Below are 143,767 nucleotides of genomic sequence, written 5' to 3' on the forward strand. Positions count from 1 at the left end.
GCTAAGTCTGGACAAGCCAGACTATAAATTAAACCAAAATTAAACCCAATTAAGCTGGGAATTAAGCTTAGTGGCCAATCGGAAGGCCAATTAAGACTTATGAGCCCAGCCAAGACCCCAATACAGAGGAATTAGTCTTGGGCTAAATTTCAGGTAGAAAAGAAAATAATATATTGTTATTATGACAAAAATCCAGGTGACTTAGGACTCGTCACCAGGACGCAGGAGACCTAGGAGAAAGGCGAATCACTGTAAGTAACCTGTCCTAATCCTGTTATGGATCATATTATGTTATTAATGTTTCCTAAGCATTTATTTTAAGTATATATGTTTCATGCCTGATATGTTACAATGCATAAGTAACTTGCATGATCCCAGAAGCTATGGCTATGTATGCGACATGATGATACTGATATTTTAATCATGCATGTAAGTTTATAAAGTCTTAGTTAGCCAAGAGGCACTGTAACGGGCTCAAAGATGCTACTGATCGAATGCAACTGAGCTGGCCTTGCTAGTGGCCGAGAATAACTTCGCTGGCCTTGCTAGTGGCCGAGAATGACTAGCTGGCCCCGCCAGTGGCCGAATGGACTTCGTAGTAGCATCCGAGAGAAAAAGGACCACGGCATGCTGGGGGCACGGTTTCATATGCATATTTTATGAAAAATTTTGTGATTTGCACTACTGCTTTGTTTAAATTGCATACTTATTATGCCAGGATGATTTTTAGATAAACATGCATGTCAGCTTCTCAAAACCCTGATTTACATGTTTAGTCTACTGGTTGATCCGGTAGGATTATGCAGGATTACTTACTGAGCCGTGTAGCTCACATCTGTTTATGTTTCGCTTTCTTTCAGATCCTCACCAGTGATCGCCATCAGACATGTTTTTATTTTGTTACAGAGCTTCGTATTTTTGGAGAAGCTTATATACTTCTGTACATATGAATAGCCTAGAAGTTCTGTATTTTTGGTTTTCAAACTTGAAGGTTGTACTGCAAACTTTTAATATATATATATAAGGATAAATCCTTTTGGCTACCTGTTACCCTGTATAAGGCTGCGTGCTACTGTGGGCGATAGTCGGCAATAGCACGGCCGTGTCACGGAACCGGATCCGGGGCGTGACATCTAGTGGTATCAGAGCCTTAGGTTAAACAATAGAATAACCATAAAATGCCTAAGGAAAAGGATAGTTAAGAATGTCACGGTATCACGCCCACATTGATTGTTACCACAAGAGGGTGGTATTTCGGATACCTGGGGAGCAAGAATTTTTCTTTCAGGGCGATATACCCCTTCAAGATGCTCCTACACTACACTTTATTTCCGCCTTGAAAGCTGGAAAGGCTGTGAGAAAAGGGTGTAAGGCCTATCTGGCCTGTGTAATGGATACCCAGAAAGAGACCAAACTGGAAGATATTCCAGTAGTCAGAGAATATCCGGATGTCTTTTCGGAGGAATTACCAGGATTACCCCCAGACCGAGAGATCGAATTCACAATCGACCTCGCACCAGGAGAGGGGCCAGTCTCCAAGGCTCCTTACCGGATGGCCCCTGCTGAGTTAAGGGAATTGAAGGTACAACTACAAGAACTCCTGGATAAAAAGTTCATCCAGCCCAGTACGTCGCCATGGGGAGCTCCTGTCCTATTTGTGAAAAAAGAAAGACGGGAGTATGCGGCTATGCATCGATTACCGGGAATTGAACAAGATAACCATAAAGAACAAATATCCCCTACCTCGGATCGATGACCTGTTTGATCAGCTGCAAGGCGCCCAAGTCTTCTCCAAGATAGATTTGAGGTCAGGCTACCATCAGCTGAAGATCAAATCTGAGGATGTGCCAAAAACTGCATTTCGAACTAGGTATGGGCATTATGAATTTCTGGTTATGCCTTTTGGACTGACCAATGCCCCGGCTGCATTTATGGACTTGATGAACAGAGTCTTTAAACAATATTTGGATCAGTTCGTGATAGTTTTTATCGATGACATTTTGATATACTCAAAGAGCCGGAAGGAACATGAAGACCATTTGAGGATAGTGCTACAAATCCTTCGAGAGAAGAGGCTGTACGCCAAGCTGAACAAATGTGAGTTCTGGCTGGACAGTGTGGCGTTCCTCGGCCATATAATCTCCAAGGAAGGAGTGTCAGTGGACCCCAAGAAGATAGAAGCGGTGGTGGATTGGCCTCGTCCCACCAACGCCAAGGAAATAAGAAGCTTTTTGGGATTAGCCGGGTATTACCGGCGATTTGTGGAAGGGTTCTCCAAAATAGCTACCCCCTTGACCCAGTTGACTAAGAAACGGGCCAAGTTTATCTGGGACGGCAAGTGTGAGAGGAGCTTCCAGGAGCTTAAACAAAGGTTAGTTTCTGCCCCAATTTTGACATTACCGTCCTTAACTGGAGAATTTACCATCTACAGTGATGCTTCCAAGAACGGGCTAGGCTGTGTGCTGATGCAAGATGGCAAGGTGGTAGCCTATGCCTCGAGACAGCTGAAACCCTATGAACAGAATTACCCGACACACGACCTAGAGTTGGCCGCAGTAGTGTTCGCCTTGAAACTTTGGAGACATTATTTGTATGGCGAACACTGTGATGTGTACACCGACCACAAGAGCCTGAAGTATATATTCACCCAGAAGGAATTGAATATGAGGCAAAGAAGGTGGTTGGAACTCTTGAAGGATTATGACCTGAGTATTAAATACCACCCAGGAAAGGCCAACGTGGTGGCGGATGCCCTAAGTAGAAAGTCAGTTATAAGCTCCGCCGCTTTACTCACCACTCAACCACAGATTCAGAAGGATCTCGATAAAATGCAGGTTGAGGTGGTTACCCAAACTACAAAATTTTGCTGGCCGCCTTGAGTATACAACCAACCTTGATCGATAGAATAAAGGTTGCCCAGCAGTCTGATGAGCACATTTGCCAGCTCAAGGATGAAGTGGAGAAAGGGTTGCGACCCGAACTCCAAATGCACCCAGATGGCACTCTAAGGTTTGGCCACCGACTGTGTGTACCGGCAAATGTTGACCTAAAAAGGGAAATCATGGAAGAAGCCCACCAATCCCGTTTCTCTATTCACCCAGGCAGTACTAAAATGTACTGGGACCTTCGGGAACATTACTGGTGGAAGGGGATGAAGAGAGAAATAGCTGAGTTTGTGGCCCGATGCTTGACCTGTCAGCTAGTAAAAGCAGAGCACCAGAGGCCAGCAGGGTTGCTGGAACCAATAGAAATTCCGGAATGGAAGTGGGAGCACATCACGATGGATTTTGTTACAGGACTCCCCAAAACGGTGAGAAAGAATGATGCAGTGTGGGTGATTGTTGATCGCCTTACAAAATCAGCTCATTTTCTGCCATTCAGAATTGGTACTCCTTTAGATAAGCTGGCCCAATTATACATCGATGAGATTGTACGCCTGCACGGAGTACCAGTGAGTATCATTTCTGATCGTGACCCCCGATTCGTGTCCAGATTCTGGAAAAGCTTTCAGAAGGCCATGGGTACCGGACTGAGGCTCAGTACAGCATACCACCCCCAGACTGACGGCCAGTCAGAGCGGACAATCCAAACTCTGGAAGACATGCTGAGGGCTTGCACTGTGGACCTAGGTGGAAACTGGGATAGTCACATACCACTGGTGGAATTTGCTTATAACAATAGCTACCATTCCAGTATCCAGATGGCCCCATACGAAGCTCTCTATGGGAGAAGAAGGGGAGCCGGAGAAGAGGGCCGGAAGCATGGGCTTCGGTAGAGACAAAGAAGAGAAGAGGGAAAGAGAGGGAGTGACCGAGAGGGGGAAGGCCACAGATCTGGCCGGAGGAGAAGAAGGGGAGCCGGAGGGCCGGCCGGAGGTATGGTTTCGGTGGAGACGACGGAGAGAAAAGAGAGAGAGAGAGAGAGAGAGCGGCCGGATGAGGGAGAGGGGGTCGGGAAGGTGAAGAGGCGGAAGCCTCTGGAAGGGGGGAGAAAGAACCCAATAACGGGTTCGCGGGTCGGATCCGAATCCGAACCCGCAACCCGTTAAGCCCAAAGAAAAAAAAAAAAGAAAAAAAAAAAAGAAAAAGAAAAAGAAAAAAAAAAAAAGAGGGAAAGGGTTTAGCCAAATTTGACTAAACCCGAGCCCAAGCAAATTGGGCTAAGTCTGGACAAGCCAGACTATAAATTAAACCAAAATTAAACCCAATTAAGCTGGGAATTAAGCTTAGTGGCCAATCGGAAGGCCAATTAAGACTTATGAGCCCAGCCAAGACCCCAATACAGAGGAATTAGTCTTGGGCTAAATTTCATGTAGAAAAGAAAATAATATATTGTTATTATGACAAAAATCCAGGTGACTTAGGACTCGTCACCAGGACGCAGGAGACCTAGGAGAAAGGCGAATCACTGTAAGTAACCTGTCCTAATCCTGTTATGGATCATATTATGTTATTAATGTTTCCTAAGCATTTATTTTAAGTATATATGTTTCATGCCTGATATGTTACAATGCATAAGTAACTTGCATGATCCCAGAAGCTATGGCTATGTATGCGACATGATGATACTGATATTTTAATCATGCATGTAAGTTTATAAAGTCTTAGTTAGCCAAGAGGCACTGTAACGGGCTCAAAGATGCTACTGATCGAATGCAACTGAGCTGGCCTTGCTAGTGGCCGAGAATAACTTCGCTGGCCTTGCTAGTGGCCGAGAATGACTAGCTGGCCCCGCCAGTGGCCGAATGGACTTCGTAGTAGCATCCGAGAGAAAAAGGACCACGGCATGCTGGGGGCACGGTTTCATATGCATATTTTATGAAAAATTTTGTGATTTGCACTACTGTTTTGTTTAAATTGCATACTTATTATGCCAGGATGATTTTTAGATAAACATGCATGTCAGCTTCTCAAAACCCTGATTTACATGTTTAGTCTACTGGTTGATCCGGTAGGATTATGCAGGATTACTTACTGAGCCGTGTAGCTCACATCTGTTTATGTTTCGCTTTCTTTCAGATCCTCACCAGTGATCGCCATCAGACATGTTTTTATTTTGTTACAGAGCTTCGTATTTTTGGAGAAGCTTATATACTTCTGTACATATGAATAGCCTAGAAGTTCTGTATTTTTGGTTTTCAAACTTGAAGGTTGTACTGCAAACTTTTAATATATATATATAAGGATAAATCCTTTTGGCTACCTGTTACCCTGTATGAGGCTGCGTGCTACTGTGGGCGATAGTCGGCAATAGCACGGCCGTGTCACGGAACCGGATCCGGGGCGTGACAGGATCGGGGTCACCTAGGACCCGACCCGACCCGACCCATTTGCACCCCTAATTATATATTATATTAATGATATATATTATATTATATTATAATATATTACTAATCATATTATTATTGAAGGATAATTTTAAATTATAGTAGAAATATATTATTATATTTTATATTTATATAATAAAAATATTTAATATATTACTTCTATTCACTTTATTTTTCTAATCAAAATAATTATTAGTATTAAAAAATCTATTATAAGTATAAATAAAAATATTAATTCTATAATGAAAAATAACATATTTTTATATGATTAATAATTTATTGGAGTAATAAATATATTTTTTAGAATATATTAATAATTAATATATTGATAAATATATTAATATTTTATTATAATATATTTTATATGATTAATAAATATATAATAAAGGCTACTAAAAGTAGAATATGTGACAAAATTATGGAGCTATTATAAGAATTAGCATATTGACTTATATTTTTTATTCATAAGAATTAAAATCACATAAAAAATCTATGTAAGATATATCACAGATATTTGCTGTATTATGTAGCCGGTGATTTTAAATTTTTGTAGTTACTAATGAATATTTAAAATTTTTTAATTACTGAACTATAGTCTACTAAATGCATTGATTTTAGATAATTAGATTAAATCATTCGAATTATCGAAAATCTCGTATCATCGTGGTGATCTTGTTGGGGTTACCAAACGCCCCAGGAACGGACTCCTGCTCGTATTTCGGGCGTAAGACACGTCTCGACCCGCTCGCTCCATTCGCCTTCGGAAGGCACCCTTGGTGCAAACCCCCTCCTATAAATCCCCGTGTCAAACAATTCTTCCTTCCAAAGCCCTCCCCTCCCCGTCTTCCCGCTTCTTCTCCTCCGCCTCCTTTCTCTCGAAGCCATCCCTCTTTCCTTCGAACCCTATAAATGAAACCCTAATTCCCCTCGCTTCCATTGCCCCCATTCTCCTCCTAGAAGGAGAGCGGCCCCTTTGTCCAAACCCCCTCCTATAATTTCCCATCCCCTCTTTCGCAAACCCTTCTTCCTTCCAAATCCCTCCCCGTCTTGCCGCTGCGTCTCCTCCTCCGCCTCCTTTCTCTGGAAGCCATCCCTCCTTCCTTCGAACCCTGTAAATGAAACCCTAACCCCCCTCGCTTCCATTGCCCCCATCCTTTTAGAAGGAGAGCGTTTGAGAGCTCTGTCGCTGCGGGATCATGGCGACCTCGAGAGACGTCCAAGAGATCATCTCCAAGATCTCCTCCGACAAGGCCAAGGCCCGCGACGTGAGCTCCGCGATCCCTTGCCCAAACCCTCAACCCAATGGCTCCTTCTCGTGCTCCTTTTTTATTTCCTTATCCTTTTCCGGGTTCTTGATTTATTCTTGATTGCAATTTTCTCATTCTTCGATGGTTTCCGGGAAGGGATCAAACTGTTGAATAGCTGGCTGGAGGACGAGAGATCGATCAGTTTCTGTAGGCTACTCGGTGAGAACACTGTCAGGAGCAAGCCCAACGAGATCCCTCATGGTGAGCTGAGGTTCTTGTGGTTTCTTGATAACAATCGGATGTTTCCTTGGACGAGTCTTGGGAAAGAAAGGTGTCTGATCTCATTTTTTTCTTGGTCGTAATCCACTGTTTCTTGAATGTATAATGGGGAAGAAGGGTGCAAAATCTTGCTTCTTTTTATTGTTTTGCAGCTGAGACATGGCCTTTTCTCATTATATTGCTGACGAAGTGCATTGACTGGAGATCTCCACGAGCAAGAAACGTCCACAGAAAAAACTAATACTGCCAAAAGACTCTTCGTACTGCCATCCAATATGCTGAGGATCAGAAGCTATCAGGTCAGTAAAAGATTGACGCGACATGTGTCTATTTGTTGTACTGGTCATGAAACTTCTTCCGTTGTTTGTTGCTGCTAATATTGTTTCCGGATCATGAGTTAGTTCCATAAATTACCTTTGTTCCCTTTTCTCACCACCACCACCACCACCACCACCACCACCCTCCTCTAATGCTATCTTGCATTTTTAGTTGTGTACTGCGAAAAGAATTATGGCAAAATATGTTACAGAAGGTCAACGCAACTGGATTGCTGTATGCATCTTCCAACTTAGTAATATGGATAATTCCATGATCAGGAGCCACTGTAGCTGACATATGTGGATTAATTGGAATAGAATTGTCAGTATATCATAGTACACATACTTTTAGACCTACACAGGTTGCTTCTTCATGACATAAGTTGTTAGCTAGTCACTCGTTCTCTTCCAATTTAGTAGGAGATTCTATTCCTCTCAAAGCCAATGTACAATGTAGGCAGTTTTGAAAGGAAACTCCATTATAAAGGTTCTTATGATAAACAGTGATTGGTACCTGATGGTCACCACCACTACAATCTCCAAGAATTGCTGAATAACCACTATAACCACCATCTCAACGAACACCAGGCTATCAATGCTGAAATGATTGACAAAGGATCACTGGAACCACCACTATCCCACCTTAACCACCATGTCAGAAGACACAAGGGGATCATTAACCAATGAATTGACAAGTAACCGCCTCAATCTTGATCTCAACTGTTGTACTGAGTATCAAAATTTTCATGTCAAGGTTTTGACTGAAAGTAAGCAGCAGGTAGTGATGTACTTGTGATGAACCTTATGGTTCTTAATTTTTATGTCTTTAAACTACATCAAAATTTTGTTTGGTTTGGACCGAATGTAAGCAGTAGACAGTGATGTACTTTGATGGACCTTAATTTTTCAGATTGGCAGGACCTTAATTTTTCAGATTGGCAGGACCTTAAATTTTTTACAGTAGCAATTTTTTTTGTCTAGATTTTCATGTCTTTAAAATCAAAATTTTGTAGGAAAAAACTCTTATTTTCTGTTGTTAAACATCTATTTAATCATATGGGATGTTATAAAAGATGCTCCTAGCTTTCGTTCAGAATACAGCAGCATCCTACAGCATCTTCTAACTGTTGAAGATTACCGCTATCAAATGAGGAGGCCAGTTTATTGGAGTGAGTTTGTCTTTTAAATTCATTCTCATGTGTCTCTCAGATTGATATGTTCTGTATGCCATTTACCTGATGCTACTAGTGGGTTTATTTTTCTGCAAGCAGGTCTAGTAGATCTAGTCATAAATAAGGTAGGACTGTCCATCAACATGAAATCTAATAGTCATTCCAGCTCCAAAGAGGAAGCCTTCCGCTATATCTTGTCTCTTCATGCCCTTCTGGAAAACCCACCAGGTGATTGTCCAGACAACATCAGGGAGGATCTTGTTAAGGGGTTTATTGAAATATTTTCACAGATTAGGTAAGCATTGTGTGGTTGGATTTATGAGGCATGCATATGATCTTGTTACATTCAGAAGCTGCATCATTTATGAAGAATTAAGAGGAGATGGCTTTCAAGAGTTGTATTTATTGTTTCCATGCTTTCTTATGAGTAAGTTTACTGTAGCTTTATAAAGGGTGAGAAAAAAGATTGCAAATTTATATAATGCCTTTCATTTGTGGAACTTTGCTAGGGATGAGGGTAAGTTCTCACACAAGCTAATGAAATGCATTAATACCTACTTGCTAAATGATGGCCCAAATCTTGGATATCAAGCCATGGAAATTCATTGTGCTGTACAACAGTTTATGTTTCATTATTGGCTTGCTAGTAACTCGTGATCGAGGGTTAAAGGTTCCTGCATGGATAATCTCTTTTGTTTTTGGTCTAAACTGTAATGAGATATTCCTCTATTCGTGAATATTTTTTCATTGTAGAACTCTGTCATTCTTTATGCAACAGTACGACTAAAGTTCATCAGGACTATGTCAGAACGAAGTGTGCTTATAGAACAACTTCTTGATATTATTTTCAAGGAATTAGACCAAAGCACTAATACTGGTACTGGTTTCTGTGGTGAGTCTTAGTTTCTTCTTGATGGATGATCTTGAAACCTTTTAGGCTGTATATGTATTTGCTGATATTGCATTGATATCTAGGAGTGATATGTCTAGAGATGATAAGGTTGGAACTCTGGCGGGCACTCAACAAGGTTTGATGTTGCTTGCTGCTACAGTTTTTTTAATCAGATCTTGACTTCAAATGTGTAGTGTGCGCAGTTCTTCTGAATTTGTTGGTCAATCATATTAGTGAATTTGCTCATGCTAAAGAGTTATTATTATTCAGGCTTGTAAAAACACTACAAAGACATCATATCATGAGAAGTGGCTGAAAATGGAGAATCCTGATGCTTGCATTAAGGATGGAATCATGAAAGGCTCATGGCTTTGGTGAGAAACTAATGTCACATCTTATATAGCTTCTTTACTGAAAATCATTACTTCATATATAATGATATTTTAAGTTTTCTGTTATTGTGAGTGCCATGAAAAATTAAAAGGTTTCCTTGATTTATAGTATGATTAGTCATTAAGATGCCAACATTGCTCATCTGTGTCGATATATTGGATGCTGCAAGGATCTAAACTTAAATGTATTTATTTTGCAGATTGTAGGATATGAATGTAAATTTGGATCCAACAACACTAAAAATTCCTACATCAAATATTGAATCAAATCCACCAATTATATTTATTTTTTCATGTAAAATATGAAGCAAATATTATGCAAACTTTATTTAATTGATACAGTACTTGATTGGAATTCTATTAGTACTATATGTTAGAATACATAAGATTTATGTTAGTTGTTTCAATATGAACCATTTGATTGGAGCCTAATATTATGTGTGGGCTCTTATAAGAAAGTCAGAAGAGATATGGGACTTGGACGCTGAAAATTATTCTTCATAAGTATTATATCAAATTTCTCTTTAATTTAATAGGCGATCATTATTTCAATTATTGCTTCAATATGACAACAAATACATAAAGAATCACAGTTGATATATTACCAAATGAAAAAAAATAAAAGCAAAACTATGACAACAAAGAATATCATTAGCTTTTTTTATTAAGATAAAAAGAGTGGAAATATAATGTAAACATAATTTTAGGGTCTCAGAATAAGGCCCTGTTTAGGGAAGCTTTTGGAGGGCCAAAAAGCACTTTCTGGCCCTCCAAAAGTACTTTTAAACAAAAAAAGATGTTTGGTAAAATTTCGGAAAGCTGTTTCAGCTTTTGCGGGAAGCTGAAAACAACTTTTGGGGGGAAGCTCTAATTTGTAGCTTCCTCCCAAAAGCTGTTTTCAGCTTTGTCGGAAAGCTGTTATTTTACCAAAAGTACCCCCATTTAAAAATTCTTTTTTCCTTCCCAAAGTGGCCCATCCACCGCCTCTTCCTCTTCCGCCCATCACCCTCCTCTTCCTCTTCCTCTTCCGCCCATCCCCCTCCTCTCCATCTCCCCCGCCGCCGCCCATGACGCCCTCCCCCTCTTCTCCCTCCTCCGCCGCCGTTCTGTCTCCCTCGCCGCCGCCCCCTCTCCCTCGCCGCCGCCCTCGACGCCCTCCGCCTTTTCTCCCTCCTCCTCTGTCGTTCCCTCTCCCCTACTGCTGTCGCCAACGCCCTCCTCCTCTGCCGCTCTCTCTCCCCCGCCACCGCCTCCGACGTCGTCTTCCTCTTCTCCATCCTCCTCTGCTGCTCCCTCTCCCGCGTCGCCGCCCCTGACTCCCTCCGCCTCTTCTCCCTCGCCCAACCACCTCTCCCTCTCCCCCGACCGCTCTCCCTCTTCCTCAAAGCTTCTCTCTTCGGCTTCGTCGCCCATCCTCCCGTCGTCGCGCCGCTGGGAGCTTGATCGCCCCTTCCATGACCATGCGGGAGAAGTGAGGCAAGGGAGGAAGAAGGGAGGGGAGAAGCTTCGGGAAGGAGGAAAAAGAAAGAAGAGAAGGAAAAGAAAAGAAAAGAAAAAGAAGAAAAGAAAAATAAAAGAAAAGGAAAAAAAAGTAGAAAAGGAAATGAAAAAAATAGAGAAAATAAAATAAATAAATAAATAAATAAATAAAAATATTAGTAATTGTTTAACCAATTTTATCATCTAGCAAGAAAATTTGTTAGGAAGATAAATGGTCATCAGAAGAGTAAAAATTAATTTACGCTAATAATTAAATTTTTTTATATTTTTATTATTGTATTATACTATAAATATAATATAATATTGTATCATAATATATTAATATGTTATGTTAGATAATTTAATATTATATTATATTATGAGAAATTAATTTATGCTAATAATTATAATATTTTATACCTTTATTATGTATTATACTATAAATATAATATTATATTACATTATATCATAATATGTTAATATATTATGTTAAATAATTTAATATTATGTTATATTATGAAAAATTAATTTATGCTCATATTTTTGATGATATTGGAAATCGTGGGGTGCCCTTTTGGGCGGCGGCGTCCGCCCACGGCAATGTGCGTCCGCCTTGGCTCCCTTCCGTCGAGATTGCCGCTGGTTAACTGCAAATGGTCATCAGAAGGATGAAAAATGAACTTACACTAATAATTATAATATTTTATATATTTATTATTGATTATACTATAAATATAATATTATATTACATTATACCATAATATATTGATATGTCATGTTAAATAATTTAATATTATATTAAATTATTATTCTATAGTACACAGTATTATAGTACTATATTATAATAATATTATATTATATTATATTAATATTATACTATATCATATTTTTTTCGGATCTACATATTATATTTTATTATGCTCTGTTTTATAATACTAGTAATGTCCTTTATGGTCATTTTGTCACACAAAAGTACTTTTTCAGTTTGTTTACCAAACACATGTTAAAGCGCCACAGCACTTTAGAAATGTAGTTACCAAACAGCAAACAGCTTTTTATAACAGCTCTACTTCAGACAACTCTACTTCCAACAGCTCTATTTCCAACAGCTCTACTGCCAACAGCTCCTCCAAACAGGGCCTAAGTAATCTAAGTAGATTTTTTGCATATTAGTAAATGGAAATGTGCATAAAAGATTTAGGTAAAAAATGACTGGGTAATAGGATACTAATATTATTGAGAATTTTTTTTTTTTAAAGATTCTGGCAAAAGCCAAGAAACAATGTGGTTCTTATATTGCAGTTTGCGTATCCCTCTGTATAAAGTTCTTGTGTGCTCCCTGAGATTGTATTGAATGTGGAGCTGGATTCACTTTTTGGCCACCCTTTCATGGTCAGATCCTGATTTTGTTGTTAAAAAAAAAGGTCATGTTGGATTAGGATTCAGACTAGGTGTAGATCATCACCTGATCTGACTCATTGCCAGTTGTGTCTGTTCAATTTTGTGTTCAAATAACATTCAAAAGGAATTTCATTCCATTGTCTTGTCGATGACAACAAAAAAATGTGGAGCATAGCTAGAAGTTATTTAAATTAATATGTATTTGTGCTATATACTTGTGACACTGATTCTTTTTGAATTCTATAAAGAGTCCCTTATTAAAATTATAACTTATGGCGGAAAACTCTGATTTCTTGTCCTCTGAAAGTAGAACGAGTTAGAACAAAAACAGAAGGGAGAAGTATTGAACTTGGTATTGCAATACTTGTAAGTTGTGGTGTTGTGGGACAGGGTTGTGTGCTGGTTCAAGATATTGTTTGTCTGCTTTTTTAGTGTTGATTGATGTTGCCGGTGGCTTGAAGCATAGGGTCTGGGGGAGGAGCAAGGGAAGGACAAAAGAAGAGCGATGACGGTTAGGCAGGATGGTGCTGTGTCTCAAGAGTTGACTTCTGGTTTAGGGGGCTTGTCACCTGGGTCAATGGTTAAGAGCTGAGAGAGCATCTAGAGTTGGGTCTTTGCTTATGTGCATGCAATATTATGTACATGTAGATAAGCTTCTTCTCTCAGCCATCTGCATATAATGGTTAAATTATTTCAGTTGCTAGATTTCGATATGAAGGTTGTAGTTTTATCTTTATGAGAAATATTAACATTTGAGAAGTGAATAAACATTTCAACTGCAATACTCATATCAAATGACTCAGATGGATTTTCATCATAAAAAAATATTTAATAAGTACATTTAAACAATATATAGTTCTTATTAAATATCAACTGATTTAAAATTTATAAAAAATGTATCTTTTGATATTAGGCTGTATGGTCCAAATATATGCTATTTTGGCAATTCAAGCTCCGCTTGTTTTCTAATTGAGTCTTTTGAGTTATTAATTCAAATAAAAACTGGTCACAAAAGGCTTGCATAATTAAGAAGCCTAGATATGGTGTTACTTGGACCTTATCATATGTCTAGGTATATAAAGGTGTACGTGACTTAAAATATATACATGGTTTGTGCACTTTGGGGCATTTGCCATATAACCTGATTCTATGTAATAGAAATTGTATGAAGTATAAATTATGTGCCTATTGTTTTTTCAAGCTCTTTCTTTCTTGTATCTGTTATAACTGCTCTTGCATTTTTTTAATTCATTTTGGGTTGTTAAATAGTTGACTTAGTCAATAAAGTATTATAGTTCACTAATATATTTTTGATTTGTGCAAGGTCTTATATTGCTGCAAATTTTCTTGATAATGGATAAATAATGGTTTTGATTAATGAAATAACAATAATTAGTACTTGTTTAGTGAAGTAACAATAATCAGCATCCGTATTTTGATACAAATATATACAATTTGGCATGGACTTGAGCGTTTGTTCACTATACATGTCTTGTATCTGTATTGAGTCCTTCAAAATTCCCTTCTTGCTGCAGGATTAATAGTGCCTTTTCTTTTCTTATCCATAACTATGGGATTCGTGCAGACAAGTCTCTCTTAATTTATTGGTTTGAAGGCACTCGTGAAAGTTTAGGAAGCTAATTTGATATTTGAAGGGATTTAATTAACTTTAGTGCATTGGTATTTTCACATTCATCATATTTGGCCTATTCTTTTGCTAGTGAAGTCGTTCAAATTGACAAGCATTATAAATTGAAAGAAAACTCTCACACCTAGTTGGTTTATATAATTACAAATTTAAGCAATATAAATATGAGATGGCAACAAAGGTGGGTCCTTTCAAGGAACCATGCCGACGAAGCAACATTTTCTAAATATTAACTGTTTCAAAAAATATGAAATAGTGGGGTACACTCTTTACATGTTGCTGCAGATTCATCTGAATTCACTTATTGACAGGACTTACGAGATAATTGATCAAAGTTATATGAAGAATGTAAGGCATATGGATTTTAGACATGGTGTTTATCACCAAGTCTGCTGAACTACTTGTTGTGAGATTGGTGACTCTGGTTATGGTGTTTGCACATATAGAGTGTCTCAAGGCCTGATTAAAGGCTCTTATTGCAATTTATTTTGAGCTTTGATCAGGCATCCAAGGCTTTTAATATTGTGGTCGTGGGTTCGAGCCTTTGGTTAGATGCCAATTATTTAGTGGTTATATTCAGTTAGAGTGTACTTTCCTATGGTGAACTTTTCATTTTGTTATTTAAATAGTTAACTTTCCTTTTTGTTATTTTAGTTAGAGTTGTAATGAGAGTGGACGATGGCATATGGAAAGGGGGAAGAAAAGGAAAGGATTCTTATTATACTACTTATAAATACCCCTAGGGTTCCTACCTGGGGTGTTAATTTCCTGAGAATTATTTCGTTGTTTCTTTTTATTCTCTCTCACCTCTTTTTTGGTTGATTCAGAGTTTGTGGATGGGCGTATGAGATCTATATCCTTAGAATGACCATCCAAAGTAGGGATGCAAATGGGTTAGGTTGGGTTGGATCGTATCGGGTCATGAGTGACCTCGACCCGACTTGAATTCTTGTTTGGGTCTTAATGTTGGACTCAGACCTAACCCATTAGAAGATCGGGTCGGCTCGGTCAGGTCCGCGACTAAAGTTTTTGACCCAATAGATTATTCAAGTCAGGTCAGGTCAGGTCCGTGTATAACCTGATCCCAACCTATGTAGATAAGCTCCTTCTCTTAGTCATCTGCATATAATGGTTAAAATATTTCAGTTGCTAGATGATGGAGGACCACTGCAGGGAGAATAGGGAAGGAAGAGGAAGAAGAAAAGAGAAGGAAGAGGAAGAAAGGGAGGCTAATTATTATTCAATTCTTTAATGCCCTAATTCTTGAGAGGGGTGGCCTTTATATAGGCCTTACATCAGGTCAATCAATTGACTATATTACCAAACTTGGGCCCTTACAAATTGGACCTTACATCATATCAATTAAACACTTACTAATATTGGACCATTAAACCAACTGATCACACCCAAAATTGGACCTTTATAATTAGGTCTTACATTGATCAATTGATCTAATCACTTGACTCAACAACTAACCAAATCGACTCAAGCAATGACAAAAGCAACTAATAATGCAATAAATTATAAATGACGCAGACTGAAATGGATCCACTCCGGGGCCTGACTCAAACTGGTGGCTCAAGATCATCTCCTAGCCATAATGATGTCAATCCCTGGTGCGAACGCGAGCGAATGGCTCTGATGGCTATGTCATCTAAAAGAACGGCTCTTATGTCCCCATCAACTTCTTTCAGGTGGGAAAAACTCGACTTCGTCGAGTGCAGGTTTGGCCGGCTGTCGTACTGCTTCAGAAGGTCAGGGTCAAGGCGCTGCAACTTAGCTCTCGAAATCCATATTACGTCAGACTCTGGTCGGCTTTTTGATGGGGGCTCACGGTCCAAAGCCCCTCACCATGCCTTTTTTCTCGCGCTCCTTACGTGTGCCTTCAAAAAATGCTGATGATGGACCGATTGTAGGCAATGCCGGTGGAATAACTCAATATAAAGATCAACAATGAAAGCAAACTGAATTTTATTCCACTAAATGGAAGAACAAATAACAAGAACAATGAAAGCAAAAGAAATCTAGCAAGGGATTGAAGAAATCTCTTTCTAGCCCAATCTAGTGGAGATTGATTTATCGACCACTAGCCCAAGTCCTAAAACACAAGATCTAAGGACTGCAATCTATTGAAGGCCTAACCCCTCAATAGTTCAAGTCTAAGGTCTAACTCCTAGACCGAAATCGGCACAATGCCGCCCAAGCCTTATGGCCGAAGAACTCTCAATAGTGAGAAACTAGACTTAACTCATGGGATCATAGGATCATAGGATTCCCTGCAATGGCCCTTTACAACTCTATTTATAGGCTAAGACCCTAGACAAAACTAAGTAACCCTCCTAACCATGGCAAATTATCTTTTTATGGATCCAAGGCCTTTCCACCGTCGATTGGCATGAGATCAATGCTGAAAATCATCCAAGAAGAGGTCCAACCGCTGATGTTGACTTGGTCCTTGGCCATTGAATGGAGGATGATGGAAGGCTGGATTTGCTCGGGTCGCGCGGGCTGGGCGTACGGGACTGTGTTCCGGTTGACTGGGTTGCGTGTCCCAGCTGGAAGAGTCTCAGTCCGGGGGGGACTGGGACTGGGCGCGCGGCATGGGCGCATGGAACACGTCTCGATTGACTGGGTCACGCGTCTCGGCTGCGAGAGTCCCAGTTTGGGAGGACTGGGACTTGGGTGCGTGGCCGCCAGCCGGCGCGCGTGGCGGGCGGGGCTTGGCCGCGGCAGGACTTGGCTGTGGCAAGGCTTTGGCGGGGCTGCGCGCACGGCGGGCTCGGCCAAGGTTGGGCATGCTCAACCGAGGCTTGGGCACGCATGGGCGCGCGGTTGGCTCGGCCGAGGTTGGGCGTGCTCGGCCGAGGCTTGGCATGCATGGGCGCAGTGTGTGCGGCACGGGCATGGTCTCGGCCGACCATGAATGTGCTTGGCCAAATGAAGGGGCTTGGCCAAGGCTTTCCAAGCAAAATAGTTGGCCTTGGCTTGACCCTCCGTTGGCCTCCTTATGGCCCGATATCCTTCTTGGTTGGCGGCGCTTGCGGAGGTCCTCAACAAAACCCCTTTCTTGAAAAATATCCCCTAAGGATATGCTCTGAGTGTCGTCGAACACCTTCATTGGCCTTCCGTGTAGTTTTTGTTTTCGGTATGCCGCCCCAATAGATCAACCGTCGCCAAGTCTTCAACCCTTCCCCATAGGAAGAGTGCTTTGCTTGGGTGCGAAGCCACCTAGGATGTCCGCCCACTTGACTATTGTGGAAGTGCCTAAACATGTCCCTGTTGAAGTTAGGAATTATAGGCACATGGACATACCGCATGTAGAAGGTCAGCCCTTCTCGGTCATGGTCGCAAATCTGCAACTTGCTGCCGCTAAGGGTTGCACCAAAATAATCTTCCATCTCTTCGGCTATCCCTTGATTCAAAGTCCCCGCATCAGCCATCCCATGTTGCTTGGCTTCTTCACGGCTTGCTGCTGCAGATTCTGTTGCAGCATCCTCCTCTTTGTTGCAATCATTCGGCAAGAATGCTTGGCCGGTCTCTTGATGCTTAGATTCATCGCTGCTGCCATCTGCATCTTCAGCGCCGCTCAATGTTGCATCAATAGGTTCTGTTGTGGCCACCTGTAGTAGATCTGAATTTGCGGATGCAGTTGGCTCGGTTTGGTTGGCCATTCCTTCATGGTTGGTTGCTTCAGATTCAGTTGTAGCACGCAGTTTATTGCAACAATTTGCTTCAGCATCATCCGCTTTGCTATAGTCGGTTCCAGCATCAAGTTCTTTGTTGCTGTCATCAAGTAGGAACACTTGGCCACCCTCTGAATTTTCTGGTTCGCTGCTGCTGTCCGCAGAACTTTCAGCAACTTCGGTTTCTTCTTCATCATAGTACCCCCTATGTCTCTCACTATACTGGTCTCCTTTTAACCATCTTTTTAACACAACTCTTCGACCCTCTATTCTTCGTCCTCTCCCCATGTTCTTCCTCATATTTTTTCGCCTGTTTTGCCTCTTGTTATGCCTAATGTCATCATCATCATCACTCTCGCTTTCATACCATACTTAGTCCTACCGTGAGGCATGCGACCTAGGGACTTCTCTATGAGTTCTCCTACGTTCCTTCTCTCTTTCCCATCCACCTATTCTCTTTTCTAATCTCTCTATCTTCTCACTTCTTTCTCTCCTTATTTTAGCCATGTTCATTGCCAACGTATTAGACAAAGTTTCCAATGCCCGGTTAAGGATGGCCGAACTAACTTCAAGGGCCTCCAACCTCCTATCCTGAATATGGGAACTTCTAGGGGACTCCATCCCTTCTAACCCTCTGATTTAGGACTCTAAAACTCTGAGACAACAGCCCCTCAAACTCCCAAAAATCAGAACTCAACAAGCCCAAACAACTTGCTGTGTACCAAAATTTCTGGACTGCAGAAAATTCCTGCGGCACTCCACAAACTTTAGCAGCAAATATCAACTTCAAAACAGAACCAAATCACCCCACAAAGAGGCCTATACCAGCAACTAATAACCTCTGAAACTCTCAAAAAAAAAATCACAATCAAAGCTTCAGAAAACCCTGCTCTTAACAACCCAAACAAACACCTTCCTGCAGAATTTTTCTGCAACACAGAAACTTTCTAAATCAGTCCCCAAACCCCCTACGGTTGTCACCCAAAGGATGAACCAACCCACCTGATTTGTACACCACTCAATCAACCTCCGATAGGGGTTTTACAAAAATAAAAACAGAAACTTCAAATCTCCCAATCGAATACAAATTCAAGCCCAATATAAGATGCAGAATTTTTATGAACTTCACCAATAATCTTGATAAAAACTATGATCTGATTTTTAACTTCAGATCTAAAAGAATATGCAATGAAAACTCAAATCTGGAAGATCGGTATTCAAGCGTTATCTCCTTGAAGGATTATCTCAATGAAAGCACCAATTGATGGGAGCTCACGATCCAAAGCCTCTCACCATGCTCTTTTCCTCGCGCTCCTTGCGTGCACCTTCAAAAAACGTTGATGATGGACCGATTGTAGGCAACGCCGGTGGAATAACTCCATATAAAGATCAACAATGAAAGCAAACTGAATTTTATTCCACTAAATTGAAGAACAAATAACAAGAACAATGAAAGCAAAAAAAATCTAGCAAAGGATTGAAGAGATCCCTTTCTAGCCCAATCTAGTGGAGATTGATTTATCAACCACTACCCCAAGTCCTAGAGCACAAGATCTAAGGACCGAAATCTATTGAAGGCCTAACCACTCAATAGCCCAAGTCTAAGGCCTAACCCCTAGACTGAAATCGGCACAATGCCACCCAAGCCTTACGGCCGAAGAACTCTCAACAATGAGAAACAAGACTCAACTCATGGGATCATAGGATCATAGGATTCCCTACAATGGCCCCTTACAACACTATTTATAGGCTAAGACCCTAGACAAAACTAAGTAACCCTCCTAAACATGGCAAATTGTCTTTCCATGGATCCAAGGCCTTTCCACCGTTGATTGGCATGAGATCAATGGCTGAAAATCATCCAAGAAGAGGTCCTCCCGCAGCTGATGTTGACTTGGTCCTTGGCCGTTGAATGGAGGATGATGGAAGGCTGGATTTGCTCGGGTTGCGCAGGCTGGGCGCATGGGATGCGTGTCCCGATTGACCAAGTCGCACGTCTCGGCTGGAAGAGTCCCAGTTCGGGAGGGACTGGGGCTGGGCGCACGGCCTGGGCGCATGGGACGCGTGTTCTGGTGTTGGCCTGTGGAGTTTTGCGGTTCCAAACCCCGCGCCAAGGTTCAGGTTGGAAGTTGATGTTGGGACCGACTTGAAGTGGATAACGCGCTTTCTTCTTGCTGCCTTTGGAACCACGCCTATGCTATTCCAATGTAGGTGCCGGCAGTGGAAAAGAATCAAGTGTTTGGGCTTAATTTTGAAAAGAAAATTGACTCTATTCCAATAAGCAACGAATTACAAGGACTCTTGGCAAGATGAGGGACCTTGCTTTGCCTAAAACAATCTAAGGGGAGTTAATTTACCCCACCCTAGCCCAAGCCTCGCGGCCGAAATTTCCACCTAGGGGACCTAAGGAATAACCCTTGACAAATGACAATTCAAAGCTAAATCAAGATGCCGTCCAAGGGCCCTAATGGTTTCTTTATATAGGCCTAATGCCTTGGCTTATTTGCGGAATGAATTTAAAAGATAAAAAGATTTTAAGTTAGCCGCAAGGGGGTCTAACTAAGTTTGGCCCCCTTCGGCCATGTGCTAAGACGCATGTGATGCGTCGCCCGGTTGGCAGGGGGCGTGTCCCGTGCGAATGCCGCCACTTGTCCACGATTGGCCTGATTTGGAATTTTTGTTGGTTGGCCGGATAGACTCTCGGGACGCACTTCTTGGTTATTCGAGACGCGGATCCAGCTGCTTGCTCTCCCGCGGATTAATGACTTGGCATTCTGCCCTCCATCCATCTTGTGGCCTGATGCATCTTGGCCGCCTACGTCTTCGCTCGCCAAATCTCTATGGAAGAGCCCGCGGGCTCCTTTAATTTTGCCTATGATCCTTGTTTGGCCCTACGCTTGTGCTTGGATTTCTGCCATGTGTCTCGGCCTGCTATCCTTGGCCGAGCGCTGCCTTGCAGGGCCTTACCTTGTTTGCTGTCGCGTGCGGATGGTTGTCGCTTGTCCTTTGGCCAAGTCTTTGGCTCGGCCGACGGTGGCTTTTCTTGTTTGGCCTTAAGGCATGCATGCGCTGGCTGGTCCGGGTTCAATGTGCGCGGGCTTGGACTGATTGTGCTGTCATTGTCTTGGCTCGACCCATGCGCTGGCTCTGGACCCGATGGGCTTGAATGCACTTGGCCAAATGCAGTCTCGACCGAGCCTTGCGCTTGCTGTCCTTTCTGTGCGTGCGCGCTTAGGTGCACGCACATGGGCTGGTGCCCCTCGTTGTCGCCCATGTCCATGCCCACTTCTGGCATGCGTGCAACCCACTGTTGCACGTGTGCCGGGTGCTGGCGAGGCATAGGATTGCGGCCTGGCAGTGCACTGGCTCCTCCTGGCCTTGGTGAGGTTCTTGCGCGCCATGCGGGCGCAAAGCGCCGGGCACGCGCTGGTGCGCGTGGCGTCAGGTCGGCCAAATGCTTGGGTGTTGGCCGGCCCGGCTGCAGCTCGTGCGCGTGGAGGTTTGCGCGTGGCTGCGCGGAGGGCCGCACGCTGCTGGGCGTCGGGCGCACACAGACGGCCGTGCGCGGGCTGTGGCACGTGCGGAGGGCAGTGCGCGGTGGCCGCGTGTGGGTTGGTGGGCGCACAGGGGTCTGCGTGCCAGCTGCTGTGCGCGTGGAGGGCCGCGCGCCTGCGGTGCACGTGGTTGGCCGCATGTGGGGGCCGCACGTGGCTGTGGCCGAGCGAGCGCATGATTGGCCGCGTGCTGCTATGGTTGGCTCTAAACCTCGCATGGGCGCTGGGTAGGGCCTACGCGGGGCTGAGCCGACTGTCGGCGTGGTTGGCCACTGCTTAGGCAAGCCTCCAAGCAGTGGATTTGGCCCGCTGATTGGTCTTGGCCATTTCTTCTGGACTTTGGCTTGGCAGGGCTCTTGTGCGGCGTGGCCGTCTAAGGTCCGTAACATTCCCCTATCTTGGAGAGCACCCTTGTCCTCAAGGGTGAAGTCTGGGTATCTTCTCATGATCTCATCATAATCTTCCCATGTTGCTTCTTCTTGAGGAACACCCCGCCAATGTATAAGGACTTGCCAAATCGGTCTTTGTCTCCTACCTCTTCTCCAAATTCTGTAGTTAAGAGCTTCTCTCGGTTGAAGGAGAAGGCGGCCTTCTTCATCAAATGTAGGTAACTCTCTTTCAATCAAGGTGGGATCTCCTATCCTTTCTTTTAACCAAGAAATATGGAATACCGGATGGAGTTGAGAATTGGGAGGTAACTCCAAGCGATATGCCACATCCCTAATTCGCTCTAGGATCTTGTATGGCCCATAATACTTCTTTGATAATTTGAAACTAAATTTCTTTCTAAGGGCCTTTTGCTTTCTGGGACTGATTTTCAAATAAACATATTGCCCAGGTTTGAAAGTTACCTCTCTATGTCGTTTGTCATGGTACCTCTTCATGCTTTGTTGGGCCTTCTGGAGCTCTCTTTTGGCGTTGGCCAGCAGCTCATCTCTGGCGATCAATTGTTGCTCCACTTCGTGAGTCCGAGCCGTGCCTGGTTCATAGGTTGTCATTGTTGGTGGAGGCCGGCCGTAGATTAGCTGATAAGGACTTGTTTTGATGGCCGAATGATAGGAGGTGTTGTACTAATACTCGGCCCATACCAAGTATTCCTCCCATAATGTTTGCTGGCTGTGGTAGAAACATCGAAGATATTGCTCCAAGGTTTGGTTGACAACTTCTGTTTGCCCGTCTGTTTGGGGGTGGTATGATGAGCTAGCTTTGAGTTTGGTGCCTTGAAGGGAAAACATCTCTTTCCAAAAGTCACTTAGAAAAATGCGGTCACGGTCAGAGATGATGGACCTTGGGATGCCATGCAGTTGGACAACAACTTCCATGAAGGCTTTGGCTATGGACTTAGCAATGTAAGGGTGTTTGAGGCTTATGAAATGGGCATACTTGCTAAGCTAGTCGACTACCACCAAAATGACTTCATACCCATGGCTTTTGGGAAAGCCTTCCACGAAATCCATGGACAGGTCCTCCCAAATCATTTCGGGTATTGGAAGGGGTTGTAAAAGTCCTGGGGGTGCCTTAGGGTCATACTTTATGGATTGGCATACATTACATTGGGTCACCATCTTTTTTACTTCTGCTTTCAATCCCTCCCGAAAGAAAAAATGTTTAATTCGAACATATGTGCGAAACCACCCGGAATGTCCTCTCTCCTTACTACCATGGAAGTGGTCTAGTATGTCTTTCTCTAAGTTTGGAATATTAGGAACATAGACATACCCTTTGTAGAAGATGAGTCCATCACGGATCTTGAAGTTGGCCACTCTATCTGCAGCGGCTTCTATCTTTTCTATGATCTCTTGAACCCCAACATCCAACTTGACGGCTTCTCGGATCCGATCCCAGATCCTCCAGTCGGCGCTGCTGATGGCTTGGCAAGTGGACTCCCCTTCGGTTGCTGGAAATTCTGCAGGTTGGGCTGCCAAGGTTTGCTTGTTCTCCTCGGTTTGTTGTGCAACATCTTGGCTGGTTGATGTGGTTGCTGCTGTTGCAGAAATTTCTGCAGCAGCTCAAAATCACCTAAAGATTGGCTGGTTGCATCGGTGGCCCTTTTCCCACTTCACGCCGCACTTGTAACATAGGCCTTTGTCAAAGTATTTTTGGAGTTCTTCACGGGATAATTTTCTTCTTGGGGCTGCGGTTTGGAGGTACTTGCGGCTGCATGTTGGGATTTGGATGGCAAGGTTTTGTAGTCTTTGCGGTTGGAGATCTCCTTGGCCGGTTGCCGATCGTTGTAGCCACTTTGGTGAAGTATCTCTGCCATCTCATCGCGTCTTATAGGCGCGTGGGCTGCTTGAGCTTTAGTTCTTTGGCTAACCAAGGTTTGAGCCCATCAATGAAGGTGCCGAGCCAGTCTTCCTCAGACCAACCATCCACCATCGTTTGTAGTTGGCAGAAGTCACCAATATAATTCTGCACCTTGCCTTCTTGTTTCAATTTGGCCAATTGGCCGTGGTGATTTATGGTTGGTGACGGTCCCCATTGATTCATAAACTCTTGCACAAAAATCGTCCACCCCAAGTAATTCCCTTTCTTCTCAAAAATATTCTTTAGCCACCACCACCTATTGGCTCTCCCCTCAGATGGTAGCTTGCCAAGGTAATTCTTTCCTCCTGAGGGATCTCATGGACATGAAAATATTGCTCGACTTTATCGAGCCATTCATATGGATCTCCTCCACCAAAGGATGGGAACTCTATTTTTGGTTTTCGGATCCCCCTCTCATGTGGACCCGAAACCCTAACCTCATCATCATGGTCAACCTGATCTCCTCTCCTTTCCTCTTGAACTCTTCGGCCATGAGGCCTCCAAGGGTGAGGACTCCTTCCGAGTTCACTCTCTTCTTCATACATCCTTCTAGGCCGATCCTCCATTAGGATGCCATCGGCCCATCTATCTGCTACATCATCACCACTTTCAATTCTTCCTCCTCTTCTTCTAGTTTCTCTCTTTTTGCTTCCTCCTTCACTCACATCACTTCCTTTTTCTGCAAATCTCCTCTCTATCCTCTTTATGTTGGCATTCCCTTCTCTCCTCATGGTGGCCAAGGTGGTCATCACATGTTCTAACACCCGGCTGATTTCTGCATTGTTATTCTCCATAACTTTAAGGAGCCTTTGCTGGCTAATCGATTCACTACCCGACTTCATGAGATTCCTACCCAAAAACACAACCAAACCGGTCCTCTTGTGGCCGTCACCCAAAGGATGAGCTGGCCCTCCTTTTATGAGAAGGTTCCACCACAAAATCACCTTAAGGGTTGTACAAATAGGAATGAATACAAGATTTAGATCTCTCAACCCAAAAGAGGTCTTGATGATCTATGTGTTCCCGAAAAGGTTGTAGTTGGGGAAGGCGTACAAGGTATTGCTAGTAGCCTCCTTTTATGCGACCCCTAATATATCCTACAACCAATCTGTTGGGTCAAATAATCCTGGGTACTACCAGTAGCCTTTCCGTTGGACTATTCCTGGATTGAACACAATAGACACAAGAGAGCTCTTTTCCCTTACAAGAAAAATCTCTCACACTATTAAGACAATGAAATAAACCCCTTTACAATCAGATCTCACAAGTAGAAGCAAGTAATTTTAGATCTGATTTTCAGATCTCAATACATAAACAATGCAAAGTATAGATCTGAAAGATAGAGCGTTACCACTTGAGATCGTTCTTTCGTGGATTTGGACTGCAGCCGATCACCCGACGATCTCCCTTGAAGTGTCTCAATGAAAGCACCAGCGTTGGCCCGCGGGGCTTTGCGGTCCCAAACCCCGCACCAAGGTTCAGGTTGGAAGGTGATGTTGGGACCGACTTGAAGTGGGTAACACGCTTTCTTCTTGCTGCCTTTGGAACCACACCTATGCTATTCCAATATAGGTGCCGGTGGTGGAAAAGAATCAAGTGTTGGGGCTTAATTTTGAAAAGAAAATTGATTCTATTCCAATAAGCAACGAATTACAAGGACTCTTGGCAAGATCAGGAAGGAACCTTGCTTTGCCTAAAACAATTTAAGGGGAGTTGATTTACCCCACCCTAGCTTAAGCCTTGCGGCCGAAATTCCCACCTAAGGGACCTAAGAAATAACCCTTGACAAATGATAATTCAAAGCTAAATCAAGATGCCGTCCAAGGGCCCTAATGGCTCCTTTATATAGGCCTAATGCCTTGGCTTATTTGCGGAATGAATTCAAAAGATAAAAAGATTCTAAGTTAGCCGCAAGGGGGTCTAACTAAGTTTGGCCCCTTTCGGCCATGTGCTGAAATCCTTTGGACGCACGGGATGTGTCGCCCGATTGGTTGAGGCACGTTGATGGAGGGTAGCTTTCGGCCCGGAAGCCTCCACACCACTCTATGTTCCGTGCTCCTTGTGCGCACCTCGAAGATGGATGATTTGGGTCGATGCGGATAACGCCGGAAGGTGTTCGGATATTCTAAGTGATGGTGGGAATCAAGGCAAGGGGCGGGTCTACTGGTTGCAGCTTGGCCCGACCCTTGGCTTGAAGAAAAACAACCGATGACACAAGTAGAAAGCTCAAATTATGTAGAGGAACGCTTAACAGTTGATTTAATTCCCAGTGACAAGGTTACAACACTCTAGTGGAACTATGATTGGTCCTCACTAGCCCAAGTCTTAGAACATGCTCTAAGACCGAAGACACTAAGGCAAAAACCTTCCCAAGCCCTTAGGCTGAAATACAAGTGGACTCACTAAGACAAAAAGATGTTCTCCCAAGCTCCCTCAATACATATTTATAGGCTCTTCAAGAGGGGTCAAAACACTCAAAGGAAGGTGGCTAGTAGGTAGCATAGGCTGGCCAAGGCCTAGGTTGTCAAAGGCTGTCAAAGGCTGGCCAAGGCTGGCCAAGACCATTGGCTGGCCTGCTGGGGCGTGGCAGGGCCTTGGCAGGCATGCTGGGCGCGACAGAGCCTTGGCTGGGGCGCTGCAGGACCTTGGCCAGGGCACTGGGGCGTGGCAGGGCCTTGGGCAGGGGCGCTGGGGCGCGGCCAGGCCTCGGGCAGGGCGCTGGGGCACGGAAGGGGGCCTGGCGTGCGCGGCGTGCCATTGGTCGGGCGGCCGCGGTGACTGGCGCGCGACAGTCTGGCGCGGGTCCTGGCGAGGTTCGCTTGGCCGAACCTCGCCCGGGCGGACTGGGCGCGGGCGCGCAGGCGGGCGCCTGGGCGTGCTGGCGGTCTGGCGAGGTTCGCTGGGCTGAACCTCGCCCGTGCGGACTGGGCGCGGGCGCCTGGGCGCGGAGGCGGGCTGGCGGGCGCGCGACACTGTAGCTAGCGAGGTTCGGCGCCCAGAACCTCGTCCGACATACTGTAGCTGGCGAGGTTCGGCGCCCAGAACCTCGTCCGACATACTGTAGCTGGCGAGGTTCGGCAGCCAGAACCTCGCTCGGCACACTGTAGCTGGCGAGGTTCTTTGGCTTGAACCTCGCCGCAGCTATGCAATGTTGCAGGATTTGGCCGCGGCAAGCATGCAGTGAGCTCAATCGAGGTTGGGCATGCTCGGCCGAGGCTTGGACATGTGTGCGGCGTGCTCGGCCAAGGTTTGGCGTGCTTGGCCGTGGCTTGGCATGCATGGTATGGGCCGGCCATGGGTGTGCTTGGCCGAATGAAAGCTTTGGTCAAGGCTCTCCAAGTAATGTAGTTGGCATCTTTATGGCTCGATGTCTTTCTTGGTTGGCGGCGTTTGCGAGGGTCTTCAACACTCCCCCTCTCTTGAATATCCTTGTCCTCAAGGATAAAATGTGGATACCTCCGGATTATCTCCTTGTAGTCTTCCCAAGTGGCTTCTTCTCTTGGTATTCCTTTCCATTGGATCAACACTTGCCATTTCTTTCTTCTTTCTCTCCCTTTCCTCCATATACGATACTTGATAGCCTCCTCGGGTTGTAACAATAGTCTTCCTTCTTCATCAATGGTGGGTAGGTCTTGCTTGATCAATGAAGGATCACCCACCACTTTCTTGAGTAATGATACATGGAAGACTGGGTGTAGTAGAGAAGCGGTGGGTAGATCCAACCGATATGCAACTTCTCCAATCTTCTCCAATATTTTGAAAGGCCCATAATACCTTTGAGAGAGTTTGCAGTTGAAATTCTTCTTGAGGGACTTTTGAGTGTAAGGTTGCAACTTCAAATATACTAAGTTCCCCGGGTGGAAAGTTACCTCTCTTCGGTTTTTGTCATGATATCTCTTCATCCTTTCTTGGGCCTTCTTGAGCTCCTTTGCATTGGCTACGGCTTCATCTCTTTCGGTCAATGCTTGCTCTACTTCTTCACTTCTTGCCGTTCCCCTTTCATGTCGGTGTAAACCCGGAGGGGGTCTTCCATAGACTAGTTCAAAGGGGGTTGTTTTGATTGAAGCTTGGTAGGTAGAATTATACCAATATTCGGCCCATACATGAAACCTTTCCCACTTGGCTTGTTGATTATGACAAAAGCACTTTAAATATTGCTCAAGGGTTCGGTTTACTACCTCCGTTTGTCCATCCGTTTGTGGGTGGTATGATGAACTTGCCTTCAATGTGGTCCCTTGAAGTGTGAATAACTCCTTTCAAAATGTGCTCATGAAGACTCTATCCCGGTCGGAGACTATGCTCTTTGGAATGCCATGAAGCTTGACCACCGACTCCACAAATGTAAGAGCAACCGATTTGGCCGTGTAAGGATGCTTGATGGGAATGAAGTGAGCATACTTACTAAGCCGATCCACCACCACAAAGATGACTTCCACTCCTTTGCTAGTTGGCAATCCTTCCACGAAGTCCATCGAAATGTCTTTCCAAATCATGTTTGGGATGGGTAGTGGTTGTAGAAGCTCCATTGGTGCCCTTGGATCATATTTAATTTTTTGGCAAGTCTCACACTCGGCCACCAATGCTTTGACTTCGGTCTTGAGTCCTTCCCAATAAAAAAATTGCTTCACTCGGACGTAGGTTCAAAGCCACCCGGAGTGTCCTTTGCTATTATGGAAGTGATCAAGAATGCTTGCTCTCAAGTTGGGGGCATTTGGCACATAGACATACCTCTTGTAGAAAATTAGTCCCTCTTTAAGCTTGTAGTTGGCCACTCCTTCGGATGAGGCTTCAATCTTTTCAATGATCTCCATGGCCCGAGCATCAAGCTTGTTAGCTTCCTTGATTTGGTCCCATATTTGCCATTCAATCCCACTAAGAGCCATGGAAGTTGGCTCTTCTCCTTCGGCCATCAATAGCATAGGACTTTCTTTCTTAAGAGTGCATCCGCCACCTTGTTTTCCTTTTTCGGTTGATATACAATGTCATATTCGAAGCCAAGGAGTTTGACTAAGAACTTTTGTTGTTCCGGGGTCACAATCTTTTGCTCTAAAAGATGCCTTAATGCTTGTTGATCGGTGACAATGGTGAACTTTTTACCAAGCAAATAAGGCCTCCATACCTTGACGGCGTGCACCAATGCTAATAGTTCCCTTGCATATGTTCCCCAAGCCTTCTTCATGGGTCCCAAGGCTTTTGAAAGAAAGGCTAAGGGTCTCTTTTGTTGCACAAGGACCGCTCCGATGCCATCTCCACTTGCATCGGTGTAGACTTTGAAGGGAATAGAGAAATCCGGAAGTGCTAGGACCGGTGTTTGAGTCATGGCCCTCTTCAAGTTGTCAAATGCTTCTCTTGACTCCGGAGTCCATTCGAATTCACCCTTCTTCAACATGGAGGTTAGAGGTTTTGCAATTAAGCCATAGTTCTTCACAAACCTCCGATAGTACTCGGTCAATCCCAAGAAACCTCTAAGAGCTAAAATGTTCTTGGGTAGAGGCCAATCTACCATAGCCTCAATCTTCCTTTGGTCTACCTTCACACCTTCTCCCGAGATGATGTGCCCCAAATACTCTAACTCCAGTTGGGCAAAGGCACATCTGGAAGGCTTGATGTAGAAGTGGTGCTTCTCCAAGATGGATAACACAACTTCCAAATGCTTGACATGCTCTTCCATAGAGTGGGAGTAGACCAAGATATCATCAAAGAACACTAACATGAACTTCCTCAAGTAAGGCCGGAATACCTCGTTCATGGTAGCTTGAAATGTGGAGGGGGCATTGCAAAGTCCAAACGGCATGACAAGATACTCATAGTGGCCCGAGTGTGTCCGGAACGCCCTCTTGTGGATGTCCTCCTCCTTCATTCGAATTTGGTGGTACCCCGCCCTTAAATCAAGTTTGGTGAAGACCGTTGCACCATGTAGTTCATCAAGCATCTCATCCACCGTGGAAATGGGGAATCGATCCTTGATCGTTGCTTCATTCAAGGCCTGGTAGTCGGTGCAAAATCTCCACGTGCCATCCTTCTTCTTCACAAGTAGAACCGGAGATGAGAAGGGACTTGTGCTATGGCGGATCAACCCTTGCTTCAACATCTCCTCCACTTGTCTCTTTATCTCTCCCTTTTGAAAATGGGCATACCGGTAGGGTGGAACATTCACCGGCATGGCTTCATTCTTCAATCTTATAGGATGATCAAAGCTTCTTGGAGGTGGGACAGATGTAGGTACCTTCATGACATCATAGTGAGCCTCCAACAAGCTCCGGATCTTTGGAGGGATGCCCTCCAATTCATCTTCTTTCTTGCCCTCTTCTTGGTGTTGGCCGGTCATCACAATGGCATAGCAAGAAGCCCCTCTTTTGCATAGCTTTTCTATCATGTTGGCTTCACAAGACCGCACCTCTTTGTTGCTTATGGCGGTCCACTTCTTCTTTTGGCCTCCAAGCTTGAACTCCATAGTCATGGTGCTATAGTCGGTTACCACCTTCCCCAAGCTCTTGAGCCAAGCATTGCCCAACACCACATCCAAGCCGACTAGTTGAATATGTAGGTCGGCCTTGACCCTTACTCCTTGGACATTCATGCGAACATCTCTTACCACCTCTTGACATTTGAGCTTCTCCCCACTAGCAACCTTTACTTCAAAGGGCTCCACGGCCGCCCCTCTCAATCCAACCTTCTTCACTATTCCGGAGTTGATAAAATTATGGGAAGAACCACTATGTACCAAGAGTGATACCTCATATTTGCCCACCCATGCCATCAAACGCATGGTGGACGGTCTTTGTGCTCCGGACATGGCATGCAAGGATAGCTCGGCCTCCTCCCCTTCCGGGCTAAAATCATCTCCATGGTCTTGCTCCTCCTCATCTTCATCCTCCGAAGCATCCGAAGTAGCCGCCTCCTTCTCGGAGCCCACATCTAGAAGGAAAGCTTGGCCGGTTTTGCATTGATGGCCCCGGCCCCACTTGTCACCACATTTGAAGCATAGCCCCTTCTTGATATAATCTTGGAGCTCATCTCTAGAAAGCTTCTTGACATGTTGAGGCCGCTCCTTGTTTTTCTTCACTTCTTCTTTCTCCTTCCAAGGCCCTCTTGGTGGTAATGAAGTAGAGGCCTTGTTGTTGAAGCTTTCCTTGGACACTTTCCTCTCCATGCCATAGCTTTGGTCTAAGATCTCGGCCATCCTCATAGCTTCTTGTAATCTTGCCGGTTGCTTTAACTTCAACTCCTTGGCAAGCCAAGGCTTCAAGCCATCAAGAAAAGTACCCAACAATGCTTCTTCCGACCATCCACTCACCATGGTTTGTAGAAGCTGGAACTCATCAGTATATGCTTGCACTCTTCCTTCTTGCTTTAGCTTGGCAAGTTGTCCATGATGATTTACAACGGGCGAGGGCCCCCATTGTGACATGAACTCCTTCACGAAGGCCGTCCAACCAAGCCGCTTGCCATCTTTCTCATATAGGTCACGGATCCACCTCCACCACCGGCTAGCTCTTCCCTCAAGATGAAAGCTAGCTAATGTGACCCGATCCCTTCTTGGTACTTCATAAACATCAAAATATTGCTCGGCTTTGTCCATCCACTCATAGGGATCACCACCGCCGAACTTGGGAAAGTCAATCTTCGGTTTTCTTAGCCCTCTATCTTGATGTCTTGGGCCCCTAGCATCATCTTCATCATAGTCTTCATTCCTCCTTCTCCTTTCCATGAAGTTCCTCCGGCCTATAGGCCTTCGGTCATGGAATGGATCTTCCTCGGGTTCACTCCCCTCTTCACTTGGCAAGCCAAGGCTTCAAGCCATCAAGAAAAGTACCCAACAATGCTTCTTCCGACCATCCACTCACCATGGTTTGTAGAAGCTGGAACTCATCAGTATATGCTTGCATTCTTCCTTCTTGCTTTAGCTTGGCAAGTTGTCCATGATGATTTACAACGGGAGAGGGCCCCCATTGTGACATGAACTCCTTCACGAAGGCCGTCCAACCAAGCCGCTTGCCATCTTTCTCATATAGGTCACGGATCCACCTCCACCACCGGCTAGCTCTTCCCTCAAGATGAAAGCTAGCTAATGTGACCCGATCCCTTCTTGGTACTTCATAAACATCAAAATATTGCTCGGCTTTGTCCATCCACTCATAGGGATCACCACCGCCGAACTTGGGAAAGTCAATCTTCGGTTTTCTTAGCCCTCTATCTTGATGTCTTGGGCCCCTAGCATCATCTTCATCATAGTCTTCATTCCTCCTTCTCCCTTCCATGAAGTTCCTCCGGCCTATAGGCCTTCGGTCATGGAATGGATCTTCCTCGGGTTCACTCCCCTCTTCACTATGGCTAGGTCCCTCTTCTCCTATCCACCTCTCAATTTCTATTCCCCGGGCTTCAATTCTTCCTCCTGTCCTCCGAGGCCTTCGGTGATCTAACTCCTCCGTTCGGTTAGCCCGTAGGCTTCCCGCATCACTCCTCTCATCCTTCCATGATCCCGCCGTGAGGCATGCGACTATGGCTCCTCATCATTTGATCTTTTATACTCTCGCTCTCTTTTTCTCCAATCCTCCTCATTCATCCCGGCTAGGGTATTGGATAGATTTTCTAGGGTTCGATTTTGGCTTTCAAGGGTTCGGTTTAGGTGGGCCGAACCCCCTCCAATGCCTCTAGCCGAGCATGGTGAGAATTTGAATTAGCTCCCAACTCCATTGTTTTGCTTCTAACAAATGCACCTCCAAACCTCCTTTGGTCGTCACCCAAAGGATGAACCGACCCTCCTTATATATGTTTTGAAAGGTACACCACTCAATCACCTCCAATTACAACAATGGTTTACAACAAATAAGCCTCACAACCCGAGAGAAACGTGTTGTTGCTCTACTTGCTCCCTACCCGGTGTAGTTAGGAGGGCACGAGGTACTACCAGTAGCCTCCCTCTTGTGCCGTCTCTCTATACCCTAATACCAAATAGTTGGGTCAAATAGTGCCGGGTACTACCAGTAGCCTCCCCGTTGGCACCATCCCTATGATGAGCAAAATAGAAAACAAACCGTTCTCTTTACAAAAAAATGTTCTCACTCCCTTTTGCAAGCAAGGAATTTAAAGTGCTGAAATTTAAGTACTACTTGCAAGTAAAGTACTTCTAGCTTACCTTTCCACACTCACAACAAGAAAGTCTAAGTGCAAGTAGTAGGAATGTTAAAGCTCACTTCTAAGCATGCGAGAATGTAGTGCTCCTTAATCCCAACCCGAATCGAAAATTTCTTGGGTTCAAAGGCGTTACCTCTTTGGAGAGACCTCCTTTGGAAGTCTCTCAATGAAAGCACCAATGATGGAGGGTAGTTTTCGGCCCGGAAGCCTCCACACCACTCTATGTTCCGTGCTCCTTGTGCGCACCTCGAAGATGGATGATTTGGGCCGATGCGGGTAACGCCGGAAGGTGTTCGGATATTCTAAGTGATGGTGGGAATCAAGACAAGGGGCGGATCTACTGATTGCAGCTTGGCCCGACACTTGGCTTGAAGAAAAACAACCGATGACACAGGTGGAAAGCTCAAATTATGTAGAGGAACGCTTAACGGTTGATTTAATTCCCAAAGACAAGGTTACAACACTCTAGTGGAACTATGTTTGGTCCTCACTAGCCCAAGTCTTAGAACATGCTCTAAGACCGAAGACACTAAGGCAAAAGCCTTCCCAAGCCCTTAGGCCGAAATACAAGTGGACTTACTAAGACAAAAAGATGTTCTCCCAAGCTCCCTTAATACATATTTATAGGCTCTTCAAGAGGGGTCAAAACACTCAAAGGAAGGTGGCTAGTAGGTGGCATAGGCCGGCCAAGGCTTGGCCTAGGTTGCCTAAGGCTTGGCCTAGGTTGGCCAAGGCCTAGGCTGTCAAAGGCTGGCCAAGGTGATGGAGACCTCAGTCCGCCGAGCACCAATCCGGAGCAAGTGGCTGAGCCCAACCTCGACCAAATCCAAGAAACAGCCAGTATCCACTGCTTGGAGGTCTGCCCAAGCAGTGGACAGCAGGTGGCTCAACCCTGCGCAGGCCATGCCCAACGCCCGCGCGAGGTTCTGGGCCGACCACAGCAGCCGCACGCGGCCATCCGCGCGCCCAGCTCGCAACAGCCGCGCGCAGTGCCCTGCGCGCGCCCACAGCAGCGCGCAGGCCACGGCGCGCCCGTCCAGTCCTCGCGCGGCCGACCGCGCGCACACCAGCCACAGCAGGCGCGCGGCCCTCCGCTCGCGTCCCAGCAGCGCGCGCCCCTGCGCGCGCTAGCCCTGCAGCGCGCGCCCCTGCTCGCGCCCAGCCTTCAGCTGGGCCGGCCAACGCCCCAGCGCCAGGCCGACCCGAACCTCGCCATGATAGGGCCTAGACGAGGTTCTGGCACCAAAACCTCGCCATAACCAAAGTGGCCCGGTGCACTGCCAGGACACCAGCCCACGCCGCGCCAGCATCCAGCACACGCACAGCACCCGGCTGCACGCATGCCACTGAAGGGCATGGACATGGGTGATGTCCAAGGGCACCAGCCCGTGCGCACGCACCTAAGCACGCGCGCACAAAAGAAGAAGACCCGAGTGCGACAAGTCCAAAGTCCGGCCACCCGTCCGAGTGGCCGAGCTCAATCCAAGCAAGCGGGTCAAGGGCGACAGCCAAGTCTTAGCCCGCGCACATTGCGCCCAAGACAGCCAAGGGTGGGCCAAGCAAGCGCCCAACATTTGGCATATGTGCGCCCAACAAATAAGGCAAGGATCTGGCCGAAGTCCAAGTGGCGCCCGACCGAGCACTGCAGTCATCAAGACAAGTGCGCCCGGCCTGAAGCAGCAGGCCAAGACACATGGCAGCGCATCCAACAGAAGCGCCCAGCATTGCGCCCAGCCATAACCAGGAGGAGCACATGGCAGCACGCCCAGCAGAAGCGCCCAACAAGGCGCGCGGCCATAATTGGCCGCGCCACATGATAGCAACCCCAGCAGCGGCGCCCAAGCAACCGCCCGGCCAAATCCCATGTGCGCCAAGGCAGAATCAAAGGGGGAGCCCGCAGGCTTTCTTATAGAGATTTGGCGAGCAGATTCATGGGCAGCCAAGATGCAGCAGGCCGCCAAATTGATGGCCAGCAGAATGCCATGTCAAGAATCCGCGTGAAGAGGCAACAAGCACAAGGCACAACTTCAGCCCGACAGCAAGCCAAGGATTCAAGCCACAGCGGACACATGGCGACCGGTGCAAGCATCAACATGAAGACCTTCCTTAGTAGGTTGGAATTCAAATTCAAACCGAAGCCGGCCAAGCAACTCATGCAACACATGGCTAAATTAATTTGAATTCAAATTCAAATGAATTCAGCCGAAGTAGGAAGATATTTGAATTTTGAAGGTATTCCGCCAATGAGGCATTAGGCCTATAAGAAGAGGCCATTAGGGTCGAGCCAAGCATCCATCTTTTATCATATTTTGAGTCATTGTAAAGGGTTATCCCTTAGGTTCCTTAAGGGTCATTCGGCCGAAAGGCTTGGGCTAAGGTGGAGAACATCACTCCCCTTAGATTGTTCATAGGATAGGCATGGACCCTTCTTGTCCCTTGGCCAACTATTCCTTGTAATTCCGTTGTCCTCTTGGAATTGAATCTCAGTTTTTTCCCCACATCATTGATTCATATCCCTTGTCGAATCCCTTGTGTGGACTAGCATAGGTAAGGGCCAAAGGCAACAAGAAGAGCGGTGTTACCCACAAGTCGGTCCCAAGGCATAAGCCAATCGAACCAACACTTCATCCTTTGGGCGATTGGGCCGGGGATCGGGACCGCAAGTCCCCGGGTACCCAACTCTGGTGCTTTCATTGAGAGAATTCTTCAAGGAGATCGTCGGGAGCTCGACTAGTTGAGACCCATAGAAGGTCGATCTCAAGAGGTAACGCATTCTCTTTCGGATCTACATTGTTCATTGAAGTTCTTATGAGGTCTGAAAATTAGATCTATATTCTTCATTGTGTATGTGTGAGATCTAATTTGGGGTTAGTAAGTTTATCTTGTGGTGAGAGAGTTTCTTGTAAAAGAGACCAGATTGTTTTTCACTTGGCTCACAACTAGGAACTTTGCCATACGGAGAGGCTACTGGTAGTACCCGGCAATATGCAGCTCAACTATTCGGTGCTAGAGAACTAAAAGGCCGGCACGGATGAGGCTACTGGTAGTAACTCGTGTCGCAACCGCTCTACACGGGGTAGGGAGCAAGGGAATTAACAAGACGAATCTCGTGGGTTGAGTGCTTAAAAAATTCTGTATTTTTACTATCCTTGTACAACCCGCAAGGGTATTTGCAATTGCTTTGTAACACTACTCATTGGAGGGCTGGATCATCCTTTGGGTGATGGCCGTAGGAGGTTTGGAGTGGTTTTCACGTGGGAAAAAAATAGAAGAGTTGTAATGGAGTCGGGTGAAGATTCTAACAACCAAAAGTTGATGGAAGCCATAGAAGGGAGTAGTGCTAGGTTAGGCAATGTCTTGGAGAATGTAATGGAGACATTGGCCGCCATGAGGAGGGAGAGCAATTCTAATGCCGAGAGGTTAGAAAGAAGATATGGAGAAAAGGAGAGTAATGGTAGTGATGGTCTTCAAAATGAGAGAAGAAGAAGAGGAAGGAGAGAACAAGTATTTGAAAGATGGGCCGATGGTATCCAAGAGGATCGGCCAAGAGAGTATGAAGGGGAGGAGAGTGAGCCCCAAAGAAGTCCTCTACATTGAAGGCCTTATGACCGGAGAGATCGGGAGGAAAGGAGAAGAAAGGGGAAGATGATGATGATGTTAGGGTTTTGGATCATCATGAAAGGATCCGAAAACCGAAGATTGATTTTCCTACATTTGGAGAAGGTGATCCATATGAATGGTTAGACAAAGTGGAGCAATACTTCCTAGTATATGAAAGCCCTAGAGAAGAGAAGGTGACCTTAGCTAGCTATCACTTAGAGAGGAGAGCCAATAGGTGGTGGAGGTGGCTAAGAAGCATCTATGCTAGGGAAGGGAATAGGTTGGGATGGACGGAGTTTGTAGATGAGTTCTTGAAACAATGGGGACCATCTCCAACCATCAATCATCATGGCCAATTGGCCAAATTGAGGCAAGAAGGCAAAGCGCAAGACTACATCGACCAATTCCGCCAACTTCAAACAATGGTGGAAGGGTAGTCCGAAGAAGCACTCCTTGGCACTTTTGTTGATGGGCTCAAGTCATGGCTTTCCAAGGAGATCAAGCTCAAGCAACCCACACGCCTTCAAGATGCATTGAGGATGGCTGAAATCCTAGACCAAAGTGGTTTCCATGACCGGCGGCCAAACAAAGAACCATCCAACCGCAAGGATTCCAATCCCTTACGAATGAAGCCTCAAAATTCTGCAACAACTCCCTCCAAACCACAGCAACATGAAGTTAAAAAGCTCAACCGAGAGGAGTTGCAAGAGTACATCAAGAAAGGCCTATGCTTCAAGTGGGGTTCCAAGTGGGAGAAAGGCCACAAATGCAAGCCCGATCAATCCTTCGCCATCCACCTTGTGAGCAGCGAAGACGAGGCCGATGAAGGAGCTACATCATCCTCCGAAGGTAGCACCATTGATGAAGAGAACCATGAAGCCGAAGCCACTAGATCCGCTCACGAAAATGCCGAAGTTTTCTTGCATGCACTATCCGGAGTACAACGCCCATCTACTATGAGGATGATGGCATGGATCGGAAGACATGAGGTGTCCCTTCTTGTTGACAACGGGTCCTCTCATAACTTCATCAATCCGGATGCATTATATAGAATTGGACTCAAGGGGGCAGCCACCGAACCCTTTGATGTGAAGGTTGCAAGTGGTGAACGACTACAATGCCAAGAAATTGTAAAGGATGTTCGGCTTAATGTCCAAGGAGTCCGCATTGTGGCTGATCTACATGTTCTACAACTATTTGGCCTAGATGTGGTTCTAGGCAACGCATGGCTTCGAAGTGTGGGAAAGGTAGTCACCGACTACAAAACCATGACAATAAAGTTCAAAATCGGCACCAAGAAGAAGGTTTGGACAGCACTTCATCCCAAGGAGGTCCGGCCTTGTGAGGCCAACATGCTAGAAAGGCTATGCCGTGGGGGAGCTTTATGCCTTGCCGTGGTTATGGCCAACCAAGGAGGGGCTGCGGGGGGACCTCAACCGCAGCCAATTGAAGACATGAGTGACCTTCCACTTCAAGTGCGCCAATTCCTTGAAGCACACCAAAGAGTCTTAGAGATGCCGACCAATCTTCCACCTCAACGTCCTTTTGATCATCCAATCCGGCTCAAGGATAAAAGCAAGCCCATCAATGTACCACCTTACCGGTATGCTCAATTCCAAAAGGGTGAAACCGAAAGGCAAGTTGAAGAGATGATGAAGCAAAGGTTGATCCGCCCAAGTACAAGCCCGTTTTCTTCCCCGGTTCTCTTGGTAAGGAAGAAGGACGGATCTTGGAGGTTTTGCACGGATTACCGAGCCTTGAATGAAGCCACAATCAAGGATCGTTTTTCTATACCCACGGTGGATGAAATGTTGGACGAACTCCATGGTGCAAAATACTTCACAAGATTGGATCTAAGAGCCGGCTACCATCAAATTAGAATGAGGAAGGAAGACATCCACAAGACAGCCTTCCGCACCCATTCCGGCCACTATGAGTACCTCGTCATGCCCTTTGGCCTATGCAACGCACCATCAACCTTTCAAGCGGCCATGAACAAGGTATTCAAGCTTCACCTCCGGAAATTTGTGATTGTTTTCTTTGACGACATATTAGTCTACTCAAAGTCCATGGAGGAACATATGAAGCATTTAGATCTAGTCATGAGTATCTTGGAAGAACACAACTTCTACATCAAAGCTTCCAAGTGCGCCTTCATGCAAGAAGAACTTGAATATCTTGGGCACATTGTTTCCGGCCAAGGCGTGAGAGTGGATCCAAGCAAGATAGAGGCCATGACCGATTGGCCTTTGCCCAAGGATATTTCGGCTTTGAGGGGATTCCTAGGCCTCACCGGCTACTATAGAAGATTTGTGAGGGATTACGACCTCATTGCCAAGCCCCTTACCAACATGCTTAAGAAAGATGGGTTTGAGTGGACTTCAGCCGCAAAGCAAGCATTTGAAGATCTTAAGAGAGCCATGACTTAAACTCCGGTGCTTGCTCTTCCAAACTTCAACCAACCATTCCAAGTCTACACGGATGCAAGCAATGAAGGTATTGGTGCGGTCCTAGCACAAGACTAGAGGCCTTTGACCTATATTTCTAAAGCCCTCGGACCCCAAAAGAAGGCATGGAGTACCTACGCTCGGGAGTGCTAGCCGTGGTCCATGCGGTCAAGATTTGGAGGCCATACTTGCTTGGGAGGCGCTTCACCATCGTGACCGATCAACAAGCTCTTCGGCATCTCCTCACACAAAAGATTGTTACTCAGGATTAGCAAAAATTCCTGGTAAAACTTTTTGGCTTTGAATATGATATCATTTACCAACTAGGAAAGGAAAACAAGGTGGCGGATGCGTTGTCACGCAAAGAAGGAAGTCCCGTCCTTGCTGCTACCCTTGAGGACAAGGGTATTCTCCAAGGAGGGGGGAATGATGGAGACCTTAGTCCGCCGAGCACCAATCCGGAGCAAGTGGCCGAGCCCAACCTCGACCAAATCCAAGAAGCAGCCAATATCCACTGCTTGGAGATCTGCCTAAGCAGTGGACAGTAGCCGGCTCAACCCCGCGCAGGCCATGCCCAACGCCCGTGCGAGGTTCTGGGCCAACCACAGCAGCCGCGCGCGGCCATCCGTGCGCCCAGCTTGCAGCAGCCGCGCGCAGTGCCCTGCGCGCGCCCACAGCAGCGCGCAGGCCGCGGCGCGCCCATCCAGTCCTCGCGCGGCCGACCACGCGCACACCAGCCACAGCAGGCGCGCGGCCCTCCGCGCGCGCCAGCCCAGCAGCACGCGCCTCTGCGCGCGCTAGCCTTGCAGCGCGCGCCCCTGCGAGCGCTCGAGCCCCTGCGTGCGACAGCCTTCAGCCGGGCCGGCCAACGCCCCAGCGCCAGGCTGCCCCGAACCTCGCCATGACAGGGCCCAGATGAGGTTCTAGCACCAGAACCTCGCCACAGCCAAAGTGGCCCGGTGCACTGCCAGGACACCAGCCCACGCCGCGCCAGCATCCAGCACACGCGCAGCACCTGGCTACACGCATGCCACTGAAGGGCATGGACATGGGTGATGTCCAAGGGCACCAGCCCGTGCGCACGCACCTAAGCACGCGCGCACAAAAGAAGACCCGAGCGCGACAAGTCCAAAGTCCGGCCAGCCGACCGAGTGGCCGAGCTCAATCCAAGCAAGCGGGTCAAGGGCGACAGCCAAGTCCAAGCCCGCGCACATTGCGACCAAGACAGCTAAGGGTGGGCCAAGCAAGCGCCCAACATTTGGCACATGTGCGCCCAACAAATAAGGCAAGGATCTGGCCGAAGTCCAAGTGGCGCCCGACCGAGCACTGCAGCCATCAAGACAAGTGCGCCTGGTTTGAAGCAGCAGGCCAAGACACATGGCAGCGCATCCAACAGAAGCGCCCAGCATTGCGCCCAGCCATAACCAGGAGGAGCACATGGCAGCACGCCTAGCAGAAGCGCCCAACAAGGCGCGCGGCCATAATTGGCCGCGCCACATGACAGCAACCCCAGCAGCGGCGCCCAAGCAACCGCTCGGCCAAATCCCATGTGCGCCAAGGCAGAATCAAAGGGGGAGCCCGCAGGCTTTCTTATAGAGATTTGGCGAGCAGATTCATGGGCAGCCAAGATGCAGCAGGCCGCCAAATTGATGGCCAGCAGAATGCCATGTCAAGAATCCGCGTGAAGAGGCAACAAGCACAAGGCACAACTTCAGCCCGACAGCAAGCCAAGGATTCAAGCCACAGCGGACACATGGCGACCGGTGCAAGCATCAACATGAAGACCTTCCTTAGTAGGTTGGAATTCAAATTCAAATCGAAGCCGGCCAAGCAACTCATGCAACACATGGCTAAATTAATTTGAATTCAAATTCAAATGAATTCAGCCGAAGTAGGAAGATATTTGAATTTTGAAGGTATTCCGCCAATGAGGCATTAGGCCTATAAGAAGAGGCCATTAGGGTCGAGCCAAGCATCCATCTTTTATCATATTTTGAGTCATTGTAAAGGGTTATCCCTTAGGTTCCTTAAGGGTCATTCGGCCGAAAGGCTTGGGCTAAGGTGGAGAACATCACTCCCCTTAGATTGTTCTTAGGATAGGCAAGGACCCTTCTTGTCCCTTGGCCAACTATTCCTTGTAATTCCGTTGTCCTCTTGGAATTGAATCTCAATTTTTCCTCACATCATTGATTCATATCCCTTGCCGAATTTCTTGTGTGGACTAGTATAGGTAAGGGCCAAAGGCAACAAGAAGAGCGGCGTTACCGACAAGTCGGTCCCAAGGCATAAGCCAACCAAACCAACACTTCATCCTTTGGGCGATTGGGCCGGGGATCGGGACCGCAAGTCCTCGGGTACCCAACACAAGGGCTGGCCAAGACCATTGGCGGGGCGTGGCAGGGCCTTGGCAGGCTGGCTGGGGCGCTGCAGGGCCTTGGCCAGGGCGTTGGGGCGCTGCAGGGGCGCGGCCAGGCCTTGGGCAAGGCGCTGGGGCGCGGCCAGGCCTTGGGCAAGGCGCTGGGGCGCGGCCAGGCCTTGGGCAGGGCGCTGGGGCCCGGCAGGGCCTTGGGCGGGGCGCTGGCAGGGGCGCGGCAGGGGGCCTGGCGCGCGCGGCGTGCCGTTGGTCGGGCGGCCGCGGTGACTGGCGCGCGGCAGAGTCTGGCGCGGGTCCTGGCGAGGTTCGCTGGGCCGAACCTCGCCCGGCGGACTGGGCGCGGGCGCGCGGGCGCCTGGGCGCGCAGGCGGGCACGCGGCACTGTAGCTGGCGAGGTTTGGCGCCCAGAACCTCGTCCGGCACACTGTAGCTGACGAGGTTCGGTAGCTAGAACCTCGCTCGGCACACTGTGCTGGCTAGGTTCTTTGGCCTGAACCTCGCCGCAGCCATGCAATGTTGCAGGATTTGGCCGCGGCAAGCACGCGGTGAGCTCGGCCGGGGTTGGGCATGCTCGGCCGAGGCTTGGATATGTGTGCGGCGTGCTCGGCCAAGGTTGGGCATGCTTGGTCGGGGCTTGGCATGCATGGTATGGGCCGGCCATGGGTGTGCTTGGCCGAATGAAAGCTTTGGCCAAGGCTCTCCAAGTAATGTAGTTGGCCTCCGTTGGCCTCTTTATGGCTCGATGTTTTTCTTAGTTGGCGGCGTTTGCGGGGGTCCTCAACACACGTGTCCCGTGCGGATGCCGCTACTTATCCGCGGTTGGCCTAATTTGGGATTTTTGTTGGTTGGCCGGATAGACTCCCGGGACTCGCTTCCTGGTTATTCGGGACGCGGATCCAGCTGCTTTCTCTCCCGCGGATTGGTGACTTGGCATTCTGTCCTCCATCCATCTTGCGGCTTGATGCATCTTGGCTGCCCACGTCTTCGCTCGCCAAATCTCTATGGAAGAGCCTGCGGGCTCCTTTGATTCTGTGCGTGATCCTTCTTTGTTTGGCCCTGCGCTTGTGCTTGGATTTCTGCCATATGTCTCGACCTGCTATTCTTGGCCAAGCGCTGCCTTGCAGGGCCTTACCTTGTTTACTGTCGCGCGCAGATGGTTGCCACTTGTCCCTTGGCCAGGCCTTTGGCTCGACCGACGGTGGCTTTCCTTGTTTGGCCTTAGGACGCGCATGCGCTAGCTGGTCCGGGTTCAATGTGCGCGGGCTTGGACTGATTGTGCTGTCATTGGTTTGGCTCGACCAGTGTGTTGGCTCTGGACTCGATTGGCTTGAATGCGCTCGGCCGAATGCAGTTTCATCCGTGCCTTGCGCTTGCTGCCCCTTCTGTGCGCGCGCGTTCAGGTGCTCGCGCATGGGCTGGTGCCCCTCGTTGCTGCCCAAGTGCATGCCCCTCCTGGCCTTGGCGAGGTTCGGGCGCGCCATGCAGGCATGGGCGCATTGTGCGGCGTGGCCGTCTGGGGTACGTAACACCTGGTTGACCGGTCGCGCATCCCGGCTGGGAGAGTCCCAGTCCGGGTGGGATTGGGACTTGGTCGCGTGGCCGCCAGTAGGCGTGCGCGGTCACTGTAGCTAGCGAGGTTCTTGCGACCGAACCTCGCTGCACTGTCACAGGCGAGCACGCGCGGGCGGGTTGGCCAACGCGCGGTCACTGTAGCTGGCGAGGTCCTTGCGACCGAACCTCGCTGCACTATAGCAGGCGAGGTCCTTGCAACTGAACCTCCCCGCACTGTAGCAGGCGGGCGTGCGGTCACTGTAGCTGGCGAGGTTCTTGCGGCCGAACCCCGCCACATTGTAGCAGGCGGACTTAGCCACGACAAGGCTTTGGCGGGGCTGCGCGTGCGGGGGCTCGGCCAAGGCTGGGCGTGCTCGACCGAGGCTTGGGTAGGCATGGGCGCGCGGTTGGCTCGGCCGAGGTTGGGCGTGCTCGACCGAGGCTTGGCATGCATGGGCGCGGTGTGCGGCACGGGCATAGTCTCGGCCGACCATAGATGTGCTTAGCCAAATGAAGGGGCTTGGCCAAGGCTTTCCAAGCAAAATAGTTGGCCTTGGCTTGACCCTTCGATGTCCTCCTTGGTTGGCAGCGCTTGTGGGGGTCCTCAACAATTTTCCGCCGTACAACATAACGTTGGTATCCACAGTTTCTAGTTGACATAACCTGCTTATCTAATATATATTCTATTTGCTCTCTGCATGCATGAAATTTTGGTGGCGGCGGCTCAACAACAGATAACGGGTCAGGGTTATCATTAGGGAAAGATGTGTCAACAAAGAGGTCGGAAGGAATAATTGCTGTCTTTTTATAAGGGATTAAATCTTTAATATTAAATATCACACTAATTCCCTAGTCATCAGGAAGATCAACAATATATGCATTCGAACTAATTTTCTTTAAGACTTTTAATGGGCTCGCACTACGAGCTTATAGTTTCTTGAACGTTCGAAAATCGTTCAGGCCTGATTCTTACCATAACATAATCTCCTGCACTTAGCTCTTTATAACGTTTGTGCGAATCAACAAGGAATTTATATTTGAAGTTATTAGAGTAAACGCGATTGCTGATTTTTTGATGTAATGAATGTAGATACGATGCAAATGAATGTGCAGACTAAAACACTCTATGCTGATGAGACATGGAAATCATGTCTATAGGCTACCTAAGTTTGTAACCATGCACCACTTCAAATGGATTCATGCCTATGGACTTGTTGATCGAACTGTTATATGCAAACTCAGTTGTTGGTAACACGAAATCTCAGATCCTAGCATGTTCGCCTACCAGACATCTCAACAGGTTTCCAAGGCTACGGTTGACAACTTTAGTCTGGCCATTGGTTTGAGGATGGTAGGCAGAGGAAAATTTTAGTTTGGTGCCCTTCATGTACTAAAAGATTTTCCAAAAGTAGCTCATGAATTTAATGTCCCTATCATACACAATAGATTTAGGAAGGCCATGGAGTCTAACGACTTCATCAAAATAAAGTTTGGCAATTCTATCGATATCGGAAGTCTTAAAACAGAAAAGAAAGTGAGCCATTTTTGAGAAACGGTCCACGACCACAAAAATAAAATTTTGCCTGGTGGAAGTACGAGGAAGTTCTAACACGAAATCCATACTAACATCTTGCCATGGACACTCAGGAACAGGTAGCGGATTGTACAGACTAGTGTTCTGTTTACGTTGTTTAGCTAGATGACAGGTACGACACCGACTGACAATTTTAGCCACGTCTCTCTTGAGACTCGGCCAAAAGAAACGACTCCACCATTTCAATGGTCTTGTTTCGCCCAAAATATTCAGAAAGTTCTTTAGCATGTATTTTCTATACTAAGAAATCTCTCACTGATGTTCGAGGGATACACAATTGATTGGATCAAAAGAGAATCATTTTGCAGAAAAAAATCGTTCTGCTCTCGATCCACCCTGTCACGCAGGGTCAGGTATATTTGTCTAAAGTCAAGATAGGAGACATATTGTTCCCTGATCCTTCCAAAACCTATTACTTTCGTGTTCATCGCGGAGAGGAGGAAGATCCGTCGGCTGAGCGCGTCAGCAGCTTTATTCTCAACTCCAGCCTTGTGCTTCAAGACAAAGGTATAAGCTTGGAGAAACTCGACCCATCAGCCATGCCTATGGTTTAGTTTCTTTTGGGAGTTGAGATATTTTAATGCTTCGTGGTCTGAATATAAGACAAACTCTTGCGGTAGGAAATAGTGTCGCCAATGTCGCAAGGCTTGCACTACTGCATAGAATTTTTTATCATAGGTGGATTAACATAACCTACTGTTGTTTAATTTTTCACTGAATAATGCGACAGGATGACCTTCTTGGCTTAACACGCCACCTATACCAACTCTAGAGGCGTCACATGCAACCTCAAATACCTCCGTGAAATCAGGGAGGTGCAAGACAGGAGCTTCTATCATCCTTTTTTTAATTTCGTTAAACGCTTGGGATGCAGATTTTTTCCACATAAAGTCTTCTTTCTTCAGGCAATCTATGATAAGAGACATTATCAAATTAAAACTCCTAATGAAGCGACGGTAGAAAGTGGCCAACCCATAAAAAATACGTACTTAATATAGAGACTTGGGCTCGGGCCAATCTATTATCGCGCTTACCTTCTCAGGATCAACAGAGACACTCTTAGAAGATACAATGAACTCTAAGAAAGTAACATGATTGGTCAAAAAGGCACATTTCTTGGGATTTGCAAAGAAATTTCTTTCTTTTCTAAGGACATCACAAACTTGCCTTAGATGTGTGAGATGGAGCTCCTAAGTTCGGCTGTATATGAGGATGTTGTTAAAGTACACAATAACAAATTTGTTCAGAAAATGTCTAAATATTTGAGTCATCACCCTCATAAAAGTACTGGGACCGTTGGTTAATCCGAACGGCATGACTAACCATTCGTGGAGTCCATCTTTCGTTTTGAAGGCAGTCTTCCATTCATCCCCAGGATGAATCCGGATCTGGTGGTACCCACTCTTCAGATCGATCTTGGAAAAGATCGTAACACCAGGCATAGAATCTAAGAGGTCGTCCAGCTTGGGGATGGAAAAGCGATACTTAATCGTGATTTTGTTGATGGTACAGCTATCAACACATCCTCCAAGAGCCATTTTTCTTGGGGGTGAGGAGTGCAGGCACGGCACATGGACGTAGGCTCTCGTGAATATATCCTCTTGTGAGGAGTTCGTCAACTTAACGTTTTAGTTTAGCGTGTTCATTTGAGTTGAGCCTATGATAAGGAAGGTTGGATAGGGATGCTTCGAGAACTAAATCAATTGCGTGCTGGATCTCACGCATTGGAAAAATGCATCCGGAAGATCATCAGACAAGACGGAATGAAACTCCTTTAGAAGGGAAGCTACTGCAGGAGAATGCTCAAAGGTGAACTCCACATTGATAATTTTAGCCACAAGTGCAAACATAAGTGTCTGGCTCTCGATATCTTTCATTACCATTTTTGAAGTAATGATGTGAAGTGGCTTGCTTTTACCTGGGTCATAATTCTTCTTTTCAGGGGCAGACTCTCTAGGAAGTATTGGGTTCAGTCTAATTTTTTTATCCTGAAAAATAAAACTACACGAGTTTGAACGTCCATAAAGTGTGACGTCCATATCGTATAGCCAAGGTATTTCTAAGATGACTTACATGCATCGGAATGCTGTCACACCAAATTTCGTCCTTATAAGATAAGAATTGAATAGGGACGAGGCATCTTTCCGATCCAGAGATGGATGTATTATCCACCCATGCTACTTTGTACGGGCGGGGATGGGGCTCAGACTTCAACTTGAGGTGGGAGACAACTCCGGAAGCGATGTCGTTGATGCAACTCCCGCTATCGAAAAGGATTTTGCAAGTTTTTTCATTGATCTTAACAAGAGTGTAGAATAGGGAGGTTCAGCGCCAATCTTGTTCGGTCTTAGTCTGGGCGAGGGTGCACCTAACCACATGAAGCCTAGGGTCTTGGTTATGCGGGTCATAGGTTTCCTCTCGTGAATCGTTCTGGACAAATTCTAATCTGGTTGGTTCATTTCCAAAGTCTTCTACATAATCTTCGATGTTTGGTTCATAGACTTCTTTGACAAATTCAGCCTCTTGGTTTCCAGCTTCTGGTTCGTTAGGTCTTAGCAGTACATTGGGATGCTATGTGGCCAAACTTTTGACACAGGAAACATTGGGTTTGGCATCGAGAAGGAGGGTTGGGACCTAATATTCCTTTTTCTTTATCATTTGAAGGGTTCGGGATAGGCATCGGGGATGTCCTAGCTGGTGCTTGGATAGGGCCGGGCTGATTAGGAGGATTGGGAAGTGGTCTGAGTTGTGGGAGATAGTTTTGGGTAGGTCGGACTTCTGAGGTCATTAGTCGAGGGTCAATACGCCTCACCACGGGTGTCCTTAAGAAACTATCCACATCTTGAGCCAACTAGTATGCTTGGCCAAGAGTGGTAATCTTTTGTAGGATGACTTCCTTCTGGATTTCCTTGCGAAGCCCTGCCTGAAACCTTAAAAGAGTGACAGTCTCATCTTCTACTACACCGCACCTCTTATGAAACTTCTCAAATCGTGCGATGTAATCAGTAATAGCTGATGTCCCTTGAGTTAGTTTCTGCCACCTATCCATAAGGCGTTGTCGGTAAGAAAATAACAGATACTTTTCATTCAATTTCTTTTTCATATCCTCCTATGTGGTGATACGTCACCGAGGAAGCCTTTGGATATCGCGCATATGTTCAACATTATGCCAGTACCAATGAGCTTGCCCAATAAGCTTCATCTTGGTAAATCGCACCTTCCTATCATCGACATCTCATACCATTCAAAGTAGTTATCCATGCTCGCTCTCCAATCGAGATACATGCTTGGTTCGAGTTGACTGGCAAAGGTAGGGGCCTCTATTCTTACGGTACGTAATAGTCTCTCATCGAGTTCGCGTTGGCAATCGAAGGTGGTTGGTTCTTAGGAGGATGGGGAAAGACTACAGGTGGTACGACCAAACCGAATTCAGGTTGGGCTGCAACGGGGTTGGTGGTTCCGGGGTCCTAATGTTTCACATTAGCACACGGACCTCTCATTTAAATTCTTCATTATCAGCTCGCATGGCAGCGAACTGTTTTATGAGAAATTTCAGAGCTTCAGAATCCGTGGTAGCTAAGGGGACTTTGGGTTGAGTGGCTTGGTACTTCTTACCGCTATGGGTTGGCATGTAATGACAACACTATGTATGATGATGTGAGATGTAATGTCACTAATGGAACTCTAGTAAATATAATGATCCTAAAGTATGATTTTGATCTTAGCAAACTTTCATAGAATTAACTTAAAATTTAGATATTGCTGATTTTTACTCCGGTTATTCTTGAGTTAAGGTATGAAATTAATCAAGATAGGAAAATAGGTTGCAAACAAGTTTTACGGTTGTTTTAATCCTAAAGTAAATTGATCATTGAACGTTGAGAAACATCCTGTTGCTAGGGTGTGCTAACTGAATAACAAGATTTAATGATTGATAGGACGGATTTGAAAGTGGAGAAACCTATGTTCTGAATTTTGACAGCAAAGTAAGTTTCAAGAATATAGCTATCATGCAAGAGAACTATAACATAATTAAATGAACAAGCCCTAGAGAAGTAGGAACCTATTACCTGTCGGGAAGCAGACGACCAGAATCCTTCGCTCGTGGATTCTCAAGCATTGAAGAAGATGATGGACACAACACAGAAGAATCAGTGGGGCTGATTGCTGAATTCGAACTGATGCACGGTTGAGATGGACACCAAGGAGGGATGAACGACGGGAGGATGAAGCCGTGGAGGGAGTGCTGATTGGGCCGGTGTGGAGACGACATGATGGGTTGTGGACTTGAAAAGAGGGGCGGATTGTGGGTCTGTTGAAGAAGAGGGCCTGCTGGGTCTTGCATTGAAGAAAGGGTGAGCGGGCTGGTGCGGCTGGGCCTAGAAGGGCTGTAGGTTAGGAGGCTTGAGAAGGCCCAAACAGGTGGGGGTGTGAAGGGGGGCTTGAGGAAGACCATGGTGGGAGGGGGGAAAAAGGGGCGGGCTTAATGAAGAAGTGGGCCAGTGAGAAAAAAAAGGGGGGTGAAAGAGGGAAGGAGGCGGAGGGATGGTGGTGCTCAGCGGAAGGGAGAGCAGCGGGCGGCGATTAGGAAGAGGAGGTGGAGCGCGGCAGGACGGCGACGGCGGTGGCCGGCAGGGCGGGAGCGGGGAAGGAATGGGCGGCGCGGTGAGGCAGTGAAGCGGTGTCTCGGGCGGCCGTAAGGAAGAGGGGGCAGAGAGCGTTGCAGCGGCGATGGCGGCCAGTGGCGCGGAGGCAGCGAAGGGCGGCGGTAAGGAAGAGGAGGCAGAGGCGACCGGGAGGAGCGGCGCTTCAAGGGCGGCGATGGCTTGAGCGGTAGAGCTCAGGCGGCGACGGCTCGGGCGGTGTTCGGCGGGGAGGCATCGTGGTGGAAGCGGCGGAGGCCTCAGCGGTGCGGCGAAGATGTAGGCAGCGGGTAGTCGCGGAGAGGAAGATGAACATGTACTTTTTCCCTTTTTTTTAGTCGGCACGTGCGGTCACGTGCAGAGCCCCCCTTTTTTTCGAGACGGCACGTGCGGTCACGTGCGAACTAGCACGTGCGCCTGCGTGAGGCTAAGCACGTGCAAGTCACGTGCGGACTTCTTTTTTTTCGGATCCGGACTACCGGGTTGTGGGTTAACGGATTCAGTACTTTCCCGTTAATCAAATCTTCAACCTTCCGATGGGTTCAGGAGGGCGTGCCGATCCTCGCGGCGGTGGCTGTGGGGGAGGGCTGTGGCGGCGGAAAAGGGGAAGAGGTAGTGACGGAGAGGGGCGACGGTGTTCTTTCGGATTCGGCCACAGACGGTGGCAACAGGGTGCGGCCGAGGGCTTCCTTTGTCAAGCCAGGTGCGACGCGGTTGACACTAGGGCGGCGGGCTTCCGTGGGGTTGCGGCGACCTTCGGTGGCGAGCCGATGGTGAGGCGGTGCTGCGTGGCAGAGGCGGTGGCGGGCACGGGCGCGGTGACGGGTGGAGGAGAAACCGGTTAGGAGTTTTTCCCCTTTGGAAACTGATGAGGGGCTTTTCCCCTCTTTTCCCTCGTGTGAGGACCGAGAGATGAGAGAGAAAAGAAAAATAAAATTTATCTCTCTCTTTGCAACGTGCACTCGCGATGGCCTTCAACACGATCCAGCGTCCGCGGTGCGATGGTTCCAACAACAATCTCGTGCGGTAGGCGGGGAAAAAGAATCGGGGATGGCCCGTCCATAAACTGGATTTCGGAGCTTTAGCAACAGAGGCAAAGTCGGCCGGCTCTGATACCAAGCTGATGGAGGACCACTGCAGGAGAATAGGGAAGGAAGAGGAAGAAGAAAAGAGGAGGAAGAAGAAATGGAGGCTAATTATTATTCAATTCTTCAATGCCTTAATTTTTCAGAGGGGTGGCCTTTATATAGGCCTTACTTTAGGCCAATCAGTTGACTATATACCAAACTTGGGCCCTTATAAATTGGACCTTACATCACATCAATTAAGCACTTACTAACAAGGACCATTAAACCAACTGATCACACCCAAAATTGGATCTTTATAATTAGGTATTACATTGATCAATTGATTTAATCACTTGACTCAACAACTAACCAAATCGACTCAAGCAATGACAAAAGCAACTAATAATGCAATAAATGGACCCTGACTCAAACTGGTGCCTCAGGATCATCTTCTAGCCATAATGATATCAATCCCTAGTGCGAATGCGAGCGAATGGCTCTGATGGCTCAGTCATCTGAAAGAACGGCTCGATGTCCCCATCAGTTTGAGCCATAAAGAATTAGGGCATTCAATGAAAGGAAAAAAAACCCGTGGCTTGGCCGACTTCTCTTCCTCACGTTGGGCATGAGCTTCTTCTCCCTCTTCTTTCTCTTGCGTTTGCGTAACCTCTTCTTCTATTCTGGTTCTTTCCTTCAGCGGATCTTCTTCTCCATGGATCTTCATCTTCAGTGGATCTTCTTCCTCACCAAGGCGCCTCCATTAACAAGAAATCCTCGTCCAACAAGGATTTCTCCTAGTGCATGCTGCCGCCCCTACACCTTCAAGTGTGATCCTATTCCATTAAGGATTCCTTGGTCAATAAAGACTCCCACTTCATCACGCCTTCCCCCTCTTATTTCTTATCGTGAACCCACCCAAAAGAGGGATCCTTACTAGCAGCGCACCACAGCCTTACCAAGTTCAGATCTTCGCAAGCACAGAATGCGGACGCACGGGACACGCATCCAGGTCCAGCCACGACCCGCATCCCGGCCAGCTGGGACGCGCATCCCACCCATCACACATGGTCCTCTTTCTCGTCGCCTTTAGATCTGAACCTTCACCAGTTGAGCCTTCATTCAACCGTGTCCCAGCGGCAACCACGACCCTTACTCTCCTTCATGGCATCATCTTCCATCCAGATTCAGCAATCAGCCCCTGCTGATATTCTGCATGGCGTCCATCATCTTCTTCATCGCTTGAAAATTCACAAGCAAACGATTCTGGTTGTCTGTTTCACGACAGGTGAGGTTTCTACTTCTCTTGGACTTGTTTATTTAATTATATTCAAGTTTTCTTGCATGATAGCTATATTCTTGCAAACTTACGTTGCAGTCAAAATTTAGAACATAAATTCCTCCACTTTCAAACCCGTCTTATCAACCATTGAATTTTTTGTTTATTAAATTAGCACACCCTAGCAATGAGACGTTTCTCAACGTTTAATGATCAATATACTTAACGTTAGAATAACCGTAAAACTTGTTCGCAACCTATTTTCTTATCTTGATTGATTTCATACCTTAACTCAAAAAAACGGGAGTAAAAATCAGCAACACTTAGATTTTAAGTTACTTCTATGAAAAGTTGCTGAGATCTGAAATTATATTAGATTGCATGGGTAGGTTGTCCTGCATCATATTTGGTATCAGAGCCTAGGTTTGCTATGGTTCCATTATTGACATTGCATCTCACATCATCATACATAGTGTTGTCATTGCATGCCAACCCGTAGCGGTAAAGAGTATCAAGCCTCTCATCCTAAAATCCCCTTAGCTACCATAGATTCTGTCTGAAATTTCTCATGGATCAGTTCGCTGCCATGCGAGTTGAAAATGATGAATTTAAACAAGAGGTTTGTTAGCTAATGCGAAACATTAGGACCCCGGAACCGCCAACCCCCGTTGCAGCCCAATCTGAAATTGGTTTGACCGCACCACCTATGGTCATTCCCCATCTCCCTAGGAACCAACCACCTCCTAATCACCAACGCGATTTTGATGAAAGGCTAATGCGTACCGTAAGAATAGAGGCCCCTATCTTTGCTGGTCAACTCGAACCAAGCGTGTATCTCGATTAGAGAGTGGGCATAGACAACTACTTTGAGTGGTATGAAATGATCGATGATAGGAAGGTACGATTTGCCAAGATGAAGCTTATTGGCCAAGCTCACTGGTACTGGTATAATATTGAACATATGCGTGAGACCTAAAGGCTTTCTTGTATCAACACATGGGAGGATATGAAAGAGAAATTGAATGAAAAGTATCTGCCATTTTCTTACCGACAACGCCTTACGGATAGATGGTAGAAACTAACTCAAAGGACGTCAACTATCGCTGATTACATCGCACGATTCGAGGAGTTTCATATGAGGTGCGGTGTGGTAGAAGAGGAGACTGTCACCCTTTCTAGGTTTTGAGCAGGACTTCGCGAGGAGATTCAGAAAGAACTCATCCTATGAGAGATTACCACACTTAGCCAAGCATACCAGTTGGCTCAAGATGTAGATAGTTTCTTGAAGACACCTGTGGTGAGGCGTTTCGACCCTCGACCAATGCCCTCAGGAGCCCGACCTACCCAAAATTATCTTTTACAACCCATGCCGCTTCCTAATTCTTCTCATCAGCCCGACCCTATCCAAGCACTAACTAGAGCGTCCCCGATGCCTTTCTCAAACCCATCAATTGATAAGGAAAAAGGATTATTAGGTCCTAGTCCTCCTTGCAGGAACCAAACCCAATGTTTTAGGTGTCAAAACTTTGGCCACAACATCCTAATGTTCCGCTAAGACCTATCTGGTTAACGATTAATGAACCAAAAGCTGCAAACTAAGAGGCCGAATATGTCGAAGAAGTCTATAAGCCAAACATCGAGGATTATGTAGAGGACTTTGAAAATGAACCAACCGAATTAGACTTTGTCCAGAATGATTCACAAGGGGAAACCAATGACCCAAACAACCAAGATCCTAGGCTTCATGTGTTTAGGTGCACCCTCGCCCAGACTAAGATCGAACAAGATTGGCGTCGAACCTTCCTATTCTACAGTCTTGTTAAGATCAATGGAAAAACTTGCAAAATTCTTTTCGATGGCGGGAGTTGCATCAACGCCATCGCTTCCGAAGTTGTCTCCCGCCTCGGTTTGAAGTCTGCGCCCCATCCCCACCCGTACAAAGTCGCGTGTGGATAGTACATCCATCTCTGTGTCGGAAAGGTATCTTGTCCCTATTCAATTTCTTTCTTATAAAGATGAAATTTGGTGTGAGCATTCCGATGGATGTAGGTCAAATCATCTTAGGAAGACCTTTGCTATACGCTATGGACATTACACTTTATGGACGTTCGAACTCGTGTAGTTTTATTTTTTAGAATCGGAAAATTAGACTGAACCCAATGCCTCCTTGAGAGTCTGCCTCTGTAAAGAAGAATATTGACCTTAGTAAAAACAAACCATTTCACATCATTACTTCGAAAGAGGTAGTGAAAGACATCGAGAGTCAGTCACCTGTGTCACCTGTGTTTGCACTTATGGCCAAAGTTATCAATGTGGAGTCCAACCTCGAGAATTTTCCTGTTGTAGCTCCCTTTCTAGAGGAGTTTCATTCTGTCTTCCCTGATGATCTTTCGGATATACTTTCTCTGATGCATGATATCCAGCATGCAATTGATCTAGTTTTCGGAGCATCCATGCCCAACCTTCCTCATCATAGGTTCAACCCAAATGAGCACGCCAAGCTGAAGCATCAAGTTGACGAACTCCTCGCAAGAGGGTATATTCGTGAGAGCCTAAGTCTCTGTATCGTGCCTGCGCTCCTCACCCACAAGAAAGATGGTTCTTGGAGGATGTGCGTTGATAGCCCTGCCATTAACAAAATTACGGTTAAGTATCGCTTTTCCATCTTTAGGCTGGACGACCTCTTAGATTCTATATTTGGCGCCACGATCTTTTTCAAGATCGATCTGAAGAGTGGGTACCACCAGATTTGGATTCGTCTTGAGGATGAATGAAAAACTGCCTTCAAGACGAAAGATGGACTCTATGAATGGTTAGTCATGTCGTTCGGCTCAACCAACACTCCCAGTATTTTTATGAGGGTGATGACTTTAGATATTTAGACCTTTTCTGAACAAATTTGTTGTCGTATACTTTGACGACATCCTCATATACAGTCGAACTCAGGAGCTCCATCTCACGCATCTAAGGCAAGTTTGCAATGTCCTTAGAAAAGAAAGCTTCTTTGCAAATCCCAAGAAGTGTGCCTTTCTGGCAGATCATGTCACTTTTTTAGGATTCATTGTGTCTTCTAAGGGTGTCTCTGCTGATCCTGAGAAGGTAAGCGCGATAGTAGATTGGCCCGAGCCCAAGTCTTTAACGGAAGTACGTAGTTTTCATAGTTTGGCCACTTTTTACTGCCATTTCATTAGGAGTTTTAGTTCGATAATGTTTTCTATCACAGATTGCATGAAGAAAGAAGACTTTATCTGGGCAAAATCTGTGTCCCAAGCATTTAACAAAATTAAGAAAAGGATGACAGAAGCTCCTGTCTTGCGCCTCCCTGATTTCACGAAGGTGTTCGAGGTTGCATGTGACGCCTCTGGAGTTGGTATAGGTGGCGTATTAAGCCAAGAAGGTTACCTGTCGCATTCTTCAGTGAAAAATTAAACGACAGTAGGTTATGTTACTCCACCTATGACAAAAAATGCTATGCGGTAGTCAAGCCTTGCGACATTGGAGTGCTACCGCAAGAGTTTGTCTTATATCAGACCACGATGCTTTAAAATATCTCAACTCCCAAAAAAAACTGAACCATAGACATGACCGATGGGTCGAGTTTCTCCAAGCATAAGGCTGGGTTTGAAAACAAAGCTGCTGTTGCGCTCAATCGACAGATCTTCCTCCTATCTGTGATGAACACTAAAGTGATAGGCTTTGGAAGGATCAGGGAACACTATCTTTTGTCCTGACTTTAGAAAAATATACCTGACCTTGCATGATGAAGGGGATCGAGAGCAGGACGATTTCTTTTTGCAAAATGATTCTCTTTCGGTCCAACCAATTGTATATCCCTTGAACCTCAGTGAGAGATTTCTTAGTATGGAAAATGCACGCTGGAGGACTTTTCGGACATTTTGGGCGAGACAAAACCATTGAAATAGTGGAGAGTCATTTCTTCTGGCCGAGTCTCAAGAGAGACGTGGCTAAAATTGTCAGCCAGTATCGTACCTATCATCTAGCTAAACAACGTAAACAGAACGCTGGTTTGTACACTCCACTCTCTGTTCTCGAGTGTCCATGGCAAAATGTCAGTATAAATTTCGTGTTAGGATTTCCTCGTACTTCCACCAGGCACGATTCCATTTTTGTGGTTGTGGACCATTTTTCAAAAATGGCTCATTTTCTCTGCTGTTCTAAGACTTCCGATGCCTATAGAATTGCCAAACTTTATTTTGATGAAGTCGTTAGACTCCATGGCCTTCCTAAATCTATTGTATCTGATAGGAATGTTAAATTCATGAGTTACTTTTGAAAAACTCTTTGGCATATGATGGGCACCAAACTGAAATTTTCCTCTGCCTACCATCCTCAAATCGATGGCCAGATTGAAGTTGTAATCGTAGCCTTGGAAACCTATTAAGATGTCTGGTAGGTGAACATGCTAGAACCTGAGATTTAATGTTACCAACAGCTGAGTTTGCATATAATAGTTTGGTCAACAAGTCCATAGGCATGAGCCCATTTGAAGTGGTGCATGGTTACAAACCTAGGCAGACTATAGACTCCTCATATCTCATCAGCATAGAGTGTCTGAGTGTGCACATTCATTGCATCAAGAAATCAGCAAATGTATTCACTCTAATAACTTAAAATATAAATTTCTTGCTGATTCGCACAAACATTATCTAGAGCTAAGTGTAGGAGATTGTCATAGTAGGAATTAGGCCTGAACGACTACCTTCGGGAACGTTTAAGAAACTGCAAGCTCGTAGTGTGGGTCCGTTCAAAGTCCTAAAGAAAATTAGTTCGAATGCATATGCTATGGATCTTTTTGATGACTATGGGATTAGTGCGACATTTAATATTGAAGATTTAATTTTCTATAAAAAGATAGCAGTTATTCCTTCCGACTCCTTTGTTGATACATCTTCCCCTGATGATAATCCTGACCTATTATCCTGACCTATTACCTGTTGTTGAGTCGCTACCTCCAAAATTTCATGCACACAAAGAACAAATGATGGTACATCAGAGCCATTTCTTCAGATGATGGAGCCATCACAGCCATTCACTCATGCGACACCAGAGTTTGACATCAGGGCCCCCAGATTGGGTCCATTTGAGTCTAAGTCACTTTTATTTTATTGCATTATTTGCATTTATTTTTGTCAAGTCAATTTGGTCAGTTGTTTTGTTATTAATCAAGTCAATTGAGTCATGTAATTAGATCGAGTGATTGGATCGATTTTGGTATGTAATCAATTAATTGACTTTGTCAATTAATTGAAGGGTCCAAGTTTGGTTAGTTGTTATTTGGTTGACTTGGTCAAAGGAATTGAATGATTGAATAAAAAATCCTAGCCTTCTTTCTGCTGCTTCTTTTTCTTCCTCCTATTCTCTTCTTCCTGCGTCTCTATAACCTTTTTTTTCTTTTTCCTTTCCTTCTTCCTCTTTCTCTCTTCTTCCTGCAGTGGTCCGCCATCAACAAATAGAACATATTTTAGATGAGCAGGTTATGTCAACCAGGAAAGGTGGCTACCAACGTTACCTTTTTCAGTGGAAAGGTTGACCAGACTCTGACGTGACATGGATTTCGAGAGCCAAGTTGCAGCGCCTTGACCCTGACCTTCTGGAGCAGTACGACTGCCGGCCAGACCTGCACTCAACAGGGTCAAGTTTTTTCCATCTAGGAGGCGTTGATGGGGACATCAGAGCCATTCATTCAAATGATAGAGCCATCAGAGCCACTCGCTCGCGTTCGCACCAGGTATTGACGTCATTGTGGCTAGGAGATGATCTTGAGCCATCAGTTTGAGTCGGGCCCCGGATTGGGTCCACTCGAGTCTGCGTCATTTTTACTTTATTGCATTATTAGTTGATTTTGTTATTGTTTTAGTCGATTTAGTTAGTTGTTGAGTCAAGTGATTAGATCAAATGGATCAATGTAAGGCCTAATTGTAAAAGTCCAATTTTGGGTGGGATCAATTGGTTTAATGGTCCAATGTTAGTAAGTGTTTAATTGATGTGATGTAAGGTCCAATGTTCAAGGGCCCAATTTTGGTATGTAGTCAATTGACTTGATGTAAAGCCTATATAAAGGTCACCCCTCTTATGAATTAGGACATTCAATGAAAAAAAAAAGAACCCTTGGCTTGGCCGATTTCTCTTCCTCTCTTCATCATGTTGGGCATGAGCTTCTTCTCCCTCTTCTTCTTTCTCTTGTGTCTCCATGACCTCTTCCTTTATTCTGGTTCTTTCCTTCAACGGATCTTCTTCTCCACGGATCTTCTTCCTCACCAAGGCACCTCCATCAACAAGAAATCCTCGTCCAACAAGGATTTCTCCTAGTGCATGCCACCGCCCCTACACCTTCAAGCGTGATCCTATTCCATTAAGGATTCCATGGTCAACAAGGACTCCCACTTCATCACGCCTTGCCCCTCTTATTTCCTGTTGTGAAGCCACCCAAAAGAGGGATCCTTGCTAGCAGCGCACCACAGCCTTACCTAGTTCAGATCTTCGCAAGCACAGGACGCGGACGCACGGGACATGCATCTAGGTCCAGGCACGACCCATGTCTGGGCCAGCCGAGACGCACATCCCACCCATCACACGTGGTCCTCTTCTTCATCGCCTTCAGATCTGAACCTTCACCAGCAAAGCCTTCATTCAACCACGTCCCAACAGCAACCATGGCCCTTACGCTCCTTCACGGCATCATCTTACTATCCAGATTCAGCAATCAGTCCTTGCTGATTTTCTGCGTTGCGTCCATCATCTTCTTTATCGCTTGAGAATCCACAAGCGAACGATTCTGGTCGTCTGCTTCATGACAGGTGATAGATTTCTACTTCTCTTGGGCTTGTTTATTTAATTATGTTCTAGTTCTCTTGCATGATAGCCATATTCTTGCATACTTACTTTGCTGTCAAAATTCAGAACATAAAATCCTTTACTTTCAAACCCGTCCTACTAACCATTGAATCTTTTGTTTATTAAATTAGCACACCCTACCAACGGGACATTTCTCAATGTTCAATGATCAATTTACCTTAAGGTTAGAACAACCGTAAAACTTGTTTGCAACCTATTTTCTTATCTTGATTGATTTCATACCTTAACTCAAAAAAACCGAAGTAAAAATCAGAAACACTTAGATTTTAAGTTACTTTTATGAAAAGTTGCTGAGATCTGAAATTATATTAGGTTGCATGGGTAGGTTGTCCTGCATCACATGGTTTTTTATATTCAGTTAGGGTGTACTTTCCTATGGTGAACTTTTTATTTTGTTATTTTAATAGTCAACTTTCTTTTTTGTTATTTTAGTTAGAGTTATAATAAAATTGGACTGTGGCATATGGAAAGGGGGAAGAAAAGGAAAGGATTCTTATTGTACTACTTATAAATACCCTTAGGGTTCCTATCTAGGGTGTTAATTTTCTTGGAATTATTTTGTTGTTTCTCTTTATTCTCTCTTTCCTCTTTTTTGGTTGGTTCGGAGTTTGTGGAGGGGCGTATGAGATCTGTATCCTTAGAATGGCCATCCAAAGTAGGGATGCAAATAGGGCTGGTCGGATTGGATCGGATCATCAGTGACCTCGACCCGACCCGATTTCTTGGTTGGCTTTTAATGTTAGACTCAAACCTAGCCCATTAGAAGATCGGGTCGGCTCGGTCAGGTCCGCGACTAAAGTTTTTGACCCAACAGATTATTCGAGTTGGCTTAGGTCGGGTCCGTGTACAACCCGATTCCATCCTAAAAATACTATAGTACAATATATGCTACTATAGTATAGTACAGTATATGCTACTATAGTATAGTATATACAAAATACTATAGTATATACTAGTATAGTATAGTATATACTAGTTTAGTATGATAGTGTATACTAGTATAATATAGTATATACTTGTATAGTATAGTATATTCCATTGTAGTATAGTATGGTATAGTATATATCGACATAGTATAGTATAGTATAGTATAGTACGTACTAGTATAGTAAGTATTAGTATAGTATAGTATGTATTAATATAGTATAGTATGTACTAGTATAGTATATATGGGTATAGTATAGTATAGTATAGCATATACCAATATATTATAGTATGGTATAGCATATACCGGTATACAATATACAGGTATAGCCTATATTGGTATACTATATACCGGTATACAATATACTGGTATAACCTATATCGGTATAGCATATACCGGTATACAATATATGGGTCTATACTAGTGTATGGATATATATATATATATGTATACCTACATGTATCCATGTACGTATATATATATATATCTACCTGAAACCTGAAATTCGAAACCCGAAACCCCAAATCCCAAAAACCCAAACCCTGAACCCTAAAACCCTAAACCCTAAACTCCTAAAATCTAAAACCCAAACCCTGAACCCTAAAACCCTAACCCGAAACCCGAAAACCAAAATTCAAAACCCTAAATCCGAAACCCTAAACCCTAAATCTGAAACCCTAATTCCTAAACCTTAACCCTTAAATCTTAAACCCTAAACTCCTAACCCCTTAACCCTAAACCCTAATCCCTAAATCCTAAATCCTAAAACCCTAAATACTAAACTCTAAACCCTAAATCCTATACCAAATAATGAAAGAATTCTACAGCTAGACATTCTGCAAAAATAAATCTAAACAGCAAAGCAAATTTAACAATCTAATATTGGACATCAAATAACTTGATGGAAAGTCTAGTCCAAATTTATTAGATTTGTCCTGATCTTAATCATCCCCAAAAAATCTCACCAAGGAATGATTAGTAAAGTACGAGGAAAAGAAATTGGAGCTAAATGAAGAAAATAGATTATTGTAGCAGAATCTGCAAAAAAAAAGGTGGATATTTCCAAGCCTTAAGCAGTATGGATTGCTGATCAATAAAAATCATTCAAAACTGTACCGTGTAAAAACTTGAAGAATGGCGGAGAGAAGTTCTGTACAATTTGTGGATAGACATGCAGCAACTGGTCCCTCACCAGATTGATCCAAAGGTCTAGTTGAATATATCTTAGTATTATTCTCTCACTATAAGTTCTAAAATAATGTCTCAGTAAGCAAAGAAAACTCGATTCCACATTTTCAGGCTTTAGAAAGTGCTGGAAAAGAGCAACCCAAGAATTTATTGAACAAGGCTCTTCATGTGAATCTAATCCTAGTGCTCAGAAGATACAGGGCTTTGCTAGCTCCAAGGATTGCACAAACTGTTATAGGAATGTATGGTCAGATTCTTTCTTGTGCCTATATTTTTGATATGTTTATATTTTAGGTGAAAATATTTTAGTCTTCTGCAGGACCCATAAGAACCGCGGGAAGAGAATGGGAGGGGGAGGGGTTATAGCAAGGATATTCCATGCTCAGCTCATGATTTATTCACTTATGTCAACTCCTCTCTCTTGATTAGAACAATGTAACTAGACGAAATTTCAAGGTCAAAATCTCCATAATTATTGATTCAGTAAAACATTAAAATGAAGGAAAGATACAGGAGGGAAGAAAATGTCTAGGAGGGGTTATTATTTAATGAGAAGAATAAACTTTGAGAAAAATTACATGCTATTGCCTAGAAAAGATACAGGCCCTAGTAACTATATGTAGTTTACATATATATATATATAGATTGCCTATATATATATATATATAAAACACCCTCGAGGGACTGTGGTTATTATTATTTTTTTTGTGTGTGTCTGCATGGAGTGGGAGTGTGGTTGGGTTGTGGGGGAAGGTGTAGCAATTTAGCTCTAAAGACTAGATATGAAGGCTTTTGCACAAGGCCGATCCTATTCCAAGGTACTTGGCTCTTAATCCAATTTAGCTTCACAAACCTCCATGTTATGTGCTTATTGTCATGCTGCCTTTGACATCACCACAGTCAGAGAGCGCATTGATGAAAATCAGCAAAGACATAACATATAGAGGAGGTTATTGACTACTTCAGAAAGCACCAAGTTGGTCTGTGTTTTGTTTTCTTGTGTTCTTTATTAGAACATGTATATCTATGTAGCTCTTTCCCATGATCAACATAAAGAATGTGCCTACTGTGTTGGAGCTTGCATAGGACTTGCTCGTGTACAATTCAAAGAGGTATGGCATCAGGATATTCCTTTATGTTCTATTCGACTTGAGTTTGGTTGGGATCAACTCATGATGTATTAGAGTCGACTCTGTAATGTCCGGGCCCAATACAGACCGGGCCCAATACTTTTAGCGCCCAGTTGGAGAGTATTTGGGCCAGGTGGTTAGTGGGCCATACTGGCCCATGGAGAGCAGCCCATGGAGGGCTGCCATCTTCCGCCTAAGGGTTGAAAGGACAGGACCCTAGCTGGCTATCGGAGAGAAGGCCTTAACCATGCAAAACAGGAGTCTGCCGCCTCTTCACCCTCGGTTAAAGGAGCATTGAGCTAGCCTGAGGGGGGGCAGCTAGTGGCTCCCGGAGCAAGGGTGAAAGAGAGGATGCCACCTCTCCAAGGGGTCAAATCCTAATCCACACTATATAACCCTTAAGCTTGCTAACCCACTGTTACTATACCCTCTTAACCTCTAACCCTCTGGAATACTGCACCAGAGAGCCAGACCTTCGAGCTGGAGGCCAAAAGAACCCTGAAGTCCAAGGAGAGGGAGGAGGGATTTCGTGAAGGTGATACTGCCCGACTGCAACCGGCCAAAGCAAGGTAAAGGCCACTGTGAATAAGGTTTTAAGTAAGAAAAGGGGTGGAGAAACCCCTCTGTGGGGTGTTATCCTCTCTGTTTCAACAATGAAACAGAGGGGAGATCGGCACAGGGGAGAAGACCGGCACGAGGGGAGACGGGAGAAGGGCCACAGGCCGGACCCACAGGCCGTGGGCCGGCCTGAGAACGGCCCAGGCCCGACGTCCACCCGGGCCGAGCCCAACTGGACTCGGCCTGCGGGTGATAGGGCACCGCAGACCCGGCTGCAGCTACCCTAGGGCTCAGGGGTGGCCACGGGCCGCTGGGTCTGGCCGAGTCGGCAACAGACGCGGCCACAGGGCCGCCAGCCCCAGCCGAGCACCCACCTCTTCTCCGGTGAAGAGGTGGTGGTGCTATTTTTTTTAAAAAAAGAAAAAGAGAAGAGGGGAAACGGAAGCAGAAGAACAAAAAAAAATTACCGGACCTTTGAGGCTTCATCCTCGGACTGCGGCCTTACCTTGCCGTGGTTGGAGCAGGTGAGGACCTTCCGGAGGAGATCCGGCCTCAACCCCACCTTCCGGCTCTCTTCTCCGGACGGAAGGGCCGGCCTTCCGCCCACCGCTGCCGCCCCGAGGGGAAGCTCCGCCTCGGTCGGTGGATCGGGAAGCCTCGTCTCCTCGGTCGCCTGCGAGAGGAAAGAGAGGAGCCGGAAGGCGGCAAGGAAAGAGGAAGGGGACCGGAGGAGGCTGGGGGTTTCGGCCGGAGTGGCGAGGGTTTCGGAGGAAACGAGAGAGAGGGAGAGACCGGAGGAGAGAGAAGGGAGCGGGAGACGAAGAGGCCGAAGCCTCTGGAAGAGCCGAGAAGACCCTTAAACGGGTCTGCCTAACGGGTCGGATCCGGGTTCGGGTCTGAAACCCGTTAGGCCCAAACAGCTTAAAATGGGTTTGGTAAACCCAATAAAAAACTGAACCGAGCCCAATTGAATGAAATGGGTTAAATTAAGCCCAAATGGCGTCGAGTCTGAACCTAATTGAGCCTAAATGAACCTAATGGAGCAAATTGGATTAAATTTGGACCCAATTGAGCTGGGTCTGAACCCCATTCATGCTATAGTAATTTCAGCGGGCCCAATTAATTTTAAATCAGACCCAGTTCAAGCCAAATTAAATTGACAGAAGGCCTAATTAGCTAGAAGAGGCTGGACTTAGTCATAAATCAGGCCCAACCCTCTTATTAAAAGCTCAATTAATCCATGTGGACCCAAATTGGCTTTAATTGAATCCCAAAGGTTTCAAATTGGATAAATTAAATTGGGCTAAGATCCTTGGTTGGGATCCAAGCAAGTCCATGGTGAGATGAACTAAATTCTATAACAAATAGAGGATAATGTGATTCTTATAATGTGGTTTTAGGAATCAAAGATTTGTCACCTGGACTTAAGAAATTGGATAACGAATTTCGGTAAGTAACCTGTCCTAATCCTATTATGGATCATGTCATGTTTATTAATATTTCCTAAGTATTATTCAGGTATATGCTTCATGTATGATATGTTATGAAAAGTAACTTGCCTTAATCTTTTATGGATCATGTTATGTTTATGCCTTCTTACATGAATTAACAAGTATAAATTATTTGTCCTCATCATGTTGAATATGAATCATGCAAGCATCATGTTTATTAAGATTTTTCGAGGTATTATTCATATACATACTTCATGTATGGCATATTATGAAAAGTAAGTAAAATGCCTGATTTCATAATTTATGGTTATGCATGCATCATGTTTATACTGATTTTAAAGTAATCATGCATGCAAATTATTTTAGTAAATTGCATCTTGCTATGTGTACTGCTTGCGAGAGGTACTATGGGCTCTTGATGCTATGGGCTGAATGAAACTGAGCCGGCCTTGCCAGTGGCCGAGAATGACTGAGTCGGCCCCGCCAGTGGCTGAGAAAAAACTGAGTTGGCCTCGCTAGTGACCGTTAATGAATTCGCCCTAGCATCCAAGAGGTACTATTAATGGGCTCAAAGATGCTACTGATCGAATGCAACTGAGCCAGCCTTGTCAGCGGCCGAGAATGACCGAGCCGGCCCCCACCAGTGGCTGATAAAAAACTGAGCTGGCCTCGCCAGTGGCCGATAACGACTTCGCAGTAGCATCCGAGAGTATGAACCACGGCATGCCGGGGGTACGGTTTTCATATGTATATTCCATGAAAATTCTTGTTGACATAAAATACTGATTTGTTTACTCAGCATAAATATTTTGTCATGATAAATTGTTAGATAATATACATGTCAGCTTCTCAAACCCTGTTTAAACATGTTTAGCATTTTAGTTGATCCGATAAGATTTTGCAGGATTACTTACTGAGCCGTGTAGCTTATACCCGTTTATTTACATTTTCTTTCAGATGCTCACCAGTGATCGTCATCCGACGTATTTTTCTTTTGCAACGAGGCTTCTTTATTTTTGGGTGAAACATACATACTTTTGTATACATAAACAGTATAGAAGTTCTGTATTTTGTATCAGCCTTAAAGGTTGTACTACAAATATTTTAATACATGAAAGTTTTGACTACTTTTGGCTATCTGTTACCCTTGTATGAGGCTTCGTACTATTGTGGGATATTTTCATTATTGTTTGCACTGATGAGCAAACGACGTGCCATGTCACATTTTCTATTGGTCATTGAAGTCAGGGCCTTAGGCCCCATTTGGGAGAGCTTTTGGAGACTTGCTGGCCCTCCAAAAGTACTTTTAGATAAAATAGATGTGTTTGGTAAACATTTTAGAAAACTATTTTAGCTTTTCCAGAAAGCTAAAAGCAACTTTTGGGGAGAAGCTTTATTTTGGAGCTTTCCGAAAAAATACTTTTAGGCCCGGTCAGAAAGTTGTTTCTTAACCAAAATATATGTGATAAAATAAAAATAATTACACAAAATGCTCCTTTAATAATTGTTTAACCAATTTTATTACCTAGCTAGAAAATTTGTTATATTATAGAAAATTAATTTACGCTAATAATTATAATATTTTATATCTTTATTATTGTATTATACTATAAATATAATATTATATTATATTATATCATCATACATTGATATGTTATGTTAAATAATTTAATATTATATTAAATTATTATGCTATAGTATACAATATTATATTACTATATTATAATAATATTATATTACATTACAATAATATTATACTATATTTTATATTTATGTAATTATACATATTATATTTTACTATATTCTGTTGTATAATACTATGCAATATTTTTTATGGTCATTTTGTCATACCAAAAGTACTTTCTCAGCTTTTTTACCAAACACATATTAAAGTGGCACAATACTTTAGAAATGCAGTTATCAAATAATAAACAGTTCTTTTATAAAAACTCTTTTTTAGAAAGTTCTACTTTTGAAGAATCTATTTTTAAAAGTTCTACTACCATAAGTTTCTCTAATTGAAGCTTTATTTGCTACAGGTTCAACTGCATCTCAAATTGGTATACTGTTTGCCATATTTACCTGAAACGTACTCTTGCTCGTATTTCGGGCATAAGACACATCCTGACCCGCATGCGCTCGCTCCATTCGCCTTCCGAAAGGCACCCCTTGGTGCAACCCCCCTCCTATAAATCCCCGTCCCCTCTTTGTCAAACCATTCTTCCTTCCAAAGCCCTCCCCTCCCCGTCTTCCCGCTTCTTCTCCTCCGCCTCCTTTCATTCGAAGCCATCCCTCTTTCCTTCGAACACTATAAATGAAACCCTAATTCCCCTCGCTTCCATTGCCCCCATCCTCCTAGAAGGAGAGCGGCCCCTTTGTCCAAACCCCCTCCTATAAATTTCTATCCCCTCCTTCTCAAAACCTTCTTCCTTCCAAAGCCCTCCCCATCTTCCCGCTGCTTCTCCTCCTCCGCGTCCGTTCTCTGGAAGCCATCCCTCCTTCCTTCAAACCCTATAAATGAAACCCTAACCCCCCTCGCTTCCATTGCCCTCATCCTCTTAGAAGGAGAGCATTTGATAGCTCTGTCACTGCGGGATCATGGCGGCCTCGAGAGACGTCCAAGAGATCATCTCCAAGATCTCCTCCGACAAGGCCATGGGCCGCGACGTGAGCTCTGCAATTGCTTGCCCAAACCCTCAACCTAATGGCTTCTTCTTGTGCTCCTTTTTTCTTTCCTTATCCTTTTCCGGGTTCTTGATTTATTCTTGATTGCAATTTTCTCATTCTTCGATGGTTTCCAAGAAGGGATCAAGCTGTTGAATAGCTGACTGGAGGACGAGAGATCGATCAGTTTCTGTAGGCTACTCGGTGAGAACACCATCAGGATCAAGCCCAATGAGATCCCTCATGGTGAGCTGAGGTTCTTGTGGTTTTTGATAACAATTGGATGTTTTCTTGGACTGAGTCTTGGGAAAGAAGGGTGTCTGATCTCCTTTTTATTGTTCCTGCAGCTGAGATTTTCTTGGTTGTAATCCACTGTTTCTTGAATGTGTCATGGGGAAGAAGGGTGCATAATCTTGCTTCTTTTTATTGTTTTGCAGCTGATACATGGCCTTTTCTCATTATATTGCTGACGAAGTGCATTGATTGGAGATCTCCATGAGCAAGAAACGTCCACAGAAAAAACTAATACTGGCAAAGACTCTTCACACTGCCATCCAATGTGCTGAGGATCAGGAGCTATCAGGTCAGTAAAAGATTGACGCGACATGTGTATATTTGTTATACTGGTCATGAAACTTCTTCCTTTGTTTGTTGCTGCTAATATTGTTTCCGGATCATGAGTTAGTTCCATAAATTACCTTTGTTCCCTCCTCTCACCACCACCACCCTCCTCTAATGCTATCTTGCATTTTTAGTTGTGTACTAGGAAAAGAATTATGGCAAAATATGTTCCAGCAGGTCAACTTTTATGTAATTGGATTGCTGTATGCATCTTCCAACTTAGTAATATGGATAATTCCATGATCAGGAGCCACTGTAGCTGACATATGTGGATTAATTGGAATAGAATTGTCAGTATATCATAGTACACGTACTTTTAGACCTACACAGGTTGCTTCTTCAGGACATAAGTCATTAGCTAGTCACTCGTTCTCTTCCAGTTTTAGTAGGAGATTCTATGCCTCTCAAAGCCAATGTACCATGTAGGCAGTTTTGAAAGGAAACTCCATTATAAAGGTTCTTATGATAAACAGTGATCGGTACCTGATGGTCACCACAACTACAATCTCCAAGAATTGCTGAATGACCACTATAACCACCATCTCAACGGACACCAGGCTATCAATGCTGAAATGATTGACAAAGGATCACTGGAACCACCACTATCCCACCTTAACCACCATGTCAGAAGACACAAGGGGATCATTAACCAATGAATTGACAAGTAACCGCCTCAATCTTGATCCCAACTGTTGTAGCGAGTGTCAAAATTTTCGTGTCAAGGTTTTGACTGAAAGTAAGCAGCAGGTAGTGATGTAGTTGCGATGAACCTTATGGTTCTTAATTTTCATGTCTTTAAACTACATCAAAATTTTGTTTGGTTTGGACCGAATGTAAGCAGTAGACAGTGATGTACTTTGATGGACCTTAATTTTTCAGATTTGCAGGACCTTAATTTTTTACTGTAGCAATTTTCTTTTGTCTAGATTTTCATGTCTTTAAAATCAAAATTTTGTAGGAAAAAAACTCCTATTTTCTGTTGTTAAACATCTATTTAATCATGTATGGGATGTTATAAAAGATGCTCCTAGCTTTCAGTCAGAATACAGCAGCATCCTACGCCATCTTCTAACTGTTGAAGATTACCGCTATCAAATGAGGAGGCCAGTTTATTGCAGTGAGTTTGTCTTTTAAATTCATTCTCATGTGTCTCTCAGATTGATACGTTCTGTATGCCATTTACGTGATGCTACTAGTGTGTTTATTTTTCTGCAAGCAGGTCTAGTAGATCTAGTCATAAATTACGTAGGACTGTCCATCGACATGAAATCTAATAGTCATTCTAGCTCCAAAGAGGAAGCCTTCCGCTATATCTTGTCTCTTCATGCCCTCCTGGAAAACCCATTAGGTGATTTTCCGGATAACATCTGGGAGGATCCTGTTAAGGGGTTTATTGAAATATTTTCACAGATTAGGTAAGCATTGTGTGATTGGTTTATGAGGCATGCATACGATCTTGTTACATTCAGAAGCTGCATCATTTATGAAGAATTAAGAGGAGATGGCTTTCAAGAGTTGTATTTATTGTTTCCGTGCTTCCTTATGAGTAAGGTACTGTAGCTTTTTGAAGGATGAGAAAAAGGATTGCAAATTTATATAATGCCTTTCATTTGTGGAACTTTGCTAGGGATGAGGGTAAGTTCTCACACAAGCTAATGGAATGCATTAATACCTATTTGCTAAATGATGGCCCAAATCTTGGATATCAAGCCATGGAAATTCATTGTGCTGTACAACAGTATATGTTTCGTTATTGGCTTCCTAGTAACTCGTGATCGAGGGTTAAAGGTTCCTGCATGGATAAGCTCTTTTGTTTTTGGTCTAACTATAATGAGATATTCCTCTATTCATGAATATTTTTTCATTGTAGAACTCATTCATTCTTTATGCAACGGTACAACTAAAGTTCATCAGGACTATGTCAGAACGAAGTGTGCTTATGGAACAACTTCTTGATGTTATTTTCAAGGAATTAGACCAAAGCACTAATACTGGTACTGGTTTCCTGTGGTGAGTCTTAATTTCTTCTTGATGGATGATCTTGAAACCTTTTCGGCTGTATATGTATTTGCTGATATTGCATTGATATCTAGGAGTGATATGTCTAGAGATGATAAGGTTGGAACTCTGGGAAGCACTCAACAAGGTTTGATGTTGCTTGCTGCTACAGTTTTTTTTAATCAGATCTTGACTTCAAATGTGTAGTGTGCGCAGTTCTTCTGAATTTGTTGGTCAATCATATTAGTGAATTTGCTCATGCTAAAGAGTTATTATTATTCAGGCTTGTAAAAACACTACAAAGACATCATATCATGAGAAGTGGCTGAAAATGGAGAATCCTGATGCTTGCATTAAGGATGGAATCATGAAAGGCTCATGGCTTTGGTGAGAAACTAATGTCACATCTTATATAGCTTTTTTTACTGAAAATCATTACTTCATATATAATGATATTTTAAGTTTTGTGTTATTGTGAGTGCCATGAAAAATTAAAAGGTTTCCTTATTTTATAGTATGATTAGTCATTAAGATGCCAACATTGCTCATCCACGATTGTCGATATATTGGATGCTGCAAGGATCTAAACTTAAATGTATTTATTTTGCAGATTGTAGGATATGAATGTAAATTTGGATCCAACAACACTAAAAATTCCTACATCAAATATTGAATCAAATCCACCAATTATATTTATTTTTCCATGTAAAATATGAAGCAAATATTATGCAAACTTTATTTAATTGATACAGTACTTGATTGGAATTCTATTAGTACTATATGTTAGAATACGTAAGATTTATGTTAGTTGTTTCAATATGAACCATTTGATTGGAGCCTAATATTATGTGTGGGCTCTTATAAGAAAGTGAGAAGAGATATGGGACTTGGATGCTGAAAATTGTTCTTCATAAGTATTATATCAAATTTCTCTTTAATTTAATAGGCGATCATTATTTCAATTATTGCTTCAATATGACAACAAACACATAAAGAATCACAGTTGATATATTATCAAATGAAAACAAATAAAAGCAAAACTATGACAACAAAGAATATCATTAGCTTTTTGATTAAGATAAAAAGAGTGGAAAATATAATGTAAACATAATTTTAAGGTCTCAGAATTAGTAATCTAAGTAGATTTTTTGCATATTAGTAAATGGAAATGTGCATAAAAGATTTAGGTAAAAAATGACTGGGTAATAGGATACTAATATTATTGAGAATTAATTTTTTTTTTAAAGATTCTGGCAAAAGCCAAGAAACAAAGTGGTTCTTGTATTGCAGTTTGCGTAACCCTCTGTATAAAGTTCTTGTGTGCTCCCTGAGATTGTATTGAATGTGGAGCTGGATTCACTTTTTGGCCACCCTTTCATGGTCACATCCTGATTTTGTTCTTAAAAAAAAGGTCACGCTGGATTAGGATTCAGACTAGATGTAGATCATCACCTGATCTGACTCATTGCCAGTTGTATCTGTTCAATTTTGTGTTCAAATAACATTCAAATGGAATTTCATTCTATTGTCTTGTTGATGACAACAAAAAAATGTGGAGCATAGCAAGAAGTTATTTAAATGGGTTTTTTGCATGAATACCCTCCTAAATATCGGATTTTGCATGCATACCCTTCCAAAATTGATATTTGCATGTATACCCTCATAAAACACTTGTTTTGCCATTCTATCCTTTTTTACTTTTGTTTTTGCATATGTACCCATGCTATCTAACGACATTAAAAAAATAACGGTTTCAAATTAAAATGACTAAAATACCTTTAATGGGTAGACATGCAAATAGATCGCAATTCCTATAGCAGAAAAAGAAGACAGAGACAATAGCGTAATTATTTTTAATTATTATAGATTTGATTTTTCTTTAACACCGTTAGAACAACTGTTATATTACGGGCATTTGTACAATAACAGAGTTTTACGAGGGGATACATACAAATATTAATTTTGAAAAGGTATTCATGCAAAATTCGATATTTAGAAGTGTATCCATGCAAAAAAACCCTATTTAAATTAATATGTATTTATGCTATATAATTGTGACACTGATTCTTTTTGAATTCTATAAAGAGTCCCTTATTAAAATTGTAACTTATGGCACAAAACTCTGATTTCTTGTCCTCTGAAAGTAGAACAAATTAGAACAAAAACAGAAGGGAGAAGTATTGAACTTGATATTGAAATACTTGTAAGTTGTGTTGTTGTGGGACTGGGTTGTGTGCTGGTTCAAGATATTGTTTGTCTGCTTTTTTAGTGTTGATTGAAGTTTCCGGTGGCTTGAAGCATAGGGTCTGGGGGAGGAGCAAAGGAAGGACAAAAGAAGAGCGATGACAGTTGGGCAGGATGGTGCTGTGTCTCAAGAGTTGACTTCTGGTTTAGGGGGCTTGTCACCTGGGTCAATGGTTAAGAGCTGAGAGAGCATCTAGAGTTGGGTCTTTGCTTATGTGCATGCAATATTATGTACGTATAGATAAGCTTCTTCTCTCAGCCATCTGCATATAATGGTTAAATTATTTCAGTTGCTAGATTTCGATATGAAGGTTGTAGATTTATCTTTATGAGAAATATTAACATTTGAGAAGTGAATAAACATTTCAACTGCAATATTCATATCAAATGACTCAGATGGATTTTCACCATAAAAAATATTTAATAAGTACATTCAAACAATACATAGTTCTTATTAAATATCAACCGATTTAAAATTTATAAAAAATGTATCTTTTGATATTAGGCTGTATGGTCCAAATATATGCTATTTTGGCAATTCAAGCTTCGCTTGTTTTCTAAGCGAGTCTTATTGAGTTATTAATTCAAATAAAAACTGGTCACAAAAGGCTTGCATAATTAGGAAGCCTAGATATGGTGTTAGTTGGACCTTATCATATGTCTAGGTATATAAAGGTGTACGTGACTTAAAATATATACATGGTTTGTGCACTTTGGGGCATTTGCCATATAACCTGATTCTATGTGATAGAAATTGTATGAAGTATAAATTATGTGCCTATTGTTTTTTCAAGCTCTTTCTTTCTTGTATCTGTTATAACTGCTCTTGCATTTTTTTATTCATTTTGGGTTGTTAAATAGTTGACTTAGTCAATAAAGTAGAATAGTTTACTAATATATTTTTGATTTGTGCAAGGTCTTATATTGCTGTAAATTTTTTTGATAATGGATAAACAATTGTTTTGATTAGTGAAGTAACAATAATTAGTACTCGTTTAGTGAAGTAACAATAATCAGCACCCGTATTTTGATACAAATATATACAATTTGGCATGGACTTGAGGGTATGTTCACTATACATGTCTTGTATCTGTATTAAGTCCTTCAAAATTCCCTTCTTTGCTGCAGGAATGGTGCCTTTTCTTTTCTTATCCATAACTATGGGATTCGTGGAGACAAGTCTCTCTTAATTTATTGGTTTGAAGGCACTCGTGAAAGTTTAAGAAGGTATTTTGATATTCGGAGGGATTTAATTAACTTTAGTGCATTGGTATTTTCACATTCATCATATTTGGCCTATTCTTTTGCTAGTGAAGTTGTTCAAATTGACAAGCATTATTAATTGAAAGAAAACTCTCACACCTAGTTGGTTTATATAATTACAAATTTAAGTAATATAAATATGAGATGGCAACAAAGGTAGGTCCTTTCAAGGAACCATGCCGATGAAGCAACATTTTCTAAATATTAACTAGTTTCGAAAAATATGAAATAGTGGGGTACACTCTTTACATGTTGCTGCAGATTCATCTGAATTCACTTATTGACGGGACTTACGAGATAAGTTATATGAAGAATGTAAGGCATATGGATTTTAGACATGGTGTTTATCACCAAGTCTGCTGAACTACTTGTTGTGAGATTGGTGACTCTGGTTATGGTGTTTGCACATATAGAGTGTCTCAAGGCCTGATTAAATGCTCTTATTGCAATTTATTTTGAGCCTTGATCAGGCATCCAAGGCTTTTAATATTGTGGTCGTGGGTTCGAGCCTTTGGTTGGATGCCAATTATTTAGTGGTTATATTCAGTTAGGGTGTACTTTCCTATGGTGAACTTTTCATTTCGTTATTTAAATAGTTAACTTTCCTTTTTGTTATTTTATTTAGAGTTATAATAAGATTGGACGATGGCATATGGAAAGGGGGAAGAAAAGGAAAAAATTATTATTGTACTACTTATAAATAACCCTAGGGTTCCTACCTGAGGTGTTAATTTCCTTGGAGTTATTTCGTTGTTTCTCTTTATTCTCTCTCTCCTTTTTTTTGGTTGATTTAGAGTTTGTGGATGGGCGTATGAAATATGTATCCTTAGAATGGCCATCCAACGTAGGGATGCCAATGGGTTAGGTCGGGTCGGATCGTATCGGGTCATGAGTGACCTCGACCCGACTTGATTTCTTGTTTGGGTCTTAATGTTGGACTCAGACATAACCCATTAGAAGATCGGGTCGGCTAGGTCAAGCTCGTGACTAAAATTTTTGACCTAACAGATCATTCAAGTCAGGTCAGGTCAGGTCCGTGTATAACCCGATCCCAACCTATATAGATAAGCTTCTTCTCTCAATCATCTGCATATAATGATTAAATTATTTCAGTTGCTAGATTTCGATATGAAGGTTGTAGATTTATCTTTATGAGAAATTAGGGCTACAAATGAGTCGGGTCGGGTCCTGAGTGACCCTTATCCGATATAGTTTCTTGTTCGGATCCTAATTTTGGACCCAGACCTGACCCGGTTGAAATTCAGGTCCGGTCGATGCCCGACCCCAATGGGTCATTCGGGTCGGGTCCCGGTCGGGTCGAGTTATTATTATTATTTTTTTTGAAGAAATAGTAATAGACATTTTAAACTCACCGGATGGTTTGAACCAAGGCTTTTTCTCCTTTGTACTTCGCAGTACTTTTCGACCGTTCATGGTTCTCATTCAATTTCAGATCAAACACGGAAAGAATGCTTAATAGCTTTCACTATAAGTACAGGCCATGAACACAAAGCAAAGTTAAACAGACTACGGATCTGTTGAGAACAATCGTATGTTGATATTTTTATCACCAGAAGCTCATGTCACCCTACTAATGATATCAGATATTCTTCTGCCAAATTAAAATGAATAATATGGGAAAATTGCGAAACTTCTTAAGCATAACAGTAGATTGTATAGATAATAGAACTGTTATCTGACAATGCAAGGATGCAAATGATTCTTGAACACACAGACATGCATAGCATCATTGCATACTTATATCAACACCTGCCACCATTAAAAAAGGGCTAAAAACCAATGAAGGGCATCCAGAGTAACACAGAAGGATGGCAGAAGGTAATAAACCTCAGCTTAGCCATCCAGCATTTGTAATGAGACCTCCATGTACTGACACTGTCCAAACATTAACCGCCTCTGGAATAAAATTTCTGAAAAACCGGTTGCCTGCAAGTGATTTACAAATAAAACAAGAGTAGTTTTAACAAAGTAAAGGTGTACGTGACTTAAAATATTTGCATGGTTTGTGCACTTTGGGGCATTTGCCATATAACCTGATTGTATGTAATAGAAATTGTATGAAGTATAAATTATGTGCCTATTGTTTTTTCAAGCTCTTTCTTTCTTGTATCTGTTATAACTGCTCTTGCATTTTTTAATTCATTTTGGGTTGTTAAATAGTTGACTTAGTCAATAAAGTAGTATGGTTTGCTAGTATATTTTTGATTTGTGCAAGGTCTTATATTGCTGTAAATTTTCTTGATAATGGATAAACAATGGTTTTGATTAGTGAAGTAACAATAATTAGTATTCGTTTAGTGAAATGGTGGTGCCTGCTGCTGAGTAAAATGGCATTGAAAATGTGAACATTGCTTTTAAGGGCCTTTAGGTAGTTTATCATGTTACATCCAAATAGCATGTTTAAAATGTGAATATTGCTCTCTGAAGTGCTGATAAAAGAGAAATTTGGACTAGATCCCTATCTTTAATTAATAGAAAAAAGCATGCCCTTGAAAATGTTGGAATTGAATGAGAGGTCCCTGTCTTGCCTACTATAGATTGTTTTGCTTGTGATTTCCAAACTAATCCCTGTCATCTCACAGGGAAAATGGTATATTATGAGTCTTTGAAGTGGACAAGTAAACAGTGTATGTAAGCTTAAGATAATATTCTGACCATTAAATGTAACCATCTTTCTTTTACTGAAGGATCATTCAACATTGTCGAGGCTGGAAAGAGGCACCTCTTGTTGGTTGAGAGTGAGTTGTGAATTCTGGTGATAAGGCGAATGATCTTTAATCTAAGATATGGGGAATATAGATCTGGATAGAGCTGTTATCGTTCTCAAATACCTTCTTGGCCATTACAGCGGCACCTGATTCCCATCTTGGGTAGCTCCTGCTTAAACTTTTTAATTTACTTCGAAATTTTCTGAAGCATTTGACCATTGAGTCTTTTATAGTGATATCACTTTCTTTAGTCTCTTGGCCATTGGTTAACGATAACTAACATGTCCTTTGAGAAGTTTTTATTGAATTACTTATTTGACCATTGATCACCTTACAGAGTCAGACCCTTTTTAGATATTCAAATGAAAGTGAATTTTGGAAGGTCTACATTCAGCTATGGTTATTCTTTCTTTGGTTCCAATCTTTCTAAATGGACACACTTATTTGGCATTCAACTGGTGGCTTTCCAACTCTCCTTTGTGTCCATTTGAAACTTTAAGGGCATCCTTTCATTCTCTATATAAACGGTTGGGACAAACCTTTGGGAGATGGGAGAATGCATCCACGTATATACTCTCCTTCCCACTTGCAAAAGCATAATTTGTGTTAATCTTTTCAATTTGTTTAATTATTTTGAGTTTTTTTGGACAGTTTGTGAGTGACGAGAGGCTTGCAGTTCGAAGTGTTCCCCATCTATGGGCATGCATGCAGGAGGGTATGGTTGCGTCTAGTGAATACATGAATGCAAAATCTTGTGCACCATGAGGGACTTAAACTACTCAAAGGGCAGCTTCATAAATGAGCCTCCATAACCTAGATTGCTTCCATAGCCTCTTCTTTCTTTCTTTATTTATTTATCATATTCTTTGAATGTCATTCTGGTCTATTCTTTTTTTCTGAAATCTTACCAATCTCGACTATCCTCGGTGACCCCCACCTCTCCCTCTCCTTCTCCCTCAAGTCCGGCCTCGTTGCTCTGTTACAAAACAAGCTCCCCTCGCCGAAACCTCCTCCTGGCCTATGCTAAAAAAAACTACGGAGGAGGGACATACCTTGGGATGCCGAAGAATGGGGAGAAGGAGATCCGCAGAATGGGAAGCCGGAAGTCGGGAGATCTAGGGCACCGGGCACGGAAGCGGTATCCTCTTCTCCGGAGGATTCTTTGTCGCAGCTCAAGATCTAGGGCACGGCCGCACGAGAGCGAAAAAGGAAGGCAGGATTCAGGATCGAAGATTTATATAGCACCGAGCCCGCTGCTGCGGCTCGTGGGCCCGTGTCTAAAAAAAAAGTGACCCAAAAAAAATGGGTCGGGTCGGGGTCTCGGGTCGAGATTGGATGGACCTGACCCGATCCGAAAAATAGAAGGGGTCTAAATTTTGGACCTGACTCTTCCCTGCGGGCCCTGACCCGACCCATTTGCAGCCCTATGAGAAATATTAACATTTGAGAAGTGAATAAATATTTCAACTGCAATACTCATATCAAATGACTCTGATGAATTTTCACCATAAAAATATTTAATAAGTACATTTAAACAACACATAGTTCTTTATATTCAGTTAGGGTGTACTTTCCTATGGTGAACTTTTCATTTTATTATTTTAATAGTTATTTTTTTTTTGTTATTTTAGTTAGAGTTATAATAAGATTGGAGCTTGGCATATGGAAAGGGGGCAGAAAAGGAAAGGATTCTTATTGTACTACGTATAAATGCCCTTAGGGTTCCTATTCTGTATCCTTAGAATGGCCATCTAAAGTAGGGATGCAAATAAGGCGAGTCGGATTGGATCGGTCATCAGTGACCTCGACTCAATTCGATTTTTTGTTTGGGTCCTAATGTTGGACTCGGACCTAGCTCATTAGAAGATCGAGTCGGCTCAGTCAGGTCCGCGACTAAAGTTTTTAACCCAACAGATTATTCGAGTTGGGTCAAGTCGAGTCCGTGTATAACCCGATCCCAACCTAAAAATACTATAGTACAATATATGCTACTATAGTATAGTACAGTATATGCTAGTATAGTATAGTATATAATTTTATACTATAGAATATACTAGTATAGTATAGTATATACTAGTTTAGTATGGTATAGTATATACTAGTATAATATAGTATATACCAGTGTAGTATAGTATAGTATAGTATGTACTAGTATAGTATGTGTTAATATAGTATAGTATGTACTATATGGGTATAGTATAGTATAGCATATATTGGTATATAGTATACGGGTATAGCCTATATCGATATACCATATATCGGTATACAATATACGGATATAGCCTATATCGGTATAGCATATACCGGTATGCAATATATGGGTATATACTAGTGTGTGGATATATATATATACACATACACACACACATACATACATACATGTGTGTGTGTGTGTGTATATATATATATATCTACTAGGATGATGCACGGGAAATGGTCGGGATAGCTCAGTTGGTAGAACAGAGGACTGAAAATCCTCGTGTCACCAGTTCAAATCTGGTTCCTGATACATGAATAATATATCGGATAGATATTCATACAAATTAAAAGAGAAAGATCAGGATATATATTCGTTAATAGTCAAGAGCATGATATATGCTTATTCATCTAGCATTTAGATATATACCTCCATTTTTAGAGATGGGTAAAAAATATATGTATGGTTATGGTAAAGAACTAAAGTGGGATTATGTTCTATTTTTTTTGTTTCTTTTTTCTTTCTTGTTTGCTCATATTGTGCTTTCTCTCACTCAAAAAAGAGTGTTTAGTTTTCATAGATATATACATACATATATACATACATATATAGATATGTATATCTCTACGTCTATATATGTACAAGCATATATATATATATATATATATATATATATATATATATATATATATATATATATATATATATATATATATATATATATATATATATGCTTGAGTCCTGCGTTATTTAAATGATTGACTACCTACCTCAAATGAAATGGATTAATTATGTGCAAATACACTAATTACAAATTTAAGGACAAAAGCATTAAGGCATAAGACCAACTACAAATAATTATTTTAGATGAGAATGATTAATTGTGAGTTACAATTTAATCCACTTATAATACTTTTAGGGATGACTTACTTTAGTTGTGCCATGTTTTAGTGCTGAGTATTTTGCTATGGTACTACTATTGAATTTTGCTACATAGAGTAATATTAAGAAATGGATTGGTTGTCTCCGTAGGAAAAATATAGTTATTTTAAATGGAGATTCAATTTTTAGGATTTAAGATTAAGTATGATCAAATTGCCCCAATCTACAGAGTTATCCAATTTATTGATAAATTTTCTGATGAAATTAAAGGCAAATCGAGTCGACCCAAGCAAACTTGAGTTGACCCAAATGACGAATTGACCCCACAATAACCATAGGTGAAAGGCAAAGTGTAGTAAAAACAAGCATTTTCTTGAGTCAACTTCCGAAGTAGTCTAGTCGACCCCAAAATAGCTGCAGACGAAATGCAAAAACTAATGAAAATCAGCCCTCTCACGAGTCGAGCCTAGTGAATCATGTGTCGACCTCAAGCAAACTTGAGTCAGTCCCAAAGATAGCTTCTGGCAAATGAGATTGCTTAGGCAAATATGTTGAATGGACCTTTAATAGCTCGGAACATCTGGGCTCTACTTTTGCTCGTGGACCGTCTCGTACGGTGTTCTTCACCTAGGAGGCCCCACCTCCAAGTTTCTCAAAGTCAACTTCAACGGATGCATACTGGATGGTTGTAGGAGGAGAGGTGTTGGCTTTATCATCAGGGGTCCAGATTCCAGGGTGGGGGCTGCCAGATCTTCAACAACTCGGTTCTAAGGGCTAAGTTGAGGGCGGCCTGGGCCTACTTGGGTTATGCTTGGCGAGCACTGTAAGCTGGAGCTGTCCTGCTTGAGGGCAATTCAACGACGATTATTAGGTGGATCCAGCGGAGTTCGAGCAGTGTGGGTGACTACCACCTGCTTCTCAGAGACATCCGAGCCATGGTTTGTGATGGGATAGCCTTTTAGACGAAGCATGTACACAGAGGCCAACGGAGCTACGGATTGGATGGTATCATATGTGGCCAACTACTCCAAGAATATTATGTGGGTGGAAAAGAGGGAGTTACCCAATGCGCTTCGGAAGCTATTGTTTGACTTTTTTTTATTGTATTCGTACCCTGATACATCCAGTTTAGCAAAAAAGAAAAAAAAAATATTCTTTATTTCCTATTACTTACTATTAAACTCGCTAAAGAAAGTACTAATAGAACATTGCATGGGCCCATGCATAAACATTTGGCAAATTCCTCAAAACTCCTAAGAGCTATATGAAAGCGACATGGCTTTGTTAAACCATGGAGAAGCCTAATACCCAAGATCCCTTGGCCTAGCAAAAATTCACCAAAAATATTTTTCTTTCCCCTAAATTATATAGCTCATCCGTCCAAGGACATTCTTCGTGTTAAGACTAATTGAAGCTACGCATTTGACTCTTCAAAACGGATATCATCCCACAATTCCCGGTAAAAAACCTAGCTGATTTGAAGAAGGAAAGAATAACGAGAAAAAAGAAAGGCACTTTTACATGATTGTATATAAAACTATAAATACTGTTAACTTTAAAGAATATCATGCATGCAAAATAGAATGATTTAGAGCTTCTATCATGCAAAGTCCAACTGGTGGAAAAAATATGAGAGAATAGGATCCAAATTTTGAATTTTTTGGATTCAATTTTTGAATTATCTTATCTTGATCCAGCTCTGTTTCCTGAACTATCACTTGAAAGAAACAGAATTTTCAAATCTTGATCCAACTCGGTTTTCTTATCAGTCACTGAGAATTAGAATTCCAAATTTTGGAAATTGAGTTTTTAATCCTTGAATTTGTTTTTGAATTCTCGAATCTTGATCCAGCTTGTTTTCTTTTCAGCAGAGGGTTTTAATTCACGAAAGACAGACAGACAGACAGAGACCAGTATCGTACAGCATCAGCCAACGGAAGAAAAAGAGAAGCAATGTTTTCAGCTGTACTTGCTACAAGAGTAGATTGTAACTTCATTCATATAAGACCTAAAAAAAAGGAAAAAGGGGAAAACGAAAGCAAACCAAAACCATAGCAAAGAAAAAAAAGGCGAATGGGAAAGAGTAGAGCAGAGCAGAGCCGTCACCGCCATCGCCATAGCGGTCGCACCATCGATCAAAGTCGAACGCACTGCCTGCCTGCAGTCTGTCTAATAATCTATGTATTATTATTCAGAGCGGGCGGCGAACCACTCGACCTTGGCGTCGCCGTTGAGGTTGATCCCGACCATGGCCTCTCCGAGGCCACAGGAGACCTCGGCTAGGATGTCGGGGTCGCTGTAGTGGGTGATGGCCTGGACGATGGCGCGGGCGCGCCGAGGCGGGTCGCCGCTCTTAAAGATGCCAGAACCGATAAAGACGCCGTCGCAGCCGAGCTGCATCATGAGGGCGGCGTCGGCGGGGGTGGCTATGCCGCCGGCGGCGAAGTGGACGACGGGGAGGCGGCCGAGTTGCTTGGTCTGCATGACAAGGTCGTAGGGGGCGGCGGTGCGCTTGGCGAAGGTGAAGACCTCGTCGTCGTCCATGTTGCGGAGGGAGCGGATATCGCCCATGACGGAGCGGACGTGGCGGACAGCCTCGACGATGTTGCCGGTGCCGGCCTCGCCCTTGGTGCGGATCATGGCGGCGCCCTCGCGGATGCGGCGGAGGGCCTCGCCGAGGTCGCGGCAGCCGCACACGAAGGGGACGCGGAAGTTGTGCTTGTTGATATGGTGGGCGTCGTCGGCCGGGGTCAGCACCTCGCTCTCGTCCACGTAGTCCACGCCGATGGCCTCCAGGATCTGGGCCTCCACGAAGTGCCCGATGCGGGCCTTGGCCATCACCGGGATGGTCACCGCGCGCTTGATCTCCTTGATCAGCCCCGGGTCGCTCATACGGGCCACCCCGGCCCCAGCCCTGATGTCCGCCGGGACGCGCTCCAGGGCCATCACCGCGCACGCCCCGGCCTCCTCCGCCACACGTGCCTGCTCAGGGCTCACCACGTCCATGATCACCCCGCCCCGCAGCATCTGCGCCAGCCCTACCTTCACCGAGAACGTCGACGTCTTCTTCACCCCCGGCTCCGTCAGCGCTGACCCCCCGTCGTTCCCCCCGTACACTGTCACCACGCCGCTGTCCGACGACGACATCTTAGCCCCCGTCGAATGGATGGAATTGGGATTGGGATGGGAAACCCTAATATATCGGTGTATGGTGTTTGTAAATACCCGGCAATTACCAAGACAGAAATGGACAGGAGCGTTGTATGTAGAGAGAAGAGGGGAGCGTCGGCTGCGCCTTAATGTGGAAGGCACGACCACACGAGGGGGAGCGGCGAGAGGGGAAGGTGTGGAGCAGCGGCCGGCCCTAGTCCCACCGCGCCTTCTTCCCACGGCTGCACGATACAATGATTTTTTTCTGCAATCTTTCTAGCAAAATCGAGCCGTCCGTCCATTCAGGGATAGTGTCGTATGACCCACGGATGATTCCCTTCCCTCGTCGCATTAAATTATCATTAAAAAGCCGCCAAAAAGAAAAATCGGTGCACGTACCAAAGTCGTATACAACTGCCGGCATAAACTGTTACCATCAACCAAGAAAAAATCCTTGGGCTCTTCTTGGCCGCACGCCGGCTCCCAGTATAGAACAAAAATTATATAGGACGAAATAGTGAAATTTTTATTTTATCATATTTTCCTCTAACACCTATCAAAAAAAATTCCAAAAGAAAATAAGAATAAAACTCTATTATTAACAAAGTCTGTCACCCCTATAATTTTAAAAAAATAAAGCAACGCATGCCAAAAAAAAATTATTGTCCTTGAAGAGCCCGTCTGTATTTTTTTTCTAGTTTTTTTCATTTATCTTCTTTCTTATCAAGCCGCCTCTACTACCCATGAGATTTTTTTTTTAGTTATTTCTTCTTTTCTAAATTTATTCTTTTTTTTAGAATTTTTGCACCTAAGAGTTTATAGAATCTAAAAAATGATATATATATATATATATATATATATATAATTTCTTATATTTGACAAAGCTAAAAAACTATGCATCAGTACCGATGAACACTATATTTTGAAAACTATGTACCGATGATCATATAGTATGTATTAGTAAAAATCATGCTTTAAAAATTGTGTATCAATTTAGCTAGAGGTGTGTATTCGATCACTGCTAGGTGTATATCATATAAACTTACAATATGCATCAGGAAGTCGACGAGTATATATCACCAGTCATGTAGTATATTTTGATGAATATAATGTTTTAGAAATTGTGTATTAATTTGCTCTGAGGTGTGTATTAGGTTGCTAAATAATTAATTTACTAAGTGTGTATTATGTAACTGTGGCAAAAATTGAAAATTTAAATTGGTTGTTGGATAGTGGTAAGTTTATATAAAATAAATGAATTGGTTATGAGTGACGCAGGCCATGACTGCTTTGGCATCTGGTTGAATCCATGATCTGATAGCACGTTGGATGTCGTCAAATACATCTGATGGAAAAAAACTCGCCATCAAAAGGACCTTGAGTATCAAGAGCATCCGCCAGCATAAGGGCTTCCAAAAGCGTACAAAAGCAATCTTAGGCCAACTTAACCTTATTTGAAAGTGAAATCATACACCACTTAAAAGAGTACTGACTATGCCAAGATATGTAGCATCCAAGTCTAAGCCAACTAAGGAATTGGGGAATCAAATGGCTCCCATACTACCATTAGAAGCAAATCGATGGCGACACTGTCCAAATCAATTCAACAACAGCCTCTCATCAAAATGAATTTCTCTAGAAATGCCCCTGGGCGAGCTATCCATTCGTCCCTGTAAGAGGCTTGGAACTATAAATGCCCTCCTATGCACTCAATTTTTTATATTAGAGGTTAATGAAGGTTTTCTTGAGTACACGTGAACTCATGATTAATCTTTTGCATAGTGGATTCTATGCAGACCTGGGTAAATTCTAGGTAACCTTGGTGGATTCTAAGGATCAGCGGATTTGGGTGGGTCAATCTAATGCGAGGGCCTTTTGGGCCAAAAATTGGGCTGGCTCGGACCCGATAGAGCCTCATTTGGAATCCTTGGTATCGGTAGTTGAGAGCCGTCGCATCCCTTGCTTCACAATTATTCTCCCCCGTCTCAACCGACCCCCTCCTGAAGCCTTCGTCATGGCCTTGCCAGTCCTTACCGAGGGGTGGCTGATAGTCTAGTTTGGGTGCCAACAAGATGGTCGCGGGTACGAGCCGGTAATCTCCACGCGCTGATTAGCAGGGAGCCGACTCGTCAGTTTGCGGGTGGGTGGATATGGAGACTGAGGATTCACCTCCGTGTAGCACTCTTCATCTGGAATGTGGCCTGGGGCTGCCTTCCGACCAGGAGCCGGCTAGTTCGGCGCGGTATGCGGATCTCTCAGTGCTGTGAGGTATGTGCAGATGTCGAGGAGACTACTGAGCATGTTTTTCTGTAGTGCCCAAGGGCTCGAGAGATATGGCGATGGTCACCGGTTCCACTACTTGACTCGGTGGGCTCGGCACAGGACCTGATTCATGTAATGAGAGATTCCATGCGGAGCCCCAGATATATGGGGGCGGGGATTCTTATGGCGTATTTGTCCTACCATATATGGTTGGACAAGAACGCTAGTCTGTTTGAGGGGAGGCGGTCGCCTTCGAGGATGGTGATAGATAGAGCATCACTGCAGGCGAGGGAGGTTATGGAGGCTGCCTCTATGTTTTCTTTTGAGATGGCTAGGGATATCTGGGGTACTATCCACGCTGGTTCAGCGCCTCGTTTTGCTTTTATTTCTTGGATACTCCCACCCCCTGACTATCTTAAAGTAAACTTTGATGGCAGTAGATCTGTGGATGGCGTGACCGGCGGGGTTGATTTTGTGATCAGGGATTGCCTTGGTAGGATGCTTGCTGCAGGAGGGCGACGCATGCCAAGGCTTACAGTAGTCGGGGAAGAGTTGCGTCGTCCTGGGCGGGTTTATCCTACGCCAGGCGGGCTCTGGGCACCGAGCAGGTGTACCTCGACGGGGACTCTACTTTGGTGATCGACTGGCTCCGGGGGTCAGACAGGTATGGTGATGGTCATCCTCTTATTCGGGAGACACGTAGGTTGTCTCAGATGATGGACGAGTTTCAGGCTGTACACATTTTCAGGGAGGCGAACCGGGCAGCAGACTGGGTTGCCTTCTTTGTAGCCCGACATTCCGAGAATTTTTTGCGGACGTTTGTATCAGACGCTCCTACTCCTTTGTCTTTATTGCTTTCTCGCGATTCGGCAGGTTGTACTCATGTTAGAACTATATGAAATGAGTGGCCATTTTTACCAAAAAAAAAAAAAAAAGCCCTTGTCATGGGCCCCGACGTGCACCAGCCCATTGTTTCCCCCATGCCACCAGCCGGACCGCCACTTCCATGTAGCAAATGGCGCATGAGAGCAAAAAATCATCTGAGTCCGCTGCCACCAGGCCATACACCTACACCGTACTCTCAGTCTCGTAAGTACGAATCAGATATTGGTATATCCATATTTATTCCTATATTTTTCAACAAAAATAGATATGGATATTAAATGAATATCAAAATTAATATCTATATTTGTTCAAATGTATACGAATACGAATAGAATATTAAGCATATCCATTTTGTTATAAACAGATATGGATACGAATTGGATATTAAACATATTTATATTTTCTTATCCGAATACAAATATAAATTTGATATTTTTTTAGATATTAATCAATTTCGAGCAAAATTCAAAGATGAAAACTAATAATAAAAACATGATCATAAAGAAAATATTCAATTAAAAAAATATAATTTTAATAAATATTTATCAATAATAAAAATTAATAATTTCGTAAAGGATATACCACTCTAAGTTGGTTGTCATCGAAGTAGACGAGACTTATGGCACCTCTAAGGCATCTCATGACTGTCGCCGATTGCAATCGCCGGGTGGAAACTACAAAATGGACGGGATCTTTAAAATCCAGTTATTTAAAGACGACGAAGAGAAAAAAGAGACGAAATGGATGTATGAGAGGTTTGAGCCTTTTAGGCATATAGGGTAATTCGAAAGATTTTATTCGAATTGGGTATTCCAGATTTGGTTTACTCTCTTAAGTGAAAGTTATCCGATATCTGGGTTTCTTTTAATTTAGGTTTGGTTCATCACTTAATTGGTTTCCTGATTTAATTTAACTTAAACTTCTTCTTTTCACTTGCCCTTAGTATATGAATATTCAGATCCAGAACCGAATTCGAAAAAATAGGAGTATCCATATTCTTATCTGTATCTGGAAAATTTTTGAACTGACTACCTGAATTTGTATTCGGATTCGATCAAACCAAAAAAATAGTATCCGAATCTAATCAGAATCGCATACGAAAATGGATACGGTCGGATATAATCCGACCCGCTTTCAGACGTACTACCCCGGCCATCAGGGACACTAGGGATGCAAAATGAACCAAGTAGCTTGCAATCTACTTGATCTAGACTCGAGTTCAAGTTGGACTCAACTCAACTATTACCAAGCTCGAGTCGCTTGAACAATTTTCTGAGTCGAGCTTGACTAACAAAATACTTGACTTGAAGGCTCACAAGCCTAGTCAAGTATATATATTTTTTATAATATTATATTTTTTATTTTATAATATAAAATATTAAATTAATATTTGAAAAAATAGAATATTGATATATCTTTTTATTTGAATTAACTCCTAAATTTTAACCATATTGTTTTAATTATGATTAAGGCTCGAATTCGAGCCTGAGAGTATAGCCCGGTTAATTTTCGAGTCGAGTCAAGTCAATTTCGAGTATTACTTTTGTTGATCGAGTTGAGTTCAAGCTTGGTTATCATGGCTTGATCAATCTTGAGTCGAATTTCGAACCTGAATATTTTAAATCAAGTCAAGCTCGAGCCTCTAGATACTTGACTTGGCTCAATTTAATTGCAACTCTAGGCACCGCTGCCACCTTCAGGTTCTACGTCCACCATGCACCAATAGCTTCCTAGAATGCCTTCTTAGCTCTATAGGTGAGCTTCATGAAGGTCGTCCAAGCCATTGAAACATCAACCAGGTATCTAATCACCTGCATTTAGGGCTGGAAGTGGGCCGGGCCGGGCCGGGCCACACCCCTACCCAAGCCCGGCCTGCAATTATTTTCCAGGCTTTGGGCCGGGCCGAAGCCCGAATAATTTTACGGAAACTCGGCCCGAGCCCGGCCCGAGCCCGTTTGGGCCAGCCCGTTTGAAATGAAAATCAAGAAAGAGCATATAATTCCTCCAAAAATCTTCAAAATTAAATAGAAATGGAGAAGAACAGGAGCAGAACTCGCTGATCCGAGAACCAATCAAGATCTTGATCGTTAAAAAAAATCTAAATCAAAATACCCTCCTTCGCGAGAGCTTCTTCACAAAGATTTTAACAACTGAGCCGAATCGCTCCACATAATCATCATCATCAAAATGATCAAAATAAAGCTCGAGATATCTCCAATCCAGACCAGCTAAAACTAGAAGAATAAAACAGAGCAAAGAAAAGCTCAAGATTTCCACAATGCAAACAGCTGAGAGCCAAAAACAAAAAGAAGAAGAAGAGGAGGAGGCATCACCGCTACATCGAAGAATCAAGAATCAAGAATCAAGAATCATAACCAGACCTGCCTGCTTCTTCTCGGTGGAGGTGCCACTGCGCTGGAGGATCTCGAGCTCGACGAGGCCGAGCGACATGAGCCCCAGTGTGAGCCCGGACATGATACCGGCGAAGAGAACTAGGAGGCATGAGATCCCCGTGTAGGCGTACCAATTCAGCGACCCGAACGAGATGTCCTCCCTCTCCAGCACCACCACCGTCCCCCATCCGCCGCCTCCACCGGCAACGCTGGCTCCCATCCCCGCCGATATCACCATCCTCGCCACCGCGAGGGCGCTCACCGCATGGTCGGGACTCGGGACTCCTCTTCACCACTTCGCCGAGCTTGGACGGTCGACGACCAGAGAAACCCTAGCTCTACGCCTCGTCGTCTCCACCGCTCGCCCGCGCCGCCTCTGCAAATCCCTCGGGCAAGCTGTTGGCAAATGGCAACTCGGTTTAGGCGTTTAGCCACGATTCAGGCCATTAGGGCATTCAGCAAACTGGCCCGCGATTCGGGCTGAAAGTGGGCTCGGGCTTGGACGGGCCCGGGCCGGGCCAATGAAATACCCGAGCCCGGCCGGAAATAGAAATGGGCTTAATCATTCAGCCCGAGCCCGGCCCGAAATGCAGTGAGCCTAGCCCATAGCTCGGCCCGCGGGCGGCCCGACCCGATGGGCTTCGGGCCGGCCCGAGCCCACTTCCAGCCCTACCCGCATTCTCTAAAACCCTTCTCCGTATCAAATCTCTAGGGTTTTCTCCTCTTACTCCAACCCAAACGAAACCCTAAAACCCTTATTCTCCCACAATCCCCCCACCCCCACCCCCATCCTTTTCCCTATCAAATCTCTTTTCTCCTCTTACTCTTAAGCCAAATAACCCAAATCAATTGTCAGGTCAAACTATATGACTTATCTAAGTCTTTGGGATAGACCTCAGGCCATATACTGAGCTGGCTCTAGGCTTGAATTTAGATTCGATTTTCAAGCCTGGTCCTAGCTTGGGCTTATGCCGATCTTGGGGTCGGGCTCCATAACTACTTGAGCCCAGTCCAAATTGTATACATGCCTTGATTTTGAGCCCAAGCCCAATCTGGAATTAGTAGAGGGTAGCTTGTAGCCCGACCTAATGCGTTGTAATGTAAATTAGGCCCACTTCTAGCCCTACATACTTGAGATCTTGAGCCTTTTTTATAAATGAGGAATCTTGGTCCTCTTGGAATTGGATGAATTAAGTAGAGAGCTATTTCTTAGCTTTTCTTATTTAGATCCGTCTAGAAATATGAGTCCAACTGTGTGCTATGCCATGTGTTAGCTTATGCTTGGCAAATGAGATTTAGCCGCATCAAATGTTATTCACAAATTATTCTTAGCTTTTTGTTGATGTAATTTATTTTTGCCTTAAGGTTGTAAAACTCTAATTGCTTCTAGCATAATTAAATTTTTGCTTAGTTTAGTCTCCCACTGTATCGTTTTGAAACTTGCGCAACGCCTCCCAATTTGCATCATGAGTTTGTATTTTCCAACACAATATTATATAAATAGGCAATCAATCTGAAGCAACAAAAGAAAGGGGAAAATCAATAATGATCAGGAGAGAAGATGAGGAGGCTAGAACAGAGGCAGCGTGGATTCCAAGATCTGGTGGTGGAATTGGAGAAAAACTCATTCATTTGCTCCCATTTTTTTCTTATTGCTGCTAGGTTCTCTTCCAGATTTGAATGCTAATTTTAAGAACATAATAGAGATATTTATATTCATGGGCATGTAAAGACTTGAATCTATAATCTATTATTATCACACAATCAATATATAATTTAATAACAAAAAATAAAAGAAATGAAAGATACCAATGCATGATTATTTGACAAGTTATCAACTATTATTTACATAGAAGTGGCGGTTAGTGGAACACCCCCAGCACGACGCATGATGGGAATTAAAAAACATTGGCGTTGTGGGATTGGTGAGAATATTGGGAACAATATTATTTTTGGGATGGGTGGGGAATAAGGACCTAACCCTTCGTATTCCATTTGTATTCTTATATTTTTACATTAAATAAACTAAAAGACGCACTCAAATAACTTGCTTTGGGTGAAATTCTAGAAGATAGCATTGAAATGAACTATATTTAGTGGTCAATACTCGGTTGATTCAAATGATTTGGACTTGGTTTCGAGTAACTTGGTGAATCAGCCGAGTCAAGGCTGATCCAAAACTTGAGTCTGCCATAAACCATCTCTTATTGAGTCGACTCGAAAACTTGACAAGTCGGGTTGAATACGCTGGGTTTCGAGTCGACGTGATGAGTTTATAGTCCGCATGGAGTTTTGCAAGTGCCGTCACGAATCGTGCATGTGCCCTGTTGTTATTTAATGCATGTGCACTAGGTGTCCGCGTGGAGTTTGACTAGTTTTTTTGAATAAAATATATAACCGTAATAAAATATTATTTATTAAATTTGATAAATTAGTTAACTTATCTAGGTCTGCGTTGGACATAGGACTCGACCCAGCCTGAGGCCACCCCCTGCGCAATCTGTAACCAGAGCTCCGCTTCGTTTCCATCTACGATAGCCAGTGGGTTGGTTCCATTGCAGCCCGAGCCGCTGCGTCCCGACGGGCGTAAACCTACGAGGCTTCTCACCCCGATACCGCCGTTATCAGTCTCATCCCGACCCCCTGCGTATACTTTCCTCTTCCTTCCCGTTCTCTTCGTCGTCGTCTGGGCTCCGGCGCTCCGATCATCTCTGGTTAGTTCTTTAACCTAACCCTAACCCTAACCCTAACCCTAACCCTAACCCTTGTTCTGATCTATCTTATCACTGGATCCTGGATCTACATATATATATATATATATATATATATATATATATATATATATATATATATATATATATATTGTTAAATTCATGCTGAATTTTGTTATTTGGTTCGATTTAAGCCTTCGATCTGTCCGCTTGCATGATGAGTTCACGTTATTTATGCCTGGATCTGTCTGTTGCTCAAAATCCGATGGGAAGCGGATCGGGATAAATATGTGGTGTGGAACGATGCACTTACGATGTATTAATTCATATCTCGAGACAATAGGTATAGAGATCGAGAACCAGGTTTAGAATGGGACGCCGAGATAAACCTTTCGAAAACCCCGTCCTAAAATCGATCTGGAGCAACGAAAAGAAAGGGAAAAGTCGATAATGATTGAGAGAGAGGATGAGGACGTCAGGCCGAATGCAGCGTGGCCTCCAAGATCTGGTGGTGGAATTGAAGAGGAATCTGGAACCAAGTTGGAGAACTTGGCAGCAATAAGAAAAATGGGGGGCAAAATGCAGGAGTTCTTTCTTTCCTTTCCTTTCCTTTCTTTCAATCATTCTTTTTAATGATTTCTATTTTTATTCCCCTTGAACCAGCTTCGCAATCTCTTTTCCGATTGTGTCTTACTCTGTCAATCTGGCTTTCTTAGTCTATTCCAAATTGCACAAATACCATTCACAATCTTTGACTGATAAATGGTTAATATGTTCAGATATTTGCTTATAATCAATAGTTATGTTAGGGTATGGATAGCACTAGTACAGACTCTTGTGAAAATTACGAGGAAAATAGCAAAATAAGGCCTTGTAGATAGGTATTGCAATTTGATCAATCACTAAGGTGCATAGCAATTGTTAAAGGTATCAAGAATTGACACAGTGTTCTACATTGGCTTCAGAAACCATCCAAAGATCAAGATTTTATTTTGGATGGTTTCGACTGATGTCCACCATCTGGAAATTATTGGTTGTTTAGTTTGTTGGTATAGGGTGGTACAGTAGACCATGTATTATTGTACCTGCTAGCTATCAAGCTCTACACTTTTCGAGTCAAAGTTCTAACGTTCCAAGTATCAAAACTAATCACTTTTGTGCAACTAATCTGTTGCTTGCTTTTGCCCTAATCGATGCTATTGCTTAGGTTTCCATACAACTTCTAATAGGTGCCATTTGATGCATGACTTCTAGAAGACACCCTAAGCCTAAATAACCTTTGCTCATTGTCACCATGTCCATGTTGTGTTGTAGCATGCTGGTTATATGCAATGATTTAACCATTGCTCAATTATTGCCCCAATCGGGTCACATTGTGGTGTGCTGCATATGGCAAATAACCTACCTAGCTCTTGCCCACTTCTCATAATAATTGGGTTAGATCATATTTTGTTGCCTTTAACATGGGATTAAGGGTGTAAAAGAGAAGAGCTTGATTGAGCTTGGGTTTGACCAAGTTTGGTTTGAGCTTGAAAGTTGATATCAATATTGATTTGAGCTTGAAAATTGATATCGATATTGATTTGTTTATCACATTTTCGAGCTCGATTTGAGCTTATTTTCAAACCAAGCTGAACACAAGCCTAACTGCTCAGCTCAAGAATTCTAACTTGAGCTAGAATCAATTTAGGCTTGAACCAATCTAAGTTCAAGCTGCAATTAAGCTTGATCCAAGATTGGTTCAAATCTAGATTAACATTTAATGGAATAAAAAATTAAAAAGAAATGTTCAAGCTTGAAATGATCTTAATATTATGGACCAGTGGATCTGAGATCCATCAATCATTTTCTGAACTTTATTTCTGTTTGTATTTGATCGAGCCAGCTTGTAATTAAGTCTACACTGAGCTTCTTTTGAGTCAAACCTAGCTGTTCAGATCGTTTAAGAACCCTAAGGGGATGCCCTAAAATTGATACATATCAAACTTTGATTGGTTCATAGTTTGACCTATTTTTGCAATGAGCTGTCAGCATCAATTGCCCGCCCTTCTAATCTGAACTTAGGACTGATATTGGCAATACTATAAAATAACCTAAATAGAAAACTAAAATAGGAATTTCAAAATGTTAACATTGGAAATAAAAGTTTGATAAAACAATAAAACTTAAGCAGAAGTAAAATGTAAAATCTTTGATCCTTAAAGGCTTAAACTATATAAACGGTAGCTTAATTTCCCAATTTTTCAACTCTGAAAGTGAGCTAATTAGATTCTTTCATTTAAAATATCTCTATAATAACCCCAATCTCTTTAAAAGGCTTAATGCATGCTAAACTTCAATAAAAAAGGGGATTCAAACATTGTTGGAAACCCACTTATGCTAACTTCCAGACCAACAAGCGAGGGAAAATCTGATTTGGTAAGGAAGAAAGTTATTATGAGTTTTTTGTCTTTTTAGAAATTATATTTTAGCTAAATTATCCCAAATCTAAAATTTTTAGTAGCCATGTGCATCTGCACGTGCATTATAACTGGTAAAGATAAATGTACAAATGTGATTCATTAATGTAAATTGATTAGCTATTTCTTATTATGTGAATTATTATATATGCTTGTACTTTTGGTTGACTTACCTTTCCTCTTTGTTTTGGAAAGGTACAATAAAGACTGGATACACATGCAAAAATGGAGGGGATATACCATTTCCCCCCCAAACTGAAATGATGGTGACATAACGGTTAAAAGATAATGGAGATAGAATTGGATCACATGGAAAGAAAAAAAAAACTCTTTAAGTCGTTTTCTGTTGGAGCATTATGGACAGAAGGTGACTTATTTAAGTATTAGAATGGGGTGTGGCTGGTGGGAATGGCAGTAAAACTACAATAAACCTATCCTCCATTTCTGGTGTAGATTTATTCCCCTTTATTAGCAATCGAGTTAAAAGTGAGAAAAAGTTAAGCATTAAATGCATACTGATCTTCTTGCAGTGCCTGCTTTACCCCCTGTTAAAGTTCTTATTGCTGGAATGTCCATTCAGAATGATAAGGGGGGTTGGCGGATCTAATTCCCACATGACCTTGAATTAAGTGCAAACTTGGCACTGGTTGTATAAGAAAAGTGAGATGTTAAAATTGTTAAAATTTGTTAAGGGAAAGAAATCTCATTGATATGGCATTCTTTTCTAGGATACATGTGGGAGATGCACTTGAAAGGCGTTCTCTGAACATGAACTGTTTATGGCTCATTTTTCTAGGAAATAAAAAAAATGGCTATCGAATTTGGTTAGAACGCATAAGGAAGATGTTTCTGAGAGATGAATTTTGAGTTAGACCATTTAAGATAGGTTTTCTTGGGAAGGAAATTTATTTGCAAGTAGGATTTCCTTGATTAGTTTTGATTGGATTTGTGAGATAGATGAGGTAGTTGGTTTAGGGGGGAGACAAAATATATAAGAAAAAACTATGCTAGAAGACATTAATTCTCATGTGAAGAACTCCTTGACATGAAATCTAAGGTGATTTGTGAATGAAAACTGTCAGATAGTATTTCCAGAACATTCCTAAAATTCAAGGTGTCCATTTTCAGTATAGTAAATGCACGATTTTCTCTTTGCCCTCGTTCCTTTTGGTTTACATTATTAGTACTTTTCTATCTTCATTTGGAAGGGGAATGGAGGAGCGCTATAGTGGTATTTGCAGGGAATATCATGATGGGAGAATAATTGAAAAAATTGTCATGCTCACGAAAACTAGAATATAAATGGGTTTGACATGAGGAAATTCTAAGATCATGTGTAAGGGTCATAAAACAGGTACAGGAATACGTAGATGAAGTGGGGAAAATATCACTTTTGGGGTGGGGGTGGGGTGGAATGGGTGGGAGGGCAATATCACTGTAAATCTTAGGAGTTTCAGGTCATGCCCCCCCTTGATCTGGCCATTCCCCATTTCTATTTTAGTATTCATCAATTGAAATAGTTTGACTTAGGTGTAGTCCATATAATGCCAAATAGTTCTCCTTATTTACCATTTTGGAAATGAAGAAATGTATCACTAGAGTTTACTCCCTCTGGGAGACTTGCTTTCTTTTTATTCTGTAATTTAATATGGGTATCAAATTTTCTGTAATTCATTAGTCTTCAACCCTGTAAACTTCTTTAATTTGTCTATCTTGCAGGTCAAACATGGTGTTTAAGCATAACAAACTGCCTTTCACTTATGTTGACCCTAACCAGCTGGCCTATGAAGACCTGAGACAATTGGATTATGATGGACAAGTTGCTTCTTTTGAGGAAATTTCTTCATCAAGGGGAATTCCTCAAAAGTCACTAACTTCAGGTAACTAAAACTAACATTTTCTTTGCAAGAGAGAGGGAATGATTAGCCTTTTTTTTTTTTCTAACTTCATTCTGATACAAAGATGGAGAAAGGGAGAAAGTCTTCACCAAAACTCAAGCCACCGAAACTCAAGAAGATGAATTGAGGCCCGGAAGTGATTCCAGTACTTTTATCTCAGTTGTCACAAACAAGGAGTATGAGAACAGAAATGCTGATTCTGCAAATGATACCTCTGAAAGTGCTCTTGGAGATACCTCCAGCATGTCATGGGTGACTGGCAGCACCAGTGAAGTTATCAGGTCAGAGCATAGCAAACGGCCTATGTGTGATAATGGAGCTTACCAAGTTGAAAACAAACGCCAAAAACAAACAGACCCAAATAAGCAATTGGATTCTTTTGCAGTAATTCCTTTTAGTTCCTGCAAGGAACTACCTACTTCAGGTATTTTTAGTGATGTTTGATTTTCTTGTATGATGTTTTATGCAGTCATACTTTTTTGAGGAAATTTATCCAGTCATATTTAAGATGGTAAATGGAGTGAAGAGAGGCTTATAACCGAAACCGTTACTTTCAGCTGCTGCTGACAGGGAATTAGAGAATGAAGAGGCTGCTGCTGTTCCCAAGGATCCTGCTAATAAGGAAACCAGCAAACAACTGCCATGGATTATATGCAGTAGAAGTGAAGAAGAAACAAATTTGGACTCAGGTGTTAGTGTCCATTTCTTTCCTAGTTGTTTCGAAGAATACCAAAGTGCAAATGGATTCCATCAAGTGGAAGAGATGTATTCACCCCTTTTTGATCACCCTTATCGAAAGCTTGTTGCTGTTGGACCAAATCATCAAGCTGATATTCCACAGTGGAGGTCACGAGAATTTAAAAATTCTTTTGGGGATTCAGATGATTGTGTTTCAGTACCTTTGACCTCTATGACGAGTTCATCAGTTCATCATATGATAGATGAAGATGATAGCAATAAATGGGTTGGAACTTGTGTGATGCCAATGCCCGATTCTGACTCTTTGGCTTCAGAAGTAAGGGCTGTGCACTGTAAGACAGATTGTAGCTGCCTGGATGAGGGTTCCATCCGATGTGTGAGACAGCATATTACAGAAGCAAGAGAAAAGCTTAAGAGAATGTTGGGAAAGCACAGGTTTGAAGAGTTAGGTTTATACAACATGGGTGAGGATGCCACTAAGAAATGGACCGAAGAGGAGGAACAGTTGTTCCAAGAAGTTGTCTTGTTGAATCCTGCATCATTATGTAAGAACTTTTGGGACCATCTATATCAGGTTCTTCCCTCTCGAAGCAGTAAAGAGCTAATCAGTTACTACTACAATGTATTCATGCTTCGGAAGAGGGCTGAGCAGAACAGGTTGGACCCATTGAATGTGGATAGTGACAATGATGAATGGCAAGAAAGTGATGATGGTGAGTTTGCAACAATGGAGGAGAATGAAGAAGATTCCGTAGTATCTCTTGCAAATCAAGGTGATCTTGCTTGTAATAAAGATGGCCCTGAAGAAACAGACATCAGTGAAGATATTGATGATGAAGATGAGTGTGACGACTATACCATTGCCGATAATAATGAGGAAGCGCTATGTGGTGTTTCTGAAGGATGCATCAGTAATAAATCAATTTTTTGTCCTACGGCACAGCTTATTGACAAGAAATTGCAGAATGGTGTGGAGCAAGATGTTCGCGGTGACTCATGCATGTCCTATGAGGGGCAACACAATGGGGCTGACTCCGGTGGTGGTGCAGCAGACAATCTTGACACACAGCATAGTCTGATTAAGGATCATGATCACCTGCTTGAGGAGTTCGGAAATGATGGTGGTATAAGTGTTGTGACAGATCATGGGTTCTTTGATGATCATTGTGACCCAAAAACATGGGATATGAATTATACCCATGGAGCAGAGAACGATGACTTTTTGTCAACATATAATGTGATTGAAGAAGTGTTTGGGAAGGGAGCTTGGGAGAATGATGCAAAGGGCAATCATGGTGTTATTCAGTCTTGACACCTGAGCATATTGTGCTATCTGGTGATGTATCTCACCACAATTAGCTTGGCTTATTGCCTTACAGTCTGAAGTTTATATTGGTTATACATGCTGGTTGGTTCAGTATAATAATCTTTCAGTGTACGTTATGGAGGAAGAATGACAGTTCTGCATTGTAAAGGTAGTTTCAAAATATGAAGTTGGTTGTAAATCCATGAGGGTCGTAAAGATTGCTTTCATGGTTTAGGTCATCTCAATTTTGTTTTTTATTATTATTTTTTTTTTTAGGGCAACCTTCATCATGATAACCTTGTCTAGGAAAGGAGGAATATGTTCTTTAAAACTTCACAAAAGTTTTACAATCATCTCTGTTAAATTGAAGCTCATTTACAGAAATTTGTTATTACCAATTGCATTACTGTTACTTTTTACAAATGTTACATATTTTGTATTTCATAGCTGCAGTTGGAAGGGAGCTTTTTTTTTTGCCTTTTTGTGAGGATACATAAAAGAAACCTTCTCTAATGGGTACAAGCGAAGGACTAGAGGTTTCTTATCCATCTGGAATCTAATGTGTGGTTTCGTTAGTTTTATTTTCTGTTATTAGACATGTTTGCAATGGATTCTATCTGGTAATTCTCAACTGAGTTACTTGTGGTACTTTTGTGGCCACAGGTTTGCTGCAGAAGTTGCAAGACGGAAGAATTGTCTCTGTTTCTCTCTGTTCTTTTCTTTTTCCTATTTTTTTAAGAATACGAAGGACGGAGTTACTTGCTGATGGCACACCTCAGCTCATATAAGAAAAACAACAGCTAGAAGCGAGTAAACAAGACACGGGCTAACTGAAAACATCGGAAAGTCGCATGATTTGAAATAAAATCGTCAAAATCCTAGTTTTTTTCTTTCGGTCCCGTTAGGTAGGCTTTGACCAAAAAAAGTACTTTTCCGAGAGAAGACAAAAGCCATTGGCTGAACAACAGCCGGAAAAATCCTTAATTCGAAAGACGACAATCAAAGCATCACGAAACGGGTGAAATCAAAGGACATTACTTGAATGTTACTGCAGGTACATGTGAAGAAATGATGAAAAGGGCCATGTGTGCCAGAGAATCGGAGAAACTTCGGAACAAACAACTCCCCCCGAGCACCTACGATCCAACCAATTGGGAGAGAATCAATAGATTCTTTTTCGGGAGCGATTCATCCTTCCCGAACGCAGCATACAACTCTCCGTACCAAACATATGCGGATCAAATCACGATTTTATAATAAGAACAAGAAATCTTTCTCGATCAATCCCTTTGCCCCTCATTCTTCCGAAGTGTAACGACTAGCTGTCGGAATGGCGGATTCTTTTACCATTGAATAGATGTCTCTAGACCTGCGTTTCGGAAGCGCTCCTTGGGCGAATGCCTCTCTTCTATCTTTCTGGCCAGTCTGTGAGTCTCACTGATCAACGGGTGACCGTCTCCGTAGTGGTCTACTCTCCATATCCAATCGATCAGGGGTCTCCCTCGAGGTGGATCTTATCTGCTCGAAGAACTTTCCTCGCAAAGGTAATGCCCTTTCAGAAGACCTGAAGCTGTACCTCAATGACAGTCAGATTGAGGTTGCATCAAGCCCCTACCACTATCATCATATTATGGTGATCTTTGATCACAAAGCCCACTCCTCCATACACTCCATCCGCCGACATGTCGCCATCGAAATTGACTTTTAAATGAACAAGGGGTGGGGGCACTCATAAAAAAAAGGCAAACCTGGGTACTGTGAAAGTGAAACGGATATTCCAGATGTCTCTAGCCATCTCAAAGGATCTCGACGTGGTCATCGTGGTGATCTCCGCTGCATGATGAAAAATCCTGTTGACCCCCTAATGAATTTTGATGAATACAAAACACTAGAGTATAATTCCATTTATCTTAACAATTTAATTGAGGATTTCATGTATTTTATTAAGAATATTGTTAAGAAATGTTTAGGCAAGTTCCCATGATTTTTTAAGGACTTATTGAAGAATTTTTGAGATGAAAGAAAAAGTTCAGGGACAGCCGAGACGTCTCCGGGTTGTCTCAGAGACGTCTCTGGCACAAACAGGAAGAACTGGCACGTCTGGAGACGTCCCCGGCACCTGCCGGGTCGTCCCCGCGATAGCGGAGTCGACTCTCTCAGTAGCGGAGTCGACTCTCTCAGTGGCGGCAGAAAGGCAGTTTTCAAGAGATATGCGCGAGACGTCCCCACCGTACGCGGAGTCGTCCCCGCAAGTAAAAAGCAGACTTCCCGAGTCGTCCCCGAGGTAGCGGAGTCGGCTCTCTCAGGGTTTTCCAGAGGATGTCATTTTCGGTGATAAGGCAGCGGAGACGTCCCCTGAAAGAGCGGAGTCGACTCTCTCAGAGAATTCCAGAAGACATGTTTTTCGGAGTTATAACAGCGGAGTCGTCCCCAAGGCAGCGGAGTCGTCCCATGCAAAAAGTGCAAACAAGCCGAGACATCCCCGTAAAGTACAGAGACGACCCTCTCAGAAAAACAGAAAAACAAGGATTCAAACAATACAATTCCAGAGTCGTCCCCGTAAAGTGCCAAGTCGACCCCAAACAAAGTGAAAAGTAAATTTATACAGCCGAGACGTCTCGCGTTGAAGCGGAGACGTCTCCGGAGCGCCTGGGACGCGACTGACAACTTTTGCAGGTTTGGTTTGAATTTCAAATCTCTTTTACTTTATCTCTAACGGCTATATTTGCTTTTTGGGCTATAAAAGGGACCTCTTAAGTGCTTCTCAACAACTCTTCACCAACCAAAAGCTAGATCATTTAAGAGAGAAGCAAGAGAGAGAAGTTCAAGGGAGTGAGTGCATTCAAGTGAAGAAATCAAGTGCTTTCAAGCTTCCCAAGTGATTTCAAGCTCAACCACTCTCTTCCGCTCGGGATTCAAAGCTCATACTCAAGCCTACGCGATCCACATCGGAAGAATCATCATTTCCCACGCTTCCAACGGCAAAAGGATTCTTCCGGGTTCTATTATTTATCATTGTCATATTTGCTTATTTAGAGCTTTTCAATCCTTTGTAAAACCTTTCATTGTGGTGCTTGTTCCAGTCAAGGGACTTGGAACAAGGGAAAGGCGTCCCAAGCCTAAGTGAAATTGGGGGTTATAGGGTTTGTTGTTAGCCCGGTGTAAAACAACGAGTTGGGTAGTGATGACCCAAAGATTGGTTTAAAGATTGATTTTGATGATCACAAAACCTTGAAGTATAAATACTAATGTTTGTGTTGCAAGGAGAAAGATATTTATTTTGCAAGGAACATAGCAAGTTGGAAGAACACAAGAAGGCCTCCAAAGCTCTCAAGAAAAGTTGGAAGAAAGCTACAATTTATTGGCCCAAGTCTCAAGTTCAAAGGATTCAATTTAGAAGAGCAAGTTTTAAGAAAAATTCAAAGGAAAGGCACTCGAGTCGACTCCTACAGTTCCGAGTCGACTCCAAGGAGCAACAGATAGAAAGATTCATCTCAGAACCTGTCAACGAGTCGACTCCTGAAGAGCGCGAGTCGACTCCGATGTTCACCGAGTCGACTCCAGGGTAGTATGAGTCGACTCCTAGGAGTCACAGGCAGAAAAGTCAGAGAGGAGTTTTCGGGTCTGAGATTCGAGTCGACTCCAGTGGAACGCGAGTCGACTCCGATGGTTGGCAAGTCGACTCCAAAGAAAGTGAGAGTCGACTCTCAGAGGAACACAAGAAAAAAGTCAGAGAGCCAATTTCAGACACTGAGAGCCGAGTCGACTCCCGCAAAGTCTGAGTCGACTCCAAGACAGCGCAACCCCAAAGACAGAAGACGGTATTTTCGTCTTTGAGAGGCGAGTCGACTCCAAGACAGTTCGAGTCGACTCCAAGGCAGCGCGACCCCAAAATACAGAGGATCAGTTTTCGGGCTCTGAGAGCCGAGTCGACTCCAAGAGAATCCGAGTCGACTCGAGGAAGAAAATCAGAAAATATGTCCTCTGGATTCCTGAGAATGAGCCGACCCCTAAGCGCCCGAGTCGTCTCCAGCTATTGGCGAGTCGACTCCAGTTTTAGTCCGAGTCGACTCTAGGACAAAGCAAGCACATTAATTCAAATTTGGAACAGTGGCTGAGTCGTCTCCAGTAAAACACGAGTCGACTCCTGCAACAGGCGAGTCGACTCCTGATCAGGAGTCGACTCCGATCCCAACGGTAATATTGTCAGGAAGTGCAGACTGTGTCCAACGGCTCTATTTTTGTCTCTAACGGCTATATTCTTGTTTCCACGCCATCTAAAGCTATAAAAATAAGAAGAGAGCTAGGGAAGAACTTATGGAAGTGGGAGAGAACATTTAGGGAAGAGATTTCAAAGAGATTACAAGGAAAATCTTCCATAAGCACAAAAGGGCCATTCAAAGTAAAATAGAGAGAAGAAGAGCATCCAAGTGAATCCCAAAGCTTCCTCTCCATCCGTGTGCTGCCTCGGTGATCCTCTACTTCGTGAAAAATCAGAAGAGGGTCAAGTAAAGAAGAAGCCGAGTTCCTCCATCTACAAATCTGTTTGAGGGCTTCTTCCCTTTACTTTACTTGTTTATATTTGCTATATTCGCTTATTTGAGAAGCTTGTACTTGATTTAAACTCTTGCTCTAAATATCTTGTAACTTGATTCAATCAAGGGATTGAATCAAGGGGTTAAGGTTTGTTGGTGAGCCAAAGGGAAAAACCAACGTTGTAAGGTTGTGGTTGGTGAGCCTTTGGGAAAACCAACTGGGTTGATTGTGAACCCGGAAAACAATCGTTGTAAGGTTGTGGTTGGTGAGCCTCTGGGAAAACCAACTGGGTTGGATTGTGAGCCCGTGAAAACAATCGGGTGGTTCTAGTCGGTGAGCCTGGGAAAACCGACCGAGTTCGTTGTGACCTCGTAAAACAACAAGTTGGGTTGTGAGCTTGTAAAACAACCGGCTGTAATCTGTAGGATTATAGTGAAATTCCCAAGAGGTCTTGGGGAGTGGATGTAGGTGCTGGGGTGCACCGAACCACTATATGTTTGTTGTGTTTGTGATACTTTTTGTCATTGTCTATCTTGCTCACTTACTTACCTAGATAAATTGCATGCTTAACTCTTATCCGCGCATCCTTTAGTTGCAAGCATATTAAATTTACTTAATCAAGTCTCATTCGATAAATCAACCTATTGCTAAGTTTAAATTCCACTGTGCAACTATACAACTTAGCATAATTAATTGAAAAGTGTTAGAAGTAGCTTAAAAGTTTTATAAGACCCAATTCACCCCCCCTCTTGGGTTGTATCTATTGGGCAACAAGTGGTATCAGAGCAGGTGCTCAAATATTATTTGTAGTCTTAACCAACTAGAGCCAAAGATCATGACAACCCCACATAACGTATTACCTGCTGAGGGACTGTCCACAAACAGACCTCCACTGTTTGATGGATCTAACTATATTCAATGGAAAGCTAGAATGAAAATCTTTACTCAATTACAAAACTATGAGCTATGGAATGTCATAACAAATGGCCTACACACACCCACGAAATTAATTGAAAGTATGTTTGATAAAAATTTGGCTGAACTGAATGCTAAGGCTATGAACCTATTATATTGTGCATTAGATAGGAATGAGTTTAATTACATATCTTCTTGCATAACTGCTAAAGATATATGGAATATGCTTGAAGTTAAATATGAATGCCCTAACAAATCTGAAACATCATGTGTAGAAGAAGAGCAGTATCATATTGCAAATTCATGTTTCATGGCACATGAGGTACATGCTGAAACTGAAAGCAATTTTACATTTGATGAACTTCACGATGCCTTTTCTGATTTGTATTTAGAATATAAGAAACTTGTTTGTAAGAACAAGAACTTGAGGAAAGAAAATCAAGAACTAAATCAGAAAAACCAACTTCTCACTGAAAGCCATGATAAACTTAAGAAAAATAATGAATTGCTTTCAGAAGATAACAAAAGATTAACTAAAGAAGTTGACACATTAAAACCCGTTGTTGAAAGATTTACTTTAAGCTCTGAAAAGTTGAATCTAATGATAAATAATCAAAGAGCTGAATTTGATAATATTGGATTGGGATGTCAACCTTGGTACACCCAAAAATCTTTCAAGAATATGTTTGTTAAAACAGTTTCTAATCATTTTAAAATAGATTCTTATAATGCTGATAAACAGGAACAAAGGTTATGCAAAATCTCTTCTGTTCCTAAATCTGTACATTATAAATTTGATAAACCTAAAAGGCAAAAACAGAAAACTGAAGGGTTATATACCACTCATGTTAAATCCATGTTTGTTAAATTTAATAAGAAGATGCAGAAATACACTTCTTGTAGCCCTAAAATCTGCAAGCCGATGGACAAAATAGCTATTAAGAAAATATGGGTTCCAAAAGGAACAATAATAGCTAACCTGCACGGACCCAAAAGAGCTTGGGTTCCTAAGTTGAAAATCTAAATATTTTCTGCAGGTGTGTCTAGCACTCAAGGCTCCAACAAAAGATGTTAAATTGGACATTGGGTGCTCTAGACATATATTAAAGAATGAAACTTAAAATATACTTAAGAAAAGTGACTAAAATGGAAGAAATAATGAAATTAGTAATTCTTGCATCCTCTCATACTGAAATTGTTTTATTAGTTGATTAAAACACATCTTGCAAGTATTAATCATTCTTTTCTTGTGATATAAGTAATATTTCTGATATGAAAAGAAAATATATCCAAATCACTCCATCTTTCTAGATTATGCTTTACTTATAGATGGATAATTTGGTAAATCAATTCTCCTAAGAATAACTCTATGAATTCTCTATATGCTTGACTGAGAGTTTTTATCCATGGCATTATTGTTCATTGATCATAGATATGAAAATGTGTACTTGGTATATCTTTGAATATATGCATTATAAATACTATGATCAAAGAATTCTTTTTGGTATATAAAATTAACTTATGCTAGTATGGACGTAATCTCAAAAGATCTTGTCATTGGTTTACTTAGAATATCTTCTGCAAGGTCAAAGTTTACTATGCATGTTAACTAAGGAAACAAACAAGAATCAATTTCTAAATCTAAAGATGTTGTTTCCATCACTAAGTTTTCACAAACTTACATTGGATTTGTTTTTGGCAAGTAAAATTAAAGTATTTTCTGCATTTGCTAAATCTTGTGAAAGGGATCAAATGAAAAAGGTTTGCAAACTATGAAAGTAAAAGAAGTATCATGGCATAGTGTTGAAAACCAATTTTGTATTAAGTTGTGCACAGAAAATAATATTGAATACAATTATTTCTGCACCAAAGAACACCATAAGTAAAATAGGGTTAATAGAATCCTTGAAGAAATGAAAAAGGCAATGTTGTACGATAGTCATTTAAAAGCTATCATCATTGCTTGTCATATATATGGTTTCCATTAGGTCTATTTTTGATGAAAACTCCATTTGATCTTCTGAAAAATAGAAAATGAACTACTGCATATCTTTCATATTTTTCAGTCGTACACGTTATACTTGATATATTCTTATGAAAATAATGCCAAATCTGATAAAGATATTTCTATCCTTGGATATCATTCATCAAGCAATGCATATAGAATATTCAATGAAAAGATTCTAGTTAAAGAAATATCAATTCAGTTTATTCTTTATGAGACTAATGATTCATTATCAAATATTAATCTTTATAGTTTATTCTTTATTCTTTATATATGGATATGTTTAATCTTTTACATATGACAATCTGAAAACTTGTTAATAATTAGAACCAAATTGAGTTTTCAGAAATGCACTTAATGAAGAAAAATTGGTGACTACTAAAAGATTCAATCAAGAAAAGATGAATTAGATCTTGATGAAATTCTTGCATGATTAGAAGTAAAGATCACCATTATCATTTGCTTGCTTTATGAGCTTTATATTCTGTCAAATGAATGTGTAGAATATACGTCTATGTGGTTATTTCATTTAAAAAAATCTATGTAAAATAACCACCTTATTTGAAAACACTCATTACCAATATGATAAAGCAATATGTGATTTGGAACAAGCATCAAAAGCATGATAGAATAATTATTTCATCATACACCTAATAGACCAGATTGTGTGATCATTATGTGCCCTTATGCAAGACTTCAATCTAACTCTAATGAATCATAATTTATTGATAACAAATGAATCATAATCTGAATTTTGATAGAAACAATTGTTTAAGGCAATTTGATCAAAACTTAGCTAGCATGCCTTATTGATAATTATCTTAAGCAAATAGAATCTAAGCTAAATTGATGTTGAAAATAAGAAATTAATTTGACCTTGATGAATCTTCCTATTGCTTCACATGCTTGTCCTTGAACAGTCTTGGTTAATGAAACTATCTCTTTAGTTCAAGTGACATATGTTTGCTTATGTTTAGGCAATCTCTTGAGTAAAGTGACTCAACATTCAATTATTATCATATCTTAGATTGAGTTACCTAGTTAAGAAATATGCTATATGAATGTTTTGTATCTTGAAGAAACTAATAACTTTCTTTCAAGAAAGAAAAGAATTTTGTTAATAATGCAGGATCCTTGAGCAAGAAAATGAGAGATTTCAACTTGAAGGACACCTCTACATAAGATACAACAAACATTCAAATGCAAACAAGAGAGAGGATCTTCTTCAGCCAAAAGTTCACACGTAAGAAATCTAGTTTGGCTTGAAGAATATATATAATGAATAGGTAATTTTAGATACCTTTCTCACAAATTAATTGAGCAAAGTCAATAACTTAAATCTTATGATGGCATGATTAAATTCTTTAATTATTAATTTTTGATATCATGTCTATATGTGTATTGACTGACTTATACTTTTAGAAACTGTTTCATGGTTTGCCCAAACTAAATGATTTCTTAGCCTATATCATAATCATGAAATACACAAGTATATGCTTAAAATTTTGGATGTAAAATAACTTGTGAGAAGTTATGAATCCATGAGCATAATGAAAATGTTGTTTGCATGATATACATATATATGATACATAAGATTAATTCTTTATTCTGCTCTTTTATGTAAATTACTTGAGAATAACAAAAAGAGAGAGAGATAAAGAAAAGAAAATGGATATTATTCAAGAGAAGTAAAATCTAAGTAAAGGCAAATACTTCATCTTAAGGAAAAGCAAAACAAGCATAATATATTTGACTTGTGAAAGGGATAAAATCCGTAATGAATTACACTTAAATAGAGGGAGAGTTTAAAGTAAATAGTTTAACCTTTCTATATTGCTCATCATAGGGATGGTGCCAATGGGGAGACTAGTGGTAGTATCCGGCACTATTTGACCCAACTATTCGGTGTAGGGCATATTAGGGACGGCACAAGAGGGAGGCTAGTGGTAGTACCTCGTGCCCCTTCCCAACTCCACCGGATAGGGAGCAAGTAGAGTATAGAACATAGGAAAGTTAAAAATGAAAGACAAAGTAAATGAAAGTATATAAGAAGAATCAAGTCAAATTTTTAATCACTTGAAAACACACTTTAAGGATGAAATCAGTGCAAAATTATATTTAAATAGGGGGAGTTTATTTGAAAAGAATTGATTTTGATCCTTGATATGCTTGTTCTTATTATTTTAATGCATGACTTAACCCATAATATATCTTGCATGTGGCATGATGTCTTGAATTATGGGTTCTCAATATTTTGTAATGCTTCATACTTGGACAATTTGATTGAATGTTTGAAATGCTACATAACATCTTTTGTTTGGTATTATTGAAAAGAAATTTTCAGATTTGTCGTTAACAATCATCGTTAAAACCTGAAAGTTGAATAAATTTGTAAAAAGGAGAAGAGAAGGATATCTCTATTTAGGCAAAATGAATTGAGTTGTTTTTATCCTTCATCTTGATTAACTTTGGTATATAATGTTCTAACTCATACCAAAACTCAACATAAATACAAATACTCTGAATATGCTCTTACATGTTTGAAATATGTGTTTTCAAACGTAATGATTTAAGATGAGCTACAATCTGGAAGATACATATCTCAAATTATGTTTTTGAAAGCCTCAATTGAAAATCCTATGTAATTCAGAATCTGATTTTGTATAAAAGCTTGAACTCCATATGATTTCTAAATAAAATCTTAATGAAAGAAAAACAGAATTAATTTTGATGCCTTTGGTTGATTGCTCCGATACGAATCCGAAACATATCATTTCTTAGCTTCAAAGTATACTAATATTGGCCTAAATGATGTGGCATTCAATGATCTTGATTGCAAGTAAATATTTTTAAATATATGATTTTATTTTGATAATAAAAAAAAACTATTGGGCTTCATGTATACATTGCTGAAAAACTGTGATTAAGAAATTGAGTTCTATAAATATATATATTTCAATGATCATCTATATGTTTTTCTCTCCTACATTGTTAAAGACAGAATAGAGTGAATGATCTTAAAGCAAGAAATATTTCAGCTCACTCGAATGATTCTAAAAGAAAGAAAATGTAAATGCCTTTGAAAAAAACTGAGCTTCAAATGAATCATTTTCTGATTAATATTTCTATACATTTTTCTCTAAGATTAGGAGAAAGCAAAACTTGTTCTTAAAGGATTAGAAAGAGTGATTACTATAAATTTTAAATAATTCTAGATCACTCTACATTCTTGATATCATAAAGTTTCAGGTTTATTCACGTTTAACATTAAAATCTGAAATTCAACAAAAGAAAAGAATGATTAAAGAAGTATGCATCTTTTGAGGGGGAGCTTTAGATATCTTATCCTAAAGTTACTTCAATTTGAAGCATACCTTGATTTTTATGGATTGATTTTGATGAACCTCCTTATAATACAATACTTGCTTTAATTATAAGTTTATGCCTTGAGAAGAGTTCTATAAAGGTTGTCTTATCTCATACCTTGAGTCTTATGAAAATAAGCTGAAACTTATGGAAAACATATTTTTGAGATTGACAATTTTATTGAACATTATCTTCAAACTCTAAACTGTTAAATGGAATAATCAATTGAGGGGGAGAAAGAAAATTTCAGAAGGAGAGGTATTATGGAACTTAACCGCAAAAATCTTTATGATACATCTTGAGGATTGTTATTTGGTTAATATTTCTTATGCATACATCATGAACCAAATTGCAAGTCAAACAGTTGATCTTAAGAGCCTCTAACTTAATGAAAAAGAGGGAGAATAACGTGTTGAATTTTTTTTTAGTATCTCTTAGAAAATCTATTTTGAAATTTACTAATGAGTCCAAATTGGCTTGCTCTTTAGAACTTAAATTGTGTGCCAATTCCTATTTTTATGTATCAAATTGTGCTTATTTTCTAAAGGAATAAAAGAAAGTCTTTAAGAGAGCTCTAAGATATATCAAATATTGCATGAATCCATATTTTGGTATTTGTGCCCCAATGCTCTTATTATCATTAAAGAACTTTGAAGTCATTAAGAATTAATGATCCAACGTGATGATATGTTTTTCAAGTATATGAGTTTTGATCTTATACTCTGAAAATTAATTAAATTGCTCTCATGTTGATAAAATACTTAATATTTTGGGCAAAAGTTCTTAAATGAACAAGCTTTCATACTTATTATTAAAGAGAGGTTAGATTTCCATTCGTGTTTTCCTTGAATATCATTTGTGGGACTTCTTGAATTAACTTAAGAAAGATTCCACCTACACTTGATTAGAAAACTATCTGTGGTATCAAATTAGAAAACTTCTTGAAATCACATTCGATGTGTTCTGCTCTGAAATTATCTTAATTGTCTCTGATCTATGCTCATTAATCTGATTCTAATATTATTGCCTTGAGTTATATGATTCATATCCTTGCAATAATTTGACATGCAAATCAGAGTACAATAAGAAAAAGAAATATTTGAGTATTCTTATCTTTGTGCTTAATGTTTCACTATCTTTTTGATGTTGTCAAAAAGGGGGAGAAATATCTAAGTATATGCTCAATGCTTTCTGTTTTGAATTGAATACAAATCAGCTTAAATTGAAATATGTTGATTGTGTTAAGCTGATTAAATCTAAAGCATTATCATGAAGTATGTTCTTAAATATATATGTTTTTTTTACTTCATGCAACTTAGCTATGCATTACTTCTAGAACACAATATATCTTATATTGCATATACTCCAAGTTTTGTCATCATCAAAAAGGGGGAGACTGATGACCCAAAGATTGATTTAAAGATTGATTTTGATGATCACAAAATCTTGAAGTATAAATACTAATGTTTGTGTTGCAAGGAGAAAGATATTTATTTTGCAAGGAACATAGCAAGTTGGAAGAACACAAGAAGGCCTCCAAAGCTCTCAAGAAAAGTTGGAAGAAAGCTACAATTTATTGGCCCAAGTCTCAAGTTCAAAGGATTCAATTTAGAAGAGCAAGTTTTAAGAAAAATTCAAAGGAAAGGCACTCGAGTCGACTCCTACAGTTCCGAGTCGACTCCAAGGAGCAACAGACAGAAAGATTCATCTCAGAACCTGTCAACGAGTCGACTCCTGAAGAGCGCGAGTCGACTCCGATGTTCACCGAGTCGACTCCAGGGTAGTATGAGTCGACTCCTAGGAGTCACAGGCAGAAAAGTCAGAGAGGAGTTTTCGGGTCTGAGATTCGAGTCGACTCCAGTGGAACGCGAGTCGACTCCGATGGTTGGCAAGTCGACTCCAAAGAAAGTGAGAGTCGACTCTCAGAGGAACACAAGGAAAAAGTCAGAGAGCCAATTTCAGACACTGAGAGCCGAGTCGACTCCCGCAAAGTCTGAGTCGACTCCAAGACAGCGCAACCCCAAAGACAGAAGACGGTATTTTCGTCTCTGAGAGGCGAGTCGACTCCAAGACAGTTCGAGTCGACTCCAAGGCAGCGCGACCCCAAAATACAGAGGATCAGTTTTCGGGCTCTGAGAGCCGAGTCGACTCCAAGAGAATCCGAGTCGACTCGAGGAAGAAAATCAGAAAATATGTCCTCTGGATTCCTGAGAATGAGCCGACCCCTAAGCGCCCGAGTCGTCTCCAGCTATTGGCGAGTCGACTCCAGTTTTAGTCCGAGTCGACTCTAGGACAAAGCAAGCACATTAATTCAAATTTGGAACAGTGGCCGAGTCGTCTCCAGTAAAACACGAGTCGACTCCTGCAACAGGCGAGTCGACTCCTGATCGCGCGAGTCGACTCCGATCCCAACGGTAATATTGTCAGGAAGTGCAGACTGTGTCCAACGGCTCTATTTTTGTCTCTAACGGCTATATTCTTGTTTCCACGCCATCTAAAGCTATAAAAACAAGAAGAGAGCTAGGGGAGAACTTATGGAAGTGGGAGAGAACATTTAGGGAAGAGATTTCAAAGAGATTACAAGAAAAATCTCCCATAAGCACAAAAGGGCCATTCAAAGTAAAATAGAGAGAAGAAGAGCATCCAAGTGAATCCCAAAGCTTCCTCTCCATCCGTGTGCTGCCTCGGTGATCCTCTACTTCGTGAAAAATCAGAAGAGGGTCAAGTAAAGAAGAAGCCGAGTTCCTCCATCTACAAATCTGTTTGAGGGCTTCTTCCCTTTACTTTACTTGTTTATATTTGCTATATTCGCTTATTTGAGAAGCTTGTACTTGATTTAAACTCTTGCTCTAAATATCTTGTAACTTGATTCAATCAAGGGATTGAATCAAGGGGTTAAGATTTGTTGGTGAGCCAAAGGGAAAAACCAACATTGTAAGGTTGTGGTTGGTGAGCCTTTGGGAAAACCAACTGGGTTGATTGTGAACCCGGAAAACAATCGTTGTAAGGTTGTGGTTGGTGAGCCTCTGGGAAAACCAACTGGGTTGGATTGTGAGCCCGTGAAAACAATCGGGTGGTTCTAGTCGGTGAGCCTGGGAAAACCGACCGAGTTCGTTGTGAGCTTGTAAAACAACCGGCTGTAATCTGTAGGATTATAGTGAAATTCCCAAGAGGTCTTGGGGAGTGGATGTAGGTGCTGGGGTGCACCGAACCACTATATGTTTGTTGTGTTTGTGATGCTTTTTGTCATTGTCTATCTTGCTCACTTACTTACCTAGATAAATTGCATGCTTAACTCTTATCCGCGCATCCTTTAGTTGCAAGCATATTAAATTTACTTAATCAAGTCTCATTCGATAAATCAACCTATTGCTAAGTTTAAATTCCACTGTGCAACTATACAACTTAGCATAATTAATTGAAAAGTGTTAGAAGTAGCTTAAAAGTTTTATAAGACCCAATTCACCCCCCCCCCTCTTGGGTTGTATCTACTGGGCAACAGGTAGTGAACTCGCAAAACTACCGTACTGTAATCGTGGATTATAGTGAAAATTCCCAAAGGTGCTTTGGGGAGTGGATGTAGGAGCAGTGGAGGCTCCGAACCACTATAAAAGCTTGTGTTTGCGATTGTTTGTCTTCATAGCTTTATTTTAGCTTTAGCTCATACATTTGTGTGTTTTATTTTTTTAATTAGACAAAAGTTTTAAAACACCCAATTCACCCCCCCTCTTGGGTGACCATCTCTGGGCAACAAGTGGTATCAGAGCAGGTGCTCTGTGTATTTCTTGAAAGACCTAACCGTCTTAGCCAAAGATCTAGATGGCAACACCCTTTAACAATGTTCCTGCTGAGGGGCAAGCAACCAATAGACCTCCACTCTTCAATGGGACAAATTATACCTATTGGAAGACTAGAATGAGAATCTTCATTCAAGCACAAGACTATGCCTTGTGGAGGGTTATAGTCAAGGGACCACAAGAACCATCACACATGGTTAATGGCATTCAAGTTCCCAAACCTGAGGAGGATTGGAATGAGAATGATGATAGGATGGCTCAACTCAATTCAAGAGCCATGAACTCATTATTTTGTGCTCTAGATGTAAATGAGTTTAACAGAGTCTCCACATGTAGTTCCGCTAAGAAAATATGGGATAGGCTTGAAGTTACCCACGAGGGTACAAATCAAGTCAAAGAGTCCAAAGTGAACATTCTAGTTCACAAATATGAGCTGTTTAAGATGAAACCCAATGAAACCATCACATGCATGTTTACACGCTTTACCGATATAATTAATGGTCTAAAGAGTTTGGGTAAATCTTATACTAATCCGGAACTTGTAAGTAAAATTCTCAGGTCTTTGCCGAAAGCATGGGAAGCAAAGGTCACGGCGATCGTAGAAGCCAAAGACCTCAACACCTTGGGGCTAGAACAACTTTTGGGCTCATTGATGACGCATGAGCTCACGATGAAGCAACATGAAGATGATTTGCCAAAGAAAAAGACAATTGCACTCAAGGCTACTTCGAGTGTGTGTGAAGAAGAAAGTAGTGAGAGTGAGGAAGAAAGTGAGGACGAGGACTTGGGTTTGATAGTTAGGAAGTTTAAAAAATTCATGAGGAAAAAGAAACTCTTTCCAAGGAAAAAGTTTGGAGGGAGAAATGATTGGGAAAAAGAAAAAGAAAAAGAAAGAGACCCAATCATATGCTACGATTGCAAGAGACCGGGACACATTCGTTCCGAATGCCCTCAACAAAAGAAGTTTTTTGGAAAGAAGAAGAAGAAGGCATTGAAAGCAACATGGGATGATAGTGACACATCATCCTCCGAGGAAGAGAAGGAAGAGACCGCCAATTTGTGCTTCATGGCATTCGAAGACGACGAGGTATGTCAAAACTCAACTATAAATTTTACTTTAGAAGAATTGTATGAAGCTTTTCAAGAACTTATGGGTGATTGTAGTATGTTAGGAGCAAAGAATAAAGAGTTAAAAGCCTCCAATCAAAAACTGAAAGAAGATATTGAAAACCTATTGATTGAGAAGGAGAGCGTTAAAAATATTAACACCATTGACCTAGAAAATAGAAACTTAAAACTTAGCATTGAAAATAAAACGGGAAAAACACTAATTAAGGAATTAAATCTAAAAGTAAAATCTCTACTCGATAATAATACCTCACTTGCACAAAATGTTGAATCCCTTAAAAAGGATAAGGAAGAACTAGTTAAAGAAAATTTAAATCTTAAGAATGAGGTACATAAATACAAACCAATTGTTGAAAAATTCACACAAAGCTCTGAAAAATTAAATCTTATTCTTTCAAATCAAAGAGCTATTTTTAATAAAGCCGGATTAGGATATAAAACTAACAAACAACAAAAGTATCTAAAGAATTTCTTTGTAAAAGCAAAAGATGTAAAAACTGAAAAACCTACATGCTTTCATTGCGGAAAGAATGGACATAAAGCCTACTGTTGTATTCAAAGAAAGATCCAAACTAACAAGAGTACATTTGTGAAAGCTAAAAACATAACTAAAGTATGGGTGCCTAAGGGAACCAACTACACTAACCACGAAGGACCCAAGAAAACTTGGGTACCTAAGAGCTTCACATGATCATTTTGCAGGTATGCCTTGCAGCCGGGAATAAAAGGAGAATGTGGTATCTTGATAGTGGTTGCTCAAGGCATATGACCGGTGACAAGAGTCTCTTCGTCACTTTGAAATCAAAAGAAGGAGGAGTAGTCACATTTGGAGACAATGCTAAAGGTCAAATCATTGGTGTTGGTAAAATCTCCATTTCACCCTCCTCTTTTATTGACAATGTATTGTTAGTTAATGGACTAAAACATAATCTATTAAGTATAAGTCAATTTTGTGACAAGGGATTTAAAGTGTCATTTGAATCATCACTATGCATAATTAGTAGTCCAATTGACAATGAGATCATACTCACAGGACATAGGCATGGAAATGTTTACATGGTTGATCTTGATGATCTCACCATGAAGGATGGCCAATGTCTTGTAGCCATGAGTCCCAAAGTCAATGAGACTAGTTGGTTATGGCATCGTAGGTTAGGACATGCTAGCATGGATTTAGTTTCTAAATTGATTACAAAAGATCTAGTCAAAGGACTACCAAAGATAGATTTTGAAAAGAACAAAATTTGTGCTGCATGTCAATTAGGGAAACAAACGAGAAGCTCTTTCAAGTCTAAAAACATAGTCTCAACAACAAAACCCTTAGAACTAATCCACATGGATTTGTTTGGACCCACTAGAACTGCTAGTCTAGGGGGTAAGAAATTTGGTCTTGTAATTGTTGATGATTTTTCACGTTTTACATGGGTTTCATTTCTTGCACATAAAGATGAGTCCCTTCCCGCTTTTATCAAGTTTCATAATAGAGTTTCGAATGAACTCAATCTTAAACTAAAAGCAATTAGGAGTGATCATGGTACCGAGTTTGAAAATCAGCACTTTGAAAAGTTTTGTGACGAAAATGGTATCAATCACAATTTCTCGGCACCTAGGACACCCCAACAAAATGGGGTGGTAGAGAGGAAGAATCGCACACTAGCAGATATGGCTCGTACCATGTTGTGCGAATCAGATCTACCAAAATATTTTTGGGCTGAAGCAATAAATACTGCATGTCACATTTTAAACCGTGCATTAGTTAGATCCATCTTGAAGAAAACACCTTATGAGTTAATAAAAGGTAAGAAACCAAATATAAGCTATTTTCATGTTTTCGGTTGTCGATGCTTTATTTTAAATAATGGAAAGGACAATCTAAGCAAATTTAGTGCTAAATCAGATGAGGGGATCTTCTTAGGTTATTCCTCATCTAGTAGAGCATACAGGGTCTTCAACAAGAGAACTCTCGTTGTTGAAGAATTCATTCATGTTGTTTTTGATGAAGCTAATGGAGATTCTCCTAGAAAAGAAGAAGATGGTGATGCAGGTATACTTGAAGACCCAATGAAGGAATTCTCCATACAAGACAAACAACAAGAGGATGAGATCAAAGAAGATACAATTCAGCAAGATGAAGAAGAAGACCAACCTCCGTTGAGAAATCAAGATCTTCCTAAGGAATGGAGGTATGCACATGGTCATCCAAGGGATCTAATCCTTGGTGATCCCTCACAAGGGGTAAGGACAAGATCCTCTCTAAGAAATACTAGTAATTATCTTGCATTCGTTACACAAATCGAGCCTAAATCACTAGAAGAAGCTGAAAAAGATGATAATTGGATGAATGCTATGCAAGAGGAATTAAACCAATTTGAAAGAAATGAAGTTTGGACTTTAATGAAAAGACCCCCTAATGTTTCAATTATAGGCACCAAATGGGTATATAGAAATAAACTAGATGAAGATGGAATAGTAATAAGAAACAAAGCTAGGCTAGTGGCCAAAGGCTATAATCAGGAGGAAGGAATAGATTTCGATGAAACTTTTGCTCCTGTTGCTAGGTTAGAAGCTATTAGACTGCTTTTGGCATATGCATGCTTCATGGATTTTAAACTCTATCAAATGGATGTAAAAAGTGCGTTTTTAAATGGTTATATAATGGAGGAAGTTTATGTAGGACAACCTCCAGGTTTTGAAAATCACTTACATCCAGATTATGTGTATAAATTGCATAAAGCATTGTATGGACTTAAGCAAGCCCCTAGGGCATGGTACGAAAGATTAAGTAATTTCCTAATTGAAAACAAATTTAAGAGAGGAAATGTAGACAAAACCCTCTTCATTAAAAGAAAAGGAAATGACTTACTGCTTGTACAAATTTATGTGGATGATATAATTTTTGGTGCTACTAATGATAGTCTTTGTCAAGAGTTTGCCAAGCTTATGCAGGGAGAATTTGAAATGAGCATGATGGGTGAGCTCAACTTCTTCCTTGGGCTACAAATAAAACAATCAGAGGAAGGCATCTTCATCAGTCAGTCCAAATATGTCAAGGAAATGTTGGAAAAATTCAAGATGAAGGATGCAAAGGAAATCAGCACACCCATGGGCTCAAGTTGCAAGCTTGACAAAGATGAAAAAGGTAAAAGTATAGACTGCAAATTGTACAGAGGTATGATAGGCTCATTACTTTACCTTACTACTAGTAGACCAGATATATTATTCAGTGTTTGTATGTGTGCTAGATACCAAGCATGTCCTAAGGAATCACACTTGCAAGCTGTTAAAAGAATTTTTAGATATCTGGTAGGGACATCTAATGTAGGCTTATGGTATTCTAAACAATCTGACATAAATTTAATTGCTTATTCCGATGCTGATTTTGCCGGGTGCAAACTCGACAGAAAAAGCACAAGTGGCACATGTCAATTCTTAGGTGCAAATTTGGTTTCCTGGTTTAGCAAGAAACAAAATTCAGTTGCCTTGTCCACAGCTGAGACTGAGTACATTGCAGCTGGAAGCTGTTGTGCCCAAGTTCTTTGGATTAAGCAACAACTTGAAGACTTCGGCATCAAAATGGATAATATACCAATTAAATGTGATAATACAAGTGCAATTAATTTAACAAAAAATCCTGTCCAACACTCTAAGTCAAAGCATATAGAGATTAGGCATCATTTTATTAGGGATCATGTGCTGAAAAATGATGTGATGATTGAATATGTATGTACTGAAAATCAATTGGCCGATATCTTTACAAAGCCCCTTTGTAAAGATAGATTCAACTTCTTAAGGAATGCTTTGAGCTTGTATGATCCTAGCAAATAAATTGAACTTGTATTGCATAGCTTTGCTACTCAAACTAGTAATCCACCTCAAGGTAAACATAAGTGAAAGCATGAATTCATCTAAGCTAAATGACGAACTGTTTGACTTTTCGGAGGATGGTTACCCTCCCTTGGACTCTTCATGGAGATATTTTCAGAGCCTATTTTATAGGTATTCGAAATTTGGTCAAACATTCCTCATTTCAATATTAATAATTCAAAAATCATTATCAAATTATTATAGGATGTATTATTAAGGGGGAGGATCACAAACAAATTCACTCTGTGTTTATCAAAAGAAATCATGTTGATTAGGGTGATTAAATAAAAAATTGAGAAAAGATAGAATTCAGTCTGAAATTTTTCAGTGCCGGAGACGTCTCTGGCAAATCGCAGAGATGTCCCCCCAGGCGAGACGTCTCGCCTTAGTCACGGAGACGTCTCGGGGACCGAACGAGTGTTTTTAAATAGGTCGAAACAGCTCGAGCCGACCCGAGCTTTCCCTTTCATCCCCGACAAAAACAAAAACCCTAGCCTCCATTTTTCTCCAACACAAACCCTAGCCTCTTTCTCCTCATTTCCCTAGGATTTCCATTCAATGGCACCCAAAAGAGCTAGGAGGACTGGTGGGAGGCTTCCTAGGGCAGCGGCCGACGGTGAGGAACGGAGGGAAGAACCTTCCGCGCCGTCTCCTCCGGTTGCTCCGCCGACCACAACCATTTCTTGTGCAAATCGCACAGTAACAACCGGGAGGTACATAGATTTTCATTTTCTAAATAATGAGGGGTTCTCTATTGGAGAGAGACTCCGAGCCCAAGGGTGGGAGCACCTTTGTACCCTCAATACCTCAACCTACCCCGGCCTTGTTAGAGAAATGTTTAGTAATATGGCTTTAGGGGACTTAGGGTACACTGCATATGTCCGGGGGACATTAGTAGAAATTAATGAGGACATCTTATCCACTGTTTTGCAAATCCCTAAGGACGGTGAGGCTCCAACCTCACATCCCCAAAGGGAAATAGCCCTAAACTTACTTTTAGGACGAGAGGACTGCGGCCCTCTTGATGTAGTGAACTCACAAGACCTAAATGCCGAGATGAGATTACTTTTAAGTATTGTCAACCGGGTCTTGTTTCCTAAAACCGATCGCTTCGATTTTGTTTCGGAGCGAGATTTAGTTATCATGCACCATATCCTACTAGGGATTCCTCTAAACCTCCCTAGACTCATGTTAAACTACATTGCTCTATGTCATAGGTATTCTAGGTTTAGTATACCCTATGGCATGATATTTACCCTAGTATTTAAACACTTTAAGGTTCACATTCCCGAAAATGAACCTGCAAAACTCTTGAGAAACACCGACTACTATAATGAGGGCACAATGCGAAGAATGGAGTTTCAAAAGGTAGATGGGTCTTGGGTCAAGATACCAAAAAGAAAAGCTCAAACCCTAGAGCCTGAGATCCCACATCAGGAGTCTGACCACCACTCTCCTCCACCCAGCCACATGGATTTCCCTAATATACCCTCCAGCTCAGCTGGACCTTCCACATCCATGCCACCACCTCCTCCAGTCAGTGGGCCCTCCTTCCTATCAGAAGACCAGATGCGTACCTTAGCATCTGTCATTTGCCAGCAGATGAGGGAGGAAATGAGATCCATGATCTCTACTGAGTTAGCCCCCATCAGAGCTTCACATGAAGGGCTTCTACAAGAGCTGAAGAAAATTAGAGCTCAAATTGAAGCTACAACGCAAGAAATAGTTGGTGTGGGTGCCACCCAAACATTCAGATCAATTGAGCTAAAGGACAGCTTGAAGACCATTTCAAAGAGTCTTAAAGAGTTGACAAGCCCAGAAGGAAATGTGGGCACCTTGGTTGCCCAACTTAGAGGAAGAATTGAAATGGCAACCATAGAATTTGAAGCACTCGTGGCAGCCTTCCATAAGTCACAGGGAGATCAGTTCAAGACCCTAATGGATTCAATCAATGCATTTATAGATGCAGCTTGTAGGGCTTATGAGCAACGTCGCCGATAAGGAACTTTTTGTAGACATCTAGGGATCTTCTTTTTGTATACCCTAGGCTATTTTGAAACACTTTTTGTAGTAGAAATCAATACTTGTAATGATTTCTTCTTTTAACTATGTACTGACTTCAAAGGTTTACAATAATACATGAATACAATTTCTTTTGAAACCTTGTGTATGTGCTACTGTGTATGTGATTCTGTGACTGTGTATGTGTTTCTTGTGATGTGCCATAAAAATCTCATAACATACCTTAAGTATTCAAATTCAACACAACTTATCCATGCATATGACACAGGGGGAGCACATCTTGTGATAACTATGTTAAACAAAAAGAGGAGTCTGAAATGAATTCCAAAACAAAGGGGGAGTGATATGAATGACTAAAATTCTTTAATAGAAATAACTTGGACAGGGGGAGCACAACTTGAATCTCCTTGAGTAGTTCATGGAAGGATAATTTGTCCCCTTCATTGTTGATGACAAAAAGGGGGAGTAGATATATAGAAGGGGGAGTAGAACCAAGAGTAGAACCAATATGGATATTGGATACATTGGAATGCAAAATACGAAATTCATACTCCAAAGTTGAATTAAAAAAGATAAAATTGAAAAATATTGGCTTTTAGATAATTGCCCTTCTGGAAAAGAAAGGGGGAGTCAAAAAGAACTTAGCTTTCAAATTTTAACTTAATTCAAATTCGGTTGATATGCTAAAATTGCTTAAGAGCTATAAAGATCAATCTTATGCATAATGATAGAACTGAAAATTGACTATTTTGAATTATGCACACTGTATCTAGCTCTAATCAAAATATTATGCTTGTACATCTGATCAAATACTGTGTATATGTTTAAATTTCGAATTTTGCATATACTCAGTGTTTTGTCATCATCAAAAAGGGGGAGATTGTTGACCCCCTAATGGATTTTGATGAATACAAAATACTAGAGTATAATTCCATTTATCTTAACAATTTAATTGAGGATTTCATGTATTTTATTAAGAATATTGTTAAGAAATGTCTAGGCAAGTTCCCATGATTTTTTAAGGACTTATTAAAGAATTTTTGAGATGAAAGAAAAAGTTCAGGGACAGCCGAGACGTCTCCGGGTTGTCTCAGAGACGTCTCTGGCACAAACAGGAAGAACTGGCACGTCTGGAGACGTCCCCGGCACCTGCCGGGTCGTCCCCGCGATAGCGGAGTCGACTCTCTCAGTAGCGGAGTCGACTCTCTCAGTGGCGGCAGAAAGGCAATTTTCAAGAGATATGCGCGAGACGTCCCCACCGTACGCGGAGTCGTCCCCGCAAGTAAAAAGCAGACTTTCCGAGTCGTCCCCGAGGTAGCGGAGTCGGCTCTCTCAGGGTTTTCCAGAGGATGTCATTTTCGGTGATAAGGCAGCGGAGACGTCCCCTGAAAGAGCGGAGTCGACTCTCTCAGAGAATTCCAGAAGACATGTTTTTCGGAGTTATAACAGCGGAGTCGTCCCCAAGGCAGCGGAGTCGTCCCCATGCAAAAAGTGCAAACAAGCCGAGACGTCCCCGTAAAGTACAGAGACGACCCTCTCAGAAAAACAGAAAAACAAGGATTCAAACAATACAATTCCAGAGTCGTCCCCGTAAAGTGCCGAGTCGACCCCAAACAAAGTGAAAAGTAAATTTATACAGCCGAGACGTCTCGCGTTGAAGCGGAGACGTCTCCGGAGCGCCTGGGACGCGACTGACAACTTTTGTAGGTTTGGTTTGAATTTCAAATCTCTTTTACTTTATCTCTAACGGCTATATTTGCTTCCGGGTTCTATTGTTTATCATTGTCATATTTGCTTATTTAGAGCTTTTCAATCCTTTGTAAAACCTTTCATTGTGGTGCTTGTTCCAGTCAAGGGACTTGGAACAAGGGAAAGGCGTCCCAAGCCTAAGTGAAATTGGGGGTTATAGGGTTTGTTGTTAGCCCGGTGTAAAACAACGAGTTGGGTAGTGAACTCGCAAAACTACCGTACTGTAATCGTGGATTATAGTGGAAATTCCCAAAGGTGCTTTGGGGAGTGGATGTAGGAGCAGTGGAGGCTCCGAACCACTATAAAAGCTTGTGTTTGCGATTGTTTGTCTTCATAGCTTTATTTTAGCTTTAGCTCATACATTTATGTGTTTTATTTTTTTAATTAGACAAAAGTTTTAAAACACCCAATTCACCCCCCCTCTTGGGTGACCATCTCTGGGCAACAAATCCTGTCCACCACCATCCTCGGCGCCGACCTACTGCTCTCAAATATACAGACATTTCTGTCCAACCAAATGTGATAAGCCAGATATACCCTCTTGATCCCCTCTTCAATCAAGCTTGGTCGCCTCATGGAGTCCCTCAAATAGTATAACAAGTCATCTACTAACTTCAACACCTGTGGGGGATGAACGGGACACCATATCGATTTTTTGAGTCTTCAGGAGGGCTGCGTCAGGGGTGTCCCCTCTCTCCATTACTCTTTATCATTTCAGCATACGCACTCTCCCGCGCTCTTCGACACGCAGTGCATGCTTAGGAGTTAGAGGTTTACAGACCTATGTCGGGTGCCACCCCGATCTCGCATTTGCTCTTTGCCGATGATTGCTTATTGCTAGCCCGGTCGATGAGGCAGTCTGCTCGGGTTATTTGGAGGATTGTTCGAGATTATTGTGCAGCTTCGGATCAACGGGTCAGTTTGACTAAGTCAGCTTTATGTTTCAGCCCGAAGAGCAGACCAGTTTTGAAGATATCCATTCGAGAGAATTTGGGAGTGGGGGAGCAGGAGAGTACACTGATATACCTGGGGGTCCCACCCACGGGTCGGCGTCTGCGCCCCACGGATTGCTCCTCCCTTGAGCTCGGTATTCAACACAGGTTAGAGGATTGGCAGATGCACATATTATCTATGATGGGCAGGATTATCTTGGTGCGGTCTGTGCTCACCTCTATTCCTGTCTATCTGCTTTCTAACTCCTTCATTCCAGTGACAACTCTTAGGGTTATTGAGTAGCTGTTCAGAAATTTTCTATGGGGGAGGGGTAGTGGCAGGGGGGTATACATTTGCTGGCTTGGGAGGTTGTTTGTTCACCGACCAGGCACAGAGGTTTGGGGATGCAGTCTCTAATGTCGAGACGGGAGGCTCTAGCGGCCCGACACGCTGCCAGATTTGTGCTGGAGCCTGACAGTATGTGGTCTTCCTTGATGAGGGCCAAGTATGATAGTCTACCACCTGGCACTCATGAGGGTCGTCATCGATCATCGGTTTGGAGGGAGATGTGTGCTAGAGCCATACTGGTGCTTTCAGAGATTAGATGGGTTGTTGGTGATTTCCGGTCGATTGATGTCCTGGAGGATAGCTGGGTCACTGAGCTATCGATTAGTCGGCTACTGACCACAGTGGACATGGCGAGGCTAGCTAAACACAGGGTCAGCGATCTGTTGGATCATGGTGGGGGCTGTTGGAGAGAGGGTCTGATTCGGGAGGCTTTTGGGAGGGAGTTAGCAGAGTTGGTCCTGGCGACATCGATCCCTGCCTGGGAGGAGCTGGACAGGCTTGTTTGGGTGCCTAAAGGGCGGTCGTGAGTGCGAGCCAGAGATCTTCAGGCCTTGATTAGTAGAGAGCTGGCTCGGTAGATTGAGGGAGGTTAGATCTGGAGGTTGCGGATACACCCACGGGTCACCCTCTTTGTCTAGAAGGTGGCGTGGGGTTGTCTTCCGACCGGGAGTTTGTTAGCTCGGCGTGGTGTGCGGATCACTCAGTGTTGTGAGGTGTGTGCGGATATAGAGGAAATGATTGATCATGTCCTCTTGAGGTGTCCCAGGGCCAGGGCGATATGGAGTAGGTCCCCAGGGTTATTGCCTCACCCAATGGAGTCTGCACAGGATCTGATTCATCTCCTGAGGGTATCCTTGAGGTGCCTTAATTCTCATGAGGTTGGGATTCGGCGGGCATACCTGGCCTACCACATATGGTTGGACAAAAATGCCAGTTTGTTTGAGGGTAGGAGGTCGCCTGCATGGTTGGTGGTGGATAGGGCTATGCGTCAGGCAGGAGAGGTCATTTTTGCTACCATTTCATTCTCTTCTGGGTTGACTGGAGGCATCTAGGTACCCTATCCGCTGCTTTAGCACCCAGGTTTGCTCTTGTTTCTTAGGCGCCCCCACCTTCTGGTCATCTCAAAGTGAACTTCGATGGTAGTATGTCGGCGGATGGAGTGTCTGGAGGTATTGGTTTTGTCATCCGAGATCATCTCAGCAGACTAATTGCAGCTGGAGGTCGGCGCACACCTGGTCTCACAGCACTTGGGATAGAGCTTCGGGCAGCATGGGAGGGGATCTCTTATGTTAGGAGAGTGTGGTCGTAGAGTGTGTGCACCTTGAGGGTGACTCATCGATCGTGATTGATTGGATTCGGGGAGCGGATAGGTATGGTGATGGTCATCCTCTCATCCGAAAGTGTTGCAGACTGGTCCAGGAGTTCAGAGAGGTTTAGATATCATATATGTTTAGGGAGGCGAACAGTGCTGCGGATTGGGTCGCCTCTTTCGTCGCCCAACACTCCGGAGAGTTTTTGTGGACATCGGCAAGAGGCAAGTTCCAACTCTTATACTTTTTACTTTCTCTTGACTTGGCAGGATGTACTCACATTAGAGCTATATGAATTGCTGTTTTTACCCAAAAAAAGAGCACTTCCAAATCTGTACTGCCCTAGGACATCTAAGGATGACATGGGTAATGGTCTCCTCAGTGTCCAGGCATATCTCACAATATGGAGTGGTTCGTACTCCTCGTCTGGCTAACATCCTCCAAGTAGGCAAGCAACCCCATGCCACTTTCCATATGAATAGTGCCACCCACGGGTGGATCCGCATCCTTCAAATCTAACCTCCATCGATCTGCCGAGCTGACTCTCTACTGATCAGCGCATGGAGGTCCCTAGCACGCATCGTAGATCGCCTTGTCGGCACCCATATCAATCTGTCTTACTCCTCACAGGACGAAACCAGAATGGCCAAAATCAGCTTCGCCAAATGCTCTCCGAAGGCCTCCCGGACCAATCCCTCCCTCCATATGCCCTCCTCAAGAACAACCAAATCAATGATCCTGAGTCTGGCTAATCTCGCCGTGTCCACCATGGTCGGCAATCGACAAATCGGCATCACCATCACCCAACTATCCTCATGGACATTGACCGACCGCATATTGCCAATAGCCCATCTGATCGCCGGAAGCACCAGCGGAGCTCTGGCACATATCTCCTTCCAGATTGGTAAACTGTTTTCACGTGAGGTTGGTTGGCTTTATCTGAACTGCTAGATAGTGATCTAATGGATAAGCAAGCGGGTTTACGACGGTTTGGCGGGACCGATCTAATCTCCCGCTCCCACGCGGGGTGGGCCGATAAAGAAGAAATCGAGAAAGCAGGAAGCGTCGGCGGCGGATACAAGTACTTTCTCTCCCAAACACTTTTTAACCCCATTCTCTATTCTTCTTAGCCATAATTTTGAGAAGCAGCCGTCTGTTGCACCTTGGTGGTGGTGGTGGTGGTGGTGGTGCAAGTGTTTGCTATAAAGCGGAGACTTCAGGAGAAGGGGGAATTTTGCACGCCATTCAATATAAATATATTGAAGAGAGAATTGAAGTTATGGCTTTATTTCTTTATGGCATTCTGATGATATCCCAATCTACCTTTGGATGACGTTATCACCATATTTCGGTATCTCTCTAAAATGCTTATGGCTTTATTTCTTGTTTCAGTATTCTGGCTTTATCGTAGCTTATGTTATCTTATTATGGCATTATGGGCTTATGTCGACATGTCTCCAAGGGCATTATGATATTATCTTGGCTTTCTTCCCAGCACACGATTTTAGGCCCTATTTGGGGGAGCTTTTGGAGGGCCAAAAAGCACTTTCTAGCCCTCCAAAAGTACTTTTAGCTAAAAATTGGTGTTTGGTAAATTTTTTGAAAAGCTGTTTCAGCTTTTGAGGGAAGCTGAAAACAGCTTTTGGGGGGAAGCTCCAATTTGGAGCTTTCCGAAAATACTGTTTTCAGCTTTTTCGGAAAGCTGTATTTTTGACCAAAATAACCCCGTGTAAAAAAAAATTCCTCTCCTAAAACCTCGTCTTACCGCCTGTTCCTCTCCCAACCGACCCGCCCCCACCCCCCTCCCCCCCGCCCTGTTCCTCTCCCAACCCACCAGCACCCCCACCCCACCCCACGCACCACCGCCGCCGCTGCCGCTGCTGTGCCTCCCTCTTCCCCGCCGCCGCACCCCCTCCCTCTCCCCCGCCGCTGCACCCCGTCCCTCTCCCCCGCCGCCGTAGTGCCGCACCCCCTCCGGCGCCGTCGGCCACCGAGACTGCTGCCGGCCACGGCTCGGCCCCCTCCGGCGGCCGCACGGGAGGAGAAGATCGGAGAAGGGGGCGAAGGAAGGAAGGAGAAGAAGAGAAGAAAAAAAGAAAAGGAAAAAAAAGAAAAAAGGAAATAAAAGAAAAGAAAAGAATAAATAAATAAATAAATGCATAAATAAATATTTATATAAATGAATGAATGAATGAATAAATAAATAAGATAATAAATAAATATATTTCAATGTATAAAATAATAAATAAATAAATGCATAAATAAAAATATATATACGAATGAACGTATAAATAAATAAATATAAAGAAAAATAATGAGTGAGTGGCAAATATCTGATCCTTATGATATTGATAAGTACAGTGAATTTGTCGCCATTGCAAATAGTTAAGTAAAGAGATAATCTATTAAACAGATAAATGGTTATTTATTGTTGTATTATACTATAAATATATTATTATATTACATTATATCATAATACATTAATATGTAATGTTAAATAATTTAATATTATGTTATATTATGAAAAATTAATTTATACTAATAATATATTATTTTATACCTTTATTATTGTATTATACTATACATATTATATTATATTACCTTATATCATAATACATTAATATGTTATTTTAAATAATTTAATATTATGTTATATTATGAGAAATTAATTAATACTAATAATTATAATATTTTATACCTTTATTATTATATTATACTATAAATATAATATATATTACATTATATCATAATACATTAATATGTTATATTAAATAATTTAATATTATGTTATATTATAGAAAATTAATTTACTCTAATAATTATATTACCATTATGCTATGCTATGCAATATCATATTACTATATTATAATAATAATATTTTATATTACAGTAATATTATACTATATCATATATTATATATTAATATATGTTATGTTTTATCATGCTCTATTGTATAATACTATGCAATGTCCTTTATGGTAATTTTGTCATATAAAAGTACTTTCTCAGTTTGTTTACCAAACATATGTTAAAGTGCCACAGCACTTTAAAAATATAGTTACCAAACAACAAACAGCTTTTTATAACAGCTCTACTTCAGACAGCTTTACTTCCAACAGCTCTACTACCAACAGCTCCCCCAAACAAGGCCTTACTAAGCCGACCTCAAATACCTGGAATCTATCTCTATAGATGCTCTGGTCTGATTCAACCGACCTTAGCTTCCATGGGATGGTCTCAAATTTCCAGAACAAGAAGTTAAACATTCAAACAATGACAGAAAAAGAGAGGCATGCATGAAAATAATGCTATCGCATTAGTATTCAGAATATATAATTACAAAACAGGTCAAAGATCAGATAAAACTACATTATAAAAGAAGAAGGTCGAAACTAGTTGGGCTCTAGTTCTACAAGGCCGATGACTCCGGCAAAGTCATCTGGCTCAGAAACAGCACTAAGAAATGTAAGAAGAAGACCTACACAGAAGCCTAATGCTAGAAGCTTGAAGGCCCCCCAGCGTCGTCCCCTGAGGCCACTAAGATCCTGTGGATCTACAAGACAATATATTTTAGTTAGTATTTCTACATGTCCTGTCAGTATTATCAGATGACGTAGAATATATGTTGATGTACCAATGTCATTTTACAGATCAAGGTCCCAGAATAAAACATACACCACTGGAGTATGAATGGGAGAAATAAATTTTATAAAGATGAACAATGTAAAGCTTTTCGACCAATTGGAGTCTGGATATTTTAACAATTACTTTGGCTTCCGCTTTCACTATTCTAGCTGCATTCTGTGTTAGTTTATGCATTATTATTCACAGAAATTTGATTTGAGAAGTCATGGTCTGATGTCTTTCTATCACCAGTGGAAACAATTTCAGCATTGAACCGCACTGATGATGCAGACTGAAATGCTTTAGAAAATTAAAATTCAATAGCTTGACAACCCAAGTTTAACATAGAGAGAGAGATTGTGGATTGCATATTGCTTTGTGCTCAAAGAATGGGAAGGAATTTTCTAAAATTTTAAAAATATCTTGTTCTCACGTGATGATTATGTGTTGATGGATCCTAATGAAAATAGATGGGTAGGCCATATTGCATTGAAAACTTCTACAATCTAATAAAAAAAATAAAAAATTTTAGGATGAAAGTATTTTTGGCCCTCCGCGTCTTTCTGGTCATCGACTAAATAAAGTTATTTATGCCTTTTTGTATGGTGTTTGGTTGGTGGGTTGATGGCTTTATGTTACCTACTCTCTAACCGGTGTCTTAGTAGGTGCTTGAACATTGCGCGTGCCAGCGCCAGGGTTGTGCTTTTCTTTCAGGTAAATTCATTCCAAGGGTAGTCAAGAAGGGCGAATCAGATCTGACCGTTGCTTAACCTCTTCCCGAGGAGTCTGAAACTTATTTTGTTTGGATATTTTTAGGATCAACTTGGAGATAGCTAATACACAAAGTATCGGGTAGGTTGATATGGATATAAACTATATCAATATGCCAGTAGATTAAAAGCTTGAAAGATTAGTAATTTGCAAAGGTGATGGCATCAATATTGTCATAATGATTTCATGCTTTGGTAATCTACTTTCAGAGCGGAGATGAAAGATGGTTAGGTAAGAGACTTTCTTCTTCTTCTTTTTTTTTATTTTTTTTCATACAAGAAGTTACACACCGACCTTTTTTTATATTAAAAAAAGCCAAAAATGATGGGACATTCATAGCATAAGAATAGTTAAAAAATGAATGTGGTAAGTCAGATGGATTTGGCAAGACCTATTGTTCTATGGGCTTTTTAGGAGTGAGATACCATCTTAGGTTCTTTTCTTTTGTTTCTTTTTTTATCCTCCTTGAAGAAGAGTGAGGTCAATTGAAACAACATTAGTGATGGTTCAACTCACCTATTCCTCAAAACCCTAAAAAAAAAATCAGCTAGGTCTGGATCCGATTGCAAATGAACGCACTGGATCTAAATTGTAGTCCTCGGGAGCTAAATCACCTTCGGTGAAGAGCAATCCAACTACCTAGGTTGGACCTATCATTATTTAAACTTAATGGATAAGGCACGCCTTTTGTTCATCTAATATAGAAAAATAATAAAAATGTAAGAAAGGTACAAGGAGATAAAACCCAAGTTAGGTGGACTGCAAAAGTTTAGGTGGGTCTTTTCAATCTTTGACGCAAATAAAATAAAAGGCGGGGGATCCGTGTCAAAACGGTTGGTAAAACTAAAACCTGCGTGTGTGATTTACCAACCACCGCTTTCACCTCTACCCTTTTTTTAAATGTACATAATGAGGAGGAAAAGTCTTTACAACAGGTAGCTAATGCATTCCCTTGCTCAGCAAAACATCCGCGCTCTTAATATGCTGCTTTTATATATATATATATATATATATATATATATATATATATATATATATATATATATATATATATATATCCAACCTGTCTATGTTATTTTTTCTGAAAAATTTTTGGGTTCACTTATTTTGGTTTGAAAAGAAGATGAAGCATGGCTAAAATAGAATTCATATAACTGCCCAAACTTGGTGGACGAGTTGTGTCCGTTTCTTATGATACACTTGGTAACGTGCTCTCTTTTTTTTCTTTTTTTTTTTTTTTAGGATGGTACAATGGCTGCTTATCCTACTTTGGTATAGGTGCATATAACAAAATCAAGAGCGACAATCTGGTATAACTGTGAACAAGAAACCTCCTAATTTGTCTAGAGATTTCTCCAAAATGTTGCGCTGCATAAGAGGTGATCTAGTCAGTGATCCTATTTATTTTTTGATGTACATGTATTGTCTGAAAGATACTGCAATCTTTCATCATCCGCCGAATATCGCGAGTAGGAGAAGTGACCGATCTCCTTTTGGGACCGCTTCCTTCCAACCATTCACCAATAGTCATTATGTACAATCCTTTTTCTTTTTACTCTTATTCCGAGATATAAATATCATATTTCGTGGCGTCATTCTGAGCGTCACGCTCACGTGCACCTGTAGCTTCCCAGCACACGTGCGAACCCCGCGATCTCCTTCAAGCCTGCGAGAGCGGCCTCCACGTTGGGGTCCGATGCGGTCCCTTCCAGGTCCAGCACGAAGACGTAGTCAAACCGCGCGATCTCGCCTGCCTCGTCCCTCTCCTCGACCCGGACCGGGCTTGACCGGTTGGGCCGGTGGTCTACCCGAGTGACCCGGACTCCCCGGCTCTCGAAGATCCACATGGCCCGGAAGAGGTCCGAGACCCCTCGTTCCAGCGAGAAGGCCACCGTGGTCTTGTGATTATTATTATTATTATCAAGATTCGGTTCGACGACGACGGCTCCGGTCGAGCCGGTGAGTCCCAGTTGGAGGAACCGGTTGAAGTTGCTGGCGAGGTCCTGGAGGTTGTTTTCGAGGATCCGCAGGCCGAACTCGTGGGCGGCGATCTGGCTGCCGATGACGGCAGTGTCGGCGATGCGGTTTTCGGCGACGAAGCGGGCGGCGTCGGCGGCGCTGGCGACCTCCTCGACTCGGAGGTGGAGGGCCCGGAGCCGGTCCCGGCAGTGGCTGATGGCTTGGGGGTGGCTGACGACGCGGCGGAGGGCGGAGCGCGGGGCGTGAGGGAGGGAAAGGAGGCAGTGGTTGACGGGGAGGACGAGTTCACCGACGATGCAGACACGGGGGTGGCGGAGGAGGAGGTCGAGGTTGCGGGGAACGGGGCCGTCGACAGAGTTCTCGGCCGGGACGACGGCGCGGTCGGCAGCGCCGTCCTCGAGGGCGGCGAAGGCCTCCTCCATCTCGGAGCAGGGTATGATGAGCTGCTTCCAGGAGGAGGAAGGAGGAAAGGCTTTGGCGGCGGCCTCCTGGCAGTAGGAGCCCCGGCCGCCCTGGTAGGCCACGCGGACAGGGGGGCGGCCGCCTTGATCGGCGTCGGCGGCGGCAGGGGGAGGGGGGTGACCTCCGGGGGCCTGGCGGAAGAGGCGCTCGAGGTCGGTGATAGTGATCTCGAGGCCCAGCTTGGAGGCCATGTCCTCAGCGGTCCGCAGAGGAGATGATCGAGATGGAGGAGGAGGCCTTATACGGACGACGTCGTGTGTCCTCATCCTCCTTGAAACGGTCGTGTGTTGAGACTGGATATAACATGCGGAAGAAGCTCTAAAAAGCGCCATCATATATACGTTTATATAGATTGATATATAGTTAGATATATGATAGCAAGAGAGAGAGAGAGAGAGAAGCAGAGTGGAGCGGTTCTAATTTCGAGCTGATTGATCCCTCTCTCGTTAATTTGCCTTCTTCTTCTTCTTTCTTCTTTTGATCGCCTTCGGTCGGTTGGTTGGCTAAACGGAGATAGGAGTCGAAGCTCGCAACGCAACCGCAGAAAGAAGAAGCAGCGGCGGCGGCTACCGCGCAGAGATCGCGTGATGAAACGATCCCTGGCTAAAAAATGTGGGAGTGCGGGGGCGGGGTGTTTATATCCGCTGCTGCGATGATGGGGTTGGGTGGTAGATGACCACATGTCACACGTGAGAAAGAGAGCGAAAGAGAGAAGGGTGTTAGGTGGGAGCGCGTGCGTGCGTGCGTGCTTGTCAGAGAGATTTGTGCGGTCGATCTTGTTTTGTGGTGTGGAAGGCTGGAACTTTGACTAGTCAATCTGTTCTTTGATCTATTTATTAGGTTTGAAGAAGAAAATAAGAGCACCGTTGGGTCAGACGTTGCATCATGGTTTTCACCTACCCCCGAACGCACGAGTACGTAACGTGCATGCTTTTTTTTTTTTTTGGTCAAAACGTGCATGCTTCTCTTATGGAATTTACGGCTGGTGAAATCAGATCTGTTAGTGTATAGGAGCACTTATGGCAGTGATATACATTTCATTTGTTCAGCTTTGATGATTCGGTAGTAAAAACAATTGGAATGAGCTACCGTTTCCACCATTTAAAAAAAAAAAAGAGGAATGAGTTTATGAAATCAGCAAAATGTACGTTTTGAGGCCAGCACCGCACTGTGTGGCCTGAGATCCTTCTCGCAGAAGGCAAGAGTGGGCGGAGGCCCACGAAAGACAGGGAACCTGGTAGTTCGCTGCCGCCACCTACCATGGCTTTGGAATTTACAGCCCACGCTGCTAAGAAGTCCTTATAAGAGTCTGAAGGACTGGTAACGATGTTTCCACGTTCACCCCCACGTACACATGATCGCCTATTATTTTTATCCAATCCAGCTTCTGGCTTGCGATCTGATTTATGTTTGTCGGACGTCCACTAGATCTGTAAACTATCTAGAATTGATGCTATATATATACACACATATATGTATATATTCTGGTGGAGGTAAGACAAGTCTGGGCTCCATATGGACACAAGACAGGTTGTGTACGGCAGTGCTGGCTGCAACCTGATGTGTATGGCTTCGGATTGGTCTCCGGCGATCTACCTACATCGCATGACTTCGCATCAATTTTCCAACCGCGATTACGAAGAATGACTACAGGGTGTCATCATTCAGCAATAAGGGATCCCTACTTTCCTATTGCGATCAAATATGTAATTATAGATGTACAAACTTTCTTCTTCCTCCATGCCATCGCATCAATGATTTCATGACCAAAAACAACAAAAAGAAAGAAAGAAAGAAAGAGACTATAAAATAGAAAAATAGTTAATAAATGGTGCCATAATTTCTGTGGGTGCTATTGACCAGTCATCCTAATGTTTCATGAAAGCTACATAACAGTTTTTCTTTTTAATGCTACATATGCATGGATGCGTTTACAAGACCGTAAAAAAAAAAAGGTCCCGTCGATCACTGTTGATTGGAATCACACAATAATGAAAATTATATAAGCGTACCAATTAGCAATAAAGTGGTAAATTTTTCTTCCAACCATGATACCAAGCGATTTTTCTCTCAGAAAAAAGATAATTACTAGCAATTTTTCAGTTGCCTTGAAGTGATATATCATAGCTAGTTTAGCAACCTATTATTTTTTTACCTTTTTTATATCACCTACCCACAATTGGATTGGACGATAGAGAGAAGCTACAACTTAAGCAACACTTCTAATTAACACCCCCCCCCCCCCCCCCCCCAGGTCCACCTGCAAGGATATAAGAATTTCGAACGGCTGGACTACAATAAATAAGGATTCATTTGAATAGAAGTGCATAAAATGGGATGGCGTGCTTACTTGGGAGCTCATGAAGATTTTACTGATGATATTTTTTATTATATGTTAATTGATGCATGCAGACATACACCAAGTATATATTATGACACTGTTAGTTCCCCTAGGCATATAAAAAAGATTATTATCTAATAAAAATCATTCATATAACTATTGTTAATTTGTTTCAAGTAACTTGTTGTAATAGCTAATTACAGCTATTATAGCGGTGCAATAGTATTAGTTGAACAAAAATCTTTAATACCATTTGCCTGATGATGTACTCCTAATGCGGCATTACATGTTGCATGATAGTTTCAAAGTGCGCATATATTTTACCATAGCACCGACTAAATTAAAATTTGAGCAACCGTATCTTTTAGTGATGCATTTGAAATTGCCCACAATGCATCACTTCATGCAATCCTCAGTAGCTAGGATGGTCTGTCGCATGTATATGTCCCATCCAATTAGAGACTGGTGCACCGGCACATTGGCTTGCGCGCTGATGCCTAAGAAGTTCTTTACAACCTCTTACACAAAAAAAAGGGTCAATTTTGACATTTAGATTTCAAAATGTTTAGGTGGTTCAAACTTTGGAAACTCCTTAGTTGTAATTAATGGGCTAGAATGCTTGGATGATACACTGAGCGAGGCACACTTCGATCATATAGATTACAGAACTTTTGACTGTAACTAATCATTAAAAATAAATTACTTATTTAAATAGTTTAATCCTCTTATTACTATAAATATGCTTCTTGTCAAGTGAGAATCTTCATGGCCACTTCGTGCTTATGATCTTGAATGAATTTGAAATGCACCGGCCAAATGCGGTTACATCGCTGCTAGAGAAAATAGTGTAATCGATGCTGTTTGAGCTAAAAAGAAGAGAGTTACTGTTTTACTAGATATATATGCAGTGAGTTTTATTGCCTATTTAAGATAATCACAATATTGTAATAGGAAACTTGTAATTAGATATTTATGCAAGCTAGTATTTTTCAGTTTTTGAACAATTAGCCTCCTAGCCCCAATGGTCTGCTTTTTCTACATTTGACAACAAGCAATAGTAAATGGTAAAATGCATTTTTTTGGTTAAGATTTATTAGAATGAAAATAATGTTTTAAAAGCAACATCCAACTAACTTACGTAAAATAGTCGTCAGTGCAGCATGTAACTATCTTGGGCCCACCACCTCAGTGAAACATATGATTGACGAATCCATAGAACTTCCATGCGACTGCAGAGGTCAACCTTCATTGTCGACGTCCTCCTGACGACATCCTTACGCCCAAAACACCCCATCTGTCTTGTCACTTAGGTCATTTTAGTGGTTAATTATGAGTGTAATTAAAATGGTAGCCAAGGAAATTAGAAAATAAGGATTGCCGCTGCCGACCTTTCTGTATCGTGTAGTGCCTGATGACGAAATTTGCTGGCAACTTTTTTCTTGTGGAAAATAGAGAGATTCTCCACCTCACATTTCGTACGGGGCCCGCAGCCCGTCATCACCACCGCTTGTTGCCGGCGCTACACCATGACAACGTACGGAACCTCGCACCGTCACAGCCGCCTTCACTCCCGCTGTCGCCTCGGCCTGGACCGCCGATCCACCGCCACTTTTGCCGTGGCTCCGCACCATGCGGCCACCGCTCCACTGGTGCAGCCAACCGAGCCATGGTCGCCACCGCCTGGTACGCCACTGCTTGGGCTGCCAAGCCACGACCACCACCGCAATGATCCGGGCACACCTCCGAGAAATTATTAGGTAGACTTAATCTACCACGTCAGCTGTAGAGTAGCCCAATAAAAAGTCGACACGTCAGCTGTGGAGTAGCCAAATAGAATTGTCGATTGCATTGCTGTAAGAAAAGAAAAGTTGATTTTAAAAAGAGAGGGAGACTTTTGCAGGGGAGAAATGCGAAGTTTAGATCCAAAGGGAGTTATAATTAATCCAAGTAGCAGATGATCATGATATACAAATAGGAGCTCAATTCAACTCATAAAGAGCTTAAGCCATTAAATTTTGGATCCAATCTATATCAATCCACCTATCTTCCACTACGTGATTCCATTTAGGACTAAGCATTGATCCCCACCAAGTTTTCGATTCATGTCCCAAAATCAGGATTAAATCATGAAAGTTCTAAACCATATTAATGTGGAGATACTATAGTTGGGGCCATGAACCTTCTAGCAATTATATATTTATGTTCCTTTATGTTCTTCAGTCATTCTTCTGAGACCAAACGAATCAACTCAATATGACAGATCGATCCCAGGACGTACAGACTGCAGAAGACTATAGCAAATAAAATAACACAAGTGTACGAGCTTACGTGCGGGCTTACAAAAAAGATGGCATTCAAACATCATTAGATTATGAAACAAGGCTGTCAATCTACGGTTTAGATTGTAGACAGTCCGCCGCCGAACAAATCATCAGCCATGATTTATTTGGCTCGTCTCTACGTATCCTAGCATGGTGAATATTGATGATTGCAGATGTCTAATTATTGATGCGAGTTATTATAAAATTCTATCTTTCGCTTGGCATTATTATTATATGTGCTAATAATGTGCGATACGTAGAGAAGAGAGAGCGAGGCTGGGCCCGCTGGGGTTGGTAGGAATCTCTCGATGTAGCTATGGGCCAAACAAGGACTGACTGCTGAGTGGGCATCGAGTGAGGACGAGGGGAAAGAGGCATGCGTGCATGACGGCAGCCATGTGTCCAAAGGAATCCAGAATAGGGAACGGGAACCCACTAGTACTGATCGGCTCCATCTAGCTAGCTAGCACCGCTAACCGATTCTTCCATGTGCCCCCCAACAGACATTCCTTGGACTTGTTTCCCTTTCCTTCTCCGTATATCTCCAATCTCCATCCTCATCATCAGCTGTGATTCCTATGAAACTACTAACACTGATCTGCACTGCTGCACCGCAGAGCGATCGACGGTACGTACGTAGAGCCTCCGCCGACATGGGTTTCCCAGGTAGGATTCACGGTTCCCCCGACGAAGGCCGCTATAAGAGGCTGCGGAATGAAGTCGAGAAGCCTGTGAGACCTCCAAGGCGATGGCTGCGGAAGGTGAAGGGCAAGGTGATAATATCCTTTCGCGTATCGCCGTCCAGGAGATTGAAATGGATGAGGTACATCGTCGTGCCGAGAAGGGTTGCAGAATTATATGCCGAGATTGTGAAAACAATGCGCAGGGATGCAGTCTATCCTACGATCATCTTCTCCTGCCAGTGGGGACTGCCGGTGCTCTCTCATCCCACAGTTGGCAGTAGGAAGAGGGCGGTCTCCCTGCACAGAAATCTCTCTTTCTCGTGAGTGAGGTGCATGCATCTTTTGTGACGTTCGGGATGAATTCAATATTTTCTTCTTTAATCTGTTTCTATTCTCTTCATTTCCAGTGCCAATCTACCTAGTTAATTAGATGCATGGTTCCCACCTGCTGGCACCGTATCTAGCTTATACGTAGTGCTGCACGTAATTAAGACAAACGTGATGGAATTCAACGGCATTGGCTGCACCTGGGACATAATTCTAGGCCTTAATTACTAGTGATATCATTTTTCTTGATGAGTTCCCACGTCGACAGGGTGCTTTTGTATATAAACTTGCTGTGCCAGCTTAATTTGAACTGCTCCCGTCGATCGCCTTGCGTGCTGGGACTGGTTCTAAGCAAGACTATAGTATGTGTGTTTTTTACACTATACATAGGAGGGGTTTCCTGAATTATCAATCCCTCATATTAAATTTTAAACTAGTCCGGCCAAGCCCCCTACCTAGACTAGTTTATCTGCAGTTATATTGCTTGTAAGCTGTTGCCAATTTTTTATTTGCACCGCATCCTTCGGTTTTCAACAGAGACCGCAATATTCTTGTTACGTTCTGTATGCCTTATCTTTTGTCCGTCGATGATCAATTATTCGATACCCCAAAAGGGCTCTGCCGTCGCCCGTTAGCTCCATCATCCACCGCTAGCTGGCGGCCACCCTCCCCCTCCTGATCTCAGCCACCCCCCACTCTCCTCCTATGTGCTCACACTTAGTCCATTCGTTCGAACCTACTCTAATCTCTCTTGCCATTCAGGTCTTCCTGCAACGCTTTTAGTTTCTTCATGATGGAGCTCGAGTAGCGAATAACCAGAACAAAGGAAAACTAATTGTATTAAAATATTGAAACAAGCATGATTACAAAAGAAAATATTTCTTTGCCCTCTAACTCCTATGCCTCCTGGCTTATTTATAATAATTTTCTGACGGCTAAAAGCTGCAACGTTAACAGAATAACAATAATAACTAAGAAATAGCAAAGAAATCTGCAAGTGATTCTGCCCAACGTTCTTCTAGTTTGACTTGGTCTTGCATGCAACAGCTCTGTGCATTACGCCCTTGCCCTTAACAGCTTCCTTGTTCCCCTCATGCCTCTGATGCCCCACGAATACATCCCCAAAGTACGTACTTGGGATTTGGCCTTCTGTTACGGACGGTTCTATCATGCGCTGCCCTTGGAAGTTGGACCTTGTCCTCAAGGTCAAACGATGGAAAGTGCTTGGTTATGTGATCAACTAGTTCCCATGTAGCCTCCTCCTCGGGCAAGTTGTTTCCAGAGAATGAGAGCTTCATTAATCAGCTTCCGGCCTTATTTAACCCAACGATATTCTTTGATCACTACCAGAAAACACGCGTATAGTGACGGAAATTTCCGTCACTATACCATGTTTTCGGTCACTAATACGGAATTTGTGACCGGAGCTTCCATCACTGAATTGGTTACAAAAACATGCGTCACTAAATTCTCAGTGACGGCAGCGATTCCCGTCACTAAACTCCATGACAGAATCACCGTCACTAAACCATTACAAATCCAAAAATTAAATATTTAAGAAATTATGTATTTTCCGTCACTAATCAGTCATTGAGTTAGTGATGAAGGTAACTTGGTCACTGATTTTGTCACAGAATTCGGTCACAAATTTGGTCACTGATCTGTCACAACCTTCAGTGACAAATTTAGTCGTCACAGTCATGGTCACAAATTTTGTCACTAAATTTGTTATTAATTCCGTCACTGATCTAGTGACAAAGTTACCGTCACTAATTTGTCACAACTCACTGAGCAGAATCAATTTTTAGTAACCAAAATTCTGTCACTAAATTTATGGCTGCTCGTCACAATACTTGGTAAACAATTCAGTAACCAAATTTAGTCACTGATCACATTCCAATAACCTGGTACATTTGGTATATTGATTGGCTCATAATAATAATAATAATAATAATAATAATATCATTAATAGCAAAGGCATTCAACATTACGCAAAAGTTTTTTAACATGTCATTCAAAATAGGCATCAACATGTCCTAAATCCATCAAAATCAAAATACAAAAAGTATGTCATAACAGATATTTCATTCCTCCTAGGAATGCAAAGACCTATCATCTAAGGCAAAAGCAATTATCATGAAGTATGATCAGCAGAACCAGAATCACCATTACCCCCCCCGTTCTGCATGCCATGGTCCAAAGCTAATCTCTTCTCTCATCTTTTGAAGAACCTCCTCTTGCCATTTTTTCTTTTAGTGCTCAAAAATACCTCGAAAGTCTTCACGCGAGTACAGCTCTGGAGCTTGACTTGTAGAGGTAGAACAAGATGATGATTGCCCAATAATTCCAGTGAGATCCTCCAGGGGACTAAAGCCATAGCTGAGGCGCCGGACATAAAATGGTGCTGTTCGTCAAAGGACCTGGCTCTCTTGAGGGCATCCTTGCTCAGGACAAAACCCTTGGCCAGCATGCTGCTCACCACATCCTCTGCCTTCCTCACTGGAGACTCAGTTGACGAGAGCTTCCCTTCCTTCTGCAGCACCAGAAAAAAAAGAAGATGGGAAGACAAAAACAGTGAAACCTTTTAAATTAATATAAGTAGGTTGAAATTACAAAACTGGAACTGGAAAAACAAAACAAAACAAAAGAACCAACAATTACAAGCCTGATAATCTCACTAAATGGTTCCCAATCCCTAAGACAGTAATATATAAAAGGTCATTATCTCTGACATATTCCTTCTTGTTGAAACATAACATGCGAGCAAGACCTATAATCCCAAAAATGAAAGACACAGGAAAAATTTTGGTCCACCAGTTCAAAACTTTTGTTTTTGAAAATTATCACCACAACCTACTGGTACAATTATAAGGTAACACTCAAACGATGAAACGCTAATGAACGTGGCCCACACGGCTTTGTTTTTTCATTCATTCTTTTTTCAAGGAGAAAACCACCACGTATACAAAATTAAAAGCAAAAAGTCACAATATGGCTTTCATGTCATGCAGAAACCTGAGAGTCAGATGATGAAGAAATCTATTAAATATTCACAATTTTCTCTTATATTTCCCTCCCACCTGAAATCCAGGCCTCATAACAAGAACAGATCTTCCATATTTGTCAAAGTAATCAGCCCGGTAAATCTTTCCAGTAGCAGCTTCATGGGCAACATCTTCCTAGTAGTCAACAAGAAATTACATCAGAAAACAGAAAGCTACAAACAAACTTGTAATCATGTAGGCTTTACCAAAATATCAAGAATGAGTGGACTCTAAAAATTCTATGCAGTTGATAAATAGCAACTTATCTGCACTTTCTTCCAAAATAAGGGCTTTGGAGATATAAAAATTTGATGCAGATTCTTCCTTCTTACAGTTGAATGATGGCACACTAATAAACTAAATGAAGGAGGTAGATCACTTAATCTTTGCGTTCTGTCAATTTTTGTTTCGCTCTTGCCAAATGTGGGCAAATGGTCATTGTGTCTTTTTGATTTAATGTTTTAATAAATCTAGCCTCTTCTTAGATTTGTGAGGAGTTAAAATTCAGAAATAATTTGATTGGTCAGTGACCAACTTGTGTTAAACTACAGTTCTTCAAGAACATAAAGAACTCTACCCATACCCAGCGAATGGCTTCTGGCTTGTATTTCAATCTCCATTTCACAGTCTCTTTCAGCATTTTACTTGCCTTTTCTGCATTCCAGTTTCTTGACCGGAGGTACCTTGATATTGAAGCATCTGAACAGAAGTCTGGCAGTGCTTCCGACAATGGACCAATCATCCTTCGAACTTCATTTATCTGCTTGGAAAAGGCATCAACATTACCTATTTATGATAAGCATGATACAACAGGAACCCCTTAACAATGTTGTAAGACATAATATTCCATAAACATCTTAACATGCTTTCTTGGAAAAAGGAAGGAGCTTAAGATGCTCTTCAAGTGAAAACTATAAGATGCTTTTCAAGTGAACACTATAAGATGCTTCAAGTGATAACCAAAATTCGGAATGAAGATGTCATGCATAAAACTTAAGAGGCATAAATAGAAGCATTTAGTTGGTTAAAATGAGTATGTTTACCTTTGCTTGCTGTTCTTCAGGAGACAAGGCTTTCTCAACAGCACTCGATCTTGATTTTCTCAAAGGCATTGTTATATAATTTAGCAAACTTCTAGAAGATCTAACAATTAAATTAAAATGAGTACATCTGTATACCAGTACGAAGATCAATAACAAAGATTGAATTCGCCTGTGAGGGAAATTTATAGCTAAATGAATCAGCAGAATCAATATATTTTATTTCATAGAAGAGAGTCTAGCTCCTATGTAAATAAGTTTAAATACCCAAATGTAGCCTATCTGGAAGAAAAAGAAATTAAGTTTCATTGATGTACATGATGCTGTTAGATATATGTTTTACATGATTCATGGCTTATCTATCTTGTGCTGAGATTATTTTTCCAACAAAGCAATGAAATGTTTAGAATCAATTATAAAGAGAGAAAATTATACAGCCATCAATTCTTACACAGATACAGTAAATTGACTAAAGAGAAGCATATTCAAATGACATGTTAGACAAATTAAGAAAAACACGAAAATTCAATTAGACTTACATCTTGTAAGGATCGGCACCAGTGAAACCAGTAGGTTTTGGTATCGGAATCAACACCTGTGCACAAAATCAAAAGAAAAACAAACAAATAAAGAACAAATCATGAGGGCGGAAAACCCTAGAAGTATGAACTATAGCTCTAAACAAAAATCTCTGCTGTATATCCACAAATTGCAGCCTCCTGGAAGCGGCGAAGACCTTTTTCTTCAACCAAAAAATTACCCCATTACATCAAAAACCACAGAATCATCCAAATCTCTGCTGTATATCCACAAATCGCATCACAAGAAAAAAACCCCCAATAAATTAAGCTTATGTTCCACCATTTTATATGAACCAGACACCGAAATCACCCAAAAAAAATATAAAAATAGTAACAAAGGGACAAGCACGGGTACCTCAAGCAATATCACAAGCATTTCATCAAAAATCTGAGGCGAAGAGATCTTATCAGAAAGACCGCCCCGATCTCGAGCATTTCACGAGAGATACAGAACGAAATCCCACGATGCTGGCCTCGGACGTGAGCTCTCGAAGCGAGAATCCGTATTCGAGGAGACTAGAAGAAGATCAAGTAGCTCTCGTCGGTGTAGGGAGGAGGAGAAGGGGTTAGGAAATCCGGACGGTCATCCCTGCCGTGGACAGCCTTCCGGTTAGGGATTTGTTGGATTTGGGTTAGGAGGGAGGAGGAGGGGTTAGGGATCCCCGGGGGGGGGGGTGTGGTGTGGGGGGGTTGAGGGGCGGCTGCAGGGGCTAGGGTTTAGGGGGATTAGAATTTTGGTGTTGGCGCCGGGCGGGCGGGTGGGGGGGGGGGGATTAGAAATTAAGCGCGGCACACTTAGTTCATTTTAGATTTCCTCCTTTTATCTTTTTTATTTATAATTACTCAAAAATATTATTTTTAATATTTTTGGAATTAGAAATTAAATTTGGTGACGAAAATTTCTGTCAATAATCCGTCACTATCAAAAATAATCTTTTAAAAATTTATAAACATTTGGGTTGCAATTTTTGTGACGGGTGAATTTGTCACTGTCTCGTTGCAATTTCGGTTACCAGTTTTGTGACAGATATTCCGTCACTATGGTGGTCACTAAGTTTTGGCGCCCACCCTATCCGCGTATTTTGTGACCGATCGGTCACTAATCTGTCACTAAGTTCACGCCACGGTGCCCAAATTTCTGTCTGTCACTAATCCGTCACAAATAGTGACTGATAATGGGCCGTCACTAATTTTTCGTCACTATACGCGTGTTTTCTGGTAGTGGATGGCAAGCGGTTCCAACTCTAAACATCCTTCTTCCGATACAGGGGGTTCATTAGCAGTCGCGATGTCGCCATCTCCCAGCCTTCACTTGAGACACGAGATATGAAATATTGGATGGATGCGAGAATGTTTAGATAGTTCAAGATGATATGCAACTGTTCTCACACGTTCCTTTACTTGATAAAGCCCAAAACACTTACTCGCCAACTTTTGATGAGCTCGTCTGAAAATTGAATGTTGGCGGAATGGTTTTAACTTCAGATATACCCAGTCTCCAATGGCAAAAGAATCATCCCGTCACTTGGCATCCGCTTGTTGCTTCATTCTGTTCTATGCCTACTCAAGGTTACCCCTAAATTATTTTAACAGTTCATCTCAGTCTAGGAGCTCCTTATCCACTTCATCGAGCACTGATCCGCCTGGGATATAATGCATCTTCATAGGAGGAGGTGGCTCGTATACTGCTTGAAATGGAGTGGTACCGATGGCATTGTAGAAGGTGGTATTATACCAGTACTCTGCCCACAATAGCTGTTGACTCCATTTTTTTGAAAATTGTCCAGAAAGACAATGCAAGCACTGCTTGAGATATCGGTTGACGATTTCAGTTTGTTCGTCGGTCTTGGGGTGATATGCAGTCAACATCTTGATCTTGGTTTCCTGTAATTTGAAAAAGTCCTGCCAAAAACTGCTAGTAAACAGCGAATCATAGTCACTTACAATGCTTTTGGGCATCCCGTGCAACCTTGCTACTCAGTCAACATATATCTCGGCAATCATCTTTGTCGTGAAGGGGTGTGTGATGCCAATAAAATGCTCGTACTTTGACAAACGATCTACCACCACCAATATTGCAATCTTCCCGTTTGATGGTGGCAACCCTTCGACGAAGTTCATAGTCACATCGTCCCAGAGATTGGAAGGTCAGAAGAGGTTGTAAAAGGCCAGCTGGAGTTCGGTAATCAGCCTTATTTCTTAGACACGCATCGCAGGAAGCTACAAACTGCTGCACATCTGTTTTTAAACCCTCTCAATGGAACAATTGTGCAATCTTTTTCCACATTCGAAGAACTCCCGAATGCCCTGCGATTTTGGTAGAATGAAACTCCTCCAGTAACTTTTGTCGGAGGTTTGATTCAGGCGAAATGACAACCCTCCCTTTGCTCCACAACATCCATTCCTTATATTGATAATTCGAGATAGACCCATCTTCCATTTGGCCAATGAGCTTTTGGGCCCACAAGCTCGTCTTCACGGACTACTTGGTTTCTTCCCAAATGGAAAATTCAGGCTCTGAAATAATTTGCAACTCCGAAGAAACCACTTCATGAGAAAGAGAATCAGCAATGGAATTTTGTCTCCCTGGGCTATATTTAATTTCATATTCGTACCCTACTAGCTTAGTTAGCCATTTTTTTTCTCTAGGGTAGATACACGCTATTCAAGGAAAAATCTCAGGCTCCTTTGATCCGTGAGTATTTGAAGTTTCCTCCCAAGCAAATAAGGTCTCCAACACCTCACGACTTCCAAGATGGCCAGCATTTCTTTCAAATAAATAGGCCAAGCTCATTTGCATGGCCCCAAAGCCTTACTAAAAAATGTAACGGCCCTCCCCTATTGTAATAAAATAGTTCCAATTTCAGAAGCATCAGTTTCGATAACAAAAATTTCATGGAAGTTTTGGATAGCTAAAATAGTGGTAGTGGCCATAGCTATTTTTAAAGCCTCAAAGGCTTGTTGGGCTTCATTACTCCACCGAAAATGGCCCTTCTTTAAAAGTTGAGTTAAGGGTGTTGCTATCAACTCGTAATTCGTTACAAATTTGCGGTAGTAGTCAATATGCCCAAAAAACCCTCTAGGCTCGGTCACAAATTTGGGCTCTGGCCATTGTTTCACAACTGCAATTTTACTATCATCCACTTGCACTCCTTTGATCGAAATAATATGCCCCAAATACTCAACTTCTTCCCTCCCAAATGCACATTTAGAGTACTTAACAGAAAAATTGATTGTCACGCAGTGTTTGGAATACAGTTTGAATGTGACTTAAATGCATTGCCCAAGATGTGCTATAAATGAGAATATTATCGAAAAATACTAAAACAAACTTTCACAAGTAAAAGCGGAAAAGAGAGTTCATAGTGGCTTAAAAAGTTGAAGGAGCATTACACAAGCAGAAAGGCATTACCAGATATTTGTAGTGTCCATTGTGCGTTCGAAATGCTGTTTTATGGACGTCTTCTGGATGCACTCGAATTTGATGGTAACCTACTCTTAAGTCAAGTTTGGTCAAGAATTGCGCACCATGGAGCTCATCAATCATGTCGTCAACCATGGAGATCGAAAATCAATCCTTGATAGTAACTTCATTGAGCGCATGATAGTAGGTACAAAATCGCCATGACCCGTCTTTCTTCTTGACTAAAAGCAACGGGAAGGAGAAAAGACTTTGGCCAGGACGAATAATCTCCGTTTCTAACATATCTGCCACCTATTTTTTAATTTCACTTTTTTGAAAGTGAGCGTACCTACATGGGCGCACATTGACTGCAGTTACTCCTTCCTTAAGGGGAATCCAGTGGTCAACGTCACGTGTTGGTGGCAATGAACATGGCTCATCAAAAAGGAGCGTGAACTTGTCAAGCAACGCTTCTATTTCGGATGGTAAAGTGGCTTGGTCCATGTCTTGATCCCCTCTTTTTATGGTTAATGCAAATAAGGCCCCACTACCATGCAATTCCTTATGCAGTGACTACACCGAAATTTCTTTAGTTGTTGAATGACATTGTTCCTACAATAGCCGAGACTCTAAATTCCAGCTGAATCTCCTGGTCAAGTTCCTCCAATCACACAACCCGGGTCCAAGACTTTCAAGCTATTGAATTCTCAATACAATATTTAGCCCTTGTAATGGTAAAGCAAATAATGTAATCTTATATGTAAAGCCTTGAACCTCCAAAGGTACCTCCTCATGTTTCTCATGACAAGAAAGTTGGCCACAATTTGCAATTCGGACGATGAAGCTATTTGTGGTGGTCACAAGAAGGCGTAGCAACTGCGCCACCCGGCCGTTCGCTTATAAAATTATGGCTGGAGCCGCTGTCCACCAGTACAGTAATGGGTTTCTTCTCTACTTGCACCAGTAACTTCATGGTTTGCGGACCCTTCTAGCCGTAGAACGCATGCAATGTAATTTCAGCTTGCTCGTCCACTTTTTTCCGCTCCAATTCACGAATAACTTGTTTGTTTCTCAGCTGGTTGGTGCATTCTTCTTCATCAGTAATGGCTGCATTTTCAATTAGAAATAGCTGCAGAGTCTTACAACGATATCTTGGCGTGAAACATTCGTTGCAATTGAAGCATAGTCCCTGTTCGCACCTCCGCTGCATTTTGTCCCACGATAGCCTCTTTATAGGTGAACCAACCACCTGTTTTGTTGCTATGGGGACCGGAGTTGGTGGAACGGCTGCGCCACGAACCAAGCTCGAGTTGGTTGAATAGGTTATGTGAGCAGCTGCTT

The 143,767-nt window shown here is 42.3% G+C and overlaps 8 protein-coding genes and 1 non-coding gene across 40 annotated transcripts; 5 read left to right on the forward strand and 4 right to left on the reverse strand.

Moving 5' to 3' along the window:
• The first annotated feature begins 6,125 nt into the window (after positions 1–6,125).
• LOC103697104 (serine/threonine-protein kinase ATM-like) lies at positions 6,126–80,146 on the forward strand. 31 transcript variants are annotated; one of them, XM_089928589.1, is made up of 15 exons: positions 6,130–6,904; positions 7,005–8,338; positions 8,441–8,569; positions 9,120–9,233; positions 9,317–9,369; positions 9,504–9,607; positions 65,555–66,425; positions 66,617–66,762; positions 67,822–67,917; positions 68,671–68,810; positions 68,894–68,946; positions 69,082–69,185; positions 72,171–72,269; positions 75,014–75,196; positions 79,982–80,146. In XM_089928589.1, the coding sequence occupies exons 2-7, from the start codon at positions 8,317–8,319 to the stop codon at positions 65,910–65,912; spliced, it is 780 nt and encodes a 259-aa protein (XP_089784715.1). In that variant the 5' UTR covers positions 6,130–6,904; positions 7,005–8,316; the 3' UTR covers positions 65,913–66,425; positions 66,617–66,762; positions 67,822–67,917; positions 68,671–68,810; positions 68,894–68,946; positions 69,082–69,185; positions 72,171–72,269; positions 75,014–75,196; positions 79,982–80,146. The 31 variants fall into 31 exon arrangements, with proteins under 31 accessions (XP_089784714.1, XP_089784711.1, XP_089784721.1 ...); XM_089928588.1 differs by having other exon boundaries at positions 6,126–6,904; positions 7,005–7,151; positions 8,243–8,338; positions 66,617–68,810; XM_089928585.1 differs by having other exon boundaries at positions 6,126–6,904; positions 7,005–7,151; positions 8,264–8,338; positions 66,617–68,810.
• On the reverse strand, positions 28,607–31,408 carry LOC148714487 (uncharacterized). Its single transcript, XM_088714779.2, has one exon. The coding sequence runs from the start codon at positions 31,406–31,408 to the stop codon at positions 28,607–28,609; it is 2,802 nt and encodes a 933-aa protein (XP_088570905.2).
• LOC148714488 (serine/threonine-protein kinase ATM-like) lies at positions 67,422–69,189 on the forward strand. Its single transcript, XM_088717217.1, has 7 exons — positions 67,422–67,536; positions 67,759–67,917; positions 68,020–68,215; positions 68,428–68,530; positions 68,671–68,810; positions 68,894–68,969; positions 69,082–69,189. Exons 1-7 carry the CDS (start codon positions 67,422–67,424, stop codon positions 69,187–69,189), a joined length of 897 nt encoding a protein of 298 aa, XP_088573343.1.
• Positions 77,471–77,543, forward strand: TRNAF-GAA (transfer RNA phenylalanine (anticodon GAA)). Its single transcript has one exon. It is a non-coding gene; the product is annotated as a tRNA-Phe (tRNA).
• LOC103697103 (putative pyridoxal 5'-phosphate synthase subunit PDX1.1) lies at positions 80,050–82,003 on the reverse strand. Its single transcript, XM_008778892.5, has one exon. It carries the CDS (start codon positions 81,258–81,260, stop codon positions 80,301–80,303), a length of 960 nt encoding a protein of 319 aa, XP_008777114.4. The 5' UTR covers positions 81,261–82,003; the 3' UTR covers positions 80,050–80,300.
• A 7,242-nt stretch (positions 82,004–89,245) lies between these two features.
• LOC120104171 (uncharacterized) lies at positions 89,246–96,260 on the forward strand. Of its 2 annotated transcripts, none has more exons than XM_039114783.3 (4): positions 89,246–89,517; positions 93,693–93,853; positions 93,936–94,295; positions 94,429–96,260. In XM_039114783.3, the coding sequence occupies exons 2-4, from the start codon at positions 93,700–93,702 to the stop codon at positions 95,880–95,882; spliced, it is 1,968 nt and encodes a 655-aa protein (XP_038970711.1). In that variant the 5' UTR covers positions 89,246–89,517; positions 93,693–93,699; the 3' UTR covers positions 95,883–96,260. The 2 variants fall into 2 exon arrangements, with proteins under 2 accessions (XP_038970711.1, XP_089784728.1); XM_089928602.1 differs by lacking the exon at positions 89,246–89,517 and adding an exon at positions 89,734–90,095.
• A 31,108-nt stretch (positions 96,261–127,368) lies between these two features.
• LOC103722756 (arogenate dehydratase/prephenate dehydratase 6, chloroplastic-like) lies at positions 127,369–129,435 on the reverse strand. Its single transcript, XM_008813429.3, has one exon. The coding sequence runs from the start codon at positions 129,019–129,021 to the stop codon at positions 127,855–127,857; it is 1,167 nt and encodes a 388-aa protein (XP_008811651.3). The 5' UTR covers positions 129,022–129,435; the 3' UTR covers positions 127,369–127,854.
• A 4,566-nt stretch (positions 129,436–134,001) lies between these two features.
• On the forward strand, positions 134,002–134,355 carry LOC103722748 (uncharacterized). Its single transcript, XM_008813420.2, has one exon. It carries the CDS (start codon positions 134,002–134,004, stop codon positions 134,353–134,355), a length of 354 nt encoding a protein of 117 aa, XP_008811642.2.
• Positions 134,356–136,536: 2,181 nt separating this feature from the next.
• LOC120105884 (uncharacterized) lies at positions 136,537–138,559 on the reverse strand. The gene is made up of 4 exons (XM_039118689.3): positions 138,446–138,559; positions 137,986–138,162; positions 137,439–137,537; positions 136,537–136,891 (listed from the first exon to the last, which is right to left on the reverse strand). Exons 1-4 carry the CDS (start codon positions 138,512–138,514, stop codon positions 136,574–136,576), a joined length of 663 nt encoding a protein of 220 aa, XP_038974617.2. The 5' UTR covers positions 138,515–138,559; the 3' UTR covers positions 136,537–136,573.
• Between the last annotated feature and the right edge of the window lie 5,208 nt (positions 138,560–143,767).

This window comes from Phoenix dactylifera, chromosome 2 (genome assembly GCF_051530095.1).
Source record: "Phoenix dactylifera cultivar Ajwa chromosome 2, Ajwa_hap1_PhDact_Kaust_v1.1, whole genome shotgun sequence".
Lineage (NCBI taxonomy): Eukaryota > Viridiplantae > Streptophyta > Magnoliopsida > Arecales > Arecaceae > Phoenix > Phoenix dactylifera.

Bases quoted from the DNA above. Each gene is read 5' to 3' on its own strand.
- LOC103697104 (XM_089928588.1), top strand. From the start codon at position 8,317: ATGAGGAGGCCAGTTTATTGGA. The intron at 8,339-8,440 runs GTGAGTTTGTCT...TTCTGCAAGCAG, and splicing joins GAGGAGGCCAGTTTATTGGA to GTCTAGTAGATCTAGTCATA. The intron at 9,608-65,554 runs GTGAGAAACTAA...TATTTGCTACAG, and splicing joins ATGAAAGGCTCATGGCTTTG to GTTCAACTGCATCTCAAATT.
- LOC103722748 (XM_008813420.2), top strand. From the start codon at position 134,002: ATGGGTTTCCCAGGTAGGATTCACGGTTCCCCCGACGAAGGCCGCTAT.
- LOC120104171 (XM_089928602.1), top strand. From the start codon at position 89,965: ATGATTGAGAGAGAGGATGAGGACGTCAGGCCGAATGCAGCGTGGCCT. The intron at 93,854-93,935 runs GTAACTAAAACT...TCTGATACAAAG, and splicing joins TCAAAAGTCACTAACTTCAG to ATGGAGAAAGGGAGAAAGTC. The intron at 94,296-94,428 runs GTATTTTTAGTG...CGTTACTTTCAG, and splicing joins CAAGGAACTACCTACTTCAG to CTGCTGCTGACAGGGAATTA.
- LOC148714487 (XM_088714779.2), bottom strand. From the start codon at position 31,408: ATGGAAAGGAGAAGGAGGAATGAAGACTATGATGAAGATGATGCTAGG.
- LOC103722756 (XM_008813429.3), bottom strand. From the start codon at position 129,021: ATGATGGCGCTTTTTAGAGCTTCTTCCGCATGTTATATCCAGTCTCAA.
- LOC148714488 (XM_088717217.1), top strand. From the start codon at position 67,422: ATGTCAGAAGACACAAGGGGATCATTAACCAATGAATTGACAAGTAAC. The intron at 67,537-67,758 runs GTAAGCAGCAGG...AAAATTTTGTAG, and splicing joins TGTCAAGGTTTTGACTGAAA to GAAAAAAACTCCTATTTTCT. The intron at 68,970-69,081 runs GTTTTTTTTAAT...ATTATTATTCAG, and splicing joins TGATGTTGCTTGCTGCTACA to GCTTGTAAAAACACTACAAA.
- LOC103697103 (XM_008778892.5), bottom strand. From the start codon at position 81,260: ATGTCGTCGTCGGACAGCGGCGTGGTGACAGTGTACGGGGGGAACGAC.
- LOC120105884 (XM_039118689.3), bottom strand. From the start codon at position 138,514: ATGCCTTTGAGAAAATCAAGATCGAGTGCTGTTGAGAAAGCCTTGTCT. The intron at 138,163-138,445 runs GTAAACATACTC...TTTTCCAAGCAG, and splicing joins CTGAAGAACAGCAAGCAAAG to ATAAATGAAGTTCGAAGGAT. The intron at 137,538-137,985 runs GTATGGGTAGAG...GTTGACTACTAG, and splicing joins AGCCAGAAGCCATTCGCTGG to GAAGATGTTGCCCATGAAGC.